Source organism: Podarcis melisellensis, assembly GCF_964234715.1.
Source record: "Podarcis melisellensis genome assembly, chromosome: 10".
In the NCBI taxonomy this organism is placed as follows: domain Eukaryota; kingdom Metazoa; phylum Chordata; class Lepidosauria; order Squamata; family Lacertidae; genus Podarcis; species Podarcis melisellensis.
This window is the reverse complement of record NC_138542.1, coordinates 44,999,492-45,121,387: the sequence shown is the minus strand read 5'-3', so window position 1 is coordinate 45,121,387 and position 121,896 is coordinate 44,999,492. Positions and strand designations below refer to the sequence as shown.

The window sequence follows — 121,896 nt, the reverse complement described above, 5'->3', positions numbered from 1 at the left end:
GCTCCTTATTTTGGCATTTTGACCGTTCATTATAAAGGTATTGCCTGACTCTGGATGTTAGGACTTCTCGCTACGGGACCAACACACTTCGTTTTTGGTTTGCTTGTGCGGCGCACGGTGTCACAGTCTAGTACGGCGGCGATCCCGTTCCTCTGCTGGAGGGACGGAGGGGCGCCCTGTCACTTTCAAGTTCAAACCCGAACACGGGTTAGATCTCCGCCTCCTTATGCATATTCAAATCCAGAGAGGCGGGCCGCCCGGGAGGGGATTGCCCGGCCGCACGCTAACGAAAGCTGCTGATCGCTGACGCGCCATCACACCACGAGCCGCTCTGCCCGCTGATTGGCCGGCGGGGACCTGGTCTCATTGACAACAAGCCCAGGCCGCAGCGGTGGCTCCTCGCAGGTGGATGGGCGGAGTAGGCGGAGGCTCGGCCAAGATGGCGCCGCCGCACGGGGCCGGGAGCCTCGGGAGCCGGAGCTGAGGCAGCGCCGCCCGGCCGGGAAGGGGTTAACGCGCTGGGTGTCACCCCGGCCGCTCCCTGGGACGGGCTGCTGACTCGCGGGCGGCGGCGGAGGAGCCGGTTGCGCCTCGCCGGCGATGGAGAGCGGCGAGCTGAGCAGCATGGAGACCATGGAGACCCTGACGGAGCTCGGCGACGAGCTCACGCTGGGCGACATCGACGGTGAGTGCGCGCGGGGAGGGGAAGGAAGGCGCGCCCGGCCTGCGCTGGGGCCGAGGCGCCGCTGCCGCCGCCGCCCGTGATGCCCCCTCGCCGCGGGGAAAGAGGGCTGTCGCCACCCCTTCACCGCGAAGTGCCTGGAGGGCGGGATAAGCCTGGCTGGATGGGCTGGCAGGTGTCGCGCAAGATGCGTGGCGACAGCCATGGTTGTTTTCACGCTCCTCACCCCGCTATGGCTCTCCTCCCCCCTCCCCAAATTCACTGTTCAAGAGAGGGCGAAAGGTTCCTCAGAGGGATGCGCGCGCTGTGGACTTTTGACAGGATTCCCGTGGGATAACCTCCCCCCCCCCCGCGGTGCTTCCTCGCGAGCAAGGCCCGCTATGCAAGCGCTGCTAAGTTCGGGATTGCAGCCCAGTGTGCACAGCTACCTGGGATCCTAAGCATCCTTGAGTTTAGGGGTGGGTGGGGAGGGGGCTTATTTCTGAGCACAGTTAGCCAGCCTGTGCCAGCAGAGTGAATTGAGTGAGTGTTACCTGCATATCGGAATTCATTACTTAAGGTGTGGCCCGGGTCAGGGCTGGGCAGAAGATAGATATGGGTCTAACTGGTAGGTTCTCTCAGCGATTGGAACAAATCCCCGGTCTCAGAATTCTTTTGTATCTGGCTCTAGTTGGTTGGGACTTGGGGCTGTAGTAAAAACAACAACAACAAAGTGGACCCAGCAAGTCTGAAGGCTGCCCGTCCCGCATCGCAGTGTCTGGAAGCCCCTGATCGGAGTACAGTACATATCACTGAAATCTGGAAGGTGCTGATTTAAGTTCATTCATGTGCCTTACTTGGCAGGTGGTTTTCACATCTATGTAAATTATCAGTGTAGCCAGTGGATATGTGGCAAAAGAATGTGTGTAGGTGCCTGGGGCTGGAGAGTGTTAAGGAAAAGGAAGTTATACACAGGAATCATTTTTTCCCCTGTAGGTTTGTCATTTTGGAGACAAACACTTTGCAGTGTGACCTGGATCATGGTGAAGCTTGCCTTAATTTGGTATAGGAGGTGTGTGACAAATAGAAAGCAGTTTCTGTCTCTTGGTTTCACTTGGTAGTTGCTATCTGTAATGTTTTGAGTTTATAGCTCAGTGTATGATGATGGCATTTGTCATTCTGATCCGAAACATTTACTTACCTCACCCATGAGGCAAGATGAGGTGACTACTTTAGGCGGCAGGATCCACAGGGTCAGCAGATCCCGATGCCAGTCTTCTCCCCATGTTCCTGATGTCCCCCTGTCTGCAAGGGAAAATCTACATAATTTAGGGGTGCTGCTCAGGTGCCAAAATATATTGGGGCTGGTCCTGACAAAAACCCATTAAAACTTAATTATCCAACTCATGGAAGAGGAAGGAACTTAAAAATATTCTGTAGCCAGCTTCACAGGAATTTACTGTATGTTCAGCAACTATGAAAGCTGCAGAAAGATCTGATAGTACAATTCTTGTTGTCAGAAGATTGTCAGCACCCTAATGCCCTCTTGGTGCTATATCCAGGTCAGAAACTGAACTGGCAAGGACACAGCAAAATGATAGAAGAATGACCATCTGCTCAAGTATCTTGTCAAGAAAGAGGGGAGTAATAGTGGAGTAGGTAGTTGGTGTTAAGACAGGTTTATTGAGTCAAATGGCCATAGTTTTCCATGATTCAAGAACCTACTGTCTGCAATAGTGAGAAGCTAGTGTTCTGCAGGTATTTTTCAGCTGAGTAGTCTAGTGTACTTCCCTAAAATGTAAATAAAGGGATGTTATTTAAAAGCTACTGGACACTACAGATTTGCAGAATGTCTGCATCAAAAGTATTCTGCTATTTGTACTATTTACAGTTGCTTAAGAGCTTCAAAAAGTAGAAGTAGCTGTGTTGGCATGTGTGAAAAAAATCCTAAATATTTACCCAAAAAGGTTACTGTACTCTTCTTCATTGCAATATGACACTGAGGAATAGTAACCATTATTTTAAGTAATGCTGGCTCCAGGCTTATCAAAATATTAGGTTCCACTTCTCTTGTTTTGCTGTTGTAGTGCACAGTTGGAAGCATAAGAAGGGGGCACAGTTCAGAGGAGAATACATGCTTTGCATGCAGAAGGTCATTTATTTACTCTCCCAAAGTATTGCTAGGAGAACCCCTTGCCTGAGACCTTGGAGAGTTGCTGCTATTTGGAATACTGGTTTGAGACAGTATGGCAGTGTCCTATAGGAAAGTACCGTAGGTAACTTTCACCTTAGGAAGCACTGCAATTGGAAAATGGACTGCATAGCCCTCAGGTGGTCTCTCATGCTGGTTCTGCCACCTCTTCTGACTGGCAAGGATTTTGTGTGTATGGAAGCATCCTGAATATTAAGACTGTTGATTGCAATGTAGCTTCCTGGAATGAGAACCAGATGGAAATGTCTTTGGCCTGTGATTAAGGGTCCTTATTCAGGCATCTCATTTGAATTTGACTGTCAATGTATTTGCCTTCTAGGTTTCTACTTTTTATACCTGCCGTTTTTCCAGCAATGTTCTCGATTTAATGCATACTAAAAATAGCTGTCTTAAAAGTTGGGGAACTTACTGCAAAGTCCTTCCTGTCCCACCTTTTAAAAGTCAATATGATTCCTTTTTCCTCTCTATTTTTAGCACGACTCAAAATAGTTAGCCTTTCAACATATTTCTTGTAAGGTTACTTTGTATAGTACCTCACTATTGGGAAACATTGCTCAGTGTTTTAAATTACATGTACCCACTTGATTCACCTTTGCACATTTCCGGCACTCCTAACTTCATGTGTTTATACAGATTGGGAAAATATTTTGTTTGCTAGGAAAAAAAATGCTTGACTTGAGGTGTAGCTCTTCAGAATCAGAGTGCTTGAAAGAACTATCTGAAAAGAAGTGTGTTAAAGGAAAAAAAAACTAGATTTCTTATAGCAAGTGGAAAATAGAAACCTGATATTTTCAGTAGCAGATAACGTCAGACGTTACTCTTAACATTGCACAATGTGTTCTACAAGCTGCTGAGATCAGGAAAGAATTTGTAAATTATAGGTTATTAAACATCAAGGGTGACAAATTGGTTTCATTACTTTTTTTCTTGTAAAGCTTTGTATCGGGTATTTAAATTGAGATGGTTTTGGTTGTACAAGACAATTTGACCGAAGAAGCAGATTTTTCATTATTGTCTGGTACCATTGTATTCTGTTACAACCAACCCATAACTGTTACTTTTGCCTTGCTTAGGTAGTGTGAGAGTAGCTTAAGGCTTTACACGGCAAACATTGTTGTGTAATTCACAAGTGTAAATACACAATCTACAAGTGTAAAAACACAACCACTTGAACATATACAGCTGTGTACATGCTCTTATACATGTCCATGTGGGAACTCTGATTGGGCCAGGATTGCTACGTCTGTGAATGTGGATGTTTAAAGATGCATGTGGATATTTTTCTTTCACACTTATGTAACTCTGGTGTACTGGCAGAAACCATATTTGCTACATAAAGTATGAACTGCCCTTTAGTCCTGTTATCTTACTGGCAAGTTTCTCTCTCCCTTTGCACATAATGCTTCTTGTGCAGCCGTGTTCCAGCAACAACTGTAAGCAATCTGGTTACTGCTTCTGCAAGGCAGTCATGGGCTGTCTTATCCACACAGTAGCAGTCAGCCTCTGGGGAAACCTTTGAGGAAAGACATGGAAAAACAAGAGGATTCAGAAGAGAGATGTACGAAGAAACCTGTTCTAGAAAAAATTCAAATTCCTAGCATTCCACTTTACATTTTTAGGTGCTAACCTCTGTTCTTGTAAATTCCTAGATGTTGATAATCGATCCTTGTCTTTTCTTGTGCCTGAGATGTTTTCAACTCTGGTATAGCCTTTGGAAATGAAGCGAGATGTTTAAGAGATAATTGCTGTCCACATCTTCTCAGGGAAGTGCTGTTGTTGGCATTTACAGCTGTGTTAGCCTACCAAAATGACCTGCTGGAGCACAGGCTTGGGCAGTGGGTGGGTGGGGGTCCTGAGCTGCCCAAACAAGAAGACCCCCCCTTGGCCCCACTGATGTGGTCCAAAGGAAAGCAGAGCCAGAAATTTGGCACCAGCTTGGCTGCAGGAGTTGCTGGAAGGAGGCATACAAGGCACCATTCAACGGTCTTAGGGATTCCCCTTTGTGTAGGGTTTACTCCTTAGCCTTTTTGTCTCCCAAAGAATATCCCACAAGGCAGTGGAGGTTTAGGATCAGAGTTTTCCTTCTCCTAGATGGGCTACCTTCCCAGGTTGATGAGCCCCATCTGCCCCTCACTTCCTTCTACACAGCATTTGCAGAAATAGCCTTCTTGACTGTTGGACCCACTATTGGTCTTATCTGCTTAATTAAGAAATCAGCTGTATATCCCGTGAAACAGTTTTGCTTGAAATAGTATCAGAATGTAATACAAACAAGCACATTTAAGAGATAACTCTAGTACATACCCATCTCTCTCATACATAAGTTTAAGCCTGTTTTTTCTATGTAAATAAATGGAAGGGGGGGAACCTTGACATCATAAATTTGACAGAGTAGGTTGCGATTTATCAGTGTTCAAAATATGAATGCTTACAGCCAGACATGAATGTTTAAACGTGTCTGTTCTCCCCCCCCCCCCATTTTTCTTTTATGGTTGGTTCACATGAGATGCCAAACCGTGGTTTGATGTACAGTAATATTATGAGCCCATTGATTGCATAGTCTCTCCTTACCCTTTTCTCGTATGCTGTGCTTTAATGAATTTCTTTCATAGAAAACATTGTTTTCTGTTTCATCCAAACTAGGGCTTGCACAAACCTCTCAAATGAGGATTGCAAACCAGAATTCAAGCATATACATCTTAATTTGGAGGGCTTGAACACAAAAGCAAAAGGAAGTCAGTAAAGCAGCATGTGTAGAGGAAGTGGGAGAGTGAGTGCGGTAGCTTATGACAAATATGTGCAGCACCTGGTTTGGCATTACATGGCAACCACCCCAAAGTCCTGACTTTTAAAAAACATAGGATAGTTTGAAATTCAGGATACATTTGACTATCTCTTGGCTATGGTTGTATGTTAAGATTTCTCTCTCTCTTAGTTTAAAACAAGTCTTTCCAGTTGCAAATATTTTGGCTTCCTATCTGTGTCACCAGTCTCTGTTTATCAGTTGTTATAGTGGCTTCACAGTAGTAGTAACAGGAAGAAGTATAGCGGGGGTTGTGAGTATGTTGATTTCTTTCTAAAAGGGAAGGAGATGTGATGAAATATGAGGAAGTCTCCTATCTCAACAGACCAGTAGATCATTTTGTAGCCCCATTCTGTCCATCAGGAAGGGCAATGGCTCCCTAAGGTTACAGGCACAGATATTTTCCATGCCAATAATTTCATGTGGGTCTTTCTATGCTAAGCATATGCATGACCCCTGAAATATTTACAGTAGCAAAATGTTGTGATTTTTTTAATTTTCCAAGGGCCTCAGGGCCAAACTGCACATGTTTAAATAAGTGTGTTTCACCTGGCCAATTTTATTATGTGTGTGTGTGTGGGGGGGAGCAGTCATGACACCCCAATAGGAAATAGGCTATTGACCAGAGCAGGGGCTCATACTGCTGAAAAACATTCCGTACTTGGCTTCTTTCAGACATGTGAGGAAGACAACCAAAGGGGGGGGGACAATTTTCAGCAGAAAATCCAAGTGTTTTCTGAACCCCTAATCAAATAACATTCCAAAACAGGGGTCCCATGTCTCTCTTCCCCCTCAATAGAAAAAGCCAAGTTAAGAATTTAGATACCAGGTAATAATTATTGTATGTAATTTTAAAATAATATACCTGCAGCTTTCTTTTTATACAGGAGGTCCAATATCAAGAGGAGGAGTTCTGGGGTAGGGTTGAAATGTTAGCAATTTATACTATCAACTTCAATGGGGTAAAGTGGTCAGTGAATCCTCTCCATACTTTTCAAATTTCTATCCTACTTGTTATTCAAGGGATGTGGGTGGCACTGTGGTCTAAATCACTGAGCTTCTTGCGCTCGCTGATTGAAAAGTCAGTGGTTTGAATCCACATGACAGTGGACAGAGCTCCCGTTGCTCTGTCCCAGCACCTGCCAACCTAGCAGTTCAAAAGCACACCAGTGCAAGTAGATAAATAGGTACTGTTGCAGCAGGAAGGTAAACACCATTTCCATGCATTCTGACTTTGTCACAGTGCCCCGTTGGGCCAGAAGTGGTTTAGTCATGCTGGCCACATGACCCGGAAAGCTGTTTGTGGACAAACACTGGCTCCCTCGGCCGGAAAAGCGATATGAGAGCCACACCTCATAGTCAACTTTGACTGGACTTAACCATCCATGGGTCCTTTACCTTACCTTTTTTACCTTTACCTTCTACTTGTTATAAATGCCAGTTACATGATATTTCTAAAGTTGGTTCCCATTTGCACTTTGCAGAATAGTTCTGACAAATAAAGGGATCATAGGATGATATCATCATGTCTGCCTCGTGTAGTCAAAAGAAAACGGCTTGGGGATAGAGAGAGTAGCAACAATTAGGGCTTAATTGTGGCCCAAGGGCTGTGTGGTAGAAACTGTAACCTGTCATATGGGCTCCCTTAGGCACCTGCCTCTGTAGTGCTTCCATGCCTGAGCTAGTTACATCTCTCAGCAAGGTAGCTTAGTAGCTCTGAGATCATTATACTATATTTGCTCTTGCTGAAGTTTGAAGAATTGGTTGGACCAGAAAATCTGTGGCGTTATTTGAACAACATTGTCAATTATATATGATAGACTTGCAGAGACAGTGGCTGTGCTGACTGGGGGTGATGAGAATTGCTGTCCAAAATATCTGGAGGCTAATGAAGGTTGTTGTAGAGGTTTTCCTTAATGGAGATTGGTTGCATCAGGCATAGGCAAACTCAGCCCTCCAGATGTTTTGAGACTACAATTTCCATCATCCCTGACCACTGGTCCTGTTAGCTAGGGATGATGGGAGTTGTAGTCCCGAGTTTGCCTATGCCTGGGTTACATAGTCAGATGGATCTCCGTAAGAGGCATGGGAAGCTGTGAGGGAAGACACAAACTTTTTGTTGATCTCTTCTAGTGATAACTTTTATTTTGGGAGAGTTTCAACCCATTGCTATTTTCTGCTGGAATTGCATTCCTGATTGCACCATAGATTATAAATGAGGGTTCATATCTTCACTTTCCTAAACTTGCACCCTTTTTGTTCTCCAAAGAATCACTAAAGCCTCTGGGTGGGTGTATGTGGTCTTGGCTCCCTTTCCTTTCCTTTTATCCCTTCACCTCTCAGCTGAACTCTGTCAGGTGAATAGTCTTCCCTTGCTTCTTTGTAAGTCTGACCAATATTCCTTGCCTAACAGGTTTTCCATATGTATCAAGTCTTGTTTCCCAGTGCTGATCAGTTAGACTATCCACAATAGCCCTGATCCTGGGAGTGGCTCATTTGCCACTAACTTGGCGGAGCTTGCAGCATGAACAGAACTGCTTATTTGTACTCTGAATGGTTGTTCTTAGTTGCTTCCACAGGCTTCTAGGTTTGATTACTTAGTGACTTCTGCAGTTACAAGATCTGCTTTCTAAGCTTCCTACTTCGGAAATTGGCAGGAAGCTTTGTCTAGTTTTTGTGATCTCAGTACAATTAGGGACATTCGATCCACAATTTTTGGCAGGCTGACCTGCTCCCAATCTGGGAAGAGATCTTTGCGCATGTTAAGAATGGTGCCCTCTTTAACAGTATGTGGTTGCCAAGATGTGGTGTGGGTACACTCTGGCTGACATGCCTGTATGTGCTGGGAGAACAGCAGCCTGCTCATAAATTGCACACGTTGTCTGACTCCGTTCTGTTCTAAGGACCTGTTCTCAGCTACTTCAATAACATAACAGCAACTGTAATGTTATCCTGGCTACAGCTTTCCTTGAAAGCAACACTTGTCAGCCAAGACAAATGTATCCGCTGATGACTTGTATTGTAATGGCAACTTCGACTTCAGCTGATTCTATTGACTGTGAAACACAATTGGTATATGGAGCTTCGCAGAAGGACACTCCAGCACAAAGTCACAGTTTATTGCTTAGTGAAAGAATGCAATAAACTGGTTCTTTAGAAACAATCTAAAAGTGACAGTATGACAGTATCCTTTATTATTATTGGGGTCACCTAAACTGTCACCTAAATTGTCCTATTGCTGCAGCAATAAAACTGCTAGCACATTTGCAAAGCTAAGCAGGGTCCAGTAAGGTTTCAAATTGGGGGATTGCTTGTTGAAATTCCCGCATTGCAGGGGGTTGGACTAGATGGCTTTCAGGGTCCCTTCCAACTCTACAGCTCTATGGTTCTAAAAACAAACAAACATAGTAGCGGGTTCCTCCTAATAAACAGAACTCTCTGCTGTTAATGAAGTGAACCATGGCTTTCTCTCTTAAATCTTAGAATGAAATTACCAGCATACTTTGAATGTGCCTTGCTCTAAACTTGCACTAGTAATGTCTGAAAGGTTGCACATACATTGTGTGCCATTAGGCCATGTGTACATGTTCTGGGAAGACAGGAGTGCCTGGCGTGCTCTGGTCTATGGGGTCACGAAGAGTTGGACACGACTAAACAACAACAACACATGTTCTGGGCACTTGTTAAATCTGTAGGAGGAAATGCTAGTAAGTACATGTAGCCGTTGGCAAAGTTGCAGCTTTATTACTGCTTCCATTCTTAATGTTTTAATGCCACAACTTTGCAGCTGCTAACCGAACGTGCTTACAGAGTTTCTATCCAGATTGCTGATTTTTGTTTCCTTAGCTAATTTATTTAGCTAGTCCACATTGCTGATATGAATGGTAGAACTGGTTATAAATGATAGTGATGCAAGGAGACGCTGAAGCAAACTCCTCCTGTGGAACCTTTGCAGCCTGATCCTGTGCTTGTTTACTTGGTGCTGTTGTTCAGGATCAAACTGCATGCCGTGCAGAAAAACATTGTTATCCTATCATCCATTAAGCCTGAGCAAGGCAAGCACATACTCTAACCCAGTTCCGAATCCAGAAGCCTAGGAATGCTTCTGTTTGGCACTAAGAGTGAGCAATCCCAGTGGCCATTTCCTCCAAGCAATATAGTCATACCTCGGGTTAAATATGCTTCTGGTTGAGCGTTTTCAGGTTATGCTGCACGGCGACCCGGAAGTAACAGAACGTGTTACTTCCAGGTTTCGCCGCTCGCGCATGTGCAGACGCTCAAAATGACATCACGTGCATGAGCAGAAGCAGCGAAACGCAACCCACGCACGTGCAGGCACACAGTCGCGTGTTACGTTCTACTCAGGATGCGAACGGGGCTTCGGAACGGATCCCGTTCGCATCCAGAGGTACCACTGTAACCATCTTTGCCTGCCCCAGTGGGTGTCTGTATCTCTCCAACTGTATCCAAGTGCCACACTAGTTATCTGTCAAAAGTGACATTCTTTGAAAAGAGCCAACTGTCATTCAGACACACATGGGTGGGAAAAACCCCGTAAAAGGGTCTGGGGAAATTGTTCCTTTGTCCCTTCCCTTCGGGTCCATCATTCACCATCAGAAAATGCTGCAACTAACCACCTATGCTATGTTGGTTTGTAAGTAAGTTCTCTCCTTTCTACTCGTAATTAAAATCTAATTTGGCTGTTGGGGTCTGAAGTGTGTATTTGCCAATCTTCAGGTTCGGGTAAACTTGCCTGGCTGTAGTTCATATGCTGCTAGGGTGAAAGAGTTGGTTTCATGGGGAAAAGAGCAGCCTATGCCAAATCTAAGGCTGGGAGAAGCAGTTTGATACTGATACTAGTCCCATTGTCCAGAAGAGATATTGCTGGGAGGCACAGGACACCTTGTCTTAGAATCCTAGATATTTTCTTGAGCACCCCAGAATTCTGTCCCATCTGGGGGCTGTGACAAGAAGGAGTGGTGGCAGCAGTGATTACTGGATAGTTAAGATGCAACTGGCTTACCTTACAAGGCTGTTGTGCAGCAGTTGCACAAGGAAGGGCATAAACAGCCCTCTCCTAGCTTTCCCCTTCTGTTACACGTGCTACACAGGGTTGTCCAACATTCTTATTTTGTCTTGAAATCTCAGTTGATCAGCCCTCCTGGGGAGAGCAGATATTGAGCCCACCCCTAGTGCTGTTGTCCCAGTAAACACCTCCCCCCCGCCCCGCCCTGCAGGCTACCGTTCTGCCCATTGAAGGAAAAGAATACAGTTAACCACATTTTTCTTCCCACCGTGAAGCAAATGATACCAGGTGTGTGTGTGTGTGTGTGTTTTATAGCAGAAGGTGGGGTGGAAGGGGGAAAGGGTTCAACTGCTGTGATCAAATTGTAGCAGTGCTCCCCCCGTCATGACTGCATTTCATTAAAAAAGAAAATACTGATGTCCTGTGGAGCATGTAGTTTAGTCCTTAGTTCCGTGAGGCTTATTTCCACATACATATGCGTAAGAGCATTACTTAATATATCTCTGGCTTATGCTTTATTGAGGCTAAAATACCACTGTTATATGGGCTCTGGCATGTTGACCAAATATTTGTCTTTAAAATATTTATATTTATTGACCCTGTCAGGTTCTCAAGGCAGCATACAAGATAACAAAACAAACAATGTTATAAAAGCAGCACACATAGAATGCAAACAACTGAAGAATTCAAATAGCAGCAAAAACGAGAAATAGCACCCAGGCATCAAGAACAAATAACATTATGGGTTGCATACAGTACTTACACAGGACTCATGGAAATTAGCATCAATGGCTGAGTTCAGTCCATTAGTTTAAGTGGGTCGACTCTGAGTAAAACGTAGCTGAACACAACCCAATATATTTCAAATCTTAATCACTTGGTGGCAAATGCTTGACTGAAAGCAAAAGGCAAAAATGTAAATGTAAAAACCACGTGGTAAATGTAGGTTGGAGTGATTGAAGAGTTTCAAAGTATGGGTATGTCACAGTAGACAAGGCTCTGTTTCAAGTAACCAGCCATGTCACTTATTTAGGGGGAATCCTGAAGTGGGGCCTCTGTTCATATAGGACAGGGGCCAGCAAACTTTTTCAGCAGGGGGCCGGTCCACTGTCCCTCAGACCTTGTGGGGGCTGGACAAAAAAAAGAACGAATTCCTATGCCCCACAAATAATCCAGAGATGCATTTTAAATAAAAGGACACATTTTACTCATGTAAAAAAACGCTGATTCCCAGACCATCCGCAGGCCAGATATAGAAGGCATTTGGGCCGGATCCAGCCCTCGGGCCTTAGTTTGCCTATCCATGTTATAGGAGCTTCAAGTACTGTGACCTCATAGAATCATAGAGTTGGAAGAGACCACAAGGGCCATCGAGTCCAACCCCCTGCCAAGCAGGAAACACCATCAGAGCACTCCTGACATATGGTTGTCAAGCCTCTGCTTAAAGACCTCCAAAGAAGGAGACTCCACCACACTCCTTGGCAGCAAATTCCACTGTTGAACAGCTCTTACTGTCTGGAAGTTCTTCCTAATGTTTAGGTGGAATCTTCTTTCTTGTAGTTTGGATCCATTGCTCCATGTCCGCTTCTCTGGAGCAGCAGAAAACAACCTTTCTCCCTCCTCTATGTGACATCCTTTTATATATTTGAACATGGCTATCATATCACCCCTTAACCTCCTCTTCTCCAGGCTAAACATGGCCAGCTCCCTTAGCCATTCCTCATAAGGCATCGTTTCCAGGCCTTTGACCATTTTGGTTGCCCTCCTCTGGACACGTTCCAGTTTGTCAGTGTCCTTCTTGAACTGTGGTGCCCAGAACTGGACACAGTACTCCAGGTGAGGTCTGACCAGAGCAGAATACAGTGGCACTATTACTTCCCTTGAACTAGATGCTATACTCCTATTGATGCAGCCCAGAATTGCATTGGCTTTTTTAGCTGCTGCTTCACACTGTTGGCTCATGTCAAGTTTGTGGTCAACCAAGACTCCTAGATCCTTTTCACATGTACTGCTCTCAAGCCAGGTGTCACCCATCTTGTATTTGTGCCTCTCATTTTTTTTGCCCAAGTGCAATACTTTACATTTCTCCCTGTTAAAATTCATCTTGTTTGTTTTTGCCCAGTTCTCTAATCTGTCAAGGTCATTTTGAAGTGTGATCCTGTCCTCTGGGGTGTTAGCCACCCCTCCCAGTTTGGTGTCATCTGCAAATTTGATCAGGATGCCCTTGAGTCCATCATCCAAGTTGTTGATAAAGATGTTGAATAAGACCGGGCCCAAGACAGAACCCTGTGGCACCCCACTAGTCACTCTTCTCCAGGATGAAGAGGAACCAGGATGAAGAGGAACCTCAAGACTGCTTGAGGCTATAAAGTTTAAAATAAGCACTTTGCATTGTGTTTGAATGGTAGCTGGTGGAGGTCTTGGTTATTTGGCATATTTATGCTCTGCCTGCTAACTAAAGCTTAAAGCTATATATTTAAAATACAAAGAGTTACAATGGAAGAGCAAAGATGTCCTAAGGTTTTGCTTTTAGATGTTCCAGCTGTTACTCTGCTTCTAAATCTCTGGGCTATCTTGGAGGAAATTGGTTTTTTAGCAGTCTCATGCAGGGGTAGGGTATCCTTATCTGGCCACTTCTGCTGATGTCACTTGTAGCTTTGGCATCTGCTTTTAAGCACTGGATTGAATATGATCAAATTTTCAAGGCCAGGTTAACAACCAGACAGCCATGTTTTGAGCCCATTGAAGTTTGCAAGCAATTGTAAAATACAGCCAAACATATAGCTCATTGCAGTAATAACTGGAATGTGACCAAAGCATTATGGGAAGGTTTGATTTGGTTAGGAACAGCTGATGTTGGCCGACAACCGAAGCTAACAAAATATGCTTTGGGCCACAGGCATCATTTGGGTGCCCGACTATAAGACTCGATGTAAAAGTATCCCCAAGCCAAGGACCTGATTTATTCAGGAGAGAATTCGTTCACATCCCAAACAGACAAATGTGCATAGTATATATTTTGTTCCTGCGATTACATATGGTGACCCTTTCATCAGTCTCCATGGTATCAATGGTCCGTCATATCATTTCACTGTTTTCCTTTCTTTTAATTTCTTTTTTTATAGAGATGCTAAAGTTTGTCAGCAACCAAGCTGGAGAATTTCCAGATCTGTTTTCTGAACAGTTGTGTGGCTCCTTCCAGAGCAACAGTGTATGTAATGGTGGTGGAACCTCAGATCCCTCGTCACAGAGGCCCTACAGCCAGGGGCAGCTACAGACCTTCTCTCCTGGTGCAGCTTCTCCCCAGCTTCAGACCGTGCAAGTGAAGGTGTCTCAGACAACTGCAGCAACACCTGTTCCACAGCGGACGGCACCTGCTCTTCAGCCTCGTCCCCAGGTTCAGCCTCAGCTCCAGCAGCAGACTGTGATGATTACTCCAGCTTTCAGCTCTGCTCCCCAGACCCGGTTCATTCAGCAGCCTGTAATATACCAAAATGCAGCCACAAGTTTTCAAGGTAACTTGCAAAGTCTTTGTAGTAACAAGTAGTCCTACATTGTCTTAAATGTCTTGCCCTAATCTTCCAGCAGAGCAAGAGGTATCAGAGCAGCATTTACAGCCACCATTCCTGATTTCATATTAATGTTTGAAATGTTTCTAAATAGGTGCACGTTTTCTAGGATCTCACAGGCAAATTGGAGAAGCTTGGCATTTGGGGTGAAGAAGGGCATTGGAGACCAAGACCAGGAGTTGGGGAGTGGCCTTAAATATTGTGCAGTAAAGCATAGGTAGCACTCAAAAGGAACTCTGTGAATGGTATCACTGCAAAGTAATGTACAGTTACACAATACGTCATGCACCTTTATCACTCTTAACTCTCCTCAGGTGTTGGAAATAAAGAAAGCTAACATAGGGGGGAAGGCAGTAGGGGCAAGTGGGCTAGCTCCACCATTAGGGCCCCACTCAAATTTCAGGGTTCTAAAATAAGGGGTGGCCTCCATGAGTATAAAAGGGCTCTTGTCCCCACTGTTTACTTTCCTAGATTTATAACAACTGAAGAAGGCTTATGAATGGTTCCTGTACTCTTCTGTAAGAGCATGACAGTTTCTCATTCTTGTCTGTCTCTCCAGTATCCGAATCTTCCACTTCTTCTGATTGTATAGAATCTACTGTTTTCTAACCTTTCTTATGATGTGTTGGGTTCAGACTTTACATATGTAGAACTCAGCTTGAGGGATGCTCTGTGGTAATTTTTGCCAGTTCCTCCTTTCCCTTGCAGACCCTTGTGTCCCATGGAAATATCCTCTGGAGGGTTGGGGGACCCTTGGTACAGCAGAGGATGTTGTACTAAGGGGTATGGAGGGAGGGGAAGTTGCAAATATTGACTCTCCCTTCCTCTCCCTTTCTCAGCAGTAGCCACAGAAGGGCATGTCTTGGTCTAAGTCTATACTGTATGTTTAAAACATCACAAACTAGAATAGAAAAACTTAAAACTCCTATCAGCTGTAGAAATCTTCAGTGAGAAAAACTTCAGTAAGACTTCTGTCTAGTCACTGTAACAGAATCATCTTTACTAACTTCTTGAAGACCAACACCCTCAAAAATGCTCTGACTCTTGTGCCATCCAGCCTTATTTGAGCCAATGCCTGTGCTCTGAGTAGGGGTATGTCTGATCTCCCCAATCAATACATGGGAAAGCTTGTACAAGAGACATTCTCTGAAACTATCCTTAGAAAAAACAACAACTAGGAAACACATGCTAGGAATATGGGAAGCCCCTCTGAGCCACGTGGACTTGCTCATGGCAGCATTGTTGGTTTTTCTGGGTTTTTTTTAAAGGGAGCTGGTCCAGATAAATGTGACTAGAGCTAGACAATCTTTCTTTATCTGTTTTCCTGACTTCAATATTTGCTGCTGGTTTTTAAATTCTTCATAGATTGCTTTGCTGGGTCTAATGCTGGGTCTAATGCTGCTAGGAAGAGGAACCAGGAGAACCCCCCCCCAATAGCTGACCATTCCTGAGAGGTCATGGATTGCAGCTTAGCATCATAATGAAAGCTGTAGTCTTCTGTCAGCATCAGCTCATTCAGGCAGTTTCTCAGATTGCTCTTGTTTTTCTTTTAGTGCTGCAACCCCAGGTTCAGAGCCTGGTGACTTCCTCGCAAGTTCAACCAGTCACTATCCAGCAGCAAGTGCAAACGATGCAAGCTCAGAGGGTTTTGACACAAACAGCCAATGGCACCATCCAGACACTGACCCCGGCCACAGTCCAGGCAGTAGCTGCCCCTCAAGTCCAGCAGGTTCCAGTGAGTAGTTTTATGTTGTAATATTATGCGGGAAGGTTTAGTTTTCTGCACTTCCGAGGCATGTATATTTATGCAGGCGGTTTCCTTTCTGTTCAAAGTCAGGAAGTGGCTTCACTGCTTGGAGACCAGACTATCCTCAGCAGTGAAGTTCCTTAGGCTTAGATCACTGATGGACTGAATTGTAGGATAGCTTAGCCATAGAAAAATGGACAGCAGTGGTCCAATAACAGAAGAAGGTTAGCAGAGATTTTGGAGAGGGTTTTTTGTGGGGCGAGGGATATCAAACTACTAGATGTAGAGCTGTATCTATAGCATATTGGGGTTTAATATTTAGTAACGTGCCAGCTGCAGTATTGTTAAATGGAAAGGAAAATAATCAGAGACAATAGAGTATTCCTTGTTTCACTGCTGAAAGCTTTTAGTAGTTGGATACAACACGTTTTAGAACTGCCTTCATAACTACAAGGGTTAGAACTTGTTTTTGGTACAGAAGGATCAAATTGTCTTCAATGGCAGTCAGACTCCATACTGACAGCACAGTTCTTACTATATTCAGGGTCTTCCATACACCCAACAGGTTGGCTCATTGGCAAGTTCTTATTGGCCTTTGGCATTTGCAGGAAGGAGCATGGGGTGAACATACATTGAAGTAGTTGTTAGATATATATTGAAACTTGCATACTGGAACTCCATGCAGTCACACAGAAATCTGTTATAAAAAAGGTTGCCCAGCTTCTGCAGTGCTTGCAGTATTGAGCTTTGTGTTGTTGTGCTAAACCTTTTAACTGCCTCTTCTCCTTCTAGGTCCTTGTCCAGCCACAGATAATCAAGACTGATTCTCTTGTCTTAACAACATTGAAAGCTGATGGCAGCCCTGTTATGACTGTTCAGAATCCAGCCCTCACAGCACTGACCACGCCTATTCAGACAACAGCCTTGCAGGTACTGTAGGGCATCTTGCCTTCCCTTCCCAAACATGCACCTTCTCCCTCTTGCCAGCCAGTATAGTGTTTTTTGAATCTGTTAAGTGGGGCAGGCAGAAGGGATCATTTAACAAGTGAGCATCTACAGCCTGCACCAGCTGCAGCTTCTTCAAGAGTAACTCCATGTGGAGTTCTTTACTGTAATCAGGTCATGAAGTTATTAGAGCATGGATACTTGAGCTTAGGCTATCCTGGCCCAGTAATGGCTGCTGCTGGAAAACAGGCTGGAATTGGGCACAGGCTACCTTCACTACTGAGAGCACACTCAGATCACCTGTATCTCTAGTGGCAGCTTCAAATTGAGGAGAACCCCTTAGCTCTCTCACGAGAGAGTTCAGTCCCATCTAGAACATGACTCCCTATTTCCTGGGCTTGGGAAACACCTGTAGTACCTTCAAGCATCTATCCAGCATCTGCACAATCTCTTCTGATTCTGCTGGATGGAGAGGTATGAACTGACTCTCGTTGGCATACTGACAGCACTATGTCCCAAATCCCTGGATGACAGCTCCCTGGGGCTTCCTATAGATAGTGAACAGCATGAGGGACAGAATGGACCAAATGCCAAGGGGCCAAGCAGGAGTCCCCCAGAGCTGATCTCATGTAGCAACTGCAAGTAGGAGCAGAACCACCGTAACACAGAGGCCCCAGCTCCCAACCCACCGAACAAATTAATCTTTAACTGGGTCACTGTTTTTTTTAAAAGACTTTAGTTGGTGGCAATGGTACCATCTTGACCACAATGCCCATGGTGATGGGAGGGCAAGAGAAGATGCCCATCAAGCAGGTGCCTGGTGGTGCCAAGCAACCAGAACCACCAAAGGAAGGAGAGAGGCGGACAACCCATAATATAATTGAGAAGCGGTACCGATCATCTATAAATGATAAGATCATAGAATTGAAGGACCTAGTCATGGGAACAGATGCAAAGGTATGAGTTGCTTTGTGGCTGAAAGCAAAAAGACTGCTGTGATTTCAAACCCAGTTGACAATATGCTTGCAAGTCATAATTCTCTGCTCCTTTTTTATTTTCTTTATTTGAAAGTTAGAAAAATACATAATTATATGTGCACTAAACATGGCGAGACATAAATAAAAGAGATAAAAAGATATTTTGTGGTATTAATACACCTAGATTATCTGCTTCTTACTGAGATTATCAATCTTTGCTCAGTCAATATGGAGTTTTGGTCTCCCATGATAGATGCTAAATGTATTTGATTTGAATCCATTTCATATTCTTCCCTGTGATTGGGAAAATCATTGCAGCTTTAGTGTAGAAGCTTGTGCTGAAAGAGGATTTGGTGGCATTATTGCTAAAAATGATTGTTCATTCTCTTTAATGTATGCATATTATTTGCAGATGCACAAGTCAGGGGTACTGAGAAAGGCCATTGACTACATTAAGTACCTACAGCAGGTTAACCATAAGCTGCGTCAAGAGAACATGGTCCTGAAGCTTGCTAATCAGAAAAACAGTAAGTGTTGGGTGGCTCTTTAAGTGCCTTTGACCTCCTACTTCACTGTTTGATGACATATATTATTGGCTGCCCAGTTTTGTGTGGGCAGGTTAAGCAAGGGAAGCAAGGGAAAGCATGAAGGGGAAAGAAAACTGAATTGTGAATGTGTGTAGTTAATCTTTGCAATCTCTGGTCTTTTCAGAGCTGTTGAAGGGGTTTGACCTAAGCAGTTTGGTGGACAATGATGTAGATCTGAAGATGGATGACTTCAACCAAAATGCTCTGTTGATGTCTCCTCCAGCCTCTGACACAGGGTCACAAGCAGGCTTTTCCCCTTATTCTATTGATTCGGAACCAGGAAGCCCACTGCTGGATGATGCGAAGGTAGTCAACATCCTAAAACATTCTACAGAGGGAAGCGTGCATAAGGGTTGCATGCTACTTGTAGACATGGGTGATGTGTGCTGGTTGAGCTGGAGATCATGTGTTTGGCATTAAAGGCTGTAATGAACTATGGTTCTAGAGGAAGATGTGACTCAGAATACAAAGGTTAATCAGTTCCATGACATTATCATCCCTGGCTAGTTTAGGCTGTCATTGTGTGAAGTCCTGTACCCAAATACAATATTTCGTCTCACAGACCTTTTAATAAAAAGGTTGATGTAACTCTGCTGTCTCCCCTTCTTCTCTTGCCTCTTAACAGGAGTGAGAATAGGAAGAAGACATGTTGTGTACAATATATAGATATAAATTGATTGGCTGCAACAATAACACTAGCTCTCCTTCTGATTCAGCACACTCAGAAACGTGGAGGCATGATAGCGGAGATTGTTCGTATAGCCATGTTTGAAATGCTGTGATAAATTGTGAACATCACTCAATTCTTGTACATTCTCAGTAGGCCGGGAACAATTAATTATCTTCACTGTTTCACAGTTCTCTTGCTCTCTAACAAATCATCCTCTACCACTATGGTCTAGGTTAAAGATGAACCTGACTCTCCGGCTGCCGCTCTTGGAATGGTTGACCGCTCACGGATGCTGCTTTGTGCTCTTACGTTCCTCTGTCTCTCCTTCAACCCTCTAACATCCCTCCTAGAGGGCCAAAGGACAGCTGACTCTGATGGTTCTGTACATCATGGCTCAGGGAGGAGTATTCTGTCAATAAACTCAGGTACTGTCAGAAATCCAGTCTTTCAGTATACTTCTCCATGCTGCTTGTTTGGTGTTTGGAGTTCTTTAAGGATCACATATACAGTAGCTGAACACAGACAGTAGTAGTGACACTGGGGAAAAGGGGTGCTATTTATTTGCTTTAATATTTCTTTTAATTAAAGGATGTTATTTATTTGTATGCCCCCTTTCCATAGTTAAACCATACTCGAGGTTGCTTACATCAAAACATTTACACCATTCATTCATTCATATATCAACACTGGCCACTCCATTGGTTGGATACTGAGAAACCCCTGCACTGTATATTAAAGTAATGATTTGACCCTTGTTAGGATATTCTCTAAAGAATTGTGCAGGGCACTCCTTTGCATGTTTACTGGGGAGTAAGCTGCATTGTGTTCAGGGAAACTCACTCCTAAGAAAACTTGTATAGGGTTGCAGCCTTCATCTGTTCTGAGTTTTACTAGGTCATTTTAAAACCCCATCCTCATAGCACTTCTGCAGGACATGGGAGTTATTAAATGGGATTCTTACAAGAATCACATAGTCTAGTTACACTGTGAAATAATTTTTATCTATTTGAGTAAAATTCAGCATTTGTAGAGCCAATACAGATTGTGTTGCATTTTTTGAACATATTATATATATGTAACACACACACAAATCTGTAATCCCAACTTTAGCAGTGCAGTTTATTTGGGGCTCAGAGCCAAATCGCCTGAGCCCCCACCTCCTTATGTGCACAGCTTTTTTACATAATTAAAATTCATCCCAGTCTTGTTATTTTAAGATGTTACCTCATCCATCTCCCCTCTGGCCCCCCTTCATATCTCTTCTGGCATCTTTCCCTGTAGGCTCTGGTGGCTGGTTTGGCTGGATGATGCCCACTCTGATCCTGTGGCTTGTGAACGGTGTTATTGTCCTGAGTGTGTTCATCAAACTCCTAGTACATGGAGAGCCAGTGACTCGACTGCACTCTCGGTCATCGGTTACTTTCTGGCGGCATCGGAAACAAGCAGACCTGGATTTAGCTAAGGTAGGTCAAGTTCCTGCTTCAGAAAACAAATTTTGTTTCTTTCCCAGTTTGTCTTCTGGAGCAGTACTGAACAGGCAGCACCTCAAAGTGCAGATCAACTCTCCAGAGAGGCTTGTGCACTTGGGTTGCAAGCATTTGTCCTACTTCTGAAACACTTGTATGGTAAAGGACTCTGGAGCAATTTAGTTCTCCACTTTTCTCCTTTCAGAAAGCCCCAATAAAATATTTTTGAATTGCCACCCTCAGCTTTAGCTGTGTAAAGCAATCTTTGTTTTTGCCATGGGCCTGGGGTAAATTTGAATTTTGCAACTGAATCTAATTGTAAAAGTGGCCAGATTGTCACAGATTTGCTTAATATGCCTGAAGCTTTACAGTAATATCTCCAATAAAAGTATTTCAGAACATCAGTTATTATTTCAATCTTTCTTTATATACTGTTAGCATATTTGAATAAGATAGAGAACAAAGGCAGTTTGAAAGCTACTGTTGGTTGGTAAAACTGCTTTTTTGTAAACCGCTTAGAGATTTTCTCATCAAGCAGTATTACATAAATAAATGTAGAAATAGATTTAAGCGGAGATAAATAGAAGAGACCAAAAATGCAGCCTTAGGGTCAAAGATGCTGCATCTTTCAAGGCTAGGCTAAAGGTGATTATGCTTGATTGTGCAAGTTTCCACATGCCATCTCTGAGAGTCTCTGAAGTCACTGGACTCTCACACGTCTTTGCTGCACCTTCAGCTTTTCTGTTTTTGTTCTGTGCCTGCAGGAAGATTTTACTGCTGCTGCATCAAACTTACAGACTTGTCTGTCTGCCCTGGGCCGAGCACTGCCTGCCTCTCGTTTAGACTTGGCCTGCGGCCTGTCCTGGAACGTTATCCGCTACAGTCTCCAAAAGTTGGGGTTGGTGCGTTGGTTGCTAAAGAGGACATCTCGGCAGAGACGAGCAACAGAAGCCCCTGCAGGTTTTGAGGATGAAGCCAAAACTAGTGCGCGTGATGCAGCTCTAGCCTATCATAAGCTCCATCAGCTCCATATCACAGGTAAGTGGAAAAGGGAGAAGGTGGCCGCTTCTGTGAGTGTCTAGTGTGATGACCTAGACTTATCTATGTACTTTGTCTGTGTTCAATAGAACATTTAAAAAACCTAAGTCTGCAGAGAGTGCTTCATTCTAGCTTGATGATACAAGTAGTGCCGTACTCTTCTTTGGGGTGTGTCTCTTGTTAGATTTATTCTTACCTGAAAATCAATAGTATAACCAGCTGAGATGATTCAGGTAGTGAAATGAAGGATGGTCTTCTATTTGGCCTGTATGAAAGAGCGTGATATACATAGCTTGAGATTTGTTTGGTTGATTCCCAAAGTTACAATCTTATAAAGCCTTGGTTTATATCTATCTACAATCTTATAAAGATAAGATTGTAGATAGATATAAACCAAGGCTTTGCAAGGCAGGACATTACTGCGTTTTAAGGTTTGAATGTAACAGAATCTCAGTAGCTCAAAGGGCTTTCCCAGATCAAACCATGTGAGGAAATGTACAGGAAAAGTCTCACATGGCATGAGTTTAAAAAAGTGATGTATATATGTACCTTCAACTCAGGATAGTACTCGATGCATCTGGTGAAGTAGACTGCAGCCCACAAAATCTTGTGACATAATTAATTTGTCCAGTGATGCTGTATTCTAGAAGATTCAGGAAGAAAATATTCCAAGGAAATACCCCTTCATACAGCCGTATTTGAGCTTCTGCATGACTGTCTTTGGTGCAAGAGTCTATCTTGGCTGCCCCTCTGTAAATTATTTTAAAGGAGATGACACTTTGTCCTCTGGTTTCTGATTCAGGCAAGCTACCTTCCAGCTCTGCCTACTCAGGATTGCACATGGCTCTGTGTGCTGTGAATCTGGCTGAATGTGCAGAAGAGAAGATTTCACCAAGCACACTGGCAGAAATTCACCTGACTGCTGCAGTTGGCTTGAAGACCCGCTGTGGTGGCAAGCTGGGCTTCCTGGCGGTGAGTAAATCTCTTTCAAGCCTCCCATCAGAATTTAGAACAAGTATGTATTGTGGCATATTTCAACTGACTACGGTTTTGCATGTGAATGGAAGTGGCTTTTAAGTTGATCTGTATAATTAACTTTATGCAGAATGACTATCCTTGAGTCAGAGGCATGCATAGCTTTCCTTCAGCACCATATCTTACCATGGCACTTTTTCTTTCTTACCAGAGTTATTTCTTAAGTCAAGCCCAGAGCTTGTGTAGTTCTGAGCACAGCGCCATCCCCGACTCTTTGCGTTGGTTGTGTCACCCATTGGGGCAAAAGTTTTTTGTGGAGCGGAACTGGACAGTGAAAACAGCTGCCAAGGAGAGTCTATATTGCACTCAGAGGAACCCAGGTGAGACCCAGCAGGCTTGTGAATGCATTGCCCTAAGTCTGCCATCCAAGTTATGGGACAGCATTATGCATGTGTATGCTCACACTCTCTAGCCAATTCTTGCTTGAAAGATTTTGGTGCTGTAAGAAATTGTGGAACATTGACTGAGCAATCAAATGGACAGTTTCCCAAATGGTGGAGTTCTTTCTGCAAAGACTTTCTCTGCCCAAACAGATTTTTATTTATTATTTCATTTATATGCCAGTCAGCTCAATGTGGTATTCTCACAGCAACCCTGTGAGGTTTGTTAAGCTGAGAGTTGGTGACTGGCCTAAGGTCGCCCAGTGAGCTTCATGCCCAAGTGGGGTTTTGATCCCAGGTCCTAGTACAATATTTCAAATCTTGCATAACATGGCAAGGGTTTGCACCTGATTATTTTTGAGGGATACCTGTGTATTACTAGGGAAGCAGCCCTGAATCTTTTGTAACTTATTGAGAAAAGGAAATCAAGCTGATTGTTTTTTCATCTACAGCTGATCCCATTGCACAGGTGCACCAGGCATTCTGTGAGAACCTCCTGGAGAGAGCGGTTGAATCCCTTGTGAAACCTCAGGTTCCAAAGGGGGCTGCAGGACATGATGATGAAGAGCCCTGGTAAGCTGCAGTTCTGTCCCTACCCTATTGGCATTTTTTCTCAGGTCGAGTAGCCGATTCTGACTGCCTGCTCTGTCCGTTCCTGTATCTGAACAGGTGGGATGAAGGGTAGCAGCACAGATTTCATCTATTTGGTTAGGAGCAATGTGGCAGGGCCAACAGAATATTCCTGACATAATGCAGACACTTGAATCAAATTCATCTGCCATACCTATTGCCTATGTGGCAAAGGGCAGTTTCTCCTAGCAATTTGTGACTGAATTGCAGATAATGGATTAGTGGAGCATGCAGTTTTAAAAGCAACACTCAAGCTCAACAAGGTTCATCAGTAAATTATTTCTGTTTTGGAGACGGAAGCACAGAGAAGTGCTTAGTATGCTGGTGGATTGTTGAGAGTTCCATGATAAAAGAAAGTTCCCCAACAGAACTTGAATAATAGCAATTTGCAGAGCAAGGAGAGAGCTGGTAACCAGGCACTCTTGCTAAGAATAGCTGAGTCTGTTGAGCTTTGCCGATCAGAAGGTTGGGGGTTTGAATCCCCGCGACGGGGTGAGCTTCTGTTGCTCTGTCCCAGCTCCTGCCAACCTAGCAGTTTGAAAGCACGCCAGTGTAAGTTGATAAACGTAGAAGGTAAATGGTGTTTTTGTGCGCTCTGGTTTCTGTCACAGTGTTCTGTTGCACCAGAACCGGTTTAGTCACGCTGGCAACATGACCTGGAAAGCTGTGTGTAGACAAACGCCGGCTCCTTTGGCCTGCAAGCTAGATGGGCACTGCAACCCCATAGTCACCTTTGACTGGACATACCTGTCCAGAAGTCCTTTACCTTACCTTACAAAGTATACTAAGTTGCACATGTTAAACTGATGCACTGTAGAAATGTGTTGCATTGTCTTTACTGGTAAAAGTCTGATTTCTGCTTGTGCTTGTAGTGAATTCTCTAATGCTTTGGAATACCTGAAGTTACTCAATTCTTTTGTGGACTCTTTGGGAATTGGAACACCACCTTTCACTGGAAATTCTGTGTTGAGGTCTGCACTGGGTAAGTGTGAAGGATGCCCAGGTTGCTCAGTGTCCCATATTTCTCAGTTTCATGCTGGAGATCTGCAAGCATTTGCTGCTGAGTTAGTGTTCTAAACTTGATTCAGCTGCAACATTAATTAATGTTGCCCAGTTGATCAAAAGTGTATCTTAAGTCAATGATATTTTTCTTAAATCCATAAAGGCCAAAATTGTCATTTTTTTGAAATTTCAAACTCTCATAACTAAAAAAACCTGGGGTGAGATAAACTTTAGATTTAAACTTAGTTTTGATAATTCAACAAGTGTACAAAATATTAAGAAAATTGGATGGCATGAGGTAAAAAATTGGACCCCTTGATATGGAATGACCATATCTTCAATCTTCCATATGACAGCTCTTTAAATATTTAAATATGGCTATCCTATCTCATCTTAGTCTAAACATAGCCAGTTCCCTCAACCATTCCTCATATATGAGGAAGACACTGCTGATTCAAAGAAATATAACATTGAGCAGGTAGAATTTTCCTGATATCCCATGATAAATCTCTTTTAGATGTAGTGCAGTTTCTGCTTTTTAAGACAAGCAAGTGTCCAGTCACATGTCAGTGATAGTATTCTACATTGATCATGGTGAGATTTGATCAGCAGCTGAGTGGAGACCTCTAGAGGAGAGTTCAGTAATTATGTAGATCTAATTTTTTTCTGCAGTACTTACAGCCTTCTCAGCTGAGATCTGAAAGTAAATTCTTTTGACCACTTAATGGTTTGGGGGAACACACTGAGAGCTGGTAACTCAGCCAAGAGTCTTGAAAATTCTGGTTAGTGACTCCATTCCCAAGGCAGAAGCATTTTTAAATGAGATGCATATGTTGGCAGGGTGGTACCGAGCTGCCTGTCTCTGGTTGCTGTTGTTGTTCTCTTCTGCTGAAGCAGTAAGGTGAAGGGGGGAGTGTCTGGCAAGATGCTTGGCTTTGTACCAGCCTGTGTGTCAGTGGCAGCAGCAGCAGCAGCAGGTGGATGGTACCCTACTCTGCAGGATGGCATTCACTAATGTGCCCTGACTTCAGCAACAAAGGGAGTTGAATCAGTTTTCTTGTCCCAAGCCTAGCACACCTTGCCTGCCCCAAATGTCCATTTTGGCTCTCTTTCCCACAATTTATCCTGGTGACCTGCTCTTGTGCGAGTTCAACATCACAATCTGGAAGTCTTTTGGGACCCTGGGCAGGTTTACTTCAAGGAAGGGCTCACCCAGAAGCATTACTGTGATGGTATCATGCTGGTAACCCCTTGTCCCTGCCCGCTTTCCCAAATCAGGCCCTGGGCATTTCAAATGAGATCTGAACAGGTCTTGCTGGAAACTGACCTTTTCAGCATTGTCCTTCTTGTAAGGCTCCTCCTACCCGCAAGCAACCTCACACTATTCTAGTTCCTGGTAAGTTCATTTTCATTACACATAAATATGTGTAACTGGGACCCAATTCCATTCTTCAAAATGAAAAGCAGATCCAAGATGGAAATTTAGAACAGAGAAGTGTGTGGGGGGTATGGGTGTGACTTTTCCCTGCCTACCATTTTCTTACTCCAAATTGCCTTCCTCCCATGGCTGGCTCCCCTCCCCAGGAGCAAGGATTTCAGTGTGTTTGAATGCACTTTCGTAGGTTTACAGGGGGAAGGATCTTGATGTAAGGAAACAGTGGGTCGGGAAAAGATTCCCGTCTCCTGAAGCCATTAAAACAAAACCTGTTTGGATTTGCATTGGTGAGAGTGTCTCATATTTATTGTTATTTTGTCTCTGCATACCTAGGCCCTGATGTGGTGTGCAGGTGGTGGTCGTCTGCAATCACAATGACAATCAGCTGGCTCAGGGGTGATGATGCAGCCGTGAGATCCCAGTTTACCAACGTGGAGCGAATTCCTAAATGTTTGGAGATGACGGAGTGTGTGGCCTTTTTGCATTACTCTCACAATTGCCTTTTGCCACTTTAAATAGTTTCCAAACTAAGCTGCAGTATTTTGAGATTGTATTAACTGAAAATACCAGCTACCAGGCACTGGGGTGGTGGATGCAAAGACTCTTCTAAGTGTTAGATGCAGGGTGGAATTGGTCTGTGGCCATCTGGGTACTCAGTGCAGCATCAGGCCAGACTTGAGGGTCGGAGAGGGGGAGTTGCTCTGGTCTATAGAGAGATTCTTTCTCTCTCTCCCTTCAGGCTCTCTGTCCAGTTGGGTGGAGGATCTGGAGTGTGTGTTCCTGGCATTGGGAATCAGAACAGATTAGAGATTCTGCTGGTTTACTGCCCACCTCACTGCCCAGCAGTCTTTCTGCCTGAGCTGACAGATCTGGTCTTAGAGGTGGTGTTGAGGATTCCCATTCTGCTGGTGAGGCCTTTCTTCATGTGCCGCCTCAAGAAGTCCAGAGAAGGGGCAACATGAGGATGAGCCTTTTCTGTGTTGGCTCCCTGTTTGTGGAATGCTCTCCCCAGAGAGGCTCACCTGGCACCTTCATTATACACCTTTAGGTGCCAGACAAAATCATTCCTCTTCTCCTAGGCCCCTTGGCTAATCTAAGCAATCTATGGCCTTTTAAACTGTGTCTGTTGGGGAGGTTGTTTTTGTTTGATATTATGTTATGATGAGTGGCATAGAAATTTAATAACATTATTATTATTTATTATGGCAACTTAGTAAGTGAGAGGCTTATGGAGCTTATGGAGGTGGTTGGTCCATGACCACAATACCTTAAAGGCACTGACCTTGTTCCTGGCTTGGGATCTTTCTCTTCTCTCCTCCCTCCTTTCTAGGAATGCCCTTGTGAAAGCTGTCTTTCATGTGTGCAAAGCCATGAACGCCTCCTTGTCAAGCAAGGCAGATGGGCAGCAGAGCTCCTTTGGCCACTGTGAAAGAGCCAGCACTCACCTTTGGAATAGCCTCAACATGAGCAGTGGGGTCTCAAGCACGGGTCTCAATAACGTAAGTATCGTCATCCTCATCACAATCATTTACAACTGGCTGCACATTTACAACCGCCTTCTCCATCCTTTCCTGAGCCAAGGCTTGTGGGCAAATGTTTAGTCATCATTCCATGTGGCTCTGAGGTCAAATATCCTGGAGCTGAAGAAGCAGCAGCTAACATTTTTTTCTTCATGATTGGAGAGACAGAGAACGTTCCCTCTCCTCTTGCCCTTTTGTGTGTGTTGACTAGAGCTGCAGTGTTCCCTTTCCCACAGTAGTGCTTGAGGAGTGCATTTGTTTCCAGTGTGTTGGCTTCCAGTGCACTGCCAGAATTAGCAGGCTGAGCTCTTGTTTGGTCCTGTCCTTGTTGCTTTTAATTATGCCTCCTGGGTGAATTGTTGCCACAGAAGGCACTACATGTCTAGTCTCCTGTGGGCAAGAACAGTGTGAAGTCCTTGTATCAGGGCGTCAGCTTCACCTTCATTTCCTTGTTTCTATGAGAAGCTGGGGCTTTCCAAGTTTTGGCACTACAAGAATCAGAGCTGCTCATCACTGCTGGGTGGCAGCTGTAGTGCATTGTAGTTGCATTGCATGTTCTGGCAGTACTCGTGCAATGTTTCCGCAGTGCAGCACAGAGGTGCACCCATTTCTCCTCTGCAGGTGAGAATCTCCTCAGCTTGCCTGGATTGAATGCTCTTCTTTCCGATTCAGTGATTTAAGTGATGTGGTAGAAACTTCCTAGGAACTTTACATCTGAATTGGAAGGGGCCAAGAGGCCATCTGTACAATCCAGACTGCATTGTACTGCAAGCAGAAAGAAAGCATGAGAGATGAAAGTGGAGCACATGGGTTGAAAAGGCCGAGAAAAGGTATATGTGAAGGCAGTGAAAAGGCAAATAAAGTGCCCATCGTGACCTCTATTTTGCTTAGTTGATTTCCTTTTTGGGCATGGCCTAGATGAAGCAGCAGCTGTGGCAGCCATGGCAATCTGCTGCCCAGTGGCCCTTCGCCTGAACAAGGGCCACAAGGTGACTAAGAATGGGGCAAAGTCATGCCAATGCCATGGACACCTGACCAAGCACACCAAGTTTGTGTAAGACACGATGCAGGAGGCCTGCTGCCTCGTCTCCAAAAAGATATGTGTGATGGTGCTGTTCAAGATCTCCAAAGACAAATGAGCTGTGCAGTTCAACAAGAAAAGGGTGGGGACTTCATCCAAGCCAAGAAGAAGCAGGAGGAACTGAACAGTACCCTGGAAACAATGAGGAAAGCAGCAGCCCAGAAGGACTAGGAGCTCCCTGGCCTCCTCCCAAAGTCTCTGCAATAAAGCTTGTTTTGAAAACCCGGTAAAAACAACACTTCTATTTTCCTTAGGCATTTTTGAATGAACCAAAATGAGTCCTTCAAAATGCAGTTCGAACTGATATTAAATATACTTTTTTTGCCACCGGAGGGCGTACCAAAATACTATTCTGTAGAAGATGTTGATTTGTTTTGCAGTTTTTTTATCCCAAGGGTACCTTCTCAAGATCATACTGCTTCATTTTACTTCTGGCTAATTGTTGGAACCTTTGGGACACATTTTCAAGGACACTTTCTTAGAATCCCACTGTTCGTCCTGTTCCACAGGAGCGTTGAGATTTGCAGGAAAAGCAGGTAGCATCTGGTCGTGGCAGGCAAATTGTTAGTGTGCAAGGTCAGGTTAAGCAGGTAAAGTCCAGTCAAGGCAAAGTCATGATTTTTCTATCTTGTGACTCCTGCAAGGTTAGAGAGATGGGAATATTGCAGGGGACACGTTCTCTGAGTCCATAGATGGTGGCAGGGCTGTGGGAGATAGCTGAATAAGGTACTAATCGTCTCCCAGAAGTCATTTGAGCCTTAGGCTCATTCATCTGTCACCACTCTCCGAAAGGTCCTAAGGCCAGAGATCATATCAGTCATGGTGGCTAAAATAAAAATGAATGTACACCCCCACTGCCCATCTTTTGGACAGTCTGCTGTCAGTGGGTCTTCAGTTCCACATTAAAACAGTGTGGTGGTCTCAGTATTTCTTCATTTGGCTTAATCTTTCATCTTTTGGTGGTAGGTAGAATTCACAGAAAACACACAGAAAACAAAAAACAAATAAAGCATTTGTAAAAGGTAAAGGTAAAGGTACCCCTGCCCGTACGGGCCAGTCTTGACAGACTCTGGGGTTGTGCGCCCATCTCACTTAAGAGGCCAGGGGCCAGCGCTGTCCAGAGACACTTCCGGGTCACGTGGCCAGCGTGACATCGCTACTCTGGCGAGCCAGAGCTGCACACGGAAACGCCGTTTACCTTCCCGCTAGTAAGCGGTCCCTATTTATCTACTTGCACCCGGGGGTGCTTTCGAACTGCTAGGTTGGCAGGCGCTGGGACCAAGCAACGGGAGCGCACCCCGCCGCGGGGATTCGAACCGCCGACCTTTCGATCGGCAAGCCCTAGGCGCTGAGGCTTTTACCCACAGCGCCACCCGCGTCCCAAAAGCATTTGTACCGTTAACCAATTTTCGTTAGGTAATTCTTTGAATATTCACTGTGATGGATGCTGTGGGAACAATGATTGTTGCTGGGAGCCCACTGCACCCTGATTTTGTGTTGACATGTTTTCAGAACACAGTTATAGGTGCTGATTTTAGCCTACAAAGGGGCACAGGATACTTCAGGGGTAGCCAGCCCTTTACCTTCCACATGTTATTGGACCACTGCTCCCATCAGCCTCAGCAGTATTGCTCTTGGTCAAGTATGATGGGAATTGTGGTCTAACAACATCTGAAGGGTACCACATTGGCTACCTTTGGATAACCTGGTTGCTTCCTCCATGTTATCTTGTGGTCATGTCCTTTGATGATAATATTTGGACAACAAAAAATTCAGAATGCTCATGCTGGATCACTTTTTGAGAAGAAAGGGAATTTGGCCAGAGAGCTGTCAGTTGATACCATCTCATCTTTAAGATAAAAACACTATGTATCATTCTGCTAGTATTTTTAGATATGTGTGAGAAGCTTTTGTCCCTCTGAAGGCTGCTGCATCCAGCTGATGATGCTGGAATGTCTTGATACTCCTGTCACTGAATGGGTCTGTCTCCTTGCAGATGATCCAGCTGCTAGCTTGCGACCTACTGCTGTCCCTCCGCACCACTCTGTGGCAGAAACAGATGAACTCCAGCCAGGCCTTGGGAGAGGCCTACCATGCTTCTGCTTCTGAGCTGACAGGATTCCAGCGCGACCTCGGCAGCCTGAGAAAACTGGCCCATAGTTTCAGACCTGCTTATCGAAAGGTAAGATCCTGCCACTTGTAATGAGATGATGACCTGTCCCTTGAGTTCCTGCATGCTGTTCTAAGCCAAAGGGGCAAATGGTCCACGAACTAGGCCAGGACTGGTTTTGGTCCACGAACTAGGCCAGGACTGGTTTTGCTTTGAATTTCCAGCAGTGTGTTTGCAGTGGTGGCTTCCTGCTGGATATGTCCTTACTGTTGTAGACTTTGCCCTTAAGTAGCATTCATTGAGTGTGGGTGTGTGTTGCGGTTTCCCCTGGATTTAAACTAATGTGACACTTCCTGAATGTTCTAAACTCTATGTAAATTATCTCAATAATCCTTAAAACAGTGATGTTTGCCATTCCTATTATCCACATGTCAACCATGTGAGCTGTGAGGATGAGAGAATACGGGGTTGCCTAATGCCAGGTAGCTTTTATGGTGGCTGTGAGATTTGAACTGGGGATTTCCAGCCTGGCAGGCTTAATCACTGCTCTCCACTGGTTTGTAGGCACAAACAGCACAGATGGTTCTGTGGTAGAGTATGGACCACTGCTGGTCAGAAATAGTTGGGTAGCATGCCCCTCTTTTAAAGGGCACATTCCCTGTACACTCTTGCTCAGCAGAAAGGAGTTAGGGAAGGAAAAGTGGCTGAGAGGATTAGCACCAGAAGGTGCAAGCTTATCTGATAAAGGCGCATGCCCAAATCTACAGCACCACAAGGTGATGGAAGGTTGCTAAAATGTAGACGCTACCCATTGTCTTCTGCTTTTCCCCTCCTTCCAGGTGTTCCTGCATGAGGCCACCGTGCGTTTGATGGCAGGGGCCAGTCCCACACGCACTCATCAGCTGCTGGAGCACAGTCTCAGGCGTCGGACACCCCAGAGTACCAAGCAAGGTCAGGAAGCTCTTGTGCCCTTTCTTGTCCATCTCTGCCCTGAACTGGGTCACCACCATCCCGCCCTGTGCACTATCTATCTATAAAATACTTGCAAGCGATGCCAAACCGTATGCGACAAATGCCACAGTTAGTTTAGCCCCCTGGTGTGCAGTTCTAGACACCTTTGGAACCCTAATTAACCTGAAACGGTGGCAAACGTGGTTTTGCTGTCATGAGGAATTGCCCAGAATTGGGAGGGAGAGGGGAAACGTCCCCCCCCCTTCGGTGAGCTGCTTTTTGTCCATAAATTGTAGGATTCAAGCCAGAGTGTTTAAAATGTTTTAAGAAGCGGTGGCACAAAGATGTTTGCTAGCTGACATCTGAGGCTGCTAATTTGAGCAAAAGAAAGGCCTGTCAGGGAGAGGGTGGGCCTCGCCCACCTGTGCAAGTGTCATCTCTCTTACCAGGACAAGGCTGCTAAGTCTGGGCTGCCGGCCAGGTCTCAGCTTGGGGCATCTGAGCCTCTAGAATAAATTACTGCCTAGAGTTTCTGTGGGAGTTGGTTGACTGCTTCTTGCACTCTGTTGGGTAGCACCCATTGCGAAGCAATCTTTTGCTCACCCCAGTGTAGTCTTAAACAAATTGACTCCCATGGTGCACTTATTGCCCCCACAAGCGTGGCATTCCTTGTGATGCCTCTTTTTTCCCATACCTAGGTGAACTGGACGCCCTTCCTGGGCAGAGAGAGAGAGCTACAGCAATTCTCTTAGCCTGCCGCCACCTTCCCCTCTCCTTCCTGTCGTCCCCGGGCCAGCGAGCCGTCCTGCTGGCGGAAGCAGCCCGCACACTGGAGAAAGTTGGAGACAAGCGTTCCTGCAATGATTGTCAGCAGATGATTGTGAAGCTGAGTGGCGGCACAGCAATTGCGGCTTCCTAACTGTGGAGGATTGCAGCCTCGTCGCTCATTGAACAGGATTTTTGCCCCTTCCTACCCCCCCTCTTCTTCCTCCCCCTCCTCCCTTTTTGAACACTGTTCCAGGTTAGGACCATGAAAGTTGTGATACGCTAGCCAGGGTAGGGTCTTCTTGTAAACCAGCTTTTGTTGCTAGTATATGCCTTCTAGTACAAAGGGTGCCCACACTGGAGCTAGAGAGTGTTCGCATTTTCGCACACTGACAGAAGAATTTGCAGTAGTGAGGAAGAAGGGTGGGTTCAGAAAGGTTGGTCCCCCACCTCTTTACAAAGCAATCTATCTTTTGAGGGGGGATTTTCTAGAAAGTAAGAAGAGCTGCCCTCAGCCCTTTTCCTAGCATCTGCGGTGGCCCTTGATCTGCACATCAGGTGCCATATGCTTTTGGCAGGCCCTGAGAGGAGATCTGGCTCCTTGGTCCTCAATGGGTTGCATAGAAGCTTTTCTATAGATTCTGCATTCTCTGAGAGCCTTTGGAGGTTCTCCTAAGGAAGGGCATCACAGTTTTTAATGCAATTTGGGGTTTTTATAGCATTTTATGGCTTTATAAGCACTATGGACAACATCTAGGTTTCTCTTACGTCTTCTGTGTCCTCCCTTCCACCTCTTACTCATGTATCTGCCTCCTGGCAGCCGATGGAGCCATACTGTTGTTAACTTTGGAGTTGTATTTCCATGCCCTAAAAGAGGGGACAAGGATGGACTTAGTGGTGAACCAGAAGCAGATTTAAGCTTGTGATTCAAAAAGCATGCATAGACCAACCACTGCTCTTTGTTTATGCTATTTTTTTTTAAAAAAAAATACCTGCAGGACCCCCACACCTCCCCAAAATCTGGATTAGGATCACAGGGAGGGGATTGAGCATTACTCTTAGAAGTTAGTTGCTGCTGTTTTTTGGGGGGGAAGGAACCCCAAGACAAACTACAGCTTGAGGAAGATTTTCAGCAGGAAAAATAGCACAGAGAGGAAAGGTTAAAAACCCCTCCTGATCAGTGCTCCTACTGTTGCTTTTGTAAATAAAGAGAAACTGTAAGTCTAAGTGCATTTTTTGAATCACACGCTTAAAGTCAGCATTGAGTTTTACCTTAACCAAAAAAGCAAACTAGGGGCTGAATTCATTGTTCTCTGTCCACTAGTGCGAGAGCAGAGCTTAAAGGTTTGGGCCACAAAGAAATCCAATGCAACAGTTGTGCTAGCCGAAGCTTGTTGTGCAGCAATTTTAGGCAATGCATTTGTGCTTTTTTGCACAAAAGTGTTTTGCCAGTGCAACAAGTTTACCGCTAAGTGACTTTAACTTTGCGCTACGTTGGATACAACCCTAGGAATCCTTTTTTCTGATGTTTGATTTCTTTGGTAGCTGCATCTATATGAGTATGTTTAGGATAACAGTCTTAGGACTGGTCCACACTACCAACAGCTGTCTCCTTTGGAGAAGCTTTGACGGTCAAACATATTTATAAAATGGTTTACATATGTAGTGTAGATGTAGTTCTAGAACTTGGAGAAAGAGGAGTGATTGCAACTAGGCCTCCTTGTTGGAAGAATAGGTTCTAAGAAAAGAGATTTTATATTTCATAGAGCTCAGAGTCTCACAAATCACTTTTGCCTTCTCCCGTTGCCTATGCACCATCTCTGTTCTTGCTTAGCCTCTCTTATTTCATCTTCCAAATCTGTCCAAATTAAACACACAAGCACCAAACAAATGAATTGGGGACACATAATTCTTTGGGCAGGCCCACACAACTGTACATTACAGTGGTTCTTGCAGCTAGTGTGCCTTCCATGCGTAACAGCTGAACACTGCTGCAGAACTGAGACCCTCCATTAAAAAAAGAAAAGAATTTCCACCTTAAGCCTCTAACTGACAATTTTAAATTCAAATGAAGCTCTGTGTGTCCCAAAACACATGAAATCCCGGGGGAGGGGCTTTCCAAACACTGAAGCAATTACATAATTAAAGGAACGTGGTCTGAATCGCACAGATAAGAGATGCATATCACATTGATATCAAATTTTTAAAACTTTCCAGAGTAAACCAAAAGATGATCCCACAATAAAGCTTTGGCTAACTTTGGTTATTTTGAAGACCAATTCTCAATCTTCCTGAATATATTGGAACTAATAAGTAGTGTAATTTCATGAACATTCCAAATTTCCCGTTGGTATACATGAGTGGATGTGTTTGAAGGTTGCACTTGCGAAAGGTATCAAAATACACAGTGAAAGTGAACTTTGGAAGTTGCTTTGCCAGGACTAGTTCGTAGGGATGGGGTGTAGGGCATTTAGTTCCATATCTCACATCACATGGATAATCTTGGTTGCTTATCCTACAAACATGGGTAGCAACCATAGTCTAAACTCGTGCCTTGGATTCAGCACTGCAGATCCATGGGCAGTTGTTTAAATGGGCAGGCTAGAAGCTGAGGACCATCCTGTTCTCTTAAGGGTGCTTCCTGACAGCCGTTTTCCCAACGATGGTAGCGACAAAACAGAAAGGGTAACAAACTACCTCAACGAAAAGGTACATTCTAGCAGGATGCCTGGGGTGTTTGGTGCTACCATTGCTGGTTTCCTTCCACAGTTGTTCTGCCACTCACACAGATTGTTCCAGTCTGCTTGGAGTTAGCAGCCATCCATCTGGGATTAACACAAGGACCTGTGTGAATTGTGAGTGTTCAGCGAAGTGATTTAGCATGCCCGACGCTTAGAAAGAAACCTTTCCCATATAGAAGCTCTCATAGCAAATAATTCTGTGCAGTTAAGTTTTGAAGTGTCCGGATTAGTTAATGTGCATCAGAATGTCATCTCCTGTTGACACTGTGTACCGCAGGACATCTCACAGTTCTATGGATTTGAGGCTGTGAAAGCCATTTATACTGTCAAGCAGGAGGGATTACTACGGCTGAGAATGGGCATTGCAGTCGAGGGTAAAAGCCTCATGTTGTACAGCAGGAAGAGGCATTGAGGGTGGTACTGCTAGCTTGTGGAATTATGCTTGCGTAGATGGGACCTCCACAAGGGAATCGCCCTGTCTTTCCATGTACTTCAACCATTTTTTTAAAAGAAGACACCTCATTTATTTATGGGTTTGTTGTCACCCAGGCTATCTCTATATTATTTTTGTGTATATAATGTAACTTTTTTGTGCTTTTATATATGATGTGAAAAGTGTATTTATCCCAATGAAATTAGGAATAAGGATTCTTTGCTATAAGAAAACGTAGCTGGCAATGATGTGAGTGGGTGAGCGTTTCTGGTATATGTCCTGATTGTGACCCTCTCCTGGGGTTCATTGCGCGACTTGTCTAATAAAAATCAAATTGTACGCAACGTCTGATACTTGAAAGAAGCTTCATTAAGAAGAGTGTGTTTTGTTGGGTGGGGGTGTATGAAAAATGTTTAAAACGTTCTCCCACAAAGTGTGCTTGCATACCAGTGGCAGTACAATAATAAAAACGGATAATGGTAGTGGCTAAATAGGATTGTCAGAATGCTGCAGTGTTCAGTGGCCTAATTGAATTGATTAGGTTTTGTTAAGGTTAAATCACCAGCGTTTCCTCTGTCACACAAGGTCCATAAACATAAGCTAGAGTAATTCACGAGGAGTGCAGAACAGATCAGAGTAAGCTGTTAAACATTAGGATTAATCTGCCAATCTTCCCAGCAATCTGAAGGACTTGGAACAGAAAACCTACACTGATGATACATATGCCACAGGTTTGAAAGAACTATGAGGAAGGGTGTATATTATCGATAACATATCTCTTTTAGGGAGAATCCACAGTCTAACAATATTTGAAGGCCACAGGTTCCACATCTCGAGATAGACTTGAATCCTGTAAATCTTTCCTATTACTTTAGCTTTCTCATTGCTGGCTCATATTTATGTTAATGTTATTGTGTTTGAGACCAAGCTCTAGTTTTCTTGACATGGATAGTGGAATTTGGGGCTATCCCTGGGCTTGCTGAATATAGCCTGGAAGCTAAGAAAAAGCCTTTTCTCCTCTTGGTGCCCTTCTACGACATGTCCAGGAGGTAGGTGGCTCCCTGTCATAAGAGCCTGTTGCACCCCAACATTGCTGAAGAGCCAAAAAAAACAACAAAAAACAACAACAAGTGAGTCCAAATTTCTGCACTCAACACCAGATACAGGCTGTTTGGCCTTTTATTTTTCTATTGTCCAGCAGAGGGCAGAAGGAACTTAGTAAAAGAGTACCGTAATTCTAACAACTCCGCTGACCCTCATTTCAGCATTCTGGAGTCCTTGGAGGTAGGTAGGTTGGGTTTTCATAACACCTCAACTTGAATATGTGCCACTAATTTGTAGTCTGAAAATCCTCCTGTATGGAATACAGAACTCTACTTTGTGCAGGCGTGCATTTCTGCACAGATTACAACCCTGGCTGCAGTTTCTATTTTTCATTTTCTTCCATCTCCTAGTAGTCTCTTTCTTCCATTCCCCATATATATATGCATTTTTCTCCTCCCTCAATATGGTCTTTTGGATAGATTAATGAAAACACAAAGACATACCCAGGATATGTGTGTTCTCCACAAAAGGTTCTGGAGTGAAACACACTTTGAACTGCCCTGCCTCTCCACCTCTCTTTTTTTCCTGCCTTTCCACACACCTCCCTAAAAGCAAAGGCAGGTTGGCAGAGACTCACACTGTTTGGCGGACCTGTTTCGGTTCAGCTATTAAAGATTAATCCTGTGGGATTTCCAACGTAAGATTTTAGAATGAGGCCATTGTGCTCTGGGCAGTAGCAGTCTTCCTGCTTTCTCTTCTCATGGTGCCAGTGTTTCATGTGAAGGCAGGAATCGTTTTGCTCCTTCCGAGTCTCAGAAAGTGGCAACAAAGGGAGCACTTCTGAGGAACAAAGTGGAACAAGGAACTGATATTGCCTTTAAGGCAACCTCTGCTGCTACTGATGCTAAGCGTGTGTGTGTGTAGGGGGGTGAGCAAGGAAATGAAGATCAGAGCTGTGCCAATGGAGTGATGTGTCAGTACATCTGACTTATCTGGGCAGTGCCTGGCGGTACTAGATTAAAAGATACGAGGAACTTGCTACAATATGTCTTCAGGACTCTGATTGAAAATTTGTTAAGAAGCCCCTATTTTCTCAAGCCAAATTGCTTTCACTTTCCTTAGCTCCTCTGTAAGCTGGGTCCAAGAAATTCTCTTTTCACAAATGTGGCAGGAAGTTTTGCACATTTGCCCTAGCAGCAGAAGGCAGACACTGCCGCCCCTGCCAGGCACTGGAAACCTCTGTGTGAGGCGTGTGAGTGAACCTTCCAGCCGAGGTGTATAAAATTATGTGGGGAAAGTGTAGGGCGGTCCGTCTCATAACATCATGCCAGAATCCAATGAAGCACTGAATATTGGGAGATTCAGGAAAGACAAAGGTGGTGCTTCTTCCCACAATGCCTACTTAAACTATGGGTATCTACTTCCGACTCTACAATTCTATGATTCTACGAACAAGGGCCCGAATCTGTACATCTCATGAGGGAAAGAAGATCCAGTGATGTCTGCCAACTTGGATGGTTTTAAAGAGGGTTTAGACAAATTCATGGGACTGTCATTGGAGACCTACGTGGTGCGAGCCACACCCCACATTTAAAGCGCATCGTTTCCCTGAAAGAATCCTGGGAACTGTAGCTTGTTAAAGATGCTGAGAGAATGGTGGCTCTGAGGAGTAAACTACACCTCCCAGGATTCTATGGGGGATGCCATTTGCTTAAGTGCATGGTGTGGGTGTGACAGTCAGGTTCATCGGGCTCCTGATTGCTCTTCTGGGCAGGGTTTCTGATGGGATTGTTCCCAACGTGGACAAGCCAGGGATTGAACATGGAACCTTCTGCATGAAAAACATGTACAGTGGTACCTCGGGTTACATACACTTCAGGTTACATATGCTTCAGGTTACCGTACATACGCTTCAGGTTACAGACTCTGCTAACCCAGAAATAGTACCTCGGGTTAAGAACTTTGCTTCAGGGTGAGAACAGAAATTGTGTGACAGTGGCACAGCAGCAGTGGGAGGCCCCATTAGCTAAAGTGGTGCTTCAGGTTAAGAACATTTTCAGGTTAAGAACAGACCTCCAGAACGAATTAAGTACATAACCAGAGGTACCACTGTACTCTGCTACTGAGATCAGAACAGAACTCAGTCAGTTATACTCAGCTAGTGGAGGCAACCCCTCTTTTTTGTTTCTGAAGCACTGCTGGGCAATCCCTGGAGAGGACACAATAGACAGTTTGCAGGGGGCAGGTTAGCAGGTATCACTTTTCTTGATGGGCACAACACCTCAAGTTTTCCTCGCACAGAACATCCCATGTCCTTGAGCAATCCCTAGGCTGACGCAACATTTTACTTCCATCTTGAACAGGAAGACTCGATAAGCGGGGAAGGGACAACTTGAGTTAATATTAAACTGGCTGAAGCCGTTCTCCCCCCCCCCTTCCCTTGGCTGCCATCTCCCCAACTATTTGCCCAACAGTCTGTAAAGAGCTTGCTGGCAAGAGTGATTAAAATGGATCAAGATGCCTTCTAGCTGTGTGTGCTCCATTTATTACAAGTCACCACAAAACAGACCTGCCTTTCAAAGAAGCTGACAAATGGTCCAGGCTATCAAAGGAGAACCCCAAAACGATACCTCTCAGTTGGTGAGCACGCCTAGTATCATCCAGTTGATGCTGCTGGCAGCATTTCACATACAGTTGTACCTCAGGTTAAGTGCTTAATTCATTCCGGAGGTCCGTTCTCAACCTGAAACTGTTCTTAACCTGAAGCACCACTTTAGCTAATGGGGCCTCCTGCTGCCGCCGCGCCGCCAGAGCATGATTTCTGTTCTCATCCTAAAGCAAAGTTCTTAACCTGAGGTAATATTTCTGGGTTAACGGAGTCTAACCTGAAGCGTATGTAACCTGAAGCGTATGTAACCCGAGGTACCACTGTATTTTGCTTCACTGGTGCCTTGATTTGGGGTGGTACCCTCTTTTGGAACCCATCTGGTTCCGTCTGAAGACTGCATTGCAGAATCATTTTCAAATAAACTTAACTCCTGGTAAGAATGGGTGAATGGGAGTGGGTAGCAATCTATGCTATAGGTGAAAAGCTAAGGCATTCAGTTGCGAAACTGGATAGGTAGAAGCACATGTGATTTAGTGGCAAATAATGTTATTTATTTGGAACTTATAGCTTGCCTTTTCTATCATAAGAGTTTGCCATCCATGGTGACTAACAATAAACAAGATGAAATAAGAATTAATGTGATTGTGACCTGTTGCCAACTCATATTTATTTTATTTTTAAATATTTGTACTTACAGTTTGCCTTTCACTGAACTGTCTCAGGGATGGCTGTCCACTTGGTCACTGAATATCCCCATTGAAGCCTCAATAGATGACATTCCCTCACCATTTGCACTGGTCTTCCCCACAGTGCTGTTCTTGCCAGGTCTTGCCAGGATAATGTGGACAAAGAGTTTTGGAATCTGCTAAAGCATGCATATTTATTCGTAGGTCATTGTGTGTCCTTCACCTCTTGTTGGGTGATGTGAATCATATTATGATGTGCCTTCAAAGAGAGTTCTATGAAAGCAGCCTCAAAAGAGCTTGAAATGTGAGGAACAAAATACAGCGTGTTTTGTATATGCCAAGAACGGCATTTTGCCAAGCTCCATTCATGTTGGGACACCTGGTGTTTTATTATATAAATTTCCACAGCCCAGATTTGAATAAAAGCGAAGTTTTTCAAAATGTATGTGCCTATCTATCAAAAAATGAAAATGCCAATTCCTGTGAGGTTGAATTCTGAGGAGAGGAGGCTTCATGAACACATAGGTCCTCAGGCACACATATGTCCAGACAATGAGATCTCCTGGGAAATTTTATTATTTAACAAAGGACAAAAAAGTACAGACCAAATGCACTTGGGGTTCCTTAGGTATGTGCATTCCATGTTCTCGTCAGGCCTACACCTCTTTCACCTGCATAATCCCCAGCCTAATAAATTTATGCCTGAACACTGTTGTTATAGCAGGAAGCCAATAAAGGTGCCAACCATAATTCCAGAAGGGCAGCCATCTTTGTTTGCTGCAGTCCAAAACAATGAAGCGTTCTTGTAGCATCTTAAAGACAAACCAGTTTATTGTGGTATTTGCTTTCCTGGTACTAGAATTCACTTCAGATTTCTCAAGCCCAAATGAAACAAAAGCAAGATTTTATAGAACAGATGTGCCTATCTATCTAAAATAAATCTGGCCAATTCCTGACACAACTGACGTGTGAGGGGAGGAGGCTAATTCAGGAAAGCAAAGACATAAAGACGTTAGACTTTTAAGGTGTGTAAAGGAAATGAACTGCTCTGTTGTATTGTACAATAATACAAAATCTTCATTTGAGGATTAGGAGGTTAATTTGTTAAGCCTAAACTGTCCAGAGATACAATTGGGAGGAAAATAATAATTGAGAATGTAGTGCTTTGCTGTTGGGAAGAAGGTGCAGTACTTTTTTGAGGTTTCGTGGATTGGGATAGGCAGGAATTAATGTAGCTCTAGGCTGTATCTGCCAGTGACATGCTTTGAGAGTTAGATCAAGGTGGCATCTGAGAATGGAAGAATAAATAACATATAGTCAGCCTGGAGGCCTTATGCATGACTATCACACAATTTTGTAATCTTAGGGCCTATATCAAGATAGGAAAAGTAGATTTGTATTTAATCCTTTGTTTATTTGGTCTTCCGCTCCAAGTGGGAGGCAAGCTGTGTATGCTGTTCCTATGTTAAATCTTTTTCCTAAGTACGAACATTAAAAAAACAAAAACTTAGTAAACTGTTAATCTAAATTCATAACGCTTTGTATTCTCAATTCTTTTCACCACTTCATGCTTCAGTCTAGTTCCACAATGCTTTGAAGTGTCCTTGAGGGCATTTTAGGCTGTTTGGTGAGAGACAACCAGGGTAAAAAATATATATATATTTCACCTGGTGGCAGTGGAAAGAAGCAACACGTGCAATTACTTGACTGGATACAATCTCCTGTGAAAGGTCCAGAGGGAAATCATAGAACTGTAGAGTTGGAAAGAGTCCCAGGGGTCATTTAATCCAACCCTTGCACTGCAGGAATCACAGCTAAAGGATCCCTGGCAGATGACCATCCAACCTCTTTTTAAAAACCAGTGAAGAAGAGTCTACCACCTTCTGAGGGAGCCAGTTCCACTTTAGAACAGCTCTTAAGTTCTTCCTGATGTTTAGTCAGAAACTCCTTTCTTGCCATTTGAATCCATTGGCTCAGGTCCTATCCTCTAAAATACTGCAGCTGTCTCTGCAGATGAATGCTGGTCCCACCTCCTCTCTTGCCCCATAATTGCACCACCCACAATCCTTCAGATTAGGTAAAGAGTTTGCTCTGCGATCCAGCCACTGCCACCACTTCTGCAGGTTAAATTATTTGACAAAAGGTTCCCCAGGGCTTTGCTGCCATGCACTCCCGAGAGAGAACTCGCTGATTTCCTGGATGTGATCCATTCATTCCCCCAACAAAGCCACACGCTGTGTGAACCTGGCTTTGTTAATTCCTGCGCCATTATCTATGCACTTGTAAGGTTGTGTTTTGTTTGGAAACAAGAGTGGGGATGCGTGATGATAAATTTCTGTGTTGGGCAATCTCCTGCTGCGAGGCTTGAAGCGAGAAGCCTAGCAACAGCGGAGCCTGTTTGTTATGGGAGCATCAGGAACGGCATCAGGCTGTGCAGAACAGAGAACAAGCAGTGGCCCAGTTCAAATTCACAACCTGGTGCTTCCCCCAGTTTGCCTCTGAAGTAAGCACCTTCCTGGTTGCTTCTGTGGTAGCACCATATGAAAAGTCAGCATTTGTATATGCTAGCCTTCCCCAACCTTGCACCCTCCAGATGTCCTGGGCAACATCTCCCTTTGCTGGCTGTGGGTTGTCATCCAAAACAGCTGGAGGACGCCAGCTTGGGAACGGTAAACAGCTAGGGCTAGGTTTGTACCAAAAAAAAGGAGATTTCGGTCCATTGTGAGAGAAGATGCACCAGAGGTTTACTCCAATTCCAGTCACACCAAGCAGAGGAACATGTTGTGTCCAGTCTTTGTTGTATCAAAGCATCATAAGCTGCATTTGCACATAACAACAAGTCAGACTTATTGTAGTTTATTAATGAATGAGCAATAAGCTGGTGCACACTCTCCAGTCTCTCCCACTTTGCTTTTCCCTTTGTGTGAGTTGGGGTAGACAAGCCAGGAAGATTTGGCTTCCCAATTTCTTTGAATCAGGAATTGTGGCTTGTTCAATCCATCGATCAATTCTTTATTGCTGCCCAAAAGACCCAATAGACAAAATTCAGTGCATATAAAATACATTAAAAAGTACACAAACTACTTGGACAAATCATTAAGACTATGCTTTTTTCAGACTTTTGTCTAACACAAATTTATCTCTGATCCTGACCACCTCAGAAATAAATTTGACAATGGCCAAAGTCACACTGGGAATTTTAATGTCTTGTAGGAACTTGGCATAGAATTGGCAGGTTTTCCGGGTAGATTTGCCATTAGTGGATTAATCAAATGTTGTTGGACCTGCTTATATATTCTACAGGACAGGATAATGTGCTTCAGGCATTCTTCCTGGTTAGTATAAGGACATAATCATGTGAAATAAGGGACACCAGCAAATCTACCTCGGAACATTTCAGAGGGAAACACATTAAGTCTGGCCTTAGTAAAAAGTCTACCATTATTGGTGACTGGCAAATTCTTTAAATATTCAACTGTGTAAAATGACCTGACATACTGTATACTCACAGCACTTGGTGAGCAGGATGAAAATGAGGGGGCCCACAGATCACAGAAGGCAAAATCCCAGTCTTTGTTTTACTGATTTTAGGGCAGTGTCATAACCCATATGTAAAAGAAGGTCTGAAGACAAACCAATTGAAGCAGCTTTTTGGGGCAATGAGCTTGGACCAACAGTTTAAGTACTCATCCTGAGATAAATGAAGGAGTAACCCTGTGCCCAATTTAAAAACACCGAACTTACACCAATATTTGAAGCCTGACCATCAGGCCCTTGTCACCCAGTTTCTAACAGTATGACTGAATTTGGAACACAAGCTCCTTAACAAGACATGATTGCCAGATGATTTGTTGTTGGCTTGCTGGCTATGACTTACTAGGGAGCAACACATCACAATCCCTAGTTTGGGTGTAATAGGAAGCCAAGGTTTCCTGGCTTGTTTGTTCCCCTTGCGGTGGAGAGGAGCAAAGAGGGAGAGAGAAATGGTGGCACAGCAAACAGTGGTTTGATAGAGAAGGACAACATGCTGCTTGCTGACTGTAAACCACAACAAATCAGAAAGTCTGGCTTATTTCATGAGTCTACACACATATTTCCTACTCAGTGTTGTGAAATGAAAGCCATCTCCTGCTATTGTGGTGAACCACCAACTCCAGTCACACTGGTTCCTTTTTGGTTTGCTAGATCAAACCTTAAATAAGAAAGCTGATTTTCCAACCTATGGCTGAAATTTCTACAAGGCTCCATGGGTGCACAACTCACACTCTCCCCTGACACATAATCACACTCTTCCACACTCTTCACAGCACGGTTCTTCCTGTACCTTCATGACAGGCAGCACTACCCTTTCTCAGAGTTTGGTGGGAAATATCCCCTAGAAAGCAATGCCCCCTCCTCTTTTTCAACCCCCTGTTAAGGATCCACGATAGTGACTCTCTGACAAGTGGCAGGCAAAAAAACATGTCAGCAGTATATAGGATTTATATGCGACAAGAAATATTAACAAATGGCCTTAAACCAAAAGGTTTGATAGAGAAGGACAAGAATCAAGCGAAGAACAAAGGGAACTGTGTAAAAATTTCTTCCAGCCCTTGGCAGTTCCCTTTTGGAACAGTTTATTACTGCTTTCATTGTTGTATTCCCATTTATTTTTATTTTTTGCATTTGTTTAACCACCGGGAAAGGCAGAAGAGGAATGTTATATTGGGCAAATGTTCAAACACAATGTTCTGGTTAATTATTGCAGCAGTTTGTCTTGTCCTTTGACTTGGCCTTTCTTGGAGAGGGGAAAAGAATGATATATTTTATTTACCCCGCTCCCCACTTTCCCTTTGATGCATCTCCATGCAGAACGGTAGTGGAGTCCTCAGGTTTCCAGTGGATGCTGACCATTCTGGGATGTGCGATGTGATGAAGACGTGAGCTACAAACATGAGTCGTGCATCGAATTGTGGAGCGACATGCATGCCGGTTTCACCACGCATGCTGGCCGAGTTCTGTCAGGATGCAGAAAACAGAGGGCCACAGCAAATGGGCAAGTTCTGTTAGGAGCCGCAGACGATCCCTCAGCACCAGTGGCCAAGCTTCCTTCCTAATTCCCTTGCTCTCTCACAGAACCTAGCAGTGCCAGCCGAGAGGAGGGGGTTGCTCTGCCAAGTCAACACTAGGTGCTCCAGCTTGACAAGGCAGGCCACACCTCACAGGCTGCTTGAATATTTCAAAGGGAGGGGAGATTGAGGAGGAGGTCTGCTCTAGACAGTGACTTCCGTCTTGCTGTTGGTGGAGAAGGGCCGCTGCTGCTGGGCATAGTGGGTGGGCGTCTGGCTGAAGACCTCGGGGAGCTTCTCGATGCTGAACTGGCGCTTGGTGGTGTAAGCCTGCCGTCGAAAGTCGGGGTGGTTGGGATCCCACCCTGGTTTGAAGGCCGGGCTGCCTGCCAGTGTGTGGGCACTGGCTTTCATCACTTTGGCCTTCTGTCCTGGTGTTGCCAAGCCAATCAGAGCACAGCCATCCTGAAAGGGAGAAACGTCTTTCTGGTGTAGCGTCAAGGGAGGGAAGGATAGCGTGGCTGATGGCGGCATGTCCACCACAGGAAACCGCTTGTAGAATTCCTCAGGAGCACTTTCTGGAAGGGAATAAATGGAACAGAGCAGAAAACGAAGGGCAAAACGTTCTTAAGGTTGTGATGGCTCTCCTGACAGCTCTGTAACCATCTAACCATCCTGCTTGTGAGTATCACTAGAGGGTTAGGGATGTTAAATGTTAACTAATTCCACCTGTACATAAGCAGGAGAAGGTTAATGTCAGGTCTGCCAAAAGCATGAGACACACTCAGTCTTGGTTTGTGTGTCAGGCTAAGCCAAACCACACATTAATCCAGGATTGTTCAGGTTCCCAGTCATTCTGCTGTGCTCAGCTAAGCCAGGGTTTGGCTTGGCAAGTTGTCTGAATCCAAGTTTGTAGTTTATCTCTGCTGAACAAGCCACAAGCTGTGAACCATAGGACAAACCGTGGTTACAACTTGTGGATAGTCTAGAGACGGCTGAACCATGAGCCCAGATTCAAAGGATCTGACAACCCATGGCATAGCACATCAGCAGATTGAACAAGGAGGAGCAAAGCAGTCGCCACCTCCTCTCCTAGAGCTCAGAGGTTTGTGCAAAGCGATGGTTTGGCTTAACATGACAGGCAAGCCAAGCCATGGTCAACAAAAGGGTAGATTTCAACAACTTAGATAAGAATGATACAAAGTCTAATATATAATTACATCAAAGAGCAAACATGCAGGTATTTTGATATTGGCAGGAAAATCCACCATTGCTTTGAACACCTGTGAGTACAGCTAGATAGGCTTTGGCTTTCTGCATAGGCCTTTATTTTAAATAACTTTGTTTGTGGTTACCATAACAACGAGGCCTTCTTGAATAGGTTAAAACCTGAAGAAATGGCTCAGAGTGATTTGAGGTGCTCACCCCTTCTCTATGTCATAGGCTGGTCCATTGAGGCTCTCCAGCTGTTGGTAGAATCCATCGCCATACCTTTATCCAGCCTTTGCCAACCTGCTGTCCCCCAAATGTTTTGAACGACAGCTCCCATCCACCCCTAGCATTGCACAACTATGCTGACTGAAGCTGTTGTAGATCAAAACACCTGGAGGGCACCATGCCGTCAAAGGCTGTCTTAAGGCCTTAAAAACTCTTCCAAAGTGTGAGGAATAATAATTGCATAAGGGGGTGATTAATATTTGTTAAAGGGCAACTAATCCACGTTAAATTATTTTTGTCATCAGCTCTTAGTCATCTGCTCTGTATTCAACACCCCCACTGTAGTTGGGCCATGAGACTCACTCTGTTTGCCCTCAGCTCATGACTTATTCATCTTTCCAAAACATCTCCCTTTTCTGGCGTAGCTCATGTTTTTCTTCCCCTGCAATCACTTTTCTTTCTTTCCCACCTCATTCAATCTTCCTCTGGCATTAGTGAAATCCAGCATTTACTACTAGCGATGGGCAAATCTGTGAATTTTGGTTTCTCTCAGTTTCTCATGTCTCACTTCTCCACATTTTCACATCAGTTTGTATATATTTTTTTTTAAACCCAACAACAACCAAAGTCCTCATTAATATGCATCAGCATTAACATATGAACTGCTAATATGCACGTTTTCGTATGCAATTTTGCCTAAACACATTTTTCACAACACAATTTCCCATAATATAATGCATAATTTTATCCACTAACACTTGCTTTTTATGCACATGTCCCCCTAGTATATGAACTTTCGTCACATTGCATGGCTGGAAAACTGCACTGCAAAATTGGAAAAAGCATGAGATCCAAAAGGTGGCAGCATTCCAGTTCATGTGTTGTTTTGGAAAGTGGAATGAGGTTTATCTTTAAATGCGACCTGAATCCAGTTTCTCCACCTTCTCCAGCTACTACCCAGCAAAATGGAAGGCCAGCAACATGGTGGGGAAAATTTGGTCCAGCACAATGGTCCCACTTCCTTGTGGACCTTACAATCTCCCTCCCTCCCACTTCATACATGTCAGAGGTCATCTCACCTCTGCACAGAAGGCTACATTCTGTCAGAGGTTCCTAGGCACACCCCATGCAAACATCTCTCCATCAAGGCAAGCGAGAGACATTGCAACAGTCCAAGAACACATTGCAGCTGGGCAAAAACACCTGAGAAGGGTGTGAAGCATGCCTAGGGCAGGGGCATGGTCTGGACTATGGCCAGACGGAAAAGCTTGACCCATGTTTTGGCTCCCAGGCCTCAGGTTCCCCACCCCTAGTCAACAAAGACACAATGATGATGTCACCCTGTACACAGCAATGGGCCGATGGGCATGAGTACATGGAGATATATCATACCACACTGGGACAACCAGCTCTCACAGCCTTCCTCCAGCAAATGCCAACCTAACTTTGCCCGGCAAGAGATGCAGTGCCGCAATACCTACCTACAGCCTTGAGAGTTGCATACTTGGCATAGTCGGGCGCTTGGTGCGGCAGCGTGCTTGCCATTTGCAGCCGATTGTTGTGTGAATGCGACAGCCCAATCTGTGAGACGCTGGAGGGGTTAACCACAGCGTTGTTCAAGTGGTTCTTGTCTGGAAGCAGAAGGAGGTGGCAAGGTAAGGCTTCAGCACAATCCGCTCAGTGTCCTGGGCCCTCCCAAGTGCGAGCAGAATTGCAAATTCGGTTTCCCAAGAAAGTGGACCCCGTGCCAGGCAGAGAGACAGTGAGGCACAGTAGACAGACTTCTGGAGGTAACAGCAGTTGATGGAGAAGGACAAACACCTACAACCCACCTCCAATGCCAGGACACCACCTAGAAATTGCATCGCAGGAGGTTGAAGTAGGTGACCCTTAGGGTCCCTTCAAACTCTACAATTCTACAATTCAACAGATGAATTCTTTTTAAAACACTTCAAATATGTGACAAGAAAAGATGTAAACCCTAGTGGCTGGATGAAGTTCTCTGGCTATGTCTGTGTGAATGAATTGGCATTAGTAGCTATATGGCAAGGGATGTTTAAGGCAAAGCTCTGTTAGGAAGAGAAACAGAATTTGTTGCTCTCTCTGCCTCTTTCTTTCTTTGGCTGGGTTTCTACCTTTACCATTCTTCTGACAGGCAGAAATTCAGCTGGTGGGGAGGATGTGAGTCATTGGAATTAATGCGCATCGCTAACTTAGATCCATAAATTTCATTGGGTCTACTCTATGAGTATGACCAGCATTGGAAACAACCCATTGCAATGGATTGGTTTGTGGTCATTTCATTCTGCACCAAGTAAAGTATTTTTTAGCCCCCCAACCCCCCCGACTTGTCCCAAAGGTGGCAACCTAGGCTAGGGACTTCCCTGGAAACCTAGTGGGGAAGCAAGATGTTGGAAGGGTTAATGCTGTGAACCCCTCCATCTGATGCCTAGGTTGTATACATGTGTAAATAAAACTATATATGCTAAAGATGCCACCGTCTCCATTGACCTCCAATCCAAGGAAACTGAACCCTGGGTGAGCACAGGAATCTCTGAAGCCTCTTGCTGCTCAGAGATTGGGATGAGCACAACAGTAATACAGCAAACAGGAGGAGGCTTTCCATAGCCTATTGATTTGCTTGCGTTGTGTAATTCTTTTCTCACCTCACCACCTGCTGCCGGTTAATCTTGTGACAGCAAAACCTTTTGGGCAGAGTTTGTGCCTTTTGCAAAGCATGTCGGGGATAATGGATCCCAGCCTTAATTAAGGATTTGGGGGCCCGGCAGTATCAGGCGATGGTGATTATGAAGACGATCTGAATGGTTATCTCTCAGATTTCATTCTTCAGGGCCTCAAGCGAGTGACACTCGTCAGTTCTCACTTCAGTTAACCAGTGTTCAAAGGTGATAGGGAGGGAGGCAGGGAGAGGAGGGAGGGAATCTGTATTTAAACTGGGACAAGTGTCATGGGCAAACAAGAGAGGAGGAGACAGAGCGCTCTCTCGGCCCCAGGCAGAACTGAGTCACAGCACAAAGAGAAGCAGCAGCAAACCATCCCCCCCATCAGCTGGATGTAAATCGGAGCACAGATAGCCCCTTGCCTGCCAGCCCCCCCCCCCCCGCCCCACGCAAGGAATTAGCAAGGAAGAGATTGTATGTGTAAAATGTTTGGGGGAAGTGTGCATGTGGGGGAATCCTGCCCTCATCTAGTCACTGGTGCGCTCAGATGGTTTTTACCCTGGCGACCGTTCACCTTGCAAAATGTGGGGGCTGACATTGCCAGAGGTCACACATCCCCCCCCCCATGATGACCAGCTGCACTTCTCCGCAGGGGTGTCCCACCCCCCACCCCCACTCAAGAGCAGCAGAGGCTGAAAAGATACAGGGAAAGGATTACTGCCAATTGTTCCCTTTCCAAATTGTCATGAGCAGTTAAGTCAGAAAGCTATCTGCTCCAATATTAGTATTCTTATTCTTATTTCTTAACAATATTTCTATGCTGGCCAGTAACTATCATCTATCTCAACCAGTGAAGTCAGTGAAGGTCCTGTGTGAGTGAGGCGGTTGGAGGACGGATGGCGGGTAACAGATTGAGGTTGAATTCTGACAAGACAGAGGTACTGTTTTGGGGGGACAAGAGACGGGTGGGTGTTGAGGACTCCCTGGTCCTGAATGGGGTAACTGTGCCCCTGAAGGACCAGGTGTGCAGCCTGGGAGTCATTTTGGACTCACAGCTGTCCATGGAGGAGCAGGTCAATTCTATATCCAGGGCAGCTGTCTACCAGCTCCATCTGGTATGCAGGCTGAGACCCTACCTGCCCGTGGACTGTCTTGCCAGAGTGGTGCATGCTCTGGTTATCTCCCGCTTGGACTACTGCAATGCACTCTACGTGGGGCTACCTTTGAAGGTGACCCAGAAGCTACAACTAATCCAGAATGCAGCAGCTAGACTGGTGACTGGGAGTGGCCACTGGGACCATGTAACACTGGTCCTAAAGGATCTTCATTGGCTCCTAGTGCGTTTCCGAGCACAATTCAAACTGTTGGTGCTGGCCTTTAAAGCCATAAATGGCATCGGCCCTGTAGACCTGAAGGAGCGTCTCATCCCCCATCGCTCTGCCCAGAAACTGAGGTCCTTCGAGGATCTTCTGCTGGTTCCCTCACTGCGAGAAACGAGATTACAGGGAGCTAGGCAGAGGGCCGGCCTTCTTGGTAGTGGTGCCTGCCCTGTGGAACACCTTCCCATCAGATGTCAAGGAAATAAGCAACTATCTGACTTTTAGAAGACACCTGAAGGCAGCTATGTTTGATGTTTTAGTATGTTCTGATATATGCTGTGAGCCGCTCAGAGTGGCTGGGGAAACCCAGCTAGTTGGGCGGAGTATAAAAAGAAAACCAACCTATTGCCATCATCATCCCTCCCTGCCCAGGGTTCCTAGGTGCTTCCAGAAATAAGTAGAACAGGTAGCAGTCCAACAAGTACAGCTTCTCCCCCACCCCACCCATGGAGGCAGCTTAGCAGAAACGCTTCAAGTTTCTGCCTCTTACGCATATGCTCTGCTGGAAACATTTAATGGGGCAGCAGTACTGGATTACTGTTTGTATACATTTGCATACATTATGTAGGCATTTATGGACTTGGTAAGTTTGTTATACAGTTGATACTGATGTGGATGCATGGATTGCATTTGTGTCCCCATCCCCCTTAGGTGCCTTGGGCTGCCTTTGGGGAAGAAAGGTAGGTTATAAATATGGAATGGCATGCAACATTCAACAAAAAGAGAGGGAGAATATATTTTCTTCCTTTACTGATACCAAGTAGTGCTTAGACTAAAGGTTTTCTGAGGGCAGCTTGGCATATTGAGGGTTGAGGATAAGCATTATATAGGACATGCAAGGATGTGAGGTGGGGAGGGGGCTGTCCCTCCTCCACACAGACCACGTGTGATGAGGCTTCAGGAGTGCTTCCACATGGCAACCCTCCTGTATAACCTTGAAGGGTGCTCCTGTGCCTTTAAGAGCCAGGCAGAAGGAACATGTCCAGCAGGTGCAGCACTGTTCATTTTGGGGACTCTAGGTTTCTATCCCTGCCTTAGGTGTTTCCTTGCACATCCAGTGCGTAGAAGTCCTCTTTTGGGTTGTTTCACACAGGTGATGCCCCCCCCCCTGAACCAAACTGGTTGTGTGAATTGTCACCAAACCCTCAAGAAGAAGAATACTCCTGCATCAATAGGAGTATAGCATCTAGATCAAGGGAAGTAATAGTGCCACTGTATTCTGCTCTGGTCAGACCTCACCTGGAGTACTGTGTCCAGTTCTGGGCACCACAGTTCAAGAAGGACACTGACAAACTGGAATGTGTCCAGAGGAGGGCAACCAAAATGGTCAAAGGCCTGGAAACGATGCCTTATGAGGAACGGCTAAGGGAGCTGGGCATGTTTAGCCTGGAGAAGAGGAGGTTAAGGGGTGATATGATAGCCATGTTCAAATATATAAAAGGATGTCACATAGAGGAGGGAGAAAGGTTGTTTTCTGCTGCTCCAGAGAAGCGGACACGGAGCAACTACAAGAAAGAAGATTCCACCTAAACATTAGGAAGAACTTCCTGACAGTAAGAGCTGTTCGACAGTGGAATTTGCTGCCAAGGAGTGTGGTGGAGTCTCCTTCTTTGGAGGTCTTTAAGCAGAGGCTTGACAACCATATGTCAGGAGTGCTCTGATGGTGTTTCCTGCTTGGCAGGGGGTTGGACTCGATGGCCCTTGTGGTCTCTTCCAACTCTATGATTCTATGATTCCAAGAAGGAGAAGGAGAAGGAGGAGGAGGAGGAGAAGGAGGAGAAGGAGAAGGAGAAGGAGAAGGAGAAGGAGAAGGAGAAGGAGAAGGAGAAGGAGAAGGAGAAGGAGAAGGAGAAGGAGAGTTTGGATTTGATATCCCGCTTTATCACTAGCCGAAGGAGTCTCAAAGCGGCTAACATTCTCCTTTCCCTTCCTCCCCCACAACAAACACTCTGTGAGGTGAGTGAGGCTGAGAGACTTCAGAGAAGTGTGACTGGCCCAAGGTCACCCAGCAGCTGCATGTGGAGGAGCGGAGACGCGAACCCGGTTCACCAGATTACAAGTCTACCACTCTTAACCACTACACCACACTGGATGAGAAACCTGTGAACCTGGGATATTCTGTATACAAAGAAAGTTTTCTCCTACACAGGCTGCATACAATACCACACATTTAAAGCACACGCCTTCCCCCAAAGAATCATGGGAACTGTAGTTTACCCCCACTTTACTGTGCCCTTAACAAATTGCAGATCCTAGATTTTTGGCTGGGAGAAGGAGAACAGCCTAGCTGTGTTTTAAGCTGTTAATATGCACACAGCAGAGGACTTTGTGATTATCTTACCTGTGCTATTCCTGGGAGATCGAGAAAACCCATCGCCAATCTGGACCTGCACACTGCCAATGTGGCTCTCTGGCAAGATGTCAGATGGTCCATGTCCTCCTGGCTGTTTCAGGAGATCCGTGAGCGTCCTAGAAAAGGTATGGAGGGGAATTAAGCAGTGCCATCATAAGTAAAGATCCTGAGCTGTTGTTACTGTGAGTATAATTCTGACACTTTTGTCATGTGTCATTTTGGTTCACACGTTGTTTACCCTTGGCACCTGCTTGCCTTTCCAGACACTCACAGCAAGGTATGTGCCCTTGCTGTTCATTTGTTGCACAAGCCTTCCTGCTCAGAATGGAACAGGCTTCTGTTTGATGGATGCCTCCTTTTCTCAGCGCTTAAAACTGGAAGGGGAAGCACCTTTTTCTTTCATACACTGATAGAGCTCAGTTTTTCTTGAAAGGGGCTGAACAATTTTCATGGTCATATGGCAACTTGCATGATAACTTTTAAAATAATAATAAGACAAAAGCCCTAGAGAATAGCCCAAACCCAGCAGTTATTGCATTCTCATACCTTTTCACAATTGCTTTTATAACTTCAGCATGAAGTGCCAAATTACTTCACGTAAGGAACATCTATAATTTGTGTCACATTTGCATTTGAAACACTAGGAGCCTTTCCTGCAATTCCCAGGGGCTCCTGGGCCGAACCATGTGCACTTACGATAGTGCGGCTCCAGAGTCCGTTATACCAAATGGTTCTTTCTTCATGCAAATTGACACGGACGCAAACTGGGTGGCAGGAGATTCCTGGCAGGAGATTCTTAAGTGAAGTTCACAACTGCATTCATTTTTCTTGACACAGATTACTGTGAAATGTGAAGCTAGAGCAATCAAGGACTCGTTTACCTGTCGTTTCAAACAAAATGATGCTTAATGGATAACCTTTCTGTGGTATTCTTTGGTTCTGGCTGAAGAATACCGTAGTTCTTATTCTCATGCTAGGTCTCAATGTGTGATATGCTTTCCTAAAAAAGCCTTGAGCTCTTGCTACCAAGTTCCACTGAGCCTTTGCTTAAAACACACTTCACTTATGTGCCTTGATGGGCTAAAGCACGTGCTGAAAGGAGAACCTCAGGAGGACTATGGGTTTTTCATTCTGGAATAAAAGGATGCTTACAGTGGCCCGTTCCTCAGAAACCTATATATTTTGTAAAGACGTATAGCCCTTAATTTCCTGCATCTGATTTAGGAACAAGATTTGACACTGACCACTAAGGTACCTTTGTAGTAGAATAGCAGCAGCAGCAACAACAACAACAGTTGTCTTATTTATTATGGGAATAATCAAAGCTATTCTTTTCATTGATATAATGGAGGATCAGTATGACAAAGGATTGTGGTGCATTGATCCATGCAGTTTGGGGTTGGAATCTTGCAACCCCTGTGCAATAGCTCAGTCAGTAGAGCAGAAGACTCTTAATCTCAAGGTTGTGGGTTGGAGCCCCACATCAGGCAAAAATATTGCTGAATTGCAGGGATTTGGACTAGATGACCCTCACGAACCCTTCCAACTCTACAATTCCATGATTCTAACCCCAAATGTCATACACAACAGAAACCTCATTGCCAGCGGGAGGGGAATTCAAACATAAATGCCAGAGGGGGATTGAGTTCCTGGAGATAGCAGCTGGCTATATATATGAAATCCTGTATGCCAGGATCCAAGTTTGGGATCTTTGGTGAGAGAACCCTAGCAGAGATTTAAAGTCACAAAATATGCAGCAAAGTGTGGAAATATAGGCTGTTAGACCTTTAAAATATGCCCTTCCAAGTGAGTTTCAAAATTTCGCTCTTCCACCCCAGCACAGGAAAAAAACCACACATTTGGTAAGTTAAAAAACGGTTTACTTACAAACTCTTCAAAGGTTTGGTTTATGTGCTTTTTCATACATCAGCAGAAAATTTGCACAGCTAGTAAAATTTAGTTTAGTTACAAAGTGGTAAAGTTCCTAAATTATTGGTACAGGAGTACAAGAGTGGCTGGTGACAGCCATGCAGTTGAGCTGGAGCAACCAGCTCAAACCTTATTCACACATTGAATTCAAAGGTAGATTGGGGGGTGGGGGTGGACAATAGACTTGATTACCTATTTCCTCCTAAGGTAAGGGAAGTGACATAGCTAAGCCTGGCAGGACAGCTTAGTCTATGGTATTAACTTCTTCATGCATTAATAAGACTTAAGCATGCTGGTTATCCCACATCTGCGGGATGGTGTTTGCAGTGCATGGGACAGGGAGAGTTGAGAGTTCCAAGCTGTGACACCCCAGCCACAAAGCACCATCACACTGCAATTAGGCTTTCCCCCAGACTAATTGCAGGAGGAGTGATGTGATGGAGGGAGGATGCAGGGCACATGGGGGCAAATGGGAAGGAGCTATTTCCCACCCCGATTTACACATATGTACAGGTTGAATATAGGTGGAAATTCACAGCATGAAAAACCTCGGCAGATACTGATTCCCTACCCCAATGTGCTTCTAGGGCTTGATTTTTGCTCTCTGACCTGCAGCCTGACTTGTGTCTGAGTTCTCTCCCAGCGACTTTCTTTGCACAGACCACATTAGCACATCCTGAGCTGGAGAAAGGGAAGGGTAAGCATGCCCTCTTCCCGGAAGGCTCTCCACTTCCAGAAGTGTTTATATTTTCATGTTTTAATGAGATTGTGTTACTGTGCATTTTAATTATAGATGTTTATATTTTAATGCTTGTGTAATTGGTTTTTATACTTGTAAATAGTTTCGAAGCCTATTCTGGCATTAAGCAGGATATATATATATATATATATATATATGCAGGTTTTGGTGTCCTCGGGTGTCTTCCCGTGTAAAAGTTGGGGTGTCTAGGCGACGTTTCGACGAGGTCTCACTCGTCATCTTCAGGCTGGTGCTTTCGGCTTCTTGTTACTGGAACAGAGCAGGATCTCAGTGTTTGAGTTCCTATAAATACTGTTGAGGGGGTGTGGTGTATAGCCTCCAATATTCTGGGCAGAGAGGAAGTTCCCAGGCTAGTGTGCCTTTTCTTCTTTTGTTCCTTAATTACTTGAGGGATATCTTGAGTGATTTCTTGAGTGATATCCTGAGTACCACTTAGGTGGGTCATTAGGTGTGGATTAGTTGCTAAAGTCTTTGTGTCTTGACCTCTTGAACTTTGTGAAGAGTTTTTCTGAGAAGATGGCTGTACTGCACTTAGTTGTGCTCTGGCTTGGCTTCGTGTATAGGGGCGAGCTGTGGTTTTGTGGCCTGTGTCAGCCAGATCTGTGTAGGGATTGCAGGGGGGTGCAGCATCCGGAGGTGCCACCATGGTTTGGCTACTGGATGGTGTCTGTAATTTATCTGTGGAGAGGGTCTGGGTTTGGGTCTGGTGTGGTTGATTGGTGATGGCGTTCTGTGTGCCTCTGGATCTGGTGTCAGTTTTTGTGGGGAGGGCTAATTTCCAGATGTCTGGCAAGCGGGATGTGTCGTCACGTTTGTTCATGTTGTGAGGGTGTTTCTCTATCTCGATGGCTTCCATGAAGCCATCGATGGCTTCCCACAAAAACTGACACCAGATCCAGAGGCACACAGAACGCCATCACCAATCAACCACACCAGACCCAAACCCAGACCCTCTCCACAGATAAATTACAGACACCATCCAGTAGCCAAACCATGGTGGCACCTCCGGATGCTGCACCCCCCTGCAATCCCTACACAGATCTGGCTGACACAGGCCACAAAACCACAGCTCGCCCCTATACACGAAGCCAATAAGAGAATAATCATGGAAGCCATCGAGATAGAGAAACACCCTCACAACATGAACAAACGTGACGACACATCCCGCTTGCCAGACATCTGGAAATTAGCCCTCCCCACAAAAACTGACACCAGATCCAGAGGCACACAGAACGCCATCACCAATCAACCACACCAGACCCAAACCCAGACCCTCTCCACAGATAAATTACAGACACCATCCAGTAGCCAAACCATGGTGGCACCTCCGGATGCTGCACCCCCCTGCAATCCCTACACAGATCTGGCTGACACAGGCCACAAAACCACAGCTCGCCCCTATACACGAAGCCAAGCCAGAGCACAACTAAGTGCAGTACAGCCATCTTCTCAGAAAAACTCTTCACAAAGTTCAAGAGGTCAAGACACAAAGACTTTAGCAACTAATCCACACCTAATGACCCACCTAAGTGGTACTCAGGATATCACTCAAGAAATCACTCAAGATATCCCTCAAGTAATTAAGGAACAAAAGAAGAAAAGGCACACTAGCCTGGGAACTTCCTCTCTGCCCAGAACATTGGAGGCTATACACCACACCCCCTCAACAGTATTTATAGGAACTCAAACACTGAGATCCTGCTCTGTTCCAGTAACAAGAAGCCGAAAGCACCAGCCTGAAGATGACGAGTGAGACCTCGTCGAAACGTCGCCTAGACACCCCAACTTTTACACGGGAAGACACCCGAGGACACCAAAACCTGCATTCCTGTACCCGTGAAAATCTACGAAAGCAAATATATATATATATATATATATATATATGAATGAGAGAAAAGTTCTTCATCCTATTTATGTAAATAGCCCCTCCTCCCAACGGTGCTGATAGGTTAACTGGGGTTTGGAGGGAACCCCCAATGACTAGCACAGGGAGGCAGGCCAGCCCAACCAGCTGGTGAGTCCCACATGGCCCAAGGTGCTGTGCGCAGTCCCGCAAAGGGTGCCCACAAAGGAAGGTGTGATATATATATCTATATATATCTATATATAGATAGATATATATCATCTATATCTATATCTATATCATCTCTATATCTATATTTGTGTGTGTGTGTATGAGAGAAAAGTTCTTCATCACATTGACAGAGCCATCAATATAATGTCTAGGAGTCCTACTGGTACAACAAGAGCTTTCAGTCCCTACAGTTACAACCAAGAACTACAGATTTGCATATTGACACTGTTGTTTTACTATGGAATATTTTCCTGTTAAAAGCAGCTTGAGCAACCCCCTCCCCCTCCAAAAGAGTTGTCTTTTGCCTGTTGATAAAGATTTTTGCTTGCTAAGGTAGTTTTAGAAAAATAAACTTCTGTTCACTCTCTTCTGGTTGCTTTTCAAAGGATATTTAATGCTATGTTTTTTATTTGTTATTTCCTTCATTGCATTCTTTGCATTTCAGTCCACTTACTGCATTGTGATTTTAAATTGTTGTAAGCCACCTTTAGTGGCACACGTGCATTAGGAGGAAGTGATTAGGGTTGCCACATTTCAAAAAGTGAAAATCCAGACACAAAAGTTGTTGAGCTCTTTTTGGCAAGATCACAAAAAATGCCGACATGGGTTGCCATGCCTACGGATTTTCCTGGACATTTTGCAGTATTCCAGGTATGTCTGGGAAATTCCAGACATATGCCAACCCTAGACATGACAGAAATATTTATACCAACTGACCTCCTAAAATGAAACAAAAGCTTTCCTAAAACTCAGTTGATGCCAGCTTATTACCCGCAAGTAGGCACTCCAGCCAACATCAGCAAAGGCTCGTCATCGTGGACAGATTAAGCTCCTCGTTAGGAGCTCTGGAAAAAACCATAAACGAGCCAGTGAGTACCGGAGAAGGGCCAAACGCTTTCAAGCATCTCTTCAAGGGGAAGCTGGTGTGAGCATTCCAGTGCTGGCTTACAAGCCTGGGAAAACAAGCCAGGACGCGTAGAGCTCGATGCTTGTACAGGGGCCCGCAGAGAAAATGCAGCCTGGCAGTCCCAGTCACGGGCCTGAAGCCCAGGAGCAAAGGCGAAAGAAGGGACCCATGATGTTAGTCAAGAAGGATTATACTTAAGGGAACCTGAAGAGCCAAAGGGAGCCCACCCCCCCATAGCTTGTAACCCTGCTGCTACGTTTCACGGCAAGCCGGTGTTTTCGCACCAGTGTTGCCAATGCTCAGTAAATTTTAAAGTCAAGGAAAGAGAGAGAGAGAGAGAGAGAGAGAGAGAGAGAAAGAAAGAAAGAAAGAAAGAAAGAAAGAAAGAAAGAAAGAAAGAAAGAAAGAGAGAGAGAGAGAAACTCCTCTCTCTGTGCGTGTGTGTCCATATGCCTATTTTTCAATTGTACAGTGCCGATTAGAAGGTCAGCGGTTCGAATCCCCTCGATGGGGTGAGCTCCCATTGCTCGTTCCCTGCTCCTGCCAATCTAGCAGTTCGAAAGCACATCAAAGTGCAAGTAGATAAATAGGTACCGCTCTGGCGGGAAGGTAAACGGCGTTTCCGTGCGCTGCTCTGGTTTGCCAGAAGCGACTTAGTCATGCTGGTCACATGACCCAGAAGCTGTATACGCCAGCTCCTTCGGCCAATAAAGCGAGATGAGCGCCGCAACCCCAGAGTCGGTCATGACTGGACCTAATGGTAAGGGGTCCCTTTACCTTTACCTTTTTACCTTGGGTTACAGACACTTCAGGTTACAGATTCCACTGACCCAGAAATAGTACCTTGGGTTAAGAACTTTGCTTCAGGATTAGAACAGAAATTGTGCTCTGGCGGCGCGGTGGCAGTGGGAGGCCCCATTAGCTAAAGTGGTACCTCAGGTTAAGAACGGTTTCAGGTTAAGAACGGACCTCCAGAACGAATTAAGTTCTTAACCCGAGGTACCACTGTACATGCAAGCAAAAAGGCCAACTAAAACATACTCTTCACAGTGTGTGTGTGTTTGTGTCTGTAATATAAACTCTGCTTCTCTCGCTTCCCTCCTTCCCTTGCCATACTAGGAGGTGCTGGAGCTGAGTTCTAGCGAGTTCTGGCTGAAAAAAAGCCCTCTGCTCTAGTCTCAGTGATTTGTGCCACAAGGTTCTTGCCTCCCTGTTCTGACCTGTCGGGAGTAGAGGGGGCTTCTCCTTTCACATGCATGCAAGGAGGGAGGAAGAGGAAGGAGACAGGAAGTGGGTTTTAGAGGGCAAGTGGAGGGCATGCAGACAGGGCACCTGCTTTTGCTGTGCCATCTGTTGAAAAGAAAGCTTCTTGGTTTCAGGGAGGGGTTCACTCACCTCCTACACCTCAGCTGAGAGCTGATCTATATGTGCTACATTGAATGAAGGTGACATAGAAATATGTAGGTGAGAGACTGAGAGGGCATATTTTGAAAGCTTCCCATTCATACCCTTTCCTTCCCTACAGCATGTGGTAAATAAGAGTACCGGTATCTGATACCGGGCACTGCCCTCCTTTAGATATATTGTTTTACTACACCACACACAAGGGCTGCTGACAAAAAGTGGAGTATTCAAAGTATTTATTTTCCCCTCCATATACTGCCTTTCTGCCAATGCAGTTAAGGTGTCTTGCTGTTTACACACACAAAAAAGCACTCCAACACATCTGCTTGTCCCATTGCTTCCCCCCAGGAAAACTTGCTGAATTGGAGCAAGCATCAACTGCGTTTCCGCAGACTGACATTTGCTCTAATTCAGTGGTAAATTCAGTGTCCCGGGAAAAGCAGCAAAGCAAGCAGAAAACCTCTTGGACCCCCACTTTCTAGACACAGGACAAGCAAAGTGTGGACGAGCCCTAGGAGTCGGGATGCAAAAGGAGAACTGGAAGGAAAAAAGAGCAATTCTATGCACCAGTTGCATAATCAATAATGATCACACACACACTGGCATTCTGAAGGGCATATCTGCTTCATTTTGCTCAATGGGTTAGGTCAGCTCTGGAGGGGACTTTGGCCTCCATGCTGGATTTCTGGGCAGAGTGAGGAGCTGCAATCCCAGCTAGTCCAGACCATGTAGATTTAGAGCCCAACATGTGTCCAAGCAGCTCAGATGTATCGCTGGAAAGAATGACAGAAACTGGGCGAGGATAAATAGGGTCCACAGTGTGGCTTTGCAAGGGAAAAGACCAGTCAATAAGTAACAGCAGGGGATGGCATTCTCCTGAGCAGGGATCTTCTGACTTCATGTTTAGAGGTGAAGCTGGTCATAGGCTGCTGAGGAATCCTTGCCAGAGGAGTGGAGGGGCTGTTGGTAGGGAAGGGCAGTGGCGTAGTGTGGGGTTGCTGGGGGGGCCGGCCGCACCGGCCGCAACATCTGGGGGTTAGGGTTAGGGGGTGCAAATCCACAGGTTAGGGGGCGCAAATCCATGGGTTAGGGGGTGCAAATTACTTGCCTTGCCCCGGGTGCTGACAACCCACGCTACACCACTGGGGAAGGGTACCATGAAGGGCACAATCAGGGCTGCAACAACCTAGTACACAACCCATCTTGGGGTTTCTCACACAATGGCATTTGGATTGTTGACTGTGATAGTATGTTGAATGCAGGGCCCGGGTAGGAGTGTGGTGCGGAGGACTGGAGAGGGCGGAAAAAAACCACAGCACCAAATTCCGAGGTGCCAGTCAACATCTTTTCAGAACCATCTTAATTTGTTACGGCACCAGCCCTACCACAAGGCTGAATAATTTTACATTTCAAAATCCTTATACATCACTGCTTTTCTAGCCCTGAGCTAATAATACTTAGCTAATCAGTGTCTACTAAAACAAGTGTCACAAAATTCTTGTTTGCCCCACCAACATTTACACTCTGTCCCAGTTTTAACTGCCAAGACTACTCGCAACACGTTCGTCTGGTCACAACGAACAAACTACTTTTGGGATGTGAGCCAGTGAGAAAGAGAAGCAATGTTTGGGGTTCCCACGACAGAATGATGGAGGGAGAGGGAGAGGGCTGCTGCTTCCAGGTTGTGGTTACTTTGGAGGTGGTATTCAATCACCAAGCAGCAAATTCAGGGAATCGGCTAGATTGGTAAAGAAAAAGCGTTTTATATGCAATATAACACTGTGGCACCAGATGGCACTGTGGAGTCCCATCTTTCTCTACTGGATTTCCCTGTATGAGTTTACAATGTGTTTAACTGAATTGCTTCTTTGACATGTCTCGATCCAGCCAAGGTTGCAGAATGAACGTTGGATTTGGCACTCTTGCACAACGAAACCTGTTTTAGGGTTTAAAAACCCCCACAGATTTTTGTGGTCAGGAAAGCAATGGGGAAGTGCACCAGACAGTATGTGATAACTGAAGTCATATAACCTTCCCACAAGCAAATCAGGATGAATGCTCAATAAACAGACTGTCTACAAGTGACCATAAAGTAAGGGTGAGATGGAAAGAGGTGTAAAGAAAACATGCAGAAAAATTCAGGATTGACAGTTACCGTATTTCTGCATTGCAGGGAATTGGACTAGATTACCCATTGGGTGCCTTCCAACTCTACAATTCTATTATTCTCTGACACCAGATGCTTCCACATTGCAGTTTATTGCTGGTGTTGCTCTTGTCTGCAAGTTTTTCATAGCATTCACACAACAAAGTCCTCATCAAAATGACATCACACATTATTTCCCTATTGAACACAGACTTGCTGTTTCTGTGGATTTTTCTAAACTTGCTGAATTTCGTGCACAAATAAGAAATTTGGATGAAATGGGGCGGGGGGCGGGATATGGCAAGGATGATCTCACGCGGATGCCACACAAAACATGCACGTGTGAGCAGCCCTGAGTCCTCCATAAACTGCTGTGTGGAAGTGCCCCCTGTCTGTACAGCTGAACGATGCCATGAGTGATTAGCAGGGCCAGCCCTGTCATTAGCCAAAGTGAGGCAGCTACTTCTGGCAGAATGTTTTGGCTGACACGAAAAGGCAACAAATTGTCAGTTATTTAATTATTCCATCTTTACTACCAGGAAATGCACTTGTGAGACTTTCTGCCTCAAGTTGCCAAAATAACCTTGCTGGCCTTTGGAGGGGTGTGTGCAGTTCTGGATTTGTTCCTGGTGTTTAGTGCACCTTTGATTCTGTTTGTAGAAGGGCAACCACTTCCTCCCCTCTGGCTTGAGCCAGCACCACAGTCAGAAGGAGTACGTTCGGCGGCAGCCGGGGATGGAAGGAACTGTCAGTTTTGGTTCTCCCCGTTTCTCATTTCCCCAATCTTAAATTCAGTTCTCTGCACTTTGCAGTGATTTGCGGGTTTGTTACCTCATCAAAATTCTTCAACATTTCAGGGCAAATGTCTCCTAATAAACACACATTCATATGCAGTTTTGACTAATGCAAGTGTGATCTGCTTGTCGACTTTGTGTGGATTCTTTAGGGCAGGCGTGAACAAAAGACCCTGCAGATGTTGCTGGACAACAGCTCCCCAGACAATTGGCTCACAAAGAGGGGCTAAAATGGGAGCTGTGTGCCCCACAACACCTCGAGTCCCACAGGTCCCTAGTCCTGCTTTAGCACAACCATCTCCTGCACTCCTGATCAGATCACCAAACTGACCTGCTTCCCTATGTATTTACCCAATTATACCTTTTAAAGGCTGAATTCTTTTCTGTGAGGAAAGACAATTATTTTCTGCATCTTTACAGCACCAAGCCTGATGGGTTTCTTTCTCCTACCTCAGCTCTATGGGGCTTTAAATACTGTATTTATGGTGTCCCCTTATGCGGTACCTTGTTTCCCAACCTGTGGCCCTCCCAACAGGCTGGGAACCTCTTCTTAGGAGAGCCAGCTCTTCTCTAATAGACATCACTCCACCAGCCAATCAGACCTGTTCCCTGGGGCAACTGTATGTTCAACTTACATGCAAGCAAGACATTAGGATAGATAAAAGGAGACAAGATGAAAATTAGCTCTCATTAGTGAGCTGGGGGAAGGGCACTTCGTGCTCCCTGGCAGGTTCCTTTCTCAAGCGCAATACTGTTATCTTCATTCCCACTGTGGGTGATAAGAGTACATTCATTTACCTGCCATGGGTAGTGCCTCCACAGAAATGTGCTAAGGATCAAAATGCTAGTCAATCGCATAGAATATTAACATTCAACGTGTTTCATCGAAAAGTAGAATCCAACCCCCTGCAGTGCAGGGATCTTTTTGCCCAACATGAGGCTTGAACCCGCAACCTTGAGATTAAGAGTCTCGTGCTCTGCCAACTAAGCTATCTCAATGCAAGTAAGTTCCACTGAAATCAAATGCACTTGCTTCCAACTCCAAGTAAATACATTCAGAATCATGATTTTTTTCAGTGCATACACAAAAACCCGACAAAAACACAAGTAGACTTCTATCCTTTCATCCTTCCTTCAGTCCAAGACATTTGCGCTGATATATCTGCCCGAAATCCACTATCAGAATCTCTGCAGTGATAGTATTTTGTCCGCATAACAAATTCAAACCAATATAACTGTCAGGGGTTATTCTAAACTGCTTCCATGGGGAAGCTGTCATCTCCTGCACACACACACACACACACACACACACACACACCAGAACGGCCACTGCCCATAATTCACAACTACAATAGGCAGGCAACTCTGGCCAGAATATGTTTTCCAACACTTCCCCTACTCCTTCCACAAACTCGGTAGATTCAGCTCCAGTTTGGCCTATGCTTGTTTTACCTCATAGCTCTTCCTTGTCTGCCTGTGAGAAGCCTGAGAGGCCCAGGACATCGGAGAACCTGGAGGGAGCAGTGGGTTGCATTGGATGAGGCCATGGACCAAAATAAGGAGATGGATCTGGTTTGCCATCTCTATTCTTCGTGGTCTTCATAATCAGTACTCAAAAGCTGCTATTCCTCACCCAGCCCAAACCACAAATGTGCTGTCACCCACTGTTCAAATATATTACAATCCACTTCATAGCCCCTGCCATCTTTTTGGGAACAGGTTATTATCCGTGCCACCTTCTGCTGCTGGGGCTCTTGGCATGCAGTATGAGACCATCTGGCTTAATCCTGGCTGCATTACAGCTTCTCTGTCCTTATGAGAACATAGTTATGAGCCACCCCCCACTTCTGCTTCTCAGCACCAAAATCCAGCACATTTCCAGGTGAGGGCACAACGTCTCCTCCATATCTGAAGGAGGAATCTTAACAAAGCAACCCATTTGTTAATATACAGTGGTTAATTTCTAAAATGAGACCTGTGGGGAACCTTTGGCCCTCCAGGTGTTGCTCCTGTCAGCCCCACAAGCCTGGTCAATGGCAAGGGATGATGGGAGTTGTAGTTCAGCAACATCTGGAGGGCTAGAGGTTGTCCACACCTGGTCACTGGTGGAGGAAGAGGCGTGCGGGGGGAGTGCACCACCTACGGCAGCGCAATGGCGGGGTGCCATTGCGGCTGCCCCCCAGGATGCACACCAGCCCTGCCCCCACCTGCTCTCTACCGCCCCCAGTGCCAGAGCATGAAGCTCCGCCACTACACCTGGTTCAGGAGTTCTAAATTTAGAAGAGTGTGTTTCAGTTATTCGGTGCTGGTAAACCTCTGCCCATGCTCACTGGCATTCCAAAATGGCACTTTTTTGTCGTTGACATAACATCAAAATATCGACTTCTTGGGCAGGATGTACATTTTGCGAGCCAACATTTCTACACTGAGCCTTAAGTGTAAATTGAGATCTCAGTTAATTGATAAACTTCCTAATGAAGTGCTGCTTCTAGTCTTAACACCAGAAATTGCACGAACAGCACCAGAGAAGTGTTACATGTCCACTGGGGCCAATTCACACAACCTGTTTCCACAGCATATGGTCCTTTTTGCAATTACTGTAATCAACGGGTTATTTTAAAATGCTTTCCCAGAGCCAGTACTTTGCCTGCCTCTTTTAAAGAAAATAAATAGAAATCCCTTTGTTCACATTTTCTTCACTTCCTCTTCTTGCTTTTTGTGCCCTTGTCTGATACCACCAAAAACTCCCTTCCTTCGCATTTAATTATTTCTAATAGCCCCTGATTGTACTCTTATCAAACAAAGAATAATTTTTACAAGTCTTTATTCTTGGTCTATATTTTCTACATACATTAGTTATTGAAATGGCCCAATACATATATACATATTTGTGTTATAGGATGTCATCCCATGCTGTGCAAGCAGAGAGGGCCTCCATTTCTCCCCCTGCAGCCCTCTCCCACCTCCCCCATCTGATCTGGAGGAATCTCCAACCTGCCAGAGCAGATTCTGGGGGAACAAGGGATTAGGGGAATTGTAATCAGTTCCACCATTTGTGCCCATTCTGCTGATGGGTGGTGGGCAGGGTAGACGCCTTTGGATTTCACCCTAAGTTATTTCCAATAATTATGCAGAATTATTCTTGCTGATGGCCCAGGTAACAGGCTGGAATGAGCATGGCTGACCTCTTTTCAGTTTGCTCTGGGTGGAATTCAACATATTATTATTTTATTTTAATGCATTTCAATTATTTTAACAGCTTATTCCACTTTTCTCCATCAAATATGGGCCCAAAGCAGCTCACAAAATTAAATAAACCAAAACACCATGTTTAAAATTAGTATGAATATTGTCTCATGTAATTGTTTGCTCACTTATACTATATAGGTTTAGGCACTAAATAAGAGCCGATTCATATGCACAAGCCCCACTTTTTTTCTTCATGCTGAGGCATCTGATCAAGGCCTGTATTTTAAAATGAGCTTAAAGATATATTTGCAAATGTTTCATGCCAGGCAGAAACCAGCTGGCTAAGTACTCTGGCAGTTGTTTATCTTTCTGCTCTCCTGGACAAGGGCCCCCCTGATTTATAGCAGTAGCAGGAGACAAGTTTCTCAAAGTCGTAAAAAGGAATTACAGGCTGGGAGCAAATGTTACACTGACCCTACATATTACAGAATACAATCAAGCTGCAAAAAACACTAATTAAGAGTTGGTAAATAGTAAGATTTATTGTTTAACAGAAAATAATACCGTGTGCTTCCCATCAGACTCTAGATACTGAGAGAGTTAAAGGGCAATAAATTTTGGGGAAGAGCTAATAGGAAAAGCAACTGGCTGGGAAAGGGGGGTGTAAACTGAAGAGGCTTCTTTTGAAGCTATTTTTACTGAGTTCCTTTTTTACGTTGCAAAGGCCTTTTCTTCTAAAAAGCTATCTATGTTATGTATGAGATTTGTTGGCTTAATGTAATTATGCAAAGGATTTAGAAAGTAAGAAATGTTAGATTCTTATGTTAGATTCTTATTACATTGATGGTGTGTGAGAATGTGAACCCAATATCTCTGTTTAGATAGAATTTAATACCACGAGCCATTTGTTTTACCCATTTGTTTTGGAATGCAGGGGCAACAGGGGCAAAAGGTGATCTGGTAATTAAGGTGCCTTGTCGAGGCAAATGTAAGATATATGGCTACTTGTCTGCCATTTGTGGATAGAAGGAAATATAGCTCTTTGTCTCCCATAAAAGGTAACAGGAAATGGGTGTATATTTTATGATTGGTTCTAGGAAACAGCCAATAGGAATTTCAACCAGGCTGATTATATATAAGTGCTGGCCATCAGGGCTGGAGTGGGCAGAGCTTTGGTAACCATATACCACTGTGCCTATCATTTATTTGTCTGACAAATAAATTATTATTTTAATTTCTCTATTGCTGTGTTGAATATTTCATTCCAGCTAAGCGTTAACCACAAGCAGGGTGCTACAATGCCATATATTGGCTGTGTGACTCACAGTACATCCTAGCCATGTCTACTCATAAGTAAATCCTATTGAGTTTAGTGGGCTTTATTCCCAGGGAATATATCCACCACTCAGTTTCATAAACTGTGTCCAAGCATGTGGAGGCCAAGCCCCAAACATAAATTTAAGTTGTCCATGCTGTAATTTGCGGCAGTTTCCTAGATCAGTCTCTTTGCCCTAATAAACAATTTCTTGTAGCTTTTTTATTTCATTCAATTCACCCTCAAGTCCCTACTCACCCACAAATATAACATGGATTTATTGCCAAACTTGTTTCCCAAGCAGACAATCTGCAGACTAGAGCAGGCACCTCACTGATCAGACACTCACAGAGGCAATAAGTTATCAAATTTCCAGAGCTTTTACATTTCCTGTCCATTCCAACAGCCTTATTAGTTTCTTTGAGAGCTGCTGGGGAGGGACTCAGGGGCAGAGCAGTTTTTCTGGGGCAGGGAACCTCAGGCTCAAGGGCCAAGTTGGGGCCCTCTGGACTTCTCCATCTGCCCCTCAAAACTCTCCTCAAGATACACTTCCTCTCACCAGGCCACACCCTCACCACCTGGCTTTGTACCAGCCTTGAGAGTTTCAGCCTGGCTGGAATGTGCTCATGAACTCTGATAATGCCTCTTGTTTGTCTGCAGGGAGGACAGAGAGAATTGTGTGTGAGTGAGTGACTGTAGAAACTAATCCACTGTACAAAGGTAAAATTGCTCCACCCACTTTGGCCTGTGGCTCCCAGAAGGTTTCCCAGAAGGGAATGTGTCCCTCAAGGTGAAAAAGACTCCTTCCTCCTGCCTTGTATGAAGGAGGTCTCAGGTTCAGTCTTTGGCATCGCCAGAGGAAAGGATCAGATGGTAAATGATGAAAAGATGCCTGCTATAGGCCCTGGAGAGCTGCTTGCTGTCTGAGATCAAATCAGAAGCTGGGGTGGCTTTTGTAATTTCATGACTGTCCTTGGAAAATTGGTGCACTTGGAGGGCATGGGGAATATCCTTATTTTCTCCACCAGTGCAGCTGTTGCCAAGCTTGGGGAGGAGGATGAGACAGTGCCTGTCCTGAGGAAGCTTTCTGTTGCCTCTCTATGGCCCCTCCAAGGCTGCCTTCAGGTGTAAAAGTTGTATAGCTACTAATCTCCTTGTCATTGGATGGGAGGGCATTCCACAGGGCGGGTGCCACTACTGAGAAGGCCCTCTGCCTGGTTCCCTGCAGCTTCACTTCTTGCAGTGAGGGAACTGCCAGAAGACCCATGGACCAGGACCTCAGTGTCCAGGCTGAATGATGGGGGGGTGGAGATGCTCCTTCAGGTATACAGGGACAATGCCATTTAGGGCTCTAAATGTCAGCACCAACACTTTGAATTGTGCTCAGAAATGTAATGGGAGCCTTGTGTAGATCCTTTAGGACCAGTGTTGCTCCCAGTTACCCATCTAGCAAAGTTAGTCAAGTGATAAAGTGCTGCCTGTACAATCGCTGTACTATGGAGGATAGAGTGATTATCAAAGGTCAGGAAAGATGCAAAACTGGGGCTGGATATTTAGGAAGCTTGCATAGGACTGATTTCCAAACGTTCTCTCTCTAGCATGTATTATTAACACCTTGCTCCAGGAAATATTGCCGTGCACACATTTGACTTGATGAAATAGTAAAACAAGAGCATTAACTTAAGCAAGATGAAACAGTGACACCTGTGTTGACTGTGATGGTGCTATTTCTGTGCTCTTTTCTCCTGGCACCTCTGCCAGCACACCTGGCCTCTAGGCAGACTTCATCCCTAGCATCTGTCTCTATAGATACCAAAATCTGTCTCTTCCTCCTCTGATTATGACTTCCCTAGTTTTGGCAACACATTTTGTTCCAGTTCACAGTTCCTGCAATGACCTCTGTAGATTCCAGAAGCAGCTTGATGGTAGCATCCATAGTTTCCTTTGGGCTAGAGGACAAGTGTCTATTTAAACATGCCTTGCTCTGTTTCCCTTACGCCAGAGTGAGTTGCAGGGCCACCTGCCTCATTAGTGATTGATGAACTTATGCATGCATTTACGTATGACTTAGATTTATAACTCACCCTGCAAATACACTGGTTTACAATAATCTTAAAATAAAAAGACAGTAAGTATCATGTTAATAAAAGTGAGGGACACGATGAGTTGCATTCCAAAGCACCCAGGAAGAACATTATGGTCAGGAGAAGATCAGCCTGGTTCTAGCCATGGGGCAGAGAAGGAGGTGCAGTTAACAGCAGTGGCGTAGTGTGGGGGTGCAGGGGGGGCCGGGCGCAACATCTGGGGGTTAGGGGGCGCAAATCCACAGGTTAGGGGGCGCAAATTACTTGCCTTGCCCCGGGTGCTGACAACCCACACTACGCCACTGGTTAACAGAGAAAAGCACAAGAGACATTTGAGCAAAGCAATTGCTTCTTGGGCACAGGTTGGCCGGCCCCTTTAATCTAAAGTTCCTCTTGTCAGCCGAACAAACAGAAATTTGCACAGCAGTGGCTGCTCAGCAAAGATCCCAATTTTCAGTCATATTTACCTGCATTCAAAATAGAGGAACCATATCCAAAATCAATGCTTTTTATTTGCTATCAAGGGCACAGCGGAACAATTGCATCAAGATGCAATAATTTTGCCAAGCATAGAAAGATTTCTTTTTTCTTTTTAATTCCCAGGTTTGGCTGTTCATCCAAAGCAGAACTAACTTGACTTTGGCTATAATTTAACATTTAGTTACACATGCTAATTTAAACTATTGAAATCAAGGCCTGTTTGCAATAACTATATTGGCCCACCACCGCAAAAACATATATAGCCAAACGGAGCTGGACTAGTAAATTGTAATTCACTGTGTTTGTTTTGTCCTAAGAAAATGAAAAGCCAGTTGCTTTTGGTGGCCTACTGTATATGCTAGAAGTTTGCATTGTGGCCCTTCTAGTTTAACACTACAGGCTCGCCCACCCTTCTGCTTGCCCCATGTTAGAAAGCCTTGGTCTCAGCGGCTTCCCCCTTGACCCAAGATTTCTAGGCACAGGGACAAGCAGCTTTCCCCTTGCTCTACTCCTTTCCAAGGGAAAACCCTTTCTTTAGCAAACACCAATCTGGAGAAAACTCAATTGCTAAAGATCAGGTTTCCCTCTGAGGGAAAGTGGTGGGGCAAAGGGAAGTCTGGATGAGCCCTACTTTAGTTCTATTCTCCCTTGCTCCCAAACAATCATTTGTTGCTCGCAAGAGGAAGGCTAGGAAAAATAGGTGTAAATTTGCAGGGAAGCAGATTTTGGTTAAACGCTAGAAGACACTTCCTTGCAGGGAGGACAGTGGAACAGAATATTCGCCTTGGAAGGTGGTGGGCAGAAGATGTTTAAGCAGAGGCCGAACAGCCAAATTCACATGGACGCTGCAGCTGTACCCTGCATTGCAGATCCTGTTTTTATTTTATTTTCTTAATGGAATTTTATTTTCTTTTATTTACTTAGTACTGCTTTATTAACCACATTTCCCAAAGCTGCTTATTCATGTAGCAGATGGGTCTGTGCTATTGTGCCAGTAATGTGCGTCATTACCAGATGTGGTATGTTGGTGAGTTTCAAAGCTGTTGCGCAGCGTAGCAATAGGAGAGGAGCATGGCAGTGGTCAGAGGGAGGTGAATCGGGGAGACAACACACTTACAACCATAAAGGCACTTTGGCCATCACAGAATCAACCACTGGTAGCAAAACCCCAGACCCCATTATGCTGGCATTGCAGTTGACAGGCATCACAACACAGCTGTGCCCGATCAGCCATGTATATGATGCCACTTGGAACCACGTCACTGCGCTGTCATAGAGAAGAGCATTGATGGGATGGTTTAAAGTGGGCATAAAGTATTTGGATGTGTTCATGCACACATACAACCATATTTAGCTAAAGGGTCAAATTGTTAGAACAGGGAAGAATTTAATTTCTCCCCCATTTCTTCTTTTTAGATCTATAAAATGTGTCACATAACCATCATATGAAACACTTGAACTTTGGGACGGCATTACCAAATTTCAGTCTTGCTGAAGTTATAGCAAGTTAAGGCATCCATGGTTTCAAACATGATATGTGATGGAAAAGATAAGGAGGATGTGGACACCCTACATTAATGGGGAGGGAACTAGCTCTCTATGGCTGTTAGACATTGTATGGTGGAACCTCCCTGGTTAGAGGCAATACCAAAATCTAGGGACAGAAGGGGGCAGGCCATTGCCTTGGGGAGTTGCTTGTAAGCTTTCCAGTAACCTCTGGATGTCCACGGCTGGAAACAGAACAGATAGACTTGGGTCTGATTCTGTCAGCCTGTTAAGTTGTTTACATACTTCTGGTGTCATTAGAAACACTTCAATATTTTGCACTGCCAGAAACAAAGAGAAGCCTGGGGAAATGACATTTGTGTGATAGAATTTGGTATCCCCACCCTGCTCTGCAAATCTGGCATGAAACCCAAAGTTCAGCTTCCTGGATCCTTGACTCTGTCATTCTAGAACTTGATCCCTTCCATGGGCTACAGCAGGTGAGGGATCTTGCCACCAGAGTCACATAGCTGCCTAGAAATAGTTCACAGCATGACAATTAAAGGTAAAGGGACCCCTGACCATTAGGTCCAGTCGCGACGACTCTGGGGTTGCGGCGCTCATCTCGCTTTATTGGCCGAGGGAGCCAGCGTACAGCTTCTGGGTCATGTGGCCAGCATGACTAAGCCGCTTCTGGCGAACCAGAGCAATGCACAGAAACGCCATTTACCTTCCCTCCAGAGCAGTACCTATTTATCTACTTGCACTTTTTGGTGTGCTTTCGAACTGCTAGGTTGGCAGGAGCAGGAAGTAACAGGAGCTCACCCCATCACGGGGATTCGAACCACCGACCTTCTGATCAGCAAGTCCTAGGCTCTGTGGTTTAACCCACAGTGCCACCCGTGTCCCTAGTATGGCAATTAGAAAAGCCCATTTGGCTACTTTTGTGATCATGCCTCAGGCAGGCTGCTGGGTGCCCCTGAACTGAGACCATTTCTGTGGCACTACACTGGATGGGCCATCATCCCTGGCAGCCTCCCATACACAGAGGTGGAGACCTTCATCAGATCCTTGATTCTGGTGCGGTGCTCTGGCTTGGACTTTGCCTCCCTTGCTGCCCAGTGGGAGTCAGAGGAGCAGCTGATCAGTGGATTTGGGCTGAGAGAGATGCTCCAGGGCCATTTGCCCAGGATGCTTATTATGCCCATGAGAAGGGGACACACCGTTGCCTCGACACCTCCCTCAATGTCAAGCACAAACAGAGAGTCGCTGACTGGGCAGATAGCCCCCTTGGCTGCCCATCTTCTTTGCTGTTGCTCAGTGGCGTAGCGTGGGGGGTGCAGGGGGGCCGTCCGCACCGAGCGCAACATCTTGGGGTTAGGGTTAGGGGGCGCAAATCCACGGGTTAGGGGGCACAAATTACTTGCCTTGCCCCGGGTGCTGACAACCCACGCTATGCCACTGCTGTTGCTACACATCAGGTAAAAAGATTGCAGTCCTGGCACAGAAGCAGATCAAGCGCTAGCATTACAAAGAGCTGGCACCCAGCGTGGCACTGCTTCCCTGCCCCCTTCCTCCCCTCCACGCTGTATGTCATCATCCCTGAGCCCCCACATTCCCTTCCCACAACAACTGACAAAACGACCGCGCATGTTGCTATGTGTGTTGTAGGAGCCATGACTCGTGACCTACAAGTGCTACATAGCCTTGGGAGGAACAACTTCGCCTCTGACAAGAGACTTAATCCTTCTTCCCCTATTGCTTCTGGGGGACGGGTGGGTGGGAGAGAGAGAGAGAGAGGCCCCTGGCAGAAAGGGCTGACAGGGAAATCAAGGGAGCGGGGAGGCACAGAAGTTGAGGGGAATGGAAAAGAGGACAGTTCACAACTGGGCTTGTAACAGAGGGAGAGAATGAAACCGGAGGAAGGGAAGCGCAATGAGAGAAAGAAGCGAAGGAGAGCAAAACAATGGAATGCACACTATGGGAGAATGCTTATGTGCGCGCGCAAGAGATGCAGATAGGAAACGCCACCAGACAACCTACAATTAATTGCCGAGTTCACTTGCTTTGCTTTAGAGATGGCAGCTGCAAAGTGAGAGGAGGCAAAGGGCTGGTCCCAGCAGGAGATGCTTAACCGCCAATACCCGCTTCCAATCTCCACCGACACCCCCCACCCCCTCCCCGCATGGCTTTGAACTTGTTTTCATCGCACATACCGCAGCAGCATTCCGGGCTGCTTTTCCTTGAGCAGTAGCAAAGTTGGAGAGGTGTCGCTTTTGAATATCCTAGCTTTTTTACAGCGTTGCGCGCCACTTGCCTTTTAATCCCTCTGCAATGTGCTGGCAAGGGGTGCAAGGGGCAGCTGCAAGCATGTGTCTGCTTGCTAGGCACCAGTGTTCATCACCCCCTCCTCAAACGCATGCACAAACACAAACGCAAAACTGCATATAAAGTTCCACAAAGTTCCACAGCCTTGCTTTAAAAACAGGGTCGCTGGGGAAAAGAAATAATATATTCTGAGGTACTGAGGTCCATTATGGACCCCCCCTCTCTTTCTTCCTCTCAACACATGAAGATATCACCAACTTTACTTTCAGCCTTTCTTCAACCAAGCATGAAGTGTACCTGCCTGCCCGGGCTAATCTTAACACCCTTATTATTCTCTTCACAGTATATCTCTCTCCCTCCCTCCCACTCTCCACATTTTATAACAACTTACATTTTCTTTTTAAATTAGCCTCTTAGGTTTCAGTCTCTTAAGTAAAATTAACAGTTCCCACTCTCAAGAAACATTCTTTGCTAAGCTTCACCTACTTGAACTTCTCATTCCCACCCATTTGTACAATTTCTTTATTATTCTCCAGAGCCATATCATTCCCTCTCTTTGTCTTCTGAGGACTTAGACAAAGAAGGTTGTATGTGTGGGGCAGAGTGAAAAGATGAGAAGAGGAAAAGATGTTGATTGACTTTGTAGTCCTCAGTGTCAGCCTCAAAGGGGGTGACAGAGCTACAGGAGGCAGTTGGACATGTTGTTTATCGAAATTCACTGCAAAGAAAAAGTCAAAAGGAGACACAGAAGGGATAAAAGACAGAGATATGGGGGGGGGTTGGGGTGTGTGTCTTACCTGGACATGGTCATCTCTGCCTGAGGGCTCTGTGATTTCTCCAGTCCCAACTTTGTAAAGATGCCTACCAGCACCATGATGGCCACCACACCACAGATGATGTATACAATCATGTTGGTCTTGTCCCGGGTGGGATTCTCGGGGGTCTCGTCCACCTGAGGTGGTGGTTGGCCTGTGTTGATCCATTCTGGCCTGTCATAATTGGTACAGCCACTTTGGTCCAGTCGCCCAGTTGTGAACTGGCAACAGAAGCGATACCCACAGGTCCCACAACAAAACTTGTAGATCCCAGAATTGCAGTTAAAGGGTGGGTCCCACTGCCCCATGACATCGTAATAACCAAGGCACCGATCGCCCCCAAGTATGGCCTCGGTGGTGGCCACAGCGCTGTCCTCCAAAGTGGGGCCAAAACTGGTGTTGCTGTTGACTTCAATTTGCGCTTCTGGCTCAGGGTTCTGGGTACTGGGATTCCCAGTCCAAACCTGTCCTGGATCCAAGAGGACTAGGCAACAGAATCCAAAAATATAACCCCGTTCCATCTGCAAACCACCCCAGCTCATCACGGAAACGGTCTCGTCTCTCTTATTCTCTGACTTCCCCAAAGGAGAAAAATCTTCTTTTGTCCAGACAGACAATCCAAAGAAGGGAATTCAAAAATTCCCAGTTAAAAGCTCAAGTAACCAGCACAAATCGCTGTCTAGCACTTCCAGCGGAGAAGAGATACTTCAGCCCCTCCTCACTAGTTTTCTCCGGCGCAAACCCCACAGTCAAAGCAAAACCCTCTAGCCCAGAGAAGGGTGTGGGATGGGTGGAAATAAAGATGGGAGTTGGAAGTTAAAAGAAGGGAGGGAGAGAGAGACGGGGATGAGGCTAAGGAGAAATATCAAAACAATGTGCAGCACTGACTAAGTGAAAAGACAACCTCACAATTTCCTGTGCGATCCCAGGAGGTGGGGAGATGTACAATTCTCCTTCTCTTTCTTCTTCTTTCGTAGCAAATATTCCTTGCTTCTAGTTTCGTCTGAGAAGCTGCGCTGTGAAATGCCACAGACTACATTCCCATCTTGGCTCGAGCAGAATCCTGGAAGCAGCCTGTCCCTTTCTCGCTTTCGCTCCCTCTTCCTCAGAGACACTGCTTTCTGGAAAAAAAAGAAATCCTTTGCACCACTGAGAAAGGGAGGGATTGTCAGGAGGGAAAGAAAGAAAAGGGGAGGGAGGGAGAGGGAGCATAGGAGGAGTGAGAGGGGTCCTTATTTCTTCCTAAAGCCAGATCCACAATTGCCTGACAGTTTCCAAAGCAGACCAGAGAAGAAGCTTCGCCAACTCCTCCAATGCGCTCCGTGTCCTCTGTGCAAAGTCCTGGCTCGCTGCCAGAGGTTGTCATTAGGCCAGAGGGGATGCAAGAGGACACCAGCAGCTCCTTATTGACCGTGTCCACAGGGCCGCCTGCACAAGTGGCATGAGGGAAACAAGCATGCTACTTGCAAGGAAGAGGAGGAAATTGGATGTGCGCTGGATTCTTTGCTCTCCTTTTTCACATGTGCAGCTCTCTGCGGAGACGTAGAGCTGCTTCTTAGCAAACACACAGAGACAGATATAACTTCAGTCTGGCAATATTACAACTGCAATGTTATGTTTGAGAGCACGACTGTGAAATGATGGTCATAGGGCATTGTTGTTGTTGCTGTTGCTGCTGTGTAAAAACAACAGCAACGACAAGAGCGACTACAGCTACTACCAGCCCCAATCTAGATATCTGTTTGAGGTCAAACATAGCTTGGGATATCTTTTAAAGACACATGCTACAGTTGGGCGGGGGGGGGGGCAAAGAGACTAATGAGGTACAGAATATGAACACTCGCAGAAAACATAGCTGTTTTCCTAATTTTCTGCCCCCCCTTCAAATCTGACAAAAGAAAGCTAAGCACAAGCTGCAGCCTGCAGAACCACTACAGTGATTGGCTGTAAGGACATTGGCTTCTGTTCTTGAAATGAGTCCCCAACCTTAGTCATTGGCTCAGCGGCTGAAGTGTCACGGAATGTTTACGAACATTCGCACGACTCATGTGTTTATTTGGTCAGCCCACAGAGTCTAGAGACAGATGGGGCACTGCACTGTTTGTGGGAAGGGTTTCGGCAGAAAAAGAGTGTAGGCAACAAGAACGAAGTGTTGGTAAGCAGACGGTGCAAAATACTACTTGTTTATGAGAGCTACGCTGAATGGTGTGCGAGAGAAGGGCGTATATGGATATGAGCAGCATGAATACATATGTGAAAGAGTGAAAGGGGAAGGGACAAAGAGAAGTTATCACATGCACACAGAGACACGCACAGCCTCCCCTCTCCATTTGTGAACTTTATGCAAGTCCCCACCTGTTTATGCGTACAGCTTTTGGGTTGACTAAATAGGAAAGCTCTGTGGCAGAGGCTGATGTTGTGACAGGAGGAGCTGCTTTTATTGATTTTTTCCCCAAAGCGTTTAGCTATGAATTTAAATTATTTCTAGGCTACTTTTCCAACTTCAAAGCAGCATTAAAGCTACTCTTTCAGATTGGGAGATGAAAATTCTAGCTCCCCTGTGCCTTTAGGGAATGATTCGAGGTGTCCAAATCTAGAAAAACATACACGGAGAAGCTCATCGTATTTCTGAAAGGGCACAGGCTAATCCTTACTCTTATTCTCTTTCAGCCGGAGAACTTTTTCCAGGACACTTGAGAGAAAAATAAACCAAGTCTGAGGAGAAATGTCCAGGGCTTTGTACTGTCATACTTATTCTGGCAAGACTGCCTATTAATTTTAGAAAGGAAGCCTTGCCTGCATACAAAATGAAGGACAAGTTAGAACCAGGAACAAAGGCTTGGGGCAAACAAGATGAAAACACTTATTCGCACAACAAATAATTAACTTACACAATTAATTGCCACAAGATGTTGTGATGGCTCTAGGAAAGGCATGCAGGACCATCAGGAGGGAGGTTCAATTACACTCCTGGCCTGTCACACTGACAGGCCCTTAGCTAGTGTTAAAATATGCAGCTAAAAATAATTCCACTTGTTTTTCATCAGTGGGAAGCTTAACTGCGAAAATGCCCCCTAAACAACCTCTTTCTCATGGAAGAGAAGCCAGATTGACTGACTGCTTACAAAATACTCACTTTAGTGGTAATATCACATTACCTTTTAACGAAAAGAAGGAACCCAGGGCAGGGAGTATGATCAGGCTGAGAAAACTGTTGGGACAGTCACTTCCCTAATCCCTAGTGTGTGTGTGTGTGTGTGTGTGTGTGTGTACCCATACCCACATACCCGGAAGGAAGAAACACAAGCCATTAGCTCATGAAGGAGCCATGGCTTGCCCTCTGTTCTATATTTTTCATTGATTGCTTTCACTGTTCAAAACCGCAAATTGCCTTGGGCCCCTTCCGACAAAGGCGGCTTATGAAAATTCATTGATTTCATAAAATTAGGGTTTGATAATATTTTCCGTTCTTCAAGACACTGCAGCAGGCACCATCCAACTTCCTCCCCAGGGGATAACAGAAGTCAATAACAATCAAAGGACTAGCCTAAACTGAAGTGACCGAGTGAACAAATATTCAGCACCTGGGAAGCACATTTGACAGCAAAATTTCAAATCTAAAACTGCGGCAGATTTCCTAACAAGGGAGCTGTCCAGCTTCTGAACTCCAGAGTGGCTTCTTCCTCGAGATAACCCCTTTCAGAGCCTGCTCATCAGAACCACTCGTCCTCTAAGCGATAAGATATTTTATTAAGAGTTATTTGCCTGTGGCCTTTACATGTGCAAGTTTAGGGGACTGTCTACATGGCACCATGCTTAACCTAATGTTTTCCCCCCTTTTCGAGGAAAATCTTATTTGACTGTTGAATCCAAAATTAAAGAGTTCTCTCCAGCCTTTGATTCTGATGTCTTGCTGAGAGGTGTCCTCTTTTGCCATTCCTCCTCCTTGCTTACTAGGACATACCTGTACTATTACTTGCTCCTTCCTAACCATGGTTTGTTATGGTGAACAAGGACTCTTCTTTCAGTGGTTGCAATGGTTGTGGAATCTCCTGGTGATCCCAAGAGACCTCCTATCCCTTGGACATTTGGGAGGAGCAAAAATTTGAGGAAGGTCTAAGAAGCAGCCACAGAAGTATCATAGTGCTGAGGAGATGGGCGCTTGGGGCTACAAGCTCAGGTGACTGAACAACCAGAAGGCTTCTCCAAAGACTGCTGGTATAGCTCTGTGTCCCTGACTTGCAGCTCTATTTTCCAAGTCGAATATTACACAGATATGTGGAGAGGAATGCTCAGGAGCCCCAGCAAAAAGTGATGAATTATCCATAATCTGGCAGGAGAATACGAAATCTGCTCCTCAATTCTCCACTCAGCCCGTGTTTGTGAGCAGAAAAGGGTGGGGAAGCAACAGAATTGAATCCTCACATGTTACATGGTGCAGCGTGTCTCAAGTGCTATGAACTTGGTCCTGCTCCCTCTTTTTCTACCTCTCAAGGTGTCCCCGTTTCAACCATCGACTTAATGGCAGGGGGCCACTGCTGTGCTGAGGAACACAAATCAACAACAGAAGACAACATAGCATGCCTTTGAGATACCCCTTTTTCTGGTAGCCCCCAAAATAAATAAGCACCCCCTCCTTTTCTTACATGAGATGGGGAGAAGGAGAGAAGGAATATCAGCAGAGACTGTGTTGTTACAGTCTCCACTTCCCCAAACAAGTGAGAAATTCCAAGAGCAACACAAAAGATTTTGGTTGACATAACCTTAGAGACAACCTTGGTGTCTTGGCAATATTTGCCCTGTTTGCAAGCAGAGCAAAAACAGGGAATAATATACGCCCCGCCCCCACTATGAGCTGGGGAGCTCTTGGAGTCTAGAACACCCTGAGCAGGCTGCCGCCTCCCAGTTTAAGCTAGTTAGAAATAAAAACCAGATCTCTCATTACACCCTCAATTCCAACTGTTAACAGTAGTTTTTACACATGCACACCCTTTTCAATTCATTATATATCATTTCCCAGTAAGCTTTAACCCTATTACAAGACCACCACATATGATGAAAAGAACCATCTTTCTTTTTACATTTCCAACGCTTATTTGATTTAGATTTACACATTTTTGCCAATTTACTCAGTGTTAGATACCATCAAGATATCATTTTCATATATTTTTTTCTTAGACCATAACAGGCTGTAAATTTTATATCCATATTCCACAATCGTTCCCATGCTTCCATCTCTACATTATGCCCAATATCTATTGCCCAATGTGTCATTGAGGATTTTACTTGCTCATCCTTTGTCTCCCATTCCAATAATATTTTAGACATCGAAAAGTGCTGAGTAAAAGTATGTGCGCGCGCACACACACACACTGCCAAGCGCTTATACTAAACCCCACTCCTGCAAGTGAATTGCCAATTCAGTTGAATGTCGGCAGCTGTTAAAAGGAACATTAACATTCATTTATCAAATAGTGTATTATAAGAAGTCAATATTTTAAGGCAAAACCCATCATCATAGGCCAATTCAGAAAAAGCAGATAGCAAGCTCACAACAGGGTGAAGTACAAAAGAGACAAAGAGCAGTTTGCTGTGTGCAGGAGCAGAATTCACTCTCCCTCCCCCAACACAACACAACCCCCCTGCAACCCCCGTCCCAAGAAGGGAGGCTTCCTGAGGTTCTCCTGCTCTCACCAGTGCTGTGGAGACATTGCCATGGCATTGCTGGCTTGTGCCTAGCATAGCTTTCCCTTTCTATCACAAAGAAAACAAGTTATGCCCAGAAGAGCCCTCAGTTTATACAAGTAGTCAGGGAGTAAGATTTTTCTTACATATTGCCCACATCCAGGCTTCAGAGTGACAGCAGTGTGTTTGCACGTTTCCCTGTTGTTGAGGTAGCTCTCCCTGCAAACAGAATTTTAGCATGCCAGGGTGAAGGAGTCAGCCTCACCTTCTCCTTGTATGCTGTTTGTTTATGTGCAGGGAAAGTGTGTGCATATGCAAGACAGCCCAACGTGAATTCTCCTCCTTACAACCTAAAGCTTAATGTGGTAAAGTTCTGGGGAAAGCCTAATTTCTGTTCTGATTGTGTAAACGGGCCACAAGCCCACCCTAGAGCTGCAGCAAAACAAGCCTTGGAGGAGGGCAGTTTCTTACTTGCATGGCCTGGCAAGTTTCACCCACATGCATACACAGTGTGGCCAGGCCAGGAATCAGAGGGCAAGAGAGATTTCTCCCAAAAAGTTTCTCCTCTGCCCTGGAAACTTCAGTACAAAAGAAGTCCATTTGGCTTGAACCTCTCTGACTGGAGAAAGTTGAGTAGCTGTCCTTCAACCCTGGGGACTCCAGCTCAGAAGTCCCAGTGCTAATGTTGCAGCCAATGACTGAGACAGCAGCTCAGGCCCTCCAAACAAAGAGGCTCAGCTTATGGGATGGCGGTGATGGATGGAGCCACCCAGATGGTGCTGCAACTATATTTAAGGCTCAGTCTGGTTTTGCTTGCTGTTGAAGCAACATTATTGGATGCTTCTGCCTGAGCGTGCCATATGGAGCTATCTAGGATGCTACTGCTTTGCCAGGGCCCCTCCAGACAAGGTTGTTGTTTTTTGGCGGTGGGGGGTATAATCTGCAGCCTGTTGGTTAATGCAATAAAAGTACATTATTGATGGGTTTATACTGAACTGTCCACACATCATGGTGTAATGCTAGTTGTTCTGCGATGCCTCCAAATGCCACCTGGAGGGGCACCCTTGTGCTATAGCACAACAAAAGCAGAAGAACACACCTCCAGTGAAACATTTGTGGTATGGAAAGTTTGCAGGATTTTAGCAGGAAATGATAGGGCATGCACCTATTGCAAACCAAGCAGTGTCACTGCCCTGAAACTTTTACAGATGGCAATGGTCTTGAAAGCAGAATTGCATGTAACCACCCCAATAAATGATGGTAAATGCTCAACTGAAAGGATGTCAGGAGATGCCCTTTTGCATGTAACAACCCAATAAATGCCCTTTCATGGTCTCTGCTTTGCCAGACTTGCTTTGGGTAAACCCTGGACTATCACTATTTGTGGAAGGGAATCAATCGCACACCACAAATTTAGGTTTGTGCAATTGAAGTGGATTAAAGTGTTCTGTCACCCTAGTGTAACAAAGACTTTTTGCAGTTAGGAAAGTGATGGGAAATGCCCTGAAATCTGGGATGGAAAGGCAATTAATACGAAGACAGGTAAATACCCTGCTAACAAATCAGGATGAATGCTCACTTTGTTTTATGACAGCTCCATAAACAAATCAGAATTAAGGCTCAACTAGAGACCAGAAATTATCTAACAACTACAAAAACTTGGGGTGAGGGAATCAGGATGAATGTTGAATAAACAAATCAACTGAAGGGGCCCTTTACTGGAACATGATTCTTGCCTTGCTTGCTTGTGCCTTGTTTGCTGTACAAGAACCACCTGTCTGGTTCATGGCTTATGGCAGAAATCACCTTTCCCTTGTAGGTGTCTCACATTACATTGTTTTTTATTTTAATCTACCTTTTTTAAAAAACAAAATGCGTGAGTTATCTCTTTGTTCAAAGTCACCTTAGGCAACATACAACAGTGAAACCCAGCGGTCCAATTTAAACAATGCAATCATTAAATCTTGCTTGCTGTATTATTATAGAAGCACAGGACACAGCTGGAAGACTCAAGACTTTGTGAACTGCACCATTATTTCTAACCAGGAAGCGAAGACAATTTCCCCTAATTTAAATTTAACCTGCCCCTGCTCCCCTATACCTCACACCAGTTTATAGCTGAATATACTTAGGGGACAAATTCTGAAAGCTAAATTTAAAGCTAGCCCCATCCAAAATGTATTATCATTTCCTTTTTAATGATAATGGTGAGTTCCACTCTCTCCATCTACTGCAGAAGGACCTTTCTAACTGCTTGCATGTCATGCTAAGCTAAACCATGGCTTAGCAAGAATGTGCTGGCTCCCAGGGAGGGAGATTGCAGCTGCTGAGTTTTTCTGGCCAGTGAGGCACGGCAGCTAAACCAAGGTTTGCCATATTCGTGTCTTCTGAACCCAGCATCATGGTTAAGGTTTCTCCTCCTTAGCTACAATTTGTAGTCAATGTTTGTCCTATGGTTACAGGTTGTGATTAAGGAGAAGAGACCTTAACCACCATTCTGGGTTTGGATGGATGCCGTACTAAACCATCCTAAGCTGCTATCCTACACTGCCCAAAAGAAACCTGGGGAGCAGCAAAGTTTGGGCAAGCTCCTTTCTAGGATCCAGAACAACTGCATGGTCATGATAAGCCATGTGGTGGCATATCCAGGTGTGTAAATCTGGCTAGTATCTCTCTTGAGTGATACATGTTTCCACTGATTGCTGTGTATCTGAAGACGTGTGCATGCACACGAAAGCTCATACCAAGAACTAACTTAGTTGGTCTTTAAGGTGCTACTGGAAGGATTTTGTTTTGTTTTGACTGATTGCTTAGCTCAGCCTTTCTCAACCTGTGGGCCCCCAAATGTTGTTGAACTACAACTCCCATCACCCCTAGCTAGCAAGGTCAGAGCTCAGGGGTGATGGGAATTGTAGTCCAACATCTGGGGAACCACAGGTTGAGAACTGCTGGCTTAGCTATATATCTCAACATTTGATTTTACTCTCTGATCCTCTAAGACTAGCACATGGATAGATGCTCTTGTTGTCCTTTATAGAAAATGAATAGAATACTCAGCAGCAGAGTGACAGCCATCCAGGGCAAACAATTACCAGGCTGTGTACATTTTCAAGCAGCAGTCACTACATCTGGCCTGTATTGAATTGATGATTCTGTGTTTTACTACAAAGATTAAGATCTGAGAGACCTGAAATGCAAAATTAAGCACCTTTTCTGGGAGAACAGATTCAAGTCTGCAATACTTCCGTGCCACAAGAAAGCAGCCCCAGTGGAATCATAAAAATTGCTCTGGATTTACATCACTGTGTGTCAGATCAGAATTCTGCTTCAGTAGCCACCTCAACTAACACTGGAAATGTAGGACCACATCTTGCCTGCAGATACATCTCTCTGCAGCTCCACAGTTGGAATTTATTGTGCTGATTCCAGAAGGCAGAATGTGACTTGCTGCGCACTGACTTAATCTTTAATGGCACAATCAGAATCCTAAATATTTCAAAGGTGCCACATACACAAGGCAGGAGAGGACCAGGGACATTCTGGTGTTAAGCAGGACACCATTTGCGGGGGAAGCAAACCCAGAGGGCTACCTTCTCATTCACTGATCACACACACACATACACACACACACACACACACACACACACACACACCCTTTTATAGTCACTGGAGAAGGATGGGAATTTGTGAGGTCTGAACACACAGGCAGATGAATGCAAATGGGTTCACAGTTTTGGGCAGTGACCTTTATGCTCATGCTGCAGTGGCACACCAGCACCTAAGGGTGAGTTGCAGAAGCACGGCTCTTCCTCACACCACTCTCACTGGTTGGAACAGTATCCTGGTGTTCAAATGCCAGCAAACGGATTGTTGCAACCCAGCTTTTGCTTATGAATGCTAGTTAAATCAGTATTCATTTCTTCTTTCTCTCTTTCTTTCTTTCTTTCTTTCTTTCTTTCTTTCTTTCTTTCTTTCTTTCTTTCTTTCTTTCTAGCTTTATTACAAAAGAATACTGTTGGCACAAATAGAAGACCACCCGTCACAGAATATATTTCCATAAAATGGCATAACAACAGAATAAAAACAAAATGCAACTATACTATAACTGAAATGCAGTATACATTATGTACCAATAAAGAGGCATAAAACAGGTAAGTGAAATGAACAATCCAGTTGAGGCTGGATAGCTCAGTTGGCAGAGCACGAGATTCATAATCTCAGGGTCCTGGGTTTGAGCCCCATGTGGTGTGAAGGATTCCTGCTTTGCAAGGGGTTAGACTAGATGACCCTCATGTCCCCTTCCAACTCTACAATTCTATGATTCTAAGTGTCACGTAAGACAGATACAGACAAGGCTCTAAGTTGAAGACTAAGTAAAATATATCCATGTTAAGAATAACTAATAGGCTCTGAGTTGGGTTTTTTTTGGCAGATGATCCATACTGTATAGATAAAGAGGAAAGGGGGGGGGGTTACGTTACCCATATCGTTTTATATGCTGGTATGAGAGATTGTACATTCTTGTCTTCTATTTGCTATCCACTCTTCCTCCTGTCCCACTGCTTCCCCCCAGGGAAAAGCACTTTTTAGCGCTCAATCAGAGCAAACAGCAATGAGGGTTTTCTCTGGATTGACGCTTGCTCTGATTTAGCATTAAAGAGTGGATTTCCCCCGAGAAAGGAGTGGGGCAAAGGAAAAATCTCTTGGGCCCATGTCTAGAAAGCAGAAAAGATCTTGGATCTTTCTAGCCATGGGACATGTGAAGTGTAGATGGACCCTGGGCCTGGTATTTGGGGTGCTAGATAATCCCACCCCCCCAAAAGGCATCGTGGAGTCAAATAAACTCTGGACATAATTTTATAGTATCAAACACATTCTAATGTCTGTCGAAAGCAGCACGACAGAGGCCAATGTTTTGCTCTATTGCCTCATATGAAGTGGATGCTCATGTCTGCCATTCCATTCTGCTCTGAGTCCCTCCAGATCTGGTTGAACCTTGTACATTTAGGATTTGGTTAAAAACATTATCACTGGCTCAGGGTGCTGTTCAGAAGTCTTTAAAGTCCTCTGACAATGCAGGGTGTTCTGAGACACTTAGTGCTCCAGGGCAAAGTATTTAACAGAGGTTTTAATTACAAATATTGCCAGCTTGCAGCTGATGGGAGGGTGTGTACTTTCCATAGATCAGAAAAGGGGAGGAATTCATCGCTTCCCCCGATCAGTTGATTTAAGGCACGGATTCATCAGCCCATTTTCCCCAAAGAGAAAATGTTTCCCACCTATTCTAAGCCTAGGTTTATACCAGGAAGTCTATTTAACATATGCATAGGAATCAAACAAAAGGGACGTGGGTGGCGCTGTGGGTTAAATCACAGAGCCTAGGGCTTGCCAATCGGAAGGTCGCGGTTTGAATCCCCGCGACGGGGTGAGCTCCCGTTGATCGGTCCCTGCTTCTGCCAACCTAGCAGTTCGAAAGCACGTCAAAGTGCAAGTAGATAAATAGGTACTGCTCCAGCGGGAAAGTAAACGGCGTTTCTGTGCGCTGCTCTGGTTCGCCAGAAGCAGCTTAGTCATGCTGGCCACATGACCTGGAAGCTATACGCTGACCTGGAAGCTATACACCCTCGGCCAATAAAGCGAGATGAATGCCACAACCCCAGTCATCCGCAACTGGACCTAACGGTCAGGGGTCCCTTTACCCTTTACCTTTTAGGAATAAAACCCCTATTTTTGTGCCAACTGCTTCCACATCCCACGAATTCTTGTCACAGTCAGCTAATTTATAGCACATTTAACTCTGACCATTCACTCGACAGAGCAAGAGAATAAGATCTGAAGGCAGCTCACAGGGGAGCGGCTGGAGCCAATGGTGACTGGCTGCCAGCACATTACCTTTATGATACATTTCCACACCAGGAAAAGCAAAGCCACCTTCTGTAGTTAGCAGAAGCGGAGACCTTGGGAAAGCTTTGTGTGTGTATATGTGTTTGTATTTTGTGCCTTGTATGGAGAACCTGGCTGCACTATGCCTTTAGAGCAGGCACAGGCAAACTTGGCCCTCCAGATGTTTTGGGACTACAACTCCCATAACCCCAACTAACAGGACCAGTGATCAGGGATGGTGTGAATTGTGGTCTCAAAACATCTGGAGGGCCGAGTTTGCCTATGCCTGTTTTAGAGCATGTTTAAAGCACTTCCCCCGCCCCCCAATCCTGGGAATTGTAGTTTGTTAAGGGTGCTGGTAAATGTAACTCCATGAGGAGCAAACTACAGTTCCCAGGATTCTTTGCAGAGTGCATATGTGCTGTCAGTGTATGGTGTATATACAGCCCTGGTATTCTCATATGTGTGCAAAAATTCTCACACAGTTGGCAACTCTGATCTCTATGGGGCTGCCACGGCCCTGCAGAAAACGTGGCATGTTTCTGGAGGGTCGCTCCATGTGAAGTCATACACCCACTGGGACCTCCTGCCATTTGGGAGCTTCTGGCCTGGGGTCCCTGTTACTCCACTCTTGCCTTCTCTGCTTGCATCCTTAAAAAAAAAAAGCTGAGCAAACCAGTACTTTCAATTAAGCAATAAGGAGAAATGCCACTCACCGTCTCTTTAAATTCTACTTATCTGCATAGCAAGGCAAGGCAGAAGAAAACTCTGCTTGTCATTACCAACCTCTTGCTACTCTCCACAATAAATCAAATGGAATGGAAATTGTAAGGCACTATACTGGAAGCATTGCTGTGGAATTCCATGTTTGCCCAGTTTCACAAAGGCTTTCCCTGTCTGGCTAGCAAGGAAAAGAATGGCTGGACTCTGCTCTCCATTAAGCAGTGGAAATCAAGGTTTAAAAATATTTTTCAGACTGGTAGAGTCATTTCACGTTGGAACTGGTGGAGAATAAGTTCCACCTCTGAGCCTGTGTATTTTTGTTACTCCTCTTGGATCAAAAAGATATCCGAAACCCCAGTTAGGGGTTTGCCCTGTTTGTTTGCAGAAGGCATCTCCTGTCACATCTACCTAAATGGGTGAATGGTATTTGCTCAAAAGTTCTGGGGAATAAATCACTTTTGGAAAATAGAAGTAAAAAATCTATTGGGGGTGGGGAAGAGACACCTGCAGAGGATTGGACAACTGCATGCAAGTCTGTGAATGAGGGAGGTTTATAAAGATGGGAAATGGTGAACTAAAAATGCACCTCTAAAGTTTTAAGATATCTATTCATAGGAGCAGAATAGAATAGCAGAAGAACATTAGGCCTAGGACCCATGTACCTATGGGACCACCTCTCTTGGTATGCCCCGCGGAAGACCTTAAGATCCACAAATAACAACACTTTGGAGGTCTTGAGCCTCAAGGAGGTTAGGCTGATTTCAACTAGGGCCAGGGCCTTTTCAGCCCTGGCCCCGACGTGGTGGAACGCTCTGTCACAAGAGACTAGGGCCCTGCGGGACTTGACATCTTTCCGCAGGGCCTGCAAGAAAGAGCTGTTCTGCCTGGCCTTTGGTTTGGACTTGGTCTGATCCTTATGTTTCCCTTCCCTTATGGTTTTGATCTACGGGCTACTTTTAAAATGAGGCTGCATTTTAAATTGCATTTTAACCTGTATTTTAAATTGGTTCCCCCCCCTTTCCTATTATGTTTTTACTGTAATTTTACTGGTGTTAGGCACCCTGAGCCCGGCTCTGGCCGGGGAGGGCGGGGTATAAATAAAAGTTATTATTATTATTAGAATGCCTCATTGCATCCGCTCCTTGGTGTCTGTGGAGGTATTCTGAGTGTACATTGTGATTCTCCCTGAGTGGTGGTGTATCCCCCTCAACAGACCACTGACTTTGCAGGGCTGTTGTTAGGATTAAAGCTAGATAACAGATGGGATGTACTTTTGACTAACTGACAACAGTATACAAATGTGACAATGGGAAGTGATATTATTGCTGCATAAGTGCAACCACTTACATGAGAACCAACAGGAACATCTCGATATAATCTGGTGTCTTTCTAGATTCCCTCCCCACTTCCTTTCGGCACCATGTTATCCCTGTTGCCCCTAGCAGCTTCAGTAGGTCTTGGCATTTCGACATATGCTCCCCTTGCTCATGATCTGGAAACTCTTCACTTTAGGATCACAGTTCTTTTAGGCTGAAGAACCCAAATGCCTAGGCGCATGCTGTGGAGCCACAATTTACAGGATTAACAAGTTCCTGAAAGGAAGAAAAAGTTTTGAAAGACATTTGAGGGGGAAGACAATAAGGGGATTAATGTCTGCTATCCATGAATAATGACCCAATTTGTTTCTGAAGAAGTATGAAACAAGATACAATCATGGTGATCTCGTCAATTGTTATCTACATTATTTGGAGAACTTACTGTTTTATATACAATGGTCATAGCCTGGATATTTTGTGATTCTGTATTCTGTACACGTATACTTGCATGTGCTTATATTCATGTTAGACACAGGATGGTTATAGTATAACTGGGTTTATTTTGTGGAGTACAGCAGATTAATTTAACAGACTTCAGCCAGGCAAAGATTGCACCAAGCTCCTTCATCTAGCTATATGATGAGTCTATGTCGCTAAAGGCTCTCTGCCTGGGAGTTGGCCTTAAAGCAAAAATACCAATATGCTTTGGCTTTAATCCTTGATTTTCGTCTGACTCTAGGCATAAGACACATGATCTTACTATCATGTGGTGGCTGCTAATAAACTTACCATGGGGCACATGGAACCCCGTGAGGAGCCATCTGGTCACCTGATGGCCGTGTTTTAAGGCAGCGTTTACTTACCTGAACACACTTCCTACCTGCGAGAGTAGAGAGGAAGTGCTTCCCTTCCCCCAGAAGCACCTATTTCTGCAGAAAGTGCTAAAATGCTTCTGTGAATCTCAGCAGTTACCGCAGCTAAGAAACACTGAATAATGTAGAGCAAGAGGATTCAACACGAGAGTTTAGAGGAGAAATGCTTCACCTCAAGTCTCAGGAAAGCGGAAGAAGTAGGGGAGGAAGAGGAAAGGTATTCACTGCAGCATTCTGTTGATGCTGGACATTGGCTGGACCTCCCCAAGATGCCTTCTCTTCTGTGAGCCTGTGTGATGGCCCTAGTAACAGTTTGAGGAATTCTGTGTTTGGCTCAGTAAAGGAAAGGGAACTCGCTTTATTGGCCGAGGGAACTGGCGTACAGCTTCTGGGTCATGTGGCCAGCATGACTAAGCAGCTTCTGGCGAACCAGAGCAGTGCACGGAAATGCCATTTACCTTCCCGCCAGAGCGGTACCTATTTATCTACTTGCACTTTGACGTGCTTTCGAACTGCTAGCTTGGCAGGAGCAGGGACTGAGCAATGGGAGCTCACCCCGTTGTGGGGATTCGAACCACTGACCTTCTGATCAGCAAGTCCTAGGCTCTATGGTTTTACTCACAGCACCACCCACGTCCCCCGTTTGGCTCAGTAGAGAGGTGCAAACCAGAGGCTAGTGAACCCACCCCAAGGCTAGAAGAACATATGGCTTTTAGCTTCCACTAGAAAATCTCCCCTTGCTACAGATAATGTGCAGTACTGCTGTTCACAAGCTAAGTATGCTTTTCCCATTTTCAGATGTCACTACACTACCTGCAAGAGGTGGTGGAGAAGACATCACTCACCCCCAAGTACATATTTCAGATGATACTACCCTGCAACTCAGTTTGGATGTACTGTATCTCACAGGCATATTTCTTACCTGCCTTCACTCCCGCACCTTGCTCTCTGGTGAGAAGGATAAAGTCAGGGAAGTAACAAATGTCAGTTTCACCAGTGTTGCCGGTGACAATGCACACCATACATCCTTTTGAAGGGAAACAAAAGTAAAAATTCCTCCTCCCCTCTTTGGACCAGAATCAGCAACTGAGGCAGAGAACAGTGGGTGCTTCCAAACGAGTGTTGTGCTCTTCATGTAGGAATTTTTTTTTGTATGTGCCGTCCACACAATTTTCATCAAAATGTCTCTCTGTGCCGCTCCCAAATTAATCCAGATTTACGGGGGGGGGGGGCTGGGCCGGAGGAATCCAATAATATTAATAAAAAAAGCCATACAAACCCACAACCACCCCTGGCCAATTCACAATATCTCAGTTTGTTTCTGATATTAAGCTCCTCCTGGAAGCCCCTCAAAATGTCATTTTCTCCACACCAATGGAACCGATAGGAATTTCCTTCAACCATTAGCTTCAACAAAATGAGGTTTCCCCTCCATTTCTGTAAGGGGCATTCGGGAGGTTAAATTGTGAAAAAAGGCCTGCACACATGCCTATGATGACCCCAGAAAATGGAATCCCAGAAAATGGGATTCAAGTAGAATAAGTATGTTCACAGGTGATACCAAACATGCATAAAGTTGAAATGGGATTGTAAATCCATCTTCCTGCATGACCAAAAGAGGAGTTTCAGTCCTCTAACCCAAAGGTTTTCAAGCTTTTTGAGCCCACGGTTCCCTTGACCAACGACATTCTTTCTGTGGCACCCCTGTGGGGCTCAGGAGCCCAGTTATGGCACCCCTTGCCTGCAGAGCTGGCAGCATCTCATGCTTTTTTGAACACCCTCCCTTGTGGAGTGTTCCCTCAGCCTCCTCTCCTCTCCCCTCTCCTTGGGAGTCCTCTGGGCAGCTGCTGCCGCAGCCCCTGGTCTCTGAGCTGCCCTCTCCAAAGAGAGGTGCCTCCTCACACTGCCCCACAGGGGCCTGGGAAACAACCCCAGCCCAGCCGCAGAGGCACCATTTGCCTGGGGAGCTTGTAGCCAGGGCTGCTGCAACAAATAGTTGTGGAGGGCTTTGGAGGGCAGAGATGCAAGAGGATATCAGAGGAGGGAAAGAAGGAAAGAGGGATGGAGACCAGCACACTGGTTGAAAACCACTGCTCTAATCAATCATTTTAAGACCTGATACTAGCACATTTAAAATTGCATTTCTGTTTTTCACATATGTACACCAAAAGCAGAAGAAATACTCAAGAGAGCTGTAAGTGGCAGGCATGAAATCAGTCTTACTCAGCTGTTTTCTACAATTCTGCTTGCTTTCAGTTAAAACATTTATTTTCCCTTCAAGAGGCAGCCAATATATTTGCACCATTATTTTGACTTCTCAGTGAAGTCATGTAGAGCTTTCTTGCTGCCTGTCGCTTTTCCTGGGCAAACCAATAAAACAATTTCTTTCTTCTTCCTCTTCATACCATCAGCATCACTATCACCGTCATGCATGTGTGTGTGTGTTGCTTTCCCACACAAATGTATCTAAAGCTCCTCACAGCTGAAGAAATAAGGATACAACTACACCATTACAATAACCAACCCAAGGATGATGAAGAGGTAGCAGGAAGAACTGATATGCAGTTAAACGGTCACCTGCACATGTGCAAAAACCGCCTCGGATGTACACCCCCTCAGCTTAACCACGGCTTACATTTTCAAATCAGGTGGAAACTGTTTTGAGAGAAACGAAATCAATCAGCAGCATTTCTCAAGAAACTACAGGACACAGATGGATTGCAGGTAACGTCATGTGTCCTCAGCTTCAAGTGCCAGCGGTGAGATTGCGTTGGAGTAAACAGTGTTGCTTACGCAGGCTAAGAATCACCCACTGCGATTCATTTCATAACAATGCCATAGGAACAGAAATTGATTGAAAGATTGGCAGTCTCAAATCAACCTAGTGTGAAAGCAGTTCTTGCACCCTTCCCCACAAACAAAGCATGCAGATCATTCACTTCCAAAGCCCACTTTTTAAAATAGGCTCTTAATAGCCCATGAACATGCTGGGCAAACATCTTTCAAATGTGATTGGTAGCTCATTAATGGTAGCTCAGTTGTGATTGGTAGCTCATTACGTGTTCTCCCACCCCACAAGGATATACATGCCCTTCCCCATGCCCTTGCCAGATTCCAGTGGGACCATTAAAATATAAGGCCGGCAGTGGTTCTGTGGATCAATGGCCCATTGGTTTTGTTATCCTGCCTCTATCCATAGCTTGTTCCTGAAGGCTCAATGGAAGGCTTCTCATCCTACATTTCACTGTACAATACTACACTACAGGGGCACATTTCTCTCTGATTCCAGCTGGTAATCAGTCTATATACCCTGAAGCATGGGGATTAATAGCTCTTGTTTCATTACATTCTGCTGACCTAACATTCCCCAGCCAGTTTCAAGATGTCATTCTTCACTTCCACTTCTTAGGAAAGCTGCAGTGTAGCACTGATGGTGCAATGCAGAATATTGGTTGATGAATATTCCTACTAATCTATATGTTATGCCAAGATCAGCTCAGATTTCTCAGTTTAGTGATATTGTCTTCATTTTTCAAATCTTGTTCTCAAAAACTTGGGAGTTAGCTAGATAAATTTGGCAGACTGAAGTTTCCTCGGCATGTTCCTCTTCTTCGCTCCGCAGGCCCCAGAGTTACTTACATAGCATATCCGGCAAAGGGAATCTGTGCATTTTCCTCTTCTGGTTCTCTTAAGGCTGACTTGTCAAGCTTCAATTTATTTGGGTAAAAACACTGTATGACTATGTGAACCTGTTATCTTCTTCTTCATCATCAGTTATTTAGCCCAACAATAGGATTTTGGTAGGATCACACGACTACTAATTCTAACATTAGTTGTTTTTTAAAAAACTGTTTCCCTTCTAGAGACATTTTAACATTCACATTTTTGCTTTTTTGCAGAGTGTTGTTTGTTAAATCTTTCTATTAAACAAGTGTAAATAGCATGCTTCATCACCCCCACACCTCAAAACTCTTAGCAGTTAAGTCAGAATATTTTGCCATTCCCAAATAAGGAACATTTGGGCATCATTTACCCAGGCATTTGAGTGTCTGACATTTTAATATTTTGCTCCATTTTGGAACAGAAATTAAAGGCAAAATATTGGCAGCTCCTATGAAATGAACATCCAGTTGTCCAAACAATAATTAAGAGGGCTGTCAGCTTTAATTGGCTTAACTGGGTTGCTTAATCAGCTCGGGGGAATAATTGGTGAAGGACTATTTTAATCACTCAAGGCAAATTTAGAAAACAGGGGCTGGAAGTTAAAGGCACACTTTATTATTATTGTGCTCAGTTCTGGTTCTGGTGTGCTACCATAAAATGGAACGAAGGCCAAACACTAGAAATGAGTTTTCCTTCTAACAATGAGTAACAGATTTTGTTTACTTTGCTGTAAGTTATCTCATGCCTACTTTCGTATCAGTAAAATGTGTGTATATTGAGGTTTTTGGTATTATGAAAATATGATTAAACCAATCAACTTTTTAATTAGTTAAAAAGTAGCTAGTTAATCAATCTTTAATCAGTGGGTAGTATTAGTAATTAAAAATAATAAGGTTCTCTCCTGCCCTGGGGTAGTAAGAGAAAGCGAGAGAGCCCTTATACTTCAAATGAAAACATTTTACTCTGAGAGCATCTCACTCTGCTTTTATCCCAAATCTGTGGAGGATTCTCTGTTCTTGTGAATAAGGATCACTTCTTCACAATAGGGGTGTATTTGTGGCGGGTTTGTTTATTACTACTAACCTGGAAATGTCTAGGCCACACATACGGTATTCTCGGGCTTTGGGATTGGCAGAGCTCAATGTGTGTGCTTATTAGAAATGTCTATGCAACCTCTTGTCTTGCTGAATAGGGCTGTTCAGAGAGGGACATATGGTTTGAAACAGTAGGTAGCCTGCCTTCCCTATGGCAAGCCGGCAGCAGCTAGAACAAGCTCTCTTCAGGAGAAGAGACTATGCCAAACACATTTGTGACTGGCGTGTTCATATGGTCACACTTCCATAGCAGTGAAAAGGCCATGGAACAAGGCGGTTCCCTAGCTCCCTTCATTATTTTTGCATGCAAAGATGTACAACAAGCAAGATAAGAGGAGGAATTTACTTGTTGCTTTGTTCAGGGCCAGCCCAATACATTTTGGCACCTAAGGCAAGCCACCTGATGTGGTCGCCTCACCTTCCCTCATAGGTGGGCCAATCCTGGCTTCATTGATGGAATGAAATGAAAGGTAGGGGAGGCGTTGACTCATAAGTTCTACCCATCCATTCTCAAATCAGGAGCCATACCCTCCAACATTTTTCCAGTGAGGATAGGGATGTCAATAATAATAATAGTAATAATAATAGTAATAATAATAGTAATAATAATAGTAATAATAATAGTAATAATAATAATAATAATAATAATAATAATAATAATAATAATAATATCCCACCCATCTGACTGGGTTGTCCCAGCCACTCAGCAACTTGAATTGACGCATTTCCCCTCAAACCAGTTTTGATCCAAACTGGGGAAACGAATGGCCTGGCTTCATTTTAAGCTGGTAATCTGTATGCAGCCTGATTGCATTACATGTGAAATACAGTTCTAAGCAAGAACCCAGTTGTTTGGTGTCTCAAAAGCCCAATGGCACTATTTGCAAGTAGAACATCATTAGCACCAGTGTTCCAGCCAAATTCCAATTTGGGGGGAATCTATTAAGGCCTTTTAAAGTCTCCCTGCAGTTCTAATTGGAGGCAGCAGTCTTCTTCTGTTCCAGCATCTCAAGCTGCTATTGTGCATTCTTTGCTCGCTGTATATTAACCAGTAAGTGTCTGTGTGAGGTTAGGATTACTATTCTGAACATGTTCTCTACTGGACTAAAGTCCATCAGACTCATAAAGCCAGCTCAGGCATAATGAACTTGGCTAGTTTCCTATCATCGTTTGTAAGCCATGGTTAATTAAACCACAGTTTTGTGGCTCACGTGTAACAGGAAACTGTGATATAAACAAAATGTGATTCAAATGCAGAAGTTGGTACACAGTAGAAGGAGGGGTGAGGGAGGAGAGCATATGCATGTTTCTTAAATTGAGTTCAGGATATGCCTGAACCTATGTCTTTATAGAATTTAGAATCTTGGAGACCAAAAATAATTTTAGGCAGAAAAAGCTCTAAAACTGATCACAAGGATTCAAGTTCAAACCTAAAGCAAACAAAAATAGCTATCGACACAATATGTCACTTAATAGTACTTCTTGCTACAAAAGTATACATCAAGAGTGCACATTGAGCAAAACAGAACTCGATTTCTTCTGTTGGGTAAATGAAGGACACAGATGACATGAGGTGCACTATGTACTGTATTGGTCTCAATATAAGCTGCCTGGGAATATAGGCCACATCCCTAATATGAAATCTATCTCCAGCACCGCCCAGGACTTTTTACAATCATATATATAATTTCCCACATTTATTGCATTCCATGCCCTCCCTTGGAACTACCCACTAACGTTTCACCAGGCTAACACACAACCATGTGCACACCCTCACACCCTTCCCCTTCTTCCTGTCTCTTGATTCCTTTTCTTCTTGTTGTCCTGTATACTTCTTGATCTTCCTACTTATCTGATTGAAAACAGAAGAACGGATATTCAGTCATTCTACACAGGCCCAGGGACACCGTTTAATTATTTAGAGCCTTCTTTTCTTCCTGATAGCAATGGCCTCCATCCCAGTGGAGTGGTATAACTATTCCTCCCCTGCCCCAAGAAACATTAACATTTTGATCTATTTTTAGTTAGAATTCTTTCTCTTTAATTCTGTTGTTTTAGTTGCTGTTATACGTATTCAAAAAATGTGTAAGACTTTCCCCCCAGTCATACATTTAAATGGTTGGAGTCAGTGTGTCCAGCTGATAAACAGTCCAGTCTCAATCCGCTAAAAGTGTGATTCACTAAAAGTCTATTCAATAGCCTTATTGAGTTCAATGGGACTTCCTCTCAGGTGTATGCAGTGTGGCATATTGGGGAACTGAAATGGGTATGCTTTTTACAGGTTTGATGGAATATGGTTAAAGCCCAGATTGCATGGTCCTTGGCTGTAGCCTGGTCTTCGCAAGGAGGACACTGGAACAGGCATCCACAAAGAAGACATTCACATCTCAATCACTGGTCTGTTGTAGCTATAGCTACAGTCCATGTGCATATGTGGTCTTAACAGCCTTCCAGTACGTAGCACATTATTAGTCAGACACTATGATATCAGCAGTAAAGCCTGGAGTGGCTCAGAGACTTTCCCAGCAATGGACACTGCCAGGTGTGGTCAATGCCAAAAAATAAGTATATTGTCTTTAATTTGGCTGGGCTTTTGGCCAGAATAACCCACTCTATGTACAATTCTAGGTCATGCAGCTAATCAAGTATATGTATCAAAGAATTATAGAATTGTAGGGTCCAACCTCCCCCAATATAGGAATCACAGTTCTATATTTCAGTTGCATTCAAGTGATAACTTGGAAGAAAGACTGAAGAATCAAAGTTGCAAATGCTCAAGGTAATATAGGAGTAAGAATGCACTGTATATATATACTAAAACAATATTGCTACAGAAAAGTAATTTATTTATTACATGTATATCCCAGCTTTCCTCCAAAGAGCTCAAGGAAGTGTTTATGGTTCTTTTCCGCACCCTTTCTGTGGGGAGAAAAATAAATAAGACAGATCACATGTGTGGGGTAATTAAGAAAAGAATTGGCTGGATCCCTAGATCCAAAGTGCAAGGCTAAACAGTCCAGCAAGAGAGAGCCCTCAGCAGAGTATTAAAATAGAATAATGCAGCACAGTGAAGAGCTAGGAATATAGGTTGTTAGACCTTTTTAATACCCCAATTGGTCTGCTTACAGTGCTTCCCTGTTTCTACGCCTCTTGCAATGAACAGACCACACCATTTAGTAAGTTTACATGCATTACTTACAAACTTCAAAGTTACAAACTTCAGATTCATGTGTTATTCCATGCAGAAGCAAGAAGGACACAGGAAGAAAATTCTTGGGGTACAAAATACAGAAAAATAGTTCTGAGCACATAATCTGGGCTTGAAGCAGTCCAGACATGTTGCCTGGTTGACTTCACATTGTGGAAGAGAGTGAACAAAGAAGCTTTATTTCCTTCTTTGCTGTAGATGAGGCGATGTGACCTGAGTCTAGTCTAGGAATACAATGCTGTGGTCTTAACCCTTTCATGCATAAACTAGCCCCAAGCTTGCTAGTTATAAAAGGTAAAGGTAAAGGTACCCCTGCCCATACGGGCCAGTCTTGACAGACTCTAGGTGTGCACTCATCTCACTCTAGAGGCCGGGAGCCAACGCTGTCTGCAGACACTTCCGGGTCACGTGGCCAGCGTGACAAGCTGCATCTGGCGAGCCAGCGCAGCACACGGAATGCTGTTTACCTTCCCGCTAGTAAGCGGTCCCTATTTATCTACTTGCACCCGGGGGTGCTTTCGAACTGCTAGGTTGGCAGGCGGTGGGACCAAACGATGGGAGCGCACCCCGACGCGGGGATTCGAACTGCCGACCTTTCGATCGGCAAGTCCTAGGTGCTGAGGCTTTTACCCACAGCGCCACCCGCGTCCTAGTTATAGTTATAGTTGACTGCAATTTCCCACACTTTCTCCTTACAAAAGCCTTATGAGGCAGGCCAGGCAGAACGATAGTCAAGGGTCCAAAGTCACCCAGTCCTGTTGCTCCCACCACCCAGCGCTGAAGGTGTGAGCGGTGTGTGTGGCAAGCATAGCATCTAAGCTCTGATCATACCCTATGTAGTGATTCAGCAAATCCCAGGCTATCTCAGCCCCTTGCCACCCCAGAAGGCCCCCTTTCTGGTCTTTGATGAGTTACTGCTGCAAGGAAGGCCACTGGCAGCACTTCTGCCAATCTGCACCTTTGGTAGGTGGAACAGGGAGCTCAGCACCCTAAATTGGGATTTAATCTCTCCCCTTCCACTGGTTATAGTCCAATACTCTGCTCACTGGATCTCAAATATAAATACTTTAGCACACCTTGAGCAAACATGTGGCCAGTATATGCAGCTGTCAAAATCACTGCATCAGAGAAGATGGATGTTCAAGACAGTGAACAGTGAACTACTGAAAATAAATGTCAATGGCAGCATTTTTAAATAGTTAGCTGCTCTTGTAGCAATTCGGTATGGCTTATTATTTAGTCCATATGCATAGGAAAATTTTGTATATGTGCAGAATGTGATAGGCCCTTGTGCACACACATATTTTTGTACACCCTCTTCAGTCTTGCCATGTGGTGCTGGCAGCCTGTGGAGCTTTGTCCATCTTCCCCCCGACACCCCCCTGCTCAGCCCCTTTCCAGCTGCTGCTGCTGCTGCCCTAGAGAAGCTCGAGAGAGTGGCTTATGTAACAAAGATTAAAACACTCAACTACACAGATAATAAGTAATGCCAACTAAAGGGGGATATCGCAGTCTACAAATATCTGCAGGATGCAAACATCAACAAAGGAGCATGATTCTTTAATGTCCTACTTGTGGGTATAATTAAGAGGAATTGGTAAATTATCCAAGGAATATTAGAGGAAGAATAGGCATAAACATTTCCTGACAATGAGATAAATGTGGGCTTCAGAATACTTTGAAATTAGGCTCCAAATCGGGCTCAGTAAGCAGTGCAAGAGTGTAGATGGCTTGTGTATCCTCTCTGCGAGCCCATGGGAAACAGGGAAGCCAGGTTTTTGGTTTTTTTGCTTGTTCCTCCCCTGTGAGTTTAACAAAGCGTGTTCTCCCTAGCAGAGAGCACGTGTTGCGGTTGGGGAACAGGCCGCCCTCCCATGACTAGGCAAATTGTCAGCAACCCTGGCCTTAAGGGTTAATTGGGTTGCTGGGGGATTTTGATTGTTACCAATTTGGAGGAGGAGTCAGAAGATATAAATAGATGTGCCGGACGTAGGGACGTCCTTCTTGGACGTTTTGCATCGGATCACATGGAGCACTTGGACAATCTTCTCATTGTCTGGTTACATTTCTTTATTTCTATAATTCCCCTTTCCTTTTAATCCTCTCTAGTCCCTTAAATAATTTAATTCCCCCCTTTTCCTGTTCTATTTCCCACCCCACCCCTTACCCTGCCCTGTGGGAAGATTCTCCCTGTATCCGTGTCTTGCCTTTCCCAATAGGGAAAGAGCCCCCATTAGGGGCTTTCTTTCGCAAAAAAAGGTTTCCCCCATTTCTCTCGTTGAAATTGTGGGGCTAGTCAGGGCTGTTCCCAGCTTAGCTGGAATCACTTGCGTTTATGGTATCCCCATAGGTTGGCTTTATTTTGAGTGTGTGCAGCGCTGTTGGCCAAATTTTAAGCTAGCCTTGGGTGGGAGCACTAATTTGGTTTCCTTTAATATTGCTATGAGACTAAGATTCTCAAGAGCAGAAACTGGGAGGCCTATTCGGCCTGCACATTAACTTCCAAGCCTAAGTCTGCTACAGGTAGCAGTTAATTGTTAAGTCTCTGACATGTGACTCATTCTAGCTATAGGAATGTATCTGCTTGCAGGCCCAGTTGCTGCTAATGTATATCTGAGGCAGACAGAGGGCGGCAGAGGCTCTCTGTGCCTCCAAGGACTACGAGCACTCTGTATATGCTCTTGAACTATGCCGTTTCTGAGCAAGTTTATTTTCTTTAAGTTTTTTTTTTTTTTTTGCCCTGTTAGTGGTGACTGCCATTTTAGAGACAAGCCATTGTGGCTTAGTGGCTAAAGTGTAGGACTAGGACCTGGGAGACAGGGTTCATATCCCCCTCTTAGCCACCTTTATAACAAAACAAAACTAACTGCTCCTTTTGGGCTATTCTGTTGCTGGGTAGTTCTGCCCATTTGTGATAAAAGAACTTTGGGTTTCTTGAAGGGGTGCTTCCCTCAAAAAGGGCTAGCAGGGGTACCTGGACAAGCTGTGGGCTACCTCAACTCTGCTATTTCACTGGAAACAATTATGCCTGGCCTAGCAGGTGATCCTAGGGCTTTGCCCTAGAATTCAATGGCCTGGAAGTGTTTCCGGCCTGAATAGTGTCCCCATGTCCACGAAGCATTGGTTTCACTGGGTCAGCGCATAGTGCCGGTAATGCCTAGGTTGCAGGATTGGTCCCTGTATGGGGTAGCTGCATGCTCCCCCATTGCTCTACCTGGACACTTAGGTCCTTTTGGTGGTTACCTCACTGCGAGGGATGTAACGGGCGCCACGTTTGCAATATGCAAGTGGGAGAAAGCACCTTTGTGTGCCCGCATTGCAGTTTGCTCTGTGCGTTGCAGGGCACGGCGCTGCACGGGCTGCAATTGCATTGCATTGCATGAGAGATTTGCAGTTGCATTGCACGGAGGGTGTGTGTGCATTGCACGGAGTGTGTTGTTGCGTGGCACAGAGTGTGTTGTTGCATTGCACGGAAGGTGCGGTTGCATTGTACGGAAGGTGCGGTTGCATTGCACGGTGTGTGTGCATTTCACGGAATGTGTGCATTGCATGGAGGGTGTAGTTGCATTGCACGGAGGGTGTTTTTTGCATTGCACGGAGTGTGTGCATTGCACAGAGTGTGTAGTTGCATTCCACAGAGCGTGTTTTTTGCATTGTAGGGAGTGTGTAGTTGCATTTGCTTGGAGGGTTTGTGTGTGCATTGCACGGAGTGTGTTTCTTGCATTGCACGGAATGTGTAGTTGCATTGCAGAGTGTGTGTCGGAAAAGGAAGCTGGCTCGGCAGCAGCTTTGTCAGGACTTCTTTAGGGGTTCTGGCCAGCGTCGGCCCTGTAAATTTACATATCACGATGGCAGCACAAGATGCCCCCTGCCCAAGTGGGGGCTGGAAGCTGGCAAGCAATAGCTCAATACCTTTTGCCCATATTTCCATTTTATTTAGGGATCTAGTTGGATATCGTTGCAAAAACAAACCACTTGCCTATGGAGAAGCTGTCTGCCTTGAAGGAAGTTATTTTGTAATACTTCCTCTGTAGCAAGTGATGCTTCATCAGATCCGATCTTGCTGGGTCACTTAATTAATCTTCCCACTAGGCCAGGCTGCCTGCGGCCTGAGGTCCCCTTACCTTTGTGTACGCCTACCAAGTGTGGTGAAGGCAGATATCAGGCGATGGTAGCAATTCCTGAATGTATGCAATAGTAGTGTGCCAGGGTAGGATACCTTGAACCCGCACAGGGATTTTCAGGTTCATGCTGGTGCTGCTGGATTTTTGCCCTTTGGTTTTATTTCAAGGGCTGATGGTGTGCAACGCTATGGCCTCAAGCCCGGTGTGGTGAGGCAATCATACGGGATCCTCTAATGATGTTGCTGACACTATCCCATTTTCAGATGAAGCGCTTCAGATCCTGGGCTCCAGACTCAGCTGTTGCCAGACTTTTCCAGACCACCTGTGGCATTTTGACAACAATTAGTAGTTACAGAGAGCAGCAGCTTCCAATTCCCCTTCTGCTTTTAGCTCTTATGGGAAGGCCTGGATGGATTTCTTAGCCTTAAGTTGGCAGTCCTCGGCCATTCAGATGAATTGGCCCCCATCCTCTGAGCATATCCTGCAGTATTTGGTCCACCTGCTGCAGATTGGGCGTGCTGTTATAATCGACCCAGCTTACTTATCTGGGTATTCTTTTAGATACGGTGGCTCAAACTTCTAGCTTGCCGAATGACAAGCTGGTTGCCTTAAGACAGATTATAGAAGAAGTGTTACCTTTGCGGAAGGTGTCTCTTAGACAACTCCAGTCGCTATTAGGGCACCTTAATTTCGCTTGTAAAGTGGTGGCTCCTGGGCGCCCTTTCTGCTCTCGCCTAGCTCGTCTTACAGAAGGTTTGAAGGCTCCACATCATCGGGTGCGCCTTTCTAGTGAGGTGAGGGCTGATCTGTCCATGTGGTTGGAATTCCTGGAGGAATTCAATGGGGTCTCATTATAGCAGGACACGTTAAATTTGCATAATAATTTCAGGTGCATTCAGATGCAGCCGGTTCGCTGGGCTTTGGTCTTTATTGGAAGGGCCGTTGGTGTGCAAAGCGTTGGCCTTCTGAATGGAGGGGAGGAGATATTACGCGGGACCTTACTTTTCTCGAGTTTTTTCCCATTGCAGTGGCAGTGCATGTGTGGGTCGAGGAGTTCAGGAACCGACGTGTCTGCTTCTGGACTGACAACCAGGCGGTGGTGACGGTCCTAGCCAAGCTGTCATCACGCTCCCCTCGGGTGTCGGCCCTCTTGCGAGTTTTTGTGCTGCATTGCTTGCGTTGTAATATAGTTTTTCTGCTCGTTTTATTCCTGGGGGTCTAACGAAATTGCTGATGCTCTGTCCCGTTTTCAGATGGAGCGATTCAGACTCCTGGTTCCAGAGGCGCGGATACTTCCGGAATATTTCCCGGATCATCTCTGGAACCTTGGCAACAATTAGTTTTGCAGGGAGTAGCGGCATCGGTTTCCCCTTCCACCCTGCGATCTTATGCAAAAGTTTGGGATGATTTTTTGACGTTTATACGTCAGTCTGCCAGCAAAATACGGGGGGCCCCACCCACCTCCTCGCAGGTCTTAAAGTATCTGGCACACTTGTTTCAGCTGGGGCGGGCAGCTAAGACAATTAGAATGCAAGCGGCTGCCATTGCCTTTTTCTGCAAAACATTTTATGATAAGGATCCTTGCGCAAAGTTTATTGTCCGCAAGGCCCTCGAAGGCTGGGGTAGGTTGTGTCCTCCCCGGCCGGTATCCAGGCGTCCCATCTCTTTTGACATGCTGAGCAATATGCGAAGAAGCTGCGGGTGGTGTGTTGGTCGGGGTATGAGGCACGTCTATTTTCGGCTGCCTTTTCTATAGCCTTTTTTGGTGCGTTAAGAGTGGGTGAAATAGTGGTGGAAGACCATAGGGATGGTCGCTCTTGGGGCCTCTTCATCCAAGACGTGCAGTTATCCCCTGCCGAATTGAGAATCATGGTTAGACATTCTAAGACGGATCAGAGGGGTAAAGGTGCGCTCATTCGTCTCCCTGCCACGAGGGAGGCGGGCCCTTGCCCTGTAAAAGACGTTGGCAAATATCTGGCTGTGCGCACTCAGGGGGATGGGCCTCTGCTCCGGCATGAGGATGGGTTGCCGCTAACTAGGCAACAATTTACAGGAGTGATGCGAAAAGCGATTCTGGCCTGTGGCGGCACAGCTGGAGATTATGCTCCCCATTCATTCCGGATTGGGGCTGCCACGGTGGCAGCTCATTGGGGTTTGTCAGCGGCTAGGATAAAGGATTTGGGCCGCTGGAAATCAAATGCGTTCAGAGGCTATGTTCGCTAACATGATGTATTTTGTCTGTTTATGTTGTACCAGGTCTGGCGCCTGTCCGCGTGTGGATGGTGGGGCACAGCATCATCCATTGGGCTGGTGTCGCAGCACGGCAGGCTGGTGTTGGTCCAGGTCTTGGCCTTCCTCCCCATGTGCAGCTGTCCTGGTTGTCCAGACGTGGAATGCTGTGGTCGGAGCTCCTGCCACGGATCCGGTGCCAGTTGCTCCGTGAGGGGCCGCCATCAGCCATTGTGATACAGCTGGGAGAGAATGACCTGGTGGACATGGGCTGTTTTTCCCTGCGTGCTGCAATTTTGATGGACTTGGATACATTGCGGGCAATGGTGCCTGCGGCTAAGATTTTTTGGTCTCAGCTTTTGCAACGATGCGTGTGGAGGGGCAGTCGTTGCCCAGTGGCCACTGAAAGGGCTAGAAGACGCATCAATTCGGCTGTGGCTGTGCGGATTGCTGAGCTGGGTGGTGAGGTGATCTCCCACCCTGCGATTCTTTTTTTTTTTTTTTTTTAAGAAGCCATCCTTTTTCCGAGCTGATGGCGTGCACCTTTCTGCTTCAGGAAATGAGGCTTGGATAGGTGCGGTGGTGGCCAAGCTGAGGTCTTGGTGCGTGCGGTGATCTCTCACCATGCGATTCTTTTTAAGAAGCCATCCTTTTTCCGAGATGATGGTGTGCACCTTTCTGCTTCAGGGAATGAGGCTTGGATAGGTGCGGTGGTGGCCAAGCTGAGGTCTTGGTGCGTGCGGTGATCTCTCACCCTGCGATTCTTTTTAAGAAGCCATCCTTTTTCCGAGATGATGGCGTGCACCTTTCTGCTTCAGGGAATGAGGCTTGGATAGGTGCGGTGGTGGCCAAGCTGAGGTCTTGGTGCGTGAGGTGATCTCTCACCCTGCGATTCTTTTTAAGAAGCCATCCTTTTTCCGAGATGATGGCGTGCACCTTTCTGCTTCAGGGAATGAGGCTTGGATAGGTGCAGTGGTGGCCAAACTGAGGTCTTGGTGCGTGAGGTGATCTCTCACCCTGCGATTCTTTTTAAGAAGCCATCCTTTTTCCGAGATGATGGCGTGCACCTTTCTGCTTCAGGGAATGAGGCTTGGATAGGTGCAGTGGTGGCCAAGCTGAGGTCTTGGTGCGTGAGGTGATCTCTCACCCTGCGATTCTTTTTAAGAAGCCATCCTTTTTCCGAGATGATGGCGTGCACCTTTCTGCTTCAGGGAATGAGGCTTGGATAGGTGCGGAAATGGCCAAGCTGAGGTCTTGGTGGGGTTAGTGAGTGGTTTGGCGGGGAGCTGGAGGCTCCATGGCGGTTAGGCATTGGTTAATTGGTGCTTGGAGGGGTAAGTGCCTATCCCTCCAAATGATGCGGAAAGGGAATTCCGTTAAAGGAATCCAGGGGCTTGCCATTCTTTCGTCCTTGACCGTGGAGCCGGACTTGGGCCGTGCAAGCCCCACCGGAACATGAGGGTGTGAAGCGAGGGTCTGTTTCCCAGCCTCACTTCTCATCCAATACTTGTTTCCCACGCTGGCTTCCGGTGGAGTCCGGAAGGACCAGCTCTGTCCTTGAGGGCCAGGACAGATAGTCATAACCAATGCCTAAGCAACCACTCACAATTTTTGTATTTTGAATAAAAAAGTTGTGGCCAAAACTATGCCAAAAACCTTAAACAAAATTGATGTGTGAAGTGTGAAATTATTTGGGGGGTGGCACTGTGGAACTCAACACGCAAAGCGTGTTCTCCCTAGCAGAGAGCACGTGTTGCGGTTGGGGAACAGGCCGCCCTCCCATGACTAGGCAAATTGTCAGCAACCCTGGCCTTAAGGGTTAATTGGGTTGCTGGGGGATTTTGATTGTTACCAATTTGGAGGAGGAGTCAGAAGATATAAATAGATGTGCCGGACGTAGGGACGTCCTTCTTGGACGTTTTGCATCGGATCACCCGCCCTCCCTCCCTTTAATAGGGGGGCTTGTTATTTAAGTTGATTGCTTGACCTTGCTATGCCTGTCATGGGGTCGTCCGCCTTGGTGCGGGGGCCTGGTAGGAATTTGGCCATCTGGCTGATTGGCTGGTGCCATTTGGTTTTTGCCTACTGCGTAGCAAATCGTCACAACTTGTAAGGTTGGCGGTTAGGCATTGGTTAATTGGTGCTTGGAGGGGTAAGTGCCTATCCCTCCAAATGATGCGGAAAGGGAATTCCGTTAAAGGAATCCAGGGGCTTGCCATTCTTTCGTCCTTGACCGTGGAGCCGGACTTGGGCCGTGCAAGCCCCACCGGAACATGAGGGTGTGAAGCGAGGGTCTGTTTCCCAGCCTCACTTCTCATCCAATACTTGTTTCCCACGCTGGCTTCCGGTGGAGTCCGGAAGGACCAGCTCTGTCCTTGAGGGCCAGGACAGATAGTCATAACCAATGCCTAAGCAACCACTCACAATTTTTGTATTTTGAATAAAAAAGTTGTGGCCAAAACTATGCCAAAAACCTTAAACAAAATTGATGTGTGAAGTGTGAAATTATTTGGGGGGTGGCACTGTGGAACTCAACACGCAACAGCTCAACTTGCAGAAGTTAAGCAGCTGAAGCATACTTTGGCATGGAAATAAAGCAATGGGGCGATTTCTGTGCCGGCCTGCTGTTAACGGCTCAAAACAGAGTGAGTGAACCACTGTGGGAGAAGTAATGGTCTGAAGCAAATTTTTAGTTCATCAGTAGCTAGGTGGAGCTGAAGTGAATGGCCTAAAACAGCCTCTCCGTCCTGCTCCCTTTACAGTACTGCATCTGTACTGGAGACAACTAGCAGTTTCCCCTCATTCTGTTGAGTTTAATGTATACTAAAAACAGGCTTATTTTCACTTTTTCATAAGTAGATACCTGCAAACATGCTTGGCGGAAGTCCCAGAATGATTTACTCCTCTAAATCTATCATATCCATCATTAATTTTGATTTTATTTAGCATTTGTTTGTCAATCTGTGATGCGTATGATGAATGGAATATGATCTTTGGTGAAGGGTGAAAACTAATGATTGCTCATCAACTGAGGATTGTTAACCAATAAATCAAAATTTCTATCTATCTGTATCCCCCCCCCCCCACCTGAGATCCGGACATGATCGAAGGATTTAGCTGACTGAAAGTTATTTGTTGCTTTTTTTAAAAAAAGGACATTTCTCATGGATGTTGGCAAAATGATTTCCACCCCTGTGGCAATGTAAAATGTACCAAGTAGAAATTTATATTCTTTCAGTAATTGCTCTGAGGCAACACTGCCTATTTGACTCTTCCAAAAAAGAGACAGAAATATATACAATGGGATATATGCAATCCTATGCCTGTTTGCGTGGGCTTTAGTTCTGTATTTATTAGAACCTACTCTTATAGGTAAGCGTGCATAGCATTGCAACTTTAGCGAGCCCATTGATCCTTCTTGCAGAATTGTAGCAAATAATCGGCAGTCCTACTACATTACAGTACTGATTAAAAAACAATGCTGAACTTGCTTACTTGAGTCCGGCATTACTCATACCCATAATGGGTGCCATAGTTGCCAAGGCAATACAATACAACGATCAGGGCTCTAAGTCTAGACTGCCGCTTTTAGCATTGTGTAAATTTGCATTAATTTACACACGTTTAACAAAACACATGTTGTATCATTTAAGGATTGTCCCCCATAAGTCTTTTCATTTTATTTGTACAATGCAGCCTTTTATAACAGCATAACCAGCTTCTGCCTACGCACAGACAGCACCTCGCTGCATAAGACAAAGCTGAACTGTCAGTCCCCTTTTTGAAAGTATCTGTCCCTAGAGCTTTAAATGTTAGCCTTAAATATAAATCTAAGGGATGCTTCCAGCATCACATTTCTCTACAAGATTTTTTAAAAGGTTCAGACAGGAGTTTGAAATCACCACGATTATGGTAACCCAATTACATCAAGAGCTCATTCACCTGCACACTTAGGACTGCAATAAACTTTCCCGGGTTTACTCCAGACAAAACAAGATACTGCTGCTGATTTATCAGATTTCTTACCTGCCTTTCACCATAAGGTCCCAGGCTGAGTTACGACAATGTAAAAAATACAATATGAAAATCAGTTAGAAATAATTTAGAATCAGAAGAATAGGGTGAGCCTGAAAAATACGTAGGTTTCAAAGACCAGGGTAAAGAGGTGTATCTTCTGCATATGATGAAAGCCACACTCACAGCATGAAATTCATATACCACTTGATTGTAAAACCCCACCAAAGTGGTTTACAAAAAGAATAAAACAATGAAATTACTGGTAAAACAATTAAAAAAAATGTATTAAAAAAAATAGAACCAATGAAAAACACAACAGCATTCTATGTATCTGGGTAGGCTTGTCTAACCAAAAAAAATGTTTTTCAGCAGGTACACTGAAGGTGGGGATGCGGGTGGTGCTGTGGGTAAAACCTCAGTGCCTAGGACTTGCCGATCGCATGGTCGGCGGTTCGAATCCCCGCGGTGGGGTGAGCTCCCGTCTTTCGGTCCCAGCTCCTGCCCACCTAGCAGTTCGAAAGCACCCTTAAGTGCAAGTAGATAAATAGGTACCACTTTATAGCGGGAAGGTAAACGGCGTTTCCGTGTACTGCGCTGGTGCTGGCTCGCCAGAGCAGCTTCGTCACGCTGGCCACGTGACCCGGAAGTGTCCTCGGACAACGCTGGCCCCCGGCCTCTTAAGTGAGATGGGCGCACAACCCTAGAGTCGGACACGACTGGCCCGTACAGGCAGGGGTACCTTTACCTTTTACAGTGAAGGTACCTGTCTGGTATCAGTAGACAAGTTATTCCAAAGTGTAGAGTCAGCCACACTAAAAGATGGGTTTGTTACAAGAGCAGAATGGGTATTATGTGACACCTGTAACAGTGTCAGTTCCACAGATTGAAGCGGTCAAGTAGGCACATGTGGCCTAAAGCGATCTGGCAGGTGAAGTGGTCTCAAGTTGTTAAGGACTTTGTACAGTAATAGGAACACTTTGAACCTGGCCCAGTAGCATATCAGCAGCCAGTGCAGGTCTCTGAGCACAGGTATTCTCTGCTGACAAGCTCTCACTTGCCTCAGCAATTGTGCTGTAGCATTCTGTGCTAACTGCAGCTTCTGAATCAAGCACAAGGCAAGCCCCATATAGAACGTGTTGCAGGGATCCAGCCTTGAAGTAACTAACACATTAACGGCCGTGGCCAAGTTTTCCTGGTCCAGGAACGATTGCAGCTGACATTTCAATTTCATTTGGTGAAAGGTGCTTCAAGCGGCTGAGGCTACCTGAGTTTCTAGTGACAGAAATGGATCCAGAAGCATCCCCAAGCTATGAGCCTGCTCCTTCATGAGGAGTGCAAGCCCATCCAGGGTGTAGGCCTTCAGCTTCTGGGAGGAAAGCCAGGATAAAAAATAAAATAGGCCAAGCAGAAAAAAATGACAGCACAGTATCTTTTGTCTTGCATCTTAATTCTCAGATGAAACTTTTCTCACACAAGCAGGCCTTGGAAGGAAGGTTTGTTCATGCTTAGGCCACCTCGTACCCCAGCTTGAACCAGCTGTTAGCAGGTAGGCTCTGAGCCCACAAGTGCCCCACAATGACTTATGGGGCTCCAGCCTTAATACAGCTTATTCCAGGCAGAAAAAACTGCTTTGATGATAGATAATCTCACACATCTTTGGCTTTCTGGTCCTGTGAGCCATCATGGAGCATTTATGTATGTGCCTTGTTCTGGGAGCTGCTACGCACCACAGCACTGACTTGATGTATGGAGATGTGAATATGAAATGTATTATGTGTGCTCTTATATAATGCTGGTTAACATTAGTATTAACCGAGGGATGGGAAACCATAGTACTTCACGTTGCAAAAAAAAAAGCATTTGTGGGTTAAATCAGGACTGGTCCCTACAATGCAGAAAACCATTCCTTTGTTCAGTTCACTGAAGCATCGGGTTTTGTTCCTTTGGGAGACAGCCTTCCACAGTCTACTAAACCACTCACTCTGGAAATGTTTCCTGATGTTCCGACTGAGTTTCACCCCATTACTCCTAATTACCTCCTATTGGACCCTCCTGAACCAACTCTTCTCCCTTTTACTAGTGTGTATCCTGCAGATATGAAGTGAAAGTCACGTGCCCTCTTCTGTGGCTAGGAGTTGCTTATAGTAAGAATTTTTTCGCCCAGAAAAACAACACCCAGCTTTGTGGGGGGGAAGGCATGTTAGTAGTTGAACAAGAAGCAGACTCTTAATTGAACAGCATTGCCTCCACAGTCAATGGAGGCAGAGCACAGCCTCTGCTATGGCTAGTAGCCATCACTGGCCTTCTCCTCCATAAATATGTCTAATCCTCTTTTAAAGCCATCTAATGTAGTGGCCATCACTGCCTCCTGGGGTGGGTGGGCGGGTGGGTGGGTGGGAGTCCCATAGTTTAATTATGTGCTGTGTGAAGAAGTACTTTCTTTTCTCTGTCCTAAATCTTTAGACATTCTGCTTCATTGTATGTGCATGAGTTCCAAAGTTATGAGAGAGGGAGGAAAACTCTTATCTATCCACTTTCTCTATGCCAGGCATAATTTTATAAACTTCAGTCATGTCACCACTTACTTGCCATTTGGCTCAACTAAGGGTCCCAAATGCTGCAATCTTTCCTCATAGGGGAGTTCCCAGAGGTAGCCATCTTGTTTTGCTTCCTGAGGTGAAACGGTGAGGTGCCGCCCTGTTCTGCTGCACCACCCTTGCCAAAACTACCCTTACCTGGGTTGGCATCAGTGAAACAGCTGCGACAACAGTGGATTTCTGTGAGATTTCATCAGAAGCCAGCACTGCTGCCAGTTCTGATTTTTCGCCACCTCTTGGGCTTACACTGCCTGAGCCTGCCTCGTGGCCTTGGTTGCTCCATCCCCTTGAACATCTTTGTTGTTGTCTTTTTCTGATCCTTTTCCAACTCTACAATATCCCTTTAAAAGATGAGGTGATTAGAACTATATACAGTATTCCAAATAAGGTCACACAATATACCAGTATGATAATGCCCAGTACTCATAGCAGTTTAGCAGTTATATAGTGAACTCACTGCAGCCTTCAGGGGCAGCCCCATGTGTAACGCATTACAGTAGTCTAAAACTAGGTTACCAGAATTGGCGACCAGTGGCAGATTATGAGCTTTAAAATTCCTTCAGTGCCCTGTGCAATGCCTTCCATTGTTTGTCATTGTTGCGGTGCCTCCTGCAGTGCCCTCTCAGCTCAGCGCCCAGTTCGGGCGAACCAGTCTCACTCCACTAAATCTGCCTCTGTTGGCAACACACATGCACAAATCTCGTTGCCAAAGTGAGTGGCCTGGCCAAGGCCCAGTGGAGTTGGCAGCCACTTCGTGACTGAAAAATCTAACTTGTCCTCAGGGGAATATCTTGTATCAGTCCTTAGGTAATTGCCTAAAGTTGGTATCTAACTTTCCGGTGATAAGCTAGGGCACAATCTACCCTTAACTGCATCATATTTGTAATACTGACAGTTTGCACTATATTGAGTCATTACATGAAATTCAAGCAATCTTTAGTTTGCCATTTGCAAGTTGCAGACTGGACACTTTGGCTGTAGGCCGGCTAAGACATTCCTGTGTAGCTTTGGCTAACATGCTCAAAAGCTGGGCAGAAACTGGTAGGCAAAGAGGAAGCCCTGTGCAAGTGCAGGGGTGTTGAGAGAAGAGGATCAGGCATACTAGCCACAATGTCTATGTTCTGCCTGTGCAATCTGAGGCAGTATGTTTCTGAATACCAGTTGCTAGAAAAAGGATGCTCTTGTCCTCAGGTCTTGCTTGTGGGTTTTCCACAGGAACCTGGTTGGCCCCATGAGAACAAGATGCTGGACTTAGATGGCCCATGGGCCTGATTCAGCAGTGCAATTCTTCGGTTCACAAAGATTTGTGATACATTGCGGGGCTGGCGGATGGTAGTGCTGAGGGGAGCATCACACTCCAGTGAGCAGAATCAAGTCCTTGGCTGCCTTGGCGAAGGGGCTGGGGAGGGAATATAAAAATATATAGCAACACCTGACCTGCCTCTCTGCCATTTTCCACATCATTGAAGGAGACATTTTCTCATTTCGTTCCTCTCCCAATTCTTTCACCTCAGGGGGAATGAGGCAGCAGATGCAGTGAACTCTTTCTAATACAGGCCCCCTCCCCTCCTGCTCTGTCCTTCCTTCTCCCACCTCCTACTCACTCTGTGCAACAGAATCTGGGACAATTGAGCTATTGGCTGAATCAACTGGAATTACTCCATGGTTCTGAGGTACTTTCCTCAATCCTGTGTGAAACAAGCACCTAGAACCAGAGTTATTCAGACTCCATATATCTGCACACATTTTGTATTATTCTAGTACAGGCAGCCCCCACTTATGCAGGAGTTATGTTCTGGGCCCCAGTGTGCATAAGTGAAATCACACAAAGTGGGCAGCACCACCTAAAAAGCCTCTGGATCCCTATTTTTCCCTAGTCACCAGGTCTCTCCTCCACCCTTTCTCGAATCCAGACCAAAATATCTAGAGTTGAAGTTCTGGAGCCGGCAGGAGGCTGGAGGATGTGCAGGAAAGCTGCTCCTGCTGCGCTACTCCCCATGTCAGCTGTTAGGTGGAGAGGCTGAGCAGCCGAAACAAAGTCCTGCTGTGTCTCCAGTCTCTTTGGTGCTTCCTCTGCCCTCACTGATGTCTTCTTCAGCCTCTGGGGAGGGTCTTCTTGCAAACCACTAGGACTCTCCAACATCCGGGTTCAAATCAAATTATTTATCCATTTCCCAGTGCTGGGCATATATGCAGCTGTGTGTTTCGATCTCATGTAAGTGTATGTGGGGTGGGGGTGGGACATCTATATAGAATAACAAGCCCAACCCACAGGTGTTAAATACCGTACTTGCAGACAGAATTTCCCAGCATACACTATGTTAGAAAGAAAGGCCTGTGCTGGGCAACACTGGAGGCAAATAGGATCTGCAACCCAATGTTGTAGTGTGGACGAGTCCTGTTCAGGGTTTCAGCCAGTTGTGAACTTTTCAAGTTCCATTCCAGTCCGCCCCCCCCCCCTTCATTTCTGCTTCCATCAGCAGCAGCTCAGTCCTCATTGAGCAAACAATCCCCAAGATTCAGGTAGGTAGCTGTGTTGGTCTGATGCAGTAGAGATATATAAAAAAATGTAAAAAATTATCCAGTAGCATCTTAGAGACCAACTAGGTTTGTTCTTGGTATGAGATTTTGTGTGCATGTTACCTGAAGAAGTGTGCATGCACACGAAAGCTCATACCAAGAACAAGCTTAGTTGGTCTCTACGGTGCTACTGGACAATCCCCAAGATTGTTTGTAAACCTTGCAGTTTCCCATTGCCCCGTTGATAGTCTCTCTCATGTGCGTGTGTTGCTGTTTTGGCAACATGAGGCTCAACACTGATGAGCATATGCAACACAACTGCCCATGAGCTGTATCCAAGAGGAGGGAGCCTTGTTGTAAACATATTGGTGGCTACCAATGACAATCTTTCTGCTTGTCTTTTGAGTGACTGTTGATACTACAGGTACCAATGACTAGGAACATGAAAGGGTGGGTGGGAAGGGGGTGAACTCATAGATGAACTCTTCAGCCTCCAGCACAAGTGGCATAATGTCACAGGAGGGGCTAGAAGTCTGGCCGGCCTCATTTTACCTTTTCCCATGAGCAACCACTGCAGAGGGCTTTGGAGCCTCCATCACAAGCTTCTGTTCACAGAAACACCCTGAAATTCCACACTTATGTGGAGCAGACAGGAACTTTTGGGTCTCAAGGTTATCAGCCTGTGGACTATGATTGTGTAGTCAAGCTCCTCAGATAGCAGGAGTGGCAAACTCCCAACCCACAGGCTGGATTTGGTCTGCCAAGTTGCTTCACCTCTGGTGATATTGGATAGCTCTCATAGAGCCATTGTTAGGAGGACGTACCATCCAGGAGACAGGAAGTAGGTGCTCCTTCCTGTTTCCAGAGTGCCAGGACCTCCTAGCGATGGTGCTATGATAGAGGGAGAAGTGGTGACCTTGGAAGGTATGCAGATGGGGCTTTCCTCTTCATTGCAGCGCTGTGATGGGAAGGAAAAATGATCCCTAAAGTGCAGGGATCATGGTTTTGCTTCTAGCAGGGCTAGGAGAAGAGAAACCTCTTCCAGCATAGTGCTAATCAGCTTAAAAAGGTGCAAAAATGTTCACCACCCCTGTCATGCAGCCTAATCTGATCCCACACTCCTCAGCAGCAATCACACGGGAATACCAGTTAAGTTGATAGTGCGGCTCACAGATGCCAGGGTCTGTAGATCCTTCTCCACATGGAGTGAGATAACAAATGGTTTATTGTTCAGAAAGGCCTAGAAGGACCTTAAGGGATACTTAGTATGCATGGAGCAAGAGCTGGGAGACTGATCATGGTTCCTCCCCGTCTCGTCTTCCCCAGCAGGACAGAGCTGCTGTGCGGGTTTTAAATTCCCATAATCACTTTTTAAAGAATAATCTTTCCACGGTGGTTAGAAGCAGCTTGAGCCATGTAATTAACCTGCAAATTAACTCACAAAGCCTACTGCTCTAAATTATTCCAAAGATGTGCTGCTGTATAACGTACCATATCACACATTTCTTCTTTCAGTTTTAGCAGCAAAGTTATTTTCCCACAGAACACAGACAGGCGAAAAGAAAAGGGAAGTGAGAGAGCTCAGTGGAGAAAAGAAACCACTTCTCTCTCTCTTTCTCTGTCTCTGTTTGGCTTCGCACCAAAACCCAGATTCAGATTTAGGTTGCACCCAGCTAATCGCTGCTGCTGTTTTTCTGTTCTATCTTCCATCAAAGAGTTGAAATATTTGCAAGGATTCAAAGTTTTCTAAAATTTTGGATTTGGTCTTTTAAAGTGCTGGATGTGGAGTTGGAAACTTGGGCAGCATATACACTAACCTATTCGTAGCAGAAAAAGATGGTTTTTCTCAGTCAGGAATTGTTCATGTTCATCCTCAACACGCTGCTTTCAATCAAGATTAGATCCTGATGCTTCTCTTTTGCTTCAGTTCTTTTTCTGCCAAATACTACGTTGTTTGTCTCACTGTCTGCTATTTAATGTAACTCAGGACTATTTCCATAACTTACATTCATTTCAAGGTAAAGGAAACATCAAAACAATATTTTAAAACACCATTCCTTTTTATTGTTTGAGGACTTAAAAGCAACAACAATGATGCTAACAAAGACTGTTCCCATTCTTTTGATTGATTTCCATCCCTGACCATGAAAGAATGTGCAAACGGCAGCAATTCGTACTTTCTTTCCCACTTTTGTCAGGGTTCTCTGAGATCCCTAGATTGACTTATGAATCACCCCTCAGGTTGATCCTCTAAGAAATGTGAGGTTGGGAGAGAGATCCATTTTCTTCAGAAGCCGGCATGCTTTCTCAGGACTTGTTATCTTCTACCTGCAACCGAGGAGATGAATCCATTGTGACACCGTCAGCCGAGAACAAGAGAAAGTACACCGGAAACATGAGTTACCCCACAGCAGATGTCAGGCCTGGCTGACTCCCCATTGCTGCCTTGTCCAAGAGTTTTATTTTTAACAGCGGAACCATCCAGAGGAAGTCACTTCCAATGTGTGGGGGGTTCAGAAGCCCGGGAAGCATGAATGACGCTATTCCAAGGTGCATGTAAATCTGTGCCCTCAACTCAGCGGATCCTGCTTCTGTTTAAGGCCAGACTATACAATTGCATTTACCTTATGGTGACAACTACCAAATGCTAAGCCTTTGGCAGTGGAATCTTGCTGCTGCGGTATATACCTCTGCACTGGAAAGAACAGTTAATTTTTATAAATGTTGTTTCCAAGAAGGACGGGGATTTGGGAAGTCATATTATGGGTTTTCTTTCCTGAACATGCAGACATGTTATGTGCCCAGCGGATGAGCATAATTTCCATGCCGTTTCTGTGTCACTTCTCAATGCAGAGCTCCTCTTGTAGACATCTCCCAACCAGCCAATCCAGTCTCAACTTCTCTTCCCTGGGGCATCAGTACTGCTGCCTGACATGAAAACACAACATTAGGGGCAATTTATGGAGACAAGATGAGCATGAACTCTCTTTAATCTGGAGGGGGAGGCCTGCCAAGTAATGTACCCCCCCTTCCACTCTCTACCACCCTCAGTTTGCCCCTCTGCTCTTTTGCTGCTTATTTCCTCTCCCGGGGCAGGAAATGTCATGTTTATTACCGACCAACTTTCCTTTTGACCTCTGCAGCCCTCCCTCTGGTCTCTCAAGTTCATTCTTTTGTTTGCCTTTGTTCCCTCCAAATCTGGGTGTCATCTGCAAGATGGATCGCAGCTGAGGAATGGTAGACAAAGGCTGATCCTCATGGGGGCAGCAAGGGGGAGAGAATGCTATTTTTAGCCGGCATAACCCTAAATATATCTGAGTTGGGGTAACAAATGATGGCATTGCCAATGCCTGAAGGACAAACTGAAACTTCGGGTGTCGAATAGGGAACTTGTCAAAGCAAAACAAGGAAGGGCAGGAAGCCATTCAAGCAACGCAGGCTGGTCCATAGCTCAATAGTGAGTCTTTATGGAATTCTATAATGCTGGTCAGAATTGAGAAGATGGGCCAGGACTGACAGAAAGGACAGCTGATGGCCAGTGAATCTCTTGTGATCACCCACTACAGTGTGGCATGAGAAGAAGGGAACTTCCATGCAGCAGATGACTGTGGACTTGGAGGGATAGTGGGGTAATTCAGTTTTGTTTGCATTTTAATGTGGAGCTACCTAATCCTCACTGCTTGAGACAATATGCAAACTGAAACACTGCTCTCATTCAAAATTTCCACTTCTCTGAATTTTGCGATGCAGTTCCAACAACCAATGTGCATGAACAATGCATGTTTTAGGCAGAAGTGAGCATGAAAATGCATGCATTAGTGAAAATAACATACAAAAATGAATTACATATGGGGAACTTGCTTTGCAAAAGAGCGTTTATTATTCAAAACAGAATTAAAGTGTCTTTATTAGGAGAAATCTAAAATGCAGATGAATTTTTGTTAGAATCTTATCTTTAAAAAATCATAAATTGCTGTGGAAATGTGGAAAAATGAGAAACCAAGGGCCTGAAATCAACACATTTGTCCACCTCTAGTGCTCTTTAAGCAAAATGCTGCCTCTGTTTATTTCCTCATTTAATCCAGATTTACAATTTCTGCAGAAAATCTAATAAAAATGAAGAAAAAAAACCAGGAGGGTTTTGTTAGAGTGGGCAGGATATGGAATATCATTTTGATGATGTCGCGTAGATGCTGCAAAAGCATGTTCAGGTCTTTTTAAGTTGGACCAGACCTTTAGTGTCTGGGGTTGATTGATCTAATGGGAGGATGGGATATTTGAATATCTTATAACAGGAGAATAGGGGTAATCCCTTTGACTTTCCAAGATGGAAGGGTGCAGCTAACCTAGCTTGGACTGGTGGTGAACATGACTAGGGACAGACAAGCATGGAGTCCTGGCAAACTTTTTCACCCACATTCCTCATTGAGCTTAAAGTACTAACAGACATAATACAGGACTCATGGCAAAACCTGTAATCCACCTGCAATCTTTGGCTGGGTTCTGCTTCCTTTTCATGGCCAGTCCCCTTCCTTCTTTCACAGCCGTTGCAGGAGACTGAACGCTCTGCCGTGAAGTTTGACACCTCTGCACCCTGGGCTGCCTGCAGATTGAACGTTCAATGAGATTTAATTGCCACCGACACTACCCAACCAAGGGGGATGCTTGTTAAGCATATAAGGCTTCGGATCCTTGTAGCAGTAGTAGAACAAACGACAAAGCAAAATAGGAGCTAGAAAAGGTCAATACGTTTGGTCGTGAGTAGTGCATAAAGATGATATATATGCCAGTATGGGCCTTTGGGCATAGCTGATCCCTGGACCCCCTATGCACTCCTTGTGCAACTAACTAAGCCAAGCCCACATTGGCCCCTGCCTGACTTCATGCACTGGTCTTTAACTTGCCAGGAGCAAACAGCTCTGACTGAGCTTTAAAAAGCAGGTTTTCATGGGGAAGGTTCTGGGGCAAACAAGGGGGGTGGTCAGACACAGATCTTTAAAGAATGGATCAGGCCTGGAGGAAGGGTACGTGTGGATAAGCCCTGAACTATACCAGGACCCCAAAGTCACAGTTCAGACCCTGTGAAAATATACAGTAGTACCTTGGTTCTTGAATTTAATCTGTTCCGGGAGTCTGTTTGACTCCCCAAACTGTTCAAAACCCAAGGAACAGCTTCTGATTTGCTGCACCCAATTGGAAGCCGCGGAAGCCACATTGGATATTCGGCTTACGAAAAAGTTTGCAAACCGGAACACTTACTTCCGGGTTTGTGGTATTTGGGAGTCAATTAGTTTGACAACTAAGCCGTTCAAGAACCAAGGTACCACTGTATGTGAAATTAAGATTTTTGGCCTCAGTATGCATCACTTTACACAAGGATTGGAATGGAAACCCATGGATTCTATAGGGAATAGGTTGAGCTCATCTGATCACTCTTTGCATTCAGGGAACATCTCGGTTCAGCTGTTCTATCAGAGAACCTTTCCTGTGAGTGAGTACTCCTATATCTTGCCTTCCACTATCATTAGCTATGTGTGTCTGGATAAATTGTGCACCTCTTCTGCCTTTATTTTCCTTATAATAAGGGGATATTCTTTTATATCAAAGCTGAAATCCACAGCAGCACAGTAGTACAGGAAATTTATCATGCACGTTCTTGTGAATTGATCGCTCCTTTGGACCAATTTAGGTTTTATTAGTTACCATGGTGTGTTAGGTTGTTATAAATACCTAAGGCAGGCAATTATTTCCTGAAGGGTGTAATAACATACTTGCTATTTCAGGAGTACCCCATGCCCCCTAAGGCACCAAGCTTATAAAGCAGGGTAGCACGCACAATAATTTCTTTTATCTCTTTAACAGGCAGGGAACTAAAGCTCAAAGTTGAACAAATGCACCCAAGGCCAGAGGGTTATTTTCTGGAAGAATGAGGATTACAACAACATGAGAGTTATCCTGCCTACTATCAGCTCAATAGACATTGGTGCCTCTATGGGGCAAATTGAGCATTTGTTGTCTTCCCTGCCTGGAGTGTCTGTGCGCACCATTTTGTGGTTCACCTCAGGTGCCAAAATGTATTGGGCCGACCCTGGCCATAGTCCCCAAAGTTGCCAAGACAATATTATATGGTCTGGCACAAAGGATTGCTAGGAAGACACACTTTGTATTGCCCCCTATAAAGCCAATACTTTATGGATGGGGCACCTAAGAAAAAGGGATACAGTGGCTCCGACTTTCTCATTGGCTGCTGTGACCCCGCTGCTGTTACTAAGCAACCGGATGTCTCTTCTAAGTGAGCTGTCATAGCCAGTTAGGTGCAGGCGGAAAGCCAGAGTTTCTTGAGGGGGGCTTTTTTCTACTTGCCATTTTGGATCTTGAGTCTGCTCCTTGTTTGGACAAGAACTTGGGCAGGCAGGCCGGAGAGAATTAAGGAGGAGAGGCTGAAGGAGCCAAGGCAGAGCTGCCGCCTGGCTCCCTGAGAAATCCTCTTAGAGGACGTGGGGCTTCTTTCCAAGCCACTGGAGACCATTTACGACATCGCCTCTGGCAGGAGGGGCCTGCCATGGAGTCTGTGTGCATATAAGCCACAGACCCAGCCCATAAGCATGTGGAAGGGCATGAGGGTGGAATCAAGGAAGGAAGGAAGGAAGGAAGGAAGGAAGGAAGGAAGGAAGGAAAGCAAACTCTTGATCATTAATATATATAAGGGTCAAACTACACGTTATGTTAATCATGCCACGAGTCTTTCTAATTTAACACAATAGGTGCAGAATCTCCGGTTTTCATCGGGACAATATTGTGCCAAGGAGAGGTTTAACTCTTCCCATCCCAGCTGCCATCCTGGTGAAAATCCCCCCTCCCCTAGTGTGGCAATTAGCCTTACTGGGGAAGTCGTCCATGGACTGCTAGCAATGGCTGCTAGCCATGATGGCTATGTTGTACAGTCAGAAGCACTTTTTATATCTGTTGGAAGCCACCCAGTGTGGCTGAGGGTACAAATAACACAACAACAACAACAACAACAACAACAACAACAACAACAACAACAACGGTACCTAGCAGACTTCACAATAAAACAGCTGGAAAGGCATCAAATCCAAGGCTTTTGATGGCTGTTCACTAATGTTCAGAGCATAAGAAATCAGCAAGGTGAGCTTGAACTTCTAACATGGGAAGTAAATATGTCTCCTGTGATTGGAATGTAACAAGTGAAGGATGTAAGTTGTTCAAAAAGAATGATGCAAGAGGAAGTGAAGGTGAGCAGCATTCTGTGTCAAAGATGTGCACACTTGCATGGAAATTCAAGAGAATGGATGGCATAGCCCTATGGAGAACATCTGGGGGAAATATAGTGACAGAAATAAAAACTGTAGTGGCTGGAGTCTACTGTCGATCACCATCACTAGGAAAGGCTGTAGATGATGCTGTCATGAAACAAACTGCAGTTGTTTCAGGGAAGCAAGAATTTGTAATAATGGAACTTCAGTTGGACTTCCTGGCCTACAAGGACCCTTCTCTTTCTATCAGTCTGTGGTTATGCCTTTCTTATCAGTGATTCCCCTTCAGCTGATCATGCCATGCCAGTAGATATGAACAGCTATGCATGGGTGTCTCCTTAACCTCTGCAAATTCCAAATAATCCTGCAGAACCAGGGGAGGGGGGAATTGTGGCCAGATGTTTCTGAATTCAAACTCCCAACAGCCCAGCCAAGATGCCCCCTAGCCAGTGGTTAAGGGATAGCAGCATCCATAGGGCCACAGCTTCCCCATCCCTGCTGAAGGACCCACAGTTTATCACCCCCAGCCTGTCTTCCAATGTGTCATCCTTTGCCTCACGGCTTCCAGAGTTGGTTCAAGATGATGTGCTGCCCAAGCCAGAATGCCTTGCTTTGAAGAAGGACCCATTTCTTCAGAGTGAGAAATGGGGCAGATGCTCTGGAGAGCCCTGCAAGAGCTGGTTGGGTGACATTGGCACTTGGGTGGGTGAGCTGATCTACTGCAGGGGGTGCCATTCTGCTGCCCCCGCCTCCCCCTCTAGAGGCCGTTGCCTCAGTTTGTTTTAATGTATGCACCAACCCACTTTGCGCCACATCATAAAAGGTGGCCACTATACTCTGCTGGATAGATACCTGGTTCATAGGTGTCCTCTCCCTCATTCGTTCTTTTTTACAGCTGTGGATTTTCAGCATTAAGAGTGAATCTGCAGCAGCCTCACTGCAGCCTGAATTATTCTCCCCTACCAATTTCCCTCCCATCTTCCCACTCCACTGTTGCTGTTATTCTTTTGTACTTTTTCTAAGAACAATGCAAAATCGATTGTGATGCCCTCATTCTCCTTTCCAAGTTCACACACAAATCCTGGCAGCCTCCTACTCCATGCCCTGTTACTGAAAGCAAGGCTTTGCCCAGGGCATTGATTGGTGCTTAAAATAACTTCAGGGATTCGAGAGCATCCATTCAATGGCTGCTAGTAAACACTGGAGCCAGCAGGAGCAGGCCATCCCCTTGCTGCCAGTATGAAGGACACTGACTGCTATCTCCTACTTAAAGTGGGCTTTGCCTTTTCATACAGCAGGATTTTGTGCCATAATCATATGCAAATGATATTCATTTACTGCATAGGGTGCCGCGTTGCCCTTCAAGGTAGGGCTTTTGTTGCAAGAACTTCACACGTTTCCTGCACGAGTGTAATGCAGTGTAAATGCTGGTTAGAATATAATTTCATAAGTGCTACGAGCTCCTATTGGATAGTACCTGTGACATCACGAGTGGTGAGGGTCTCAACCTCTCCCACCAGTGGCATAGTTAGGTAATTTAGAATAATTTTATTTAAGCACTTTGTTGCCCTAGTGTGACAAATCCACTTTTTTGTAGCTAGGATCGATGGGAAAATGAAAAGCGGTTAACTGAAAGATGTGCAACACCCCACAAGCAAATCAGGAGGAATGCTCATAGTCATATAACATCAGTGCAAACAATTCAGAGTGAATGCTGAATAAGCAGGTTGTCTGGAGGATGCCTGAGTGATTCTTTTAGATCTCCTTTAAGCTACACAAAAGTAATCCAAATAGATTAACCCTGTGAAGCAGCCAATAACAAAACGTTCCTTCCTGCAGCAGATTCCTGCTTCAGGTGGAAGGATTTTAATCAGAACTGGGATGCAAAGAGGGTTAGGGGATTCCTTCTGAATGTTGCAGGTGCAGTTCTGATAAGGGCTTCCTGGCACCTGCTGTTT

General features: G+C 45.1%; 2 protein-coding genes and 1 long non-coding RNA gene across 3 annotated transcripts; 2 read left to right on the top strand and 1 right to left on the bottom strand.

Moving 5' to 3' along the window:
* Positions 1 to 419: 419 nt before the first annotated feature.
* On the top strand, positions 420 to 36,128 carry SREBF2 (sterol regulatory element binding transcription factor 2). Its single transcript, XM_081928648.1, has 19 exons — positions 420 to 685; positions 13,828 to 14,217; positions 15,825 to 16,006; positions 16,811 to 16,948; positions 17,696 to 17,920; positions 18,353 to 18,467; positions 18,652 to 18,833; positions 19,430 to 19,622; positions 20,479 to 20,660; positions 21,428 to 21,701; positions 22,504 to 22,673; positions 22,888 to 23,056; positions 23,569 to 23,689; positions 24,619 to 24,728; positions 26,517 to 26,649; positions 27,514 to 27,682; positions 30,781 to 30,966; positions 31,734 to 31,845; positions 32,544 to 36,128. The coding sequence occupies exons 1-19, from the start codon at positions 601 to 603 to the stop codon at positions 32,762 to 32,764; spliced, it is 3,357 nt and encodes a 1,118-aa protein (XP_081784774.1). The 5' UTR covers positions 420 to 600; the 3' UTR covers positions 32,765 to 36,128.
* A 2,476-nt stretch (positions 36,129 to 38,604) lies between these two features.
* On the top strand, positions 38,605 to 41,657 carry LOC309379499. The gene is made up of 3 exons (XR_014172514.1): positions 38,605 to 38,707; positions 38,745 to 39,468; positions 40,134 to 41,657. It is a non-coding gene; the product is annotated as an uncharacterized lncRNA (long non-coding RNA).
* Positions 41,658 to 44,588: 2,931 nt separating this feature from the next.
* On the bottom strand, positions 44,589 to 76,525 carry SHISA8 (shisa family member 8). The gene is made up of 4 exons (XM_081928689.1): positions 74,713 to 76,525; positions 53,009 to 53,136; positions 48,089 to 48,238; positions 44,589 to 45,748 (listed from the first exon to the last, which is right to left on the bottom strand). The coding sequence occupies exons 1-4, from the start codon at positions 75,270 to 75,272 to the stop codon at positions 45,375 to 45,377; spliced, it is 1,212 nt and encodes a 403-aa protein (XP_081784815.1). The 5' UTR covers positions 75,273 to 76,525; the 3' UTR covers positions 44,589 to 45,374.
* Between the last annotated feature and the right edge of the window lie 45,371 nt (positions 76,526 to 121,896).

Bases quoted from the DNA above. Each gene is read 5' to 3' on its own strand.
- SREBF2 (XM_081928648.1), top strand. From the start codon at position 601: ATGGAGAGCGGCGAGCTGAGCAGCATGGAGACCATGGAGACCCTGACG. The intron at 18,834-19,429 runs GTAGTCAACATC...ACTATGGTCTAG, and splicing joins CACTGCTGGATGATGCGAAG to GTTAAAGATGAACCTGACTC. The intron at 23,690-24,618 runs GTAAGCTGCAGT...TTGTGCTTGTAG, and splicing joins CATGATGATGAAGAGCCCTG to TGAATTCTCTAATGCTTTGG.
- SHISA8 (XM_081928689.1), bottom strand. From the start codon at position 75,272: ATGAGCTGGGGTGGTTTGCAGATGGAACGGGGTTATATTTTTGGATTC. The intron at 48,239-53,008 runs GTAAGATAATCA...TTCTGCTTCCAG, and splicing joins ATCTCCCAGGAATAGCACAG to ACAAGAACCACTTGAACAAC. The intron at 45,749-48,088 runs GTAGGTATTGCG...ATTCCCTTCCAG, and splicing joins TGCAACTCTCAAGGCTGTAG to AAAGTGCTCCTGAGGAATTC.